The sequence below is a fragment of the Girardinichthys multiradiatus genome, chromosome 14 (assembly GCF_021462225.1).
Source record: "Girardinichthys multiradiatus isolate DD_20200921_A chromosome 14, DD_fGirMul_XY1, whole genome shotgun sequence".
In the NCBI taxonomy this organism is placed as follows: Eukaryota; Metazoa; Chordata; class Actinopteri; order Cyprinodontiformes; family Goodeidae; genus Girardinichthys; species Girardinichthys multiradiatus.
The window spans coordinates 39,064,547-39,208,725 of NC_061807.1; the positions used below are offsets into that span (position 1 = coordinate 39,064,547).

A 144,179-nucleotide genomic window follows, 5' to 3' on the forward strand; every position below is an offset into this window, starting at 1 on the left:
AACGCTGGATTATCCAGACAGTAGATCATACCCATACAAGCTAAAACAAAGCATCCCATATTTCAGTGAAAACCAGCTCAAAGATACTAATGTACAAAATAACAATGATGCCTAAAACAAAAGACAAAAAGAGGGGTGTTCTGCTGGCCAATGGAAAAAAAAAAAACATTGGATCTGTTTGTAGCACCGCTCTTGCTACTACACCAATGACAAAAAACAGTTTTATCAAAATGATCCCAAACAAGCAGCATCTTGGTTCAGGACCAATAACATTATTTTTATGGACTGAACAGTTAAATCTCAGGACCAATAGAAAGGCAGAATTGTGGAATATGGACCTGGCCTGGAATACCTCTTCACAAGCGCCAGTTAGTTGACTCCATGCAACACAGATATGAAGCAGTTTTCAGAAACACTGGTTATATATCTAAATATTAGTTCAATGTTTCACAGTAAAGCTAAATTCAAGGCTTTTTCAGTTTATACAGAAATGTTTGAGTTGGAAAAAAATAAGTGTGCTTTTGTTTAACAACCCAACATTCCCTATTCTTTACTTTCTGTTCAGTGTTAACAAATTTGATATATTTTACATCATGTGCCCAGTGCATTTACCTGTTTGGAAAAAAAAATCTTTTACAGGGATTCTGAGCCTTTCTCATTTTATTTTGCAACCCATTTTTATTGTTTTGAACACAACTGTAAATCTTTATGTATGTACAGTCTAAAAGGTTGAAGTTGAAATGTTTTAATTTCAGGCCTTTAAAAAGTATTGATATTCAATTCAATTAAATTCAAAAATACTTTATTAATCCCAAAGGGAAATTAAATGTTGTTATAGCTCATATTATGAAGGTTTCCTCAAAGAGCCGTTGTAGATGCTGATGGCTGTGGGCAGGAAGGATCTCCTGTAGCGCTCCGTCTTACAGCAGATCTGAAGAAGCCTCTGACTGAAGACACTCTGTTGTTGTAGGACAGTCTGATGAAGAGGATGCTCAGGGTTCTCCATAATGCTCTTCATTTTATGAAGAATCCGTCTTTCCACAATGATCTCCAGAGGTTCCAGAGGAGTCCCCAGAACAGAACCAGCCTTCTTTATCAGCTTGTTGAGCTTTTTTAAGTCCCTGGCTCTGATGCTGCTTCCCCAGCAGATGATGGCAGAAGAGATCAAACTCTCGACAACAGACTTATAGAAGATATTCAGCATCTTGCTGCAAACACCAAAGGACCTAAGCTTCCTCAAGAAGTACAGTCTGCTCTGTCCCTTCTTGTAGATGGCTTCACAGTTGCATCTCCACTCTAGTCTGTTGTCCAGGTGAACACCGAGGTATTTATACTCCTCCACCACCTCCACTTCTTTTCCTATGATATAAATAGTTTTTGACTCCTGTTTCTCTTAAAATCTACAATCATCTCCTTTGTTTTAGTCACGCTCAAGATGAGATGATTGTTTCCACACCATGCCACAAAGCGGTCCACCACCATCCTGTACTCAGCTTCTTGTCCATCTCTGATCCACCCCACGACGGCAGAATCATCCGAGTATTTCTGCAGATGCCAGGTGTCTGTCTTGTACTGGAAGTCTGAGGTGTACAGAGTGAAAAGGAATGGTGAGAGTACAGTTCCCTGTGGTGCTCCTGTGCTGCTGACTACCCGGTTAGACTCACAACCCTTCAGTCTCACAAACTGTGGTCTGTTTGTCAGGTAGTCTTTGATCCAGGAGATTGTTGAGGCCTCCACCTGAGTCTTCTGGAGTTTCTGACAAAGCAAATCAGGTTGGATTGTATTAAATGCACTGGAGAAATCAAAGAACATGATTCTTACAGTGCTGCTGGCTTTGTATAGATGACAGTGGGTTTGTTGAAGCAGGTGTATGATGGCATCTTCAACTCCAACTCCACAGCGATAAGCAAACTGAAGGGGGTCCTGATGGTTTACTGTTTGCTTACTCAGGTGGGCCAACAGGAGTCTCTCTAGGACCTTCATGATGTGAGATGTCAGGGCAACAGGTCTATAGTCATTGAGGACTGATGGGTGAGTTTTCTTTGGTACCGGGTCTTCCACAACACCGGAACCTTCTTCTGGGCCAGGCTAAGGTTGAAGAGGTGCTGCAGAATCCCACAGAGCTGCTCTGCACAGGCCTTCAGGACTCTAGGGCTGACATGATCTGGACCTGCAGCCTTATTCCTATTCAGTCTCTCCAGTTGTCTCTTCACCTGACTTCTTGAGACACACAGGTGGAAGGGGGAAGCAAAAGAAGCATCAGCATCTTCTGATATGGTTGAAGGCAAACATGTAGAAGCAGAAGGGTCTAGGGTTGAGGTAGAAGATAAAAACTTTGAGGTGTTACTGGACAGCTGTGGGTCCTGTGGGTCAAAGGAAGGTGGGATGTCTGTTTGGCTGTGAGCAGGAGAGGAGGATGCAAAGCTTGTTTCTGAACTGAACCTATTGAAGAATGTGTTCAGTTCATTGGCTCTGTCCAGACCTCCATCGGTCTGATCATCCTTCTGCTTGAAGCCTGTGATCTTCTTCATCTCTGTCCACACATCTCTGATATTGTTTTGCTGGAGTTTGCTCTCCAGCTTCTTTTTGTATACCTCCTTGCTGTCTCTTATCTTGACTTTAAGTTGCTTCTGTAAACTCCTCAATAATTCTCTGTCTCCCTCTCTGAAGGCTCTATGCCCATATATTCCACAGTAGGTCTTAAAATGCATTTCATTATTACATTTGTATGTACATTTGTAAAATTTTTTGCTTTTTCCACCAACTTATTTATTAATTTTTTAGAGAAGGGGGCTTTCTACACTTGTTTTCTTTTTAATTTGTTGTTGTTGCCCTGGCCAAAGAATTTTTGTAGTATTATGCTGTGACAAGACTACAAATCCCATGAAGCAGAACATCAATAAGTGTTATCCAAACGAATTTGTACCTAGACATTCTCCTAAAAATGGCTCAGTGCCCCAAATCTGTATATACTGTTGGTCTTGTAAGGATTATTATTATGTAAGGAGATCATTGTGGAAAGACCGATTCTTCATAAAATGAAGAACATTATGGAGAACCCTGAGCATCCTCTTCATGAGACTGTCCTACAGCAACAGAGTGTCTTCAGTAGAGGCTTCTTCAGATCTGCTGTAAGACGGAGCGCTACAGGAGATCCTTCCTGCCCACAGCCATTAGCATCTACAACGGCTCTTTGAGGAAACCTACATAATATGAGCTACAACAACATTTAATTTCCCTTTGGGATTCATAAAGTATTTTGAATTGAATGAATTGAATTGAATTATGATTATTGATTAATTAATATTAATAAAGAATTATAATTTAAAATAATAATTTGAAATAAATGTATTTCTTGCACGAAATAAACACAAACGCTTCTCTTAATTATAAATGAAGATTTATTGAAGCCAAATAATTCTGATATACCATTATTCTGGTCCAAAACCATCACCTAACTAACAAGCACTGTTCTACACAAAGGGAATAAAAATGACTACCTAACAATAATAATAAAAGAAAAAACATATATATATTTAGTGTCTATGAAGATCAAACCAGCAGTTTTATGGACAAAATGTGTAATTTGGGTTAAATGGAAAGAAGTCCTCCTGTTTTGCTGATGTCTCGACTGCAGCGATCAGCTGATAAAATGGTGGGGCCACGCCCCTTTAGCCACAACCAGCTGATCACTCCAAATCTGGAACAAAGAGTCATAAAACTCTGAGGCGGGAACTCAGTGGAAAATCTCCAGCAATAAAACTGGAACAAAGAGTGGTCGGGCGAGACCCCAGTTGCTTTGAATGAAAAACTTTTAAAAGTCCAACTTCTAACTCCTGGCTGATTTGGGATCAGCCGGACAAAACAATAACCACGCACGATTCAGCAGCGCTTACGCACCAAATCAAAACACAGCTCAGCATAACATAATTCAATCAGTATTGCATGTAACAAGTTAATACCTGAGATTAACTACTGGTGATTCTACATCACCTTAACTCTGCCTCATCCTGTCCAGACCTCTAAATGCACCTATCCAGTTTAATATGAAAAGAACAAAATTACTTTGACGTTGATTTCTGCTCTCCATCAGTTGAGGATGGATCAGGTCTGAAGAAAAAAAGAGGGGGGGAGGAAACTCATCTCAAGGAGGAAACTCATCTCCTTGGAAATAGAACCTCTGTAGGTTTTCACCTGCGCTGGGTGTCAGCGTGGTCTTCAATCGGCAAATAAATCTGCTGATCTTCTCGTATCAGTCAAATTTCCAGCTTTCAAGCTCTTCCGGGAATGGCCTTGTGGAGCAAAAGTTCGCCTGCGAGCTTTTGTCTGTCCAGATATGCGCCTCCGTTGCGCTGTCCTGTGAGTACACACGGGAAATGACCCTGAAACTCTCCATCTCAGCCGGTTTATACTCCCAGTGATGTCAGAGCTGCGACGTCTGTTGAGCTGCACATGTCAAAAGGTGCGACCAAAATGGATGGCCCCAACATCCCCCCTAGGTTCGAAGGGTGTGATTAATCGCAGTCTTTGAAGCTGCTGGGTCCATCCATCATAGGAGCTGAGACTCAATGATCCATGAAGAAGCAAAAGAAATAAAGAAAAAACAAAAAAATACTGTCCCTGTGTTCCTCTTGACAGGAACGGGAGTTCACAGTTCAGTTTGCTTCTCAAAGGCCTATGACTGGACAGGACAAGGTTAGCCTGGCCAGGACTAAACTCTGACTAACTCATACCTGTCTATGTCATTCAATGAGAAAAATACAAAAACAATACATTCATATCATCATCACATCACATTCTTTTGGTCATCAGCTTTGGTAACCCTGAGACAAAGGGAAACAACCATAAAAGAAAGAAAAACAAAATAACAAGATAACCACATAATGGGGTCATAGCTTAGTCGTCCAATTCCAGTCAGGCACGGGAATCACCCTGTGGCATTGGCAAAGGTAGCGCTATGTACCATGGGCAAATAAATGTGAAGGAATCAATCCTGGTTTCTAACCAACTATGCAGTGTGTTATCTTAACAAAACCAACGTTTAACATGAGTTTAGGTTTAAACAAATTAGTTATTTCAAATGATGATGGGATTTAACATAACTCCTGTCTCTAAACGTTTTAGATTGGAGAAGGGAGAAGAAAGAAAAAATAAAAATAATAATAATAATAATAATAATAATAATGGAACTGCACTACTTAGGCTATAAGGCAGGTGTGTTTGTGGAGATTGCAAGGTGTCTGCTGTGGTGGACTTTAGGATTTTCTCTACTAAATCCAGCAGAACTCGGCAAGTAGGTATTTGTGCCTCGGTGGGGCTGTCTACTGATGAACCAACCTCTCTTAATAAGACTTTGCATGAAATCTCTGGCAGCGTGTGTGTCCATTAAATCATTCCTAATCACTTCTGTGAGGGTAGAGGTTAATGGAAAAATAGCGTGCAACTTGCAGTTTAACACTGTGTCCTGGAAGGTAGTTATATTCTTAACACTTCCTGTTGGAGAAAGTTGTTAGTGGTTAGTGCAGGTTAGTGTGAGTTTTGAAACATGCACCTATTTAAACTGGTCCTACGCACTGGTCTCTCCTTTACCAGACATGGAGGCAAGCTCTATTCTTGGGGAGGAGAGTTCGATGTAGAACTTCATCTGGTTCAGCAAAAAAGGAGCAGCTGGGATGATGGTGTCATTTGGTGCTGACTTAATGAAGCTGCATGTCACAGTTAGGAGGAATTTGTTACCTCCTGCTAATTTTGGAGCTGGTTCGACCCAGTTGGTCTGAAGGTAGAACCAAAGTAATGTAACCCCCCTTCGCTGAAGCGGAGGTTGACTGATTGGCTGGGATGGTTGAAACTGGCTGCAGGTTAAGCATCCTTGGATGTAGACCTGAGTGTCATGACACGTTGGAGGCCAGTGCGCCATCTGTTGGAGGGTGTGGAGTGTGGCTTTGTAGCTCCTATGGCATCCTACAGGAGAGTAATGGGCGAAGGATAATGTCACCCCCCTTTGGTCTGTTGGAACAATGCTGAAAGCATGGGAGAGCTGTTTGATGCCAATCTGCACACTGGAGGTGCACACTCTGGCTGTCTTAAGGAGAGGGCGGAGCCCGTCTGCTAAGAGGAGTGTGTGGCTGTGTTGTGCCTCAGTTAAAAGAGGATCTTCTTGGCACACGCGGTCATACAGCTCTCTACCAGTTGATAATTTCTCTAGCCATAAAGCTAGAAGCACTTCACTGGTGTGAACATGGCTTCCAGGTGTACATCTTCCACCACTTTGGGGTTGTGAAGTTTCACCCCTGGGTTCTTTAAAGAGCGAAGAAATGATGCATGACTGCAGGGAGGAGTTTTCTGGGTGGCTGGGTGCAGCTGTGTCCCAGAGGTGCCCATGTCTGGCACCGACGAGGGCCTGAGAGGTTCTTTGGGTTCCTCTAAGCTGGCAACCTGGTTTGCCACCAAGGATGGTTTGCTGCTTACACCCAGTGGTGTTTGCACCTCCGCCTGGACCCAGAGTTGGTCCTGGTGGCAGTCAATGAGAGGGGCCAGCCTGTCCATCAGGTCCTGGGCTCCAAGAAAAAGCTCTGTGTTCAATGTGCACATATGGATGGGGTGCACCAGAGTCATGTCTTTGAGTGTAATGTCCATCTCCACCCAGCTGATGATGCTTACATCACAAGCTTCGGCCTGAAATGGTTTACTGAGGGAGAGCATGGCTCTACTCACCTCCTCAAACGAGACCGAGAACATCTGGTTGATCTCTGATCCTGTTTTAAAATGAAAACTCAGTTTGACATGTCGTCCTGTAATGGTCAGACAGTATATGTGACGTACATGTTCATTTTGGTTCAGTTTACCTAAGAACCTTGGAGAAATGGTTTGTGGTATTCTCCTGGAGAGGTCCTAAGGGGTTCTTTGAGTTTCCCAGGTTTGTCTCTCCATCTGATCAGGTAGACTATGATGGTTGTGGAGACTGGGTACACGCCTAGTCGTGCTGGCGGGGGGTTTGGATCCGGTTTCACCAGATGGTCAGCTGCCTCTAATGAAGGTGGAGGTTGGGTGCATGCCTGGCGCACTGCTTCTGTCAGAATCTTGCAGAAGACATCCTTCATCTTTCTCCTCAGGTTCCATCCTGCATGTTGACTCCAACCTTTACCATCAGGCTTACCTTTAGGCTTCACGTGATGGTCAGGTCGTCTGTTTGACAGGAAGTGGTCCGGCAACTTTAACTGTGGCTGGTACTCAGTACCACCCCCCCGGTCCAGCTGACCAAACATACGTTGTTCCCTTAAACTGTTCTTAACATGCGTTTTGTTGAAGGCATTTCTCAGCCTTCTAACACAAGACTGTTTTCTTCTGTGTGCACCTGTAAAACTCTAACCTCACCTTCTGATCCATTAGTAGGGCGTGCACGTGTTTCCCACGCTATCTGAGCGTATTTACGGATCTCCTGCATGGTGAGGGTTTTTGTTTTACAGTACATAGTAACATCGTAACGTACGGTTTCATGAAGGTTGTGGAGGAATAATTATTTAAAAGCATGTTCCTCCTCTATGCTGGGAGCATTACCACCTTGGAAGTAAGCGGCACTCAGGCGCTGGTAATATTCTCTGGGTGCTTCGCTTTTATTTTGATGGATAGCCAAAGCACCAATTGCTGTCGAGGCCTGGTCCATGTACACAGAATATTCTTCCGTTAAAGCTTCGCAGAGGGTTGAATAACTGTCTCGGACTGCAGGGGGCAGGCTCTCCATGAAAATATGGACACTCCTGGATGCTGGATGTTGTCTTCCAGATGAGCTTCAATTTTTCTTGTGCTGATGGGCAGCACAGGTTTAAAAGGCAGCGTTCGACTTCCCTAAGATAATCATCAATGTTTGATTCCTCATTATTATGGTCAAAATGCTCGATGCCTTGGGAAAGAGACTCAAGTTGGCGGGTGCACGATCCACTCTCAGGGATTGGTGCTGGCCCATCTGAGTCATCATCTGAAGGTTCACTCCTGCTGCATCCCTTGTGTGTCAGGGCATCACGCTTCACCCTCGGGGGAGGCACTGGAGGCTGCTCATGGTACAATGGTGGGCCCTGTGCTCCCTGAACTTGGGTCCTGGGCAGTGGCTGAGGGCAGTATGAACCACCTGAGTCCCCGAGACGGCTCTCCTGTCGCCTTGGCGGAGGTGAGGGATTGCAGAGCTGGGTCCTGCAAGTCAAGTGTGAAGGCTTCTCGCCCCTAAAACCTGAACCATTTACTTCTAGTGAGTCCACCGCCAGGTGTTGTTCATGGCTGTCTACTACAGTGGGCCGGGACACCGCACCACTGAATGTAATCTGCCTACTCATACCTGTTCTGGACTCTGTGGATGTGTGGATAAAACCACAAGCTTGGGAAGGAAATCTCTGGAAAGCAGCTTCTATGTTTTTCAGCTCTGAGTGGAAGGTTTTCTCAGGGTGCTGCACGTGTGGCTCACCTTCAGAGGTTTCAACCTGTGAGACAGGATTTATCTCCACCCCCCAGTCCTCTGGGGATGGGGGTGTGTCGTGGCTACACTCAGCTACCTCCAACCTTCTGGCTGCTTCCAACCTCTCTTCCACTTCTAACAGTTCACATCTAGTTGCCTCTGCTGTCTGCAAAGTATTATTCAGCATAACCTGTAGTTTAAAACACTGGTCAACTTCCAACCTGACCCTTCACTGATATAAAAGAGTGAGCTGTCCTAACACATCAGCCACCTGTGTGTCTTTTTGTGGGTTCTTAATGACCTGGAGCAACTCCTGAATCCTTGCTTCACAATCCTCAATGCTATAATCATTAAGAGCTTTACGCTCCTCTGATGACAATAAAATTAAAGTTCCAATTGCTTCCTGTGCCTAACTCACATCTCCAGCTGCAGTCTGGGATGTTTTCTCCAACTTTGGCCAAAATGCACAACAACAAACAAAGCTGTTCAGCTATTAATGACCACTAAAATTACCAGTAGTGACAATTAGCAGCAACACAAACAGACTGAGCACTCAGCTAGCTGTATTATTCATATATATATCTTGCAGATTAATGGGTTTTGCTTAAAATGGGCACACAGGCTTGACCGTTCAAACTGTGGCTTACCCAAGTCTATGCTTTAATGGAAATAATCAAGCAAAACACACAAAAAAAAATTTGAAAGAAAACCAAATTTTAAAATAAACTTTTTAAAGTGGGATAAATAAACTAAAACATTCCAACGCTATTCTAGCTTCAAATGGACGTGAGTGATGCATACTATGGGTTATTTACTTTCTTGTAGTGCCAACCAAGTTAGACAACTAAAGTTAGTGATGCGAGTCTGGTTCAAACATGCTACACACACAAGAAAAAAAAAGAAAAAATGCATACATTTCAGAGCAGAAGTGGCAATGAATTTTCAATAACTTCATTTTAGCTCAAGCTATGTCCTTTGATCATCGAGGATGGGATAATCTGCCTGTTATTAAAACTAATCAAAGTAGTTACATTCTGTGGCAGCAACTGTAATTCTCACTAGTGACCACAAGGTGGCACTAAACGCCTACCTGCAGCGGAGAAAATCCTGTTGCAACTGCAATTCGCTCAATGGCCACCAGACAGTGGTGTTGCTTCCTCCCTAACTGGGAGAGTGTTAGTTGGGGACCACGCGTCCATGATCAAATTAAAAAAAACGGTATATTCTCATCCGTCCAGGAGGGGAAAAAATGAAGGACCGTTAGTCGACTGCATACACAAGGAGGAAACTCATCTCAAGGAGGAAACTCATCTCCTTGGAAATAGAACCTCTGTAGGTTTTCACCTGCGCTGGGTGTTGGCGTGGTCTTCGGATTGGCAAATAAATCCTCTGACCTTCTTGTATCAGACAGATTTCCAGCTTTCAAGCTCTTCTGGGAATGGCCTTGTGGAGCAAAGGTTCACCTGTGAGCTATTGTCTCTCCAGATATGCGCCTCCGTTGCGCTGTCCTGTGAGACAGGCGGGAAATGGCCCCGAAACTCTGCATCTCAGCCGGTTTATGCTCCCAGTGATGTCAGAGCTGCGACGTCTGTTGAGCTGCACATGTCAAAATGTCATAATCACCAAAATGGATGACCCCAACAACCATCCATTATGCCATTCAGTATGAGCCTCTACCAGCTCATACATCACGAGAATTATCTTATTTAAAAAGTTAGAGTAGGTATAAGTATAGAGTATCAGGGTGCTGTGGTTTAGTAACCAAGGTTTATAAACATCTCAAGTCGCATGTCAGAGCAGGAAAACACCAAGTGAAGCCGACAAGAGTGTATTTAATGTTTTCTTTCTGATAATTCATATCGATGTTAAATTCCTAATTATCACTAAGTCCAAAATGTAACTGCTTGAAACTTGCTTATCTAACCTTATCTTCTTCTGATCTGATCTTTATCTGATCTTCTAATCTTTTTATCTTACCAAAGAAATGAGTCTCAACAATGTTGAAAGAAATTGTTGACAGACAAAGCAAATTACTTCATAAAATATCAGAAAATAAAAAAAATAAAACACGTTTTCATGAGGTTAACACTTCAACATGACATAGGTAGTACAAAACCACTGAAACACAGCCGAATAAATGACGCTGCTTGAAATCTAAATCTTTGAATACTTATATCAGAATAATATGCTGAGAGAACAGTGAGGCTCAGAATGTTGCATAGTTTTTCTAGCTCTATTGGATTAGAAAAACAGAGAAAGGTGTGGAATTGGTTCACTTCAAATAATCTTCATCCAGTTTCTTCATGATGTTTTTAACCCAGTGGAGACTTGGATCCACGCAGATGTGACGGCCTTTCTCTGCTGTGACAAAACTAAACAGAAAGGCAGATTCAAAAATAAGAATACTGTTAAAAATGTCTTTATAATTGGCTAAAGCTAAAGATATAAAAGATCTTTATTCTCAAATTATTCCCATTGTTCAAAACTTGACTGACATAAATCTAGTTTGCAGGTTTGCGGTACTCACATGACTCCAGCCATGGGACAGCGGTAATCAGTGAAGTAGTATTTACCAATGACCTCTTTTCTCACCGGTCGTGGATAAAATTGGAAGCAGCAGTTCCATCTGAGAACAAAATCACATACAGGTCCTTCTCAAAATATTAGCATATTGTGATAAAGTTCATTATTTTCCATAATGTAATGATGAAAATTTAACATTCATATATTTTAGATTCATTGCACACTAACTGAAATATTTCAGGTCTTTTATTGTCTTAATACGGATGATTTTGGCATACAGCTCATGAAAACACAAAATTCCTATCTCACAAAATTAGCATATTTCATCCGACCAATAAAAGAAAAGTGTTTTTAATACAAAAAACGACAACCTTCAAATAATCATGTACAGTTATGCACTCAATACTTGGTCGGGAATCCTTTTGCAGAAATGACTGCTTCAATGCGGCGTGGCATGGAGGCAATCAGCCTGTGGCACTGCTGAGGTCTTATGGAGGCCCAGGATGTTTCGATAGCGGCCTTTAGCTCATCCAGAGTGTTGGATCTTGAGTCTCTCAACGTTCTCTTCACAATATCCCACAGATTCTCTATGGGGTTCAGGTCAGGAGAGTTGGCAGGCCAATTGAGCACAGTGATACCATGGTCAGTAAACCATTTACCAGTGGTTTTGGCATTGTGAGCAGGTGCCAGGTCGTGCTGAAAAATGAAATCTTCATCTCCATAAAGCTTTTCAGCAGATGGAAGCATGAAGTGCTCCAAAATCTCCTGATAGCTAGCTGCATTGACCCTGCCCTTGATAAAACACAGTGGACCAACACCAGCAGCTGACACGGCACCCCAGACCATCACTGACTGTGGGTACTTGACACTGGACTTCTGGCATTTTGGCATTTCCTTCTCCCCAGTCTTCCTCCAGACTCTGGCACCTTGATTTCCGAATGACATGCAGAATTTGCTTTCATCCGAAAAAAGTACTTTGGACCACTGAGCAACAGTCCAGTGCTGCTTCTCTGTAGCCCAGGTCAGGCGCTTCTGCCTCTGTTTCTGGTTCAAAAGTGGCTTGACCTGGGGAATGCGGCACCTGTAGCCCATTTCCTGCACACACCTGTGCACGGTGGCTCTGGATGTTTCTACTCCAGACTCAGTCCACTGCTTCCGCAGGTCCTCCAAGGTCTGGAATCGGCCCTTCTCCACAATCTTCCTCAGGGTCCGGTCACCTCTTCTCGTTGTGCAGCGTTTTCTGCCACACGTTTTCCTTCCCACAGACTTCCCACTGAGGTGCCTTGATACAGCACTCTGGGAACAACCTATTCGTTCAGAAATGTCTTTCTGTGTCTTACCCTCTTGCTTGAGGGTGTCAATAGTGGCCTTCTGGACAGCAGTCAGGTCGGCAGTCTTACCCATGATTGGGGTTTTGAGTGATGAACCAGGCTGGGAGTTTTAAAGGCCTCAGGAATCTTTTGCAGGTGTTTAGAGTTAACTCGTTGATTCAGATGATTAGGTTCATAGCTCGTTTAGAGACCCTTTTAATGATATGCTAATTTTGTGAGATAGGAATTTTGGGTTTTCATGAGCTGTATGCCAAAATCATCCGTATTAAGACAATACAGGACCTGAAATATTTCAGTTAGTGTGCAATGAATCTAAAATATATGAATGTAAAATTTTCATCATACTTTATCATAATATGCTAACATTTTGAGAAGGACCTGTAAAATGTATCATTTGATTGCCTGGAGAAGCAGCAGCTTTAACCGTAATATGACTATGGTCTGCAGTTCTCTGTATTTCCTAAGTCTGCTCTAATCAAGTTCCTTGTCCTGCTTTACAGATCTGATCAACTGTGAGCCTCCCTTTCTTTCCTGCCTCCAGCTCTGAGATCACTTTGTGTAAACACCAAACCTCATCTGCTCAACTTCCTCTGAACAACAACCTCTCCTCTCCTTCTCAGTGCCAATCCAGATCCCTCCGGCAGCTCCAGTCCATAATCTACCTTGTTTTGTTCTTATTACAAATAAACTGTTAAACTGCTGTTCAGCCAACATTCTGACAAATAAAGTAATGGCTTACAGGAACCGTAAAATAGCATCACCATAAACAAGAAACATTTTGTCTGATTTAATTGTCTGTCCACTTATATTTTAAAATAAATAAAGGCTTCTGTAAAAACACTTAATTAGCATGTATCTGTAGCAGATTTTAGCTTTTTTTTTCTTAGCAATCAGCATTTTACTGCTTCCCTCTTTGCCTTAATTTGAATGTAATTGTGAAGTGCATAGATGTAAAACAAACTTGCTGTAGCTGTCGCAGAAAGAAATGGTGCTTTGTGTTTATATGATTTAATTTCCTTTGTAATAACTTTAACCTGTGTCGTCTTACTGACATCTGTTGGTGAAATTATGTATTGCACCAAGACATGATTACGTACTGAGCACTAAAGGCTGACATTTTTTCGGGAGTCCCACGGGTCACGGGATTCCCACGGGAAACCCGCGGGACGGGAGACAGCATCAGTAAAGATCACATGATTGGGACAGTACAGGATAAAAAATGAATGGGAGCAGACGGGAGCGGGAGCTAATTAATAGGAGGGAAATAAACTAGGATCAATTGTCTTTGGAAATGTAAAACTGAGACTTTGTTATAAACTTTAAGGAAAAGAACTTGGATCGACGCCGCCATTATGTAGTTTTTTTCCAAGAAGCCTATACTATAATGTGAGTCAAACGAACTACACGACCCACAAGCCAACAGTGCTTCTGCTCGATGTTTTCCACCTGCGTTCAGAATGGAGGGAACAAACGCAGGTGGAGAAGTGGACGTGGTAAAATTGGATTTGTAACGTAAAGTCAGAAATAAGGACTTATCTATTAAACTCATAGAGCTGACAGGAAAGTCACAAATATGACCGAACTTCAGGAGAGTTGAATGTAGCGCTGTTAACACGCAGTCTGCTGCTTGTAAAACGTGTTTAGTTGTAATCAAGTTCACCAGTGATTAAGGGACACTTGTAAAACAGATTCTGGATTAAATCAGTCCTGCATCTCTTCATTCATCAAACCAAAAATACCATCATGTGTCAAGTCTCATCTGACCAACAAAATTGCTGCATGTGCTCTAAAGATTTAAGAGGTAAGGTACGGAAGCCCGTGAGGGGACATGGGGAAATGTATTACTTTTGCGTCTCCACGCAATACTTTTGCGTTCGGCATTTTGGAGCAGCAGCACAGATGATAAACTGCTCATAAAACAAACACTGATATGTGATTGATATGGTTTATTTGTCATATGCAAGTTAACACGCAGTAAACAATGCGATAAAATGCTTAGGATAAGAAGAACCGTTCAAATCACGATAAAAACAAAAACACTAATGGCGTACAAAACAAAAGTACACATCATGCAGCAGTAATAAGGAAATAAAGTGTCACAGATGTGGTTTCATGCAGTTTTATGGTCCAGAGTTCAGTAGTTTGTTTGACAGCTTGTGGATAAAAACTGTCTTTTAGTCTGATTGAAGATAATTTTATTTAAGGCTGATTTCAAAATAAAACTCAATAAATCTCAATACGGGTGTAGTGTTTGTTTCATTTTTGCAGTTATCTGGTTTGGAAACTATCCCACAAAGTATTGCGAAATAACGCAAAGACTATTGCGTGAGAACGCAAAAGAGAAAAAATTCCCCCTTGTCCCCTCGTGGACTCCGTAGAAAGGCTTCATCAAGGGAAGATATTAAATAAATATGTTGTGAAATAGAAAAAAAAATGAATGTACCATTAAATGTACAATTTATTTAATAAATCATTAAATATTAAGTGTGCCACTAATTACGTCATGTTGTCTTTAAAATTATACTTAATTATTCAGTGGCACATTTAATTGCATAATAGTCCATTTCATGATATAATGGTACATTTATTGTTTCTAATGATGTATTAAATAAATAAATGGTACCTTTAATTTAATGGCACATTTAATGTTACATTTCTTTCATGTTACATTTACTTCACTTATGGGACATTCACAACATTTATTTATTTTATGATGATTTTATTGTATTAATTTTGTCCAGTATGACCCTCCATTCTTGATGCCTGTATAGGAGGTCATGTCAGAATATGAATCAGGTGTTCTGGAGAAGACGGTCATCTAAAACTTGCAGGGAAGGGGTCCCTGAGGACCAGGGCTGTGAACCATTGAGGTACAGTTTCTAAATTATGAAGGTAATGCCTTTTTGGCCTTTTGTTCACCAAGTACAGTTCTCTAGCTAGGTGCATTTTTCTTTCGTTTCAGCAATTTGAAACATAAAAGTAATGTCATTGTTCAAAGGAAACAGTCACTTAATAAATAAGTAAAATACAACTATGTACATTTTGTTTATTCAATTAAGATAGGCATGGTCTGTTTCCTTGTTTGATATTTTATTATTTCTTCATTATTATTCTTTTTACTTTAACTGGCCTTTACTACAGCTAAAAACAGGGACCTAACTGGTCCTTCAAAGAAATTGCCAAATGACTAAATTAAGAAAACAAAAATGGGAGTGGCACAGGAGTGGGAGTTGTTCTGAATGGGAGCGGGATGGGAGTGGGAGTCAATTTACCAGGAGTGGGACGGGACAGGATTTTTTTCGTTATGCTGGCCTGGGATTGGGATGGGACAAGACATTTTTCTGTGGGAGCGGGATGGGACAGGAGAGAAAATCCACTCCCGTGTCACCGTCTACTGAGCACATGACCAATAGAGAGCTACACGCTGCGGGTAGATACAGATGACACTCAGAAGACAAGTTACTTTGGATTTTGTTTTTTTGTTTTTTGGCTGAAAACAGAAGAAACGGACAATAACATCTCCTAAACGTTTGGTCATGCATTTACTTATGCATTTTATTTTTTATGTAAATTTTAATGTGGTTGTAAATGTTAAATAGCTGACACGTGTTTATATTGTGTATTCAATGTAGTTTTTCATGGTCTTTATTGGCAAAAAAAAATTAAAGCTGGTTAAACATCTGTTGGAGCGTTGCTTTATTCTGCACCAGACGAAAAACCCTTGGGAGCAGTTATTCTTGCCTTAAAGCTTTCTTTCTAATATTCAAAAATCAGGACCATCAGATAAAAGTTAGTTATTTGTAAAAAAACATAACCTAGACAATGCTGAAATTGTCTTTAATCTTAGCCAAACCTGGTTACAATCGCTGCTTTATCGTAGTAACCACTGTATTGTACAAACCTTTTTAAAATAAATTCCGGAAAAAACATTGATTGCATCTTTATAGCAAAATCTTACTTAAAACAGAATAGCACTCATACCAGCATCATGCTCAGTTTGCTACATGTGTATCATTCTATTTCACATGGTCTGATAAAGCAGGACAGTATGCAGCTCCTTTTAAAGTGACATTAAGTTCAGAAAATTAATAATCTTCTCCACCCAGAGTTGCTTTGGATCCACACAGATGCGGCGTGACTTTTTTGTTATTAAACTGAAAGACAAGATGTGCAAATAATTTTTACCCTTCTTAAAAGAATAAGTTTTTTTTGCCACAGTTTTGATAAAACTAAAGTAAATTCAAAACCAAGACAGCACTAATCCCAGTATATAACATACCAAGAATGACAAGAATCCAACATTTATGCATCATACAGAGAACAACATTGGATGTGTCAAACTTTTTTAACAAATAAAAAACTGAAAAGTGGGGCGTGCAATATTATTCGGCACCCTTGCGTTAATACTTTGTAGCGCCACCCTTTGCTGCAATTACAGCTGCAAGTTGCTTGGGGTATGTCTCTATCAGTTTTGCACATCGAGAGACTGAAATTCTTGCCCATTCTTCCTTGCAAAACAGCTGGAGCTCAGTGAGGTTGGATGGAGAGCGTTCATGAACAGCAGTCTTCAGCTCTTTCCTCAGATTCTCGATTGAATTCAGGTCTGGACTTTGACTTGGCCATTCCAACACCTGGATACGTTTATTTGTGAACCATTCCATTGTAGATTTGGCTTTATGTTTTGGATCATTGTCTTGTTGGAAGATAAATCTACATCCCAGTCTCAGGTCTCCTGCAGACTCCAACAGGTTTTCTTCCAGAATGGTCCTGTATTTGGCCCCATTCATCTTCCCATCAATTTTGACCATCTTCCCTGTCCCTGCTGACAAAAAGCAGGCCCAAACCATGATGCTGCCACCACCATGTTTGACAGTGGGGATGGTGTGTTCAGGGTGATGAGCTGTGTTGCTTTTATGCCAAACACGTCGTTTTGCATTGTGGCCAAACAGTTTGATTTTGGTTTCATCTGACCAGAGCACCTTCTTCCACGTTTGGTGTGTCTCCCAGGTGGCTTGTAGCAAACTTTAAACGAGACTTTTTATGGATATCTTTGAGAAATGGCTTTCTTCTTGCCACTCTTCCATAAAGGCCAGATTTGTGCAGTGTACGACTGATTGTTGTCCTATGGACAGACTCTCCCACCTCAGCTGTAGATCTCTGCAGTTCATCCAGAGTGATCATGGGCCTCTTGGCTGCATCTCTGATCAGTCTTCTCCTTGTTCCAGATGAAAGTTTAGAGGGACGGCCGGGTCTTGGTAGATTTGCAGTGGTCTGATACTCCTTCCATTTCAATATGATTGCTTGCACAGTGCTCCTTGGGATGTTTAAAGCTTGGGAAATCTTTTTGTATCCAAATCCAGCTTTAAACTTCTCCACAACAGTATCTTGGACCTGCCTGGTGTGTTCCTTGGTCTTCATGATGCTTTCTGCGCTTTGAACAGAACCCTGAGACTATCACAGAGCAGGTGCATTTATACAGAGACTTGATGACACACAGGTGGATTCTATTAATCATCATCAGTCATTTGGGACAACATTGGATCATTCAGAGATCCTCACTGAACTTCTGGTATGAGTTTGCTGCACTGAAAGTAAAGGGGCCGAATAATATTGCACGCCCCACTTTTCAGTTTTTTATTTGTTAAAAAAGTTTGACACATCCAATAAATGTCATTCCACTTCACGATTGTGTCCCACTTGTTGTTGATTCTTCACAAAAAATTTGATTTTTATATCTTTATGTTTGAAGCCTGAAATGTGGCAAGAGGTTGAAAAGTTCAAGGGGGCCGAATACTTTCGCAAGGCCCTGTAGCTGCCCTCAAAGGGCAATGGGGATTGGTCATGTAATATGAAGTGATGAGCTTCTTGTTTACAGGTTTTTGATAAAGGTCAAAGCAGCAGTCATCAGGACCAGCTGAATCTAAACATAACACAGTTACGTCCGATTGAGTAAATACTTATTTTCTGCTACAGGTCTGAAAGAGTTAACATTGACTTTTCCCTGAATGGGTAGTGATGGTGATTTTCTGCCTTTTTGGACAAGAGCAGCTTCAGTGATTATTCCCATTCAATGCAAATAATGCACGGACCATTTTTAATTTACAGTATCTGTTGAAAGTAGTATTTAGTCTTGAGTTTGGAAAAAAATCCTTAAATTATTTGTTTTATTTAAACCTGTGTAATTTATTTAGAAGAACCCATCAATCAGTTTGGCAGCTGGAGTTAATGGTCTACCTTAAGGATTGTCTCACTCTGGTTTCTTTAGTAAAAATCTGAAAGTATTTCCCTGTTCTCAAAGCTCAAGCTAACATGTATTACATTTGCCACGTGTTCTTTGAGCATTATGTTCCCGGCAACACTAACTCTGTTTCACAAAAATCAAAAACTGTCTAAATACTTGCAAAGACAAAAATATCCAACCGAGTCTCAGGTCTCAGGTTGTTCAGGTCCGATTGCTTTGCACTAAAACTCTTTTGTTCCTGGGAGGTGCTGTGATTTTCACTATCATTAACAGGACATGCAGAGATCAGTTTACAGTCTCTACAGTAAATACTCATTTCCTGGTCCAACCATCCAGGCCTGAGAGGGCTGAGGTTGACTCTGTTGAATTGGTCGATAATGTCAAACTTCGGATTTTTAAGAATTTTTTTAATCTTTGTAACAGAAGCTTCAGTGTTGAAACTTGATCGGCTGAGTAAATATATGTCTGACCAGAGTCTCTTCCTGAACTTTTTGAACAATGAAACGTTACTGGGGTTTTATTGTCATAAACCTTCCAGGTATCAGGGGGTAAATCAATTTAATTCTGCAGCAGTCATTGAAATCAGGATTTAGTGTTGAATTTGAAAAAAATCCTTAAATTATTATTTTTATTTTACTAGACTTTGTTTTAAAAACTATAACGTCTCTGTGTAACCAGTGTGTGCCACAATTTCTTGGTTAGAATAAATCCCTTTTTTAACATGGATGTGTGGTTTCCTAAATTGAATGCAGGTACCTCTTTTTAATGTTCTATTTTTATGGATATTGTAGTCTGGCTACATAAGATTTTAAGAGTGTGCTTGTATGTCATTCAGCTGTAAGTGGGCGTGACAAGGTGTTTGGTATAGTTTGTTGGTTTTTTATCAATTATATTTTAATGATTGTTAAAGGATTTGGATAATGAAGTTTTCTGACTTTCATATTTTTTACGGTTTCAGATCTACTCTGCCCTGTTGTTGTTTGGTTTTTTTTTTACTGAATTGTATAATTCCGATGGTGTAATTAATGTGTGAAGGTATTTGGGATCCTAACGTTTGATGTGTGTTAGATCTTAACTTTGCTGTAAATATTACATTGCTGTGGTTAATCACTGACTAATATCAGGATCTCAAATAATTTTTCTGGCCACTGTGGAGTATATGAATTGTGCTGGTAGAACAACCAGGGCTTTAAGTGCCACATTTATGTAGCAATACATTTTCTGTTATAACTGAGAGACTTGACTTTTGTTTAACTTGCTTTGCAACATTTGCTTTGGTGAATGTTTGCTAGAGAAAATACTCACCTATACAGGTCCTTCTCAAAATATTAGCATATTGTGATAAAGTTCATTATTTTCCATAATGTCATGATGAAAATTTAACATTCATATATTTTAGATTCATTGCACACTAACTGAAATATTTCAGGTCTTTTATTGTCTTAATACGGATGATTTTGGCATACAGCTCATGAAAACCCAAAATTCCTATCTCACAAAATTAGCATATCATTAAAAGGGTCTCTAAACGAGCTATGAACCTAATCATCTGAATCAACGAGTTAACTCTAAACACCTGCAAAAGATTCCTGAGGCCTTTAAAACTCCCACAAATAGGCTGTTCCCAGAGTGCTGTATCAAGGCACCTCAGTGGGAAGTCTGTGGGAAGGAAAACGTGTGGCAGAAAACGCTGCACAACGAGAAGAGGTGACCGGACCCTGAGGAAGATTGTGGAGAAGGGCCGATTCCAGACCTTGGGGGACCTGCGGAAGCAGTGGACTGAGTCTGGAGTAGAAACATCCAGAGCCACCGTGCACAGGCGTGTGCAGGAAATGGGCTACAGGTGCCGCATTCCCCAGGTCAAGCCACTTTTGAACCAGAAACAGCGGCAGAAGCGCCAGACCTGGGCTACAGAGAAGCAGCACTGGACTGTTGCTCAGTGGTCCAAAGTACTTTTTTCGGATGAAAGCAAATTCTGCATGTCATTCGGAAATCAAGGTGCCAGAGTCTGGAGGAAGACTGGGGAGAAGGAAATGCCAAAATGCCAGAAGTCCAGTGTCAAGTACCCACAGTCAGTGATGGTCTGGGGTGCCGTGTCAGCTGCTGGTGTTGGTCCACTGTGTTTTATCAAGGGCAGGGTCAATGCAGCTAGCTATCAGGAGATTTTGGAGCACTTCATGCTTCCATCTGCTGAAAAGCTTTATGGAGATGAAGATTTCATTTTTCAGCACGACCTGGCACCTGCTCACAGTGCCAAAACCACTGGTAAATGGTTTACTGACCATGGTATCACTGTGCTCAATTGGCCTGCCAACTCTCCTGACCTGAACCCCATAGAGAATCTGTGGGATATTGTGAAGAGAACGTTGAGAGACTCAAGACCCAACACTCTGGATGAGCTAAAGGCCGCTATCGAAGCATCCTGGGCCTCCATAAGACCTCAGCAGTGCCACAGGCTGATTGCCTCCATGCCACGCCGCATTGAAGCAGTCATTTCTGCAAAAGGATTCCCGACCAAGTATTGAGTGCATGACTGTACATGATTATTTGAAGGTTGACGTTTTTTGTATTAAAAACACTTTTCTTTTATTGGTCGGATGAAATATGCTAATTTGGTGAGATAGGAATTTTGGGTTTTCATGAGCTGTATGCCAAAATCATCCGTATTAAGACAATAAAAGACCTGAAATATTTCAGTTAGTGTGCAATGAATCTAAAATATAGGAATGTTAAATTTTCATCATTACATTATGGAAAATAATGAACTTTATCACAATATGCTAATATTTTGAGAAGGACCTGTAAATGGAGGTCTGAGAGGTCAGAGGTTGATTTCCTGATGAATGATGTCGATCTTCTGATTTTTAGGAGTTGTTGGGATTTTTGTAACAAGAGCAGCTTCAGAGCTGTAGCCCAACATTGGCAGCGAAGTGACCTCTGAGAGTGTCAGTCTCTGTTCATGAGTAGATAGACTAAATGCATCCAAATCTCTGAGAATAAAATTAAAAAAGTCTGGTTACACACACACACACTCACAATCTTCTATTTAATACATGGGCAACAGGACTGTTTTTGTTTGTTATAACTATTCAATAATTAGAGTCACCTATTAACCTAAGCAAGGCCCCAAGTCAAAAAATAATCCATACTTCTGTGCACTTTAAGGGGAAAAATCAACCTTACCCCCCTTTGTCTCCATCTAGCCTCAGGCTTTGCTTTGTAAGCTGAATGGCAAATAGGAATGGAACTGGACACAAAATGATCCGGTTTGGTAGATGTCTCAGTTTTAAAGTCCCGCTTCAGTGAGTTATGCCACGTTTTAATCAAGAGAAATGTACAAAACTGTATAAATATATTTTTAAACGTAATTTCTGCCAGTAATTTGATGTTATTATGTTCCATTAACCTTTAGCCCTCTGTATAATTTCCCAGTACTTAGTAGTACACTATGTTCTTTTTGTGTTTCCCTCGCTCCCTGCTTGACCAAGTACTCCCAGTGTGCCTCAAGCTCACCTCATAAGTCCCCTCAGATACTTCCTGGATAGATTTGCACCTCAACTCTCCTTACGCCATAACCTCCTGGATCTCTTTCTCCCATGACCAGCAACCACCAGCTCCCACCTCCCAGAATATTCAAGCTGTTCACTAACTCATATGTTGCAATATCTCTAAGATTAATGACACCATTCATCTCTCCACCTTTCCCTCACACTGAACCCCCAGCCCCTTAAGCAAACCTATTTTACTTTGATCGCTGTCTCCTGAGGGTTTCTCCATGTGGGTCAGAAGCCTACCTCAAAACATGACAGACTGAAGATCTGGCTTGATTTCATCAATTAAAGAAGGATAAGCGGGTATAGATGGATGGATACGTAGAATAAATGACAATAAAGACACTTAAAAATGGTCACTGTTAAGTATTTTGAACAAGACTGTGTGGAAATTTGGTTTATAAAATGTTTCTAATCAGAGTTATTTAATATATTTAGAGTCCATTGTACAAATTGTACTTAAGTGTGTCATAGAGTTGCAGCTGGTGGGACAACATCTCTCATCAGACAGATTCTCCTGAACACAGTACTGGTGTACTGTCACATATCTGCTGCTATAAATACTGCTGTTGCTCTTAGGGCTGGTTGAATGCTACAGGCAGCATGATTAGCCTAAGAAATTTGAACAAGCACACCTTACAGGTCCCTCCCCCTTGCCCTCTGCTGTGCTACAGCCCTCCCTCCACAGCTCCTTCCCTACAGCGGAACCTGCAGTGAAGGTGCAGCTTGCTTTTGGCCATCGGACTTCTCCTGTTTACCTGTCTTTGTTTTCTGAGCATGTGCCACTCGAGAAATTGGCAGTTTTCCTGTAACATTTGGTTGTTTCCCCACCATTAGCACAGCTGCAGCTATCGACAGGTAAGTGTTTCGCCTACATGAGCATGATTGATCCTCCTAAGACATTCGGCCTGGCTCTGATTGGTTGTTTCTGACCAGGGGTGGTGAATTTCTGCATATGGCTGCAAGACCACTAGGAGGAGCCAGAGAAGCTTGTTCTTTCCCCCAGGTCATGTGTCTCATATTCTACTGTCAGTTTTAACAAATTTACATTATACATAAGATACATTTTTACTAAAGTTACCTACTACAGCTTTAATGTCATGTCAGGTCGGTAATTATGTTCAGTCTAAAGCCAGCTACGTACTTTATCAGTGTAAAGAAGCTAGAAGTGTAAAGTTTAGACATGATGCATGGGAAGCATTAGTGTGTTTTCAAATCCCATCAGTTTCATCAAGGAAATTAGATTTTTATCAATGACACGTCTTTAAATACCTTTCTGTCTGAGGGTAAATTCTCTTTCTCAGGGAATCTCAAATGCATGAAAGGAATGAGAGAAAACTATTCTGAAAATATATTCTCAGAATCACAATATTGTCACCTTAGTACTAAATTGAATTATTATGTTACATCAAGTCACTAAAAGAATCAATAGTTAAACGATTAGTAATGACACTAATATACTGATTAATATCTTAAGTAGAATTCTTAAAGAGTTGGAGATTGAACGTTCAGGCTTTCTTAACTGATAAGGTTTGAAGTTTATCAAAAGATCTCTCTCTCTGGAAAGATAAACACGCAGGTCACAAGAATAACTTAATTAAAACTTTCTGGATTCGGAGGCAAGGTTTGGATTAATTCATAGCAGGGGTCCCTCTAGAAGACAGGACAGGGCACACCTTCATTTTGGGTCAGATGCCGTTTACTTTCTCAGAAGCAGCTCAGGGTTCTGCTCCGGGTGCTCCAGGTTCCATCAGGTCTCCAGGCCTTGTCTCTCTCGCCAGCAGTGGCTCACACAGTTACTGTATGCCCAGGGAGTTTCCTCTGAGGCTGCAAGGTTTTTGGATGTATTGCAGTTTCTATGTTTGAATTCAGGATTGTAAGCAATCTAAAAAAAACTATCTTGCAGAAAGATTAAAAAGTGTTCATTGAAACAATCCATCTGAATTCTAAACAAGTAGATGAAACTTGTTTGACCCGACTGGGCACAGTTCTTGGTTGGTGTGTCTTTAGCTGTTCAGAGGTGCAACATGCTGTCCATCTCCCTTGGTCTGTCCCCTATCTTTTGCACCACGCTCTTCATCACTGACTCGGCTCTTAGAGGCACAGACAGGTCCGAGTTTTTGCCTCATCTAGATTAGATAACCATTCGGTAAAACAGATTCTCCTATTTTTTAAACATGAACATTTGGTTATCTTCATCTGTTTTTGTCCATTCAGTGTTGCTTTAGAAAGTTACGCAGCAGAACATAGAATTCTAGACTTTAAATCTGCACAAACATAAGAGTCTTCCACTCAAACTTTAAAGATTTTACTTACATTTGATTAATATTGTGCTCAGTTGAAGCAAATGTGGAAATCTTTTCACCTGAGTTGAACTCTTCTTTTTGTGGGATTTTTCTCTTCCCGTTTACTGCAAATAATGCATGGACATCATGATAAACTATATATGTAATTATATAATACGTTTTATTCACATGAACATGCATAGTACCTCATTCATAACCCTTTACATCATTCACATTTTCTCACATTACACCAACAAACCTCAATTAATATAATTGGGATTTCTGAAAACAGCTGTACTGAGATAAAAAAAAAAAAAATCACATTTAATAAATGCAAAACTGGCTGCTTTGGATTTTTCCATAATTGGTATGAATACAAACAAATTCACAAGAACCTTTCGGATTTTTTTTTCTTCGTTAAAACCCTAAAAATCCATTTCTGAATAAAATGTAGTAAAACGGGGAAAACTTGAAGGGATAGAACGTTTTTTTCAAATTCTCTTTAGTGAATCTTTATATTATAAGATTACTAAGGTACGGAGTCCGCAAATGGACATGAGGAATTTTTTTTCCTCTTCGTCCCCACGCAATACTTTTGCGTTCGCTCACAAAAGTTGTTAATCAGCTTGAGAAAGCTGTGCATTTTAGAACAGCAGCACATTTGACAAACTTCTCACAAAACAGACGGCACTGATATGGCATTGATATGGTTTATTTGTCATATTCAGGTTAACACGCAGTCAACAATGCGATTAAATGCTTAGGATAAGAAGAACCGTTCAACTCACTATAAAAACAAAAATGCCGTGCGAAAAAACTACACATCATGCAGCAGTAATTAGCAAATAAAGTGTCACTGATGTGGTTTGGTGCACTATTATTGTCCAGAGTTCAGTAGTTTGACAGCATGTTGATAATAACTGTCTTTAAATCTGATTGAAGATCCTTTTAATTAAGGCCGATTTTAAAATAAAACTCAATAAATCTCAAAAACGGGTCTCCCACAAAATATTGCGAGATAACGCTAAGACTATTGCTTGGGAATGCAAAAGTATTGCGTGCAAAAGAAAAGAAATCTCCCATGTCCCCTCGCGGGCTCCGTAGATTACAACAACACAAACACTCAATAACAAAAAGAACAGACATTAGGGGACATCCTATACATCACTGTACCAAACAAATCAATTATATGTTTGTGCTGAAATCTATTGAAATCTATAAAACATCAGATTTCCCCCTCAACAAATATTGAATTGTCCATAATTGTCCCATTATGTCTTTCATTAAAGCTGAGTGGGAGGGGGGTGTTTTCTGTTTCTAACCCAGTAGAATCACTGTCCGTGCCATCAAGGTCATTAGACGAACCATGCTATCCTGGGTGTCCATAAGTTGTACAGCAACAGGTCTCACACAGAACCAGTCCAAACTGGTTCTGGCTTAAGATTTGTTTTTTTTTTTTAGAAATTTGGAAAGAGTTTGAATGTTCAAATATGTTGTAATATGAGGACAATTCCAAAATATACGACACAGTGAGGCCGGTTTCTGTGTGCATCTATTACAAGAAGGTTGAGCATATAATAATTTTACAAGCTGTATAAATTCGGAGCCAAATCTGCCAATTGTTTTTTCCACATCTAAGGACAGTAAACTATGTTAATATGTTAACTTAGGTTAGGTAGCAGGGCCGCGCCTCAACCACGCCTCTAAATACCCAGCAGTCTACTTATACCCAGCTGACCCATCCTTCACAGTCTGTCACGTTCTTTCATCCCCACCCTCCCTTACCCTCAACCCCATCTCACCTCATCCACCCCCCATCCCCCTGCATCCCATCATCCTCATCCCTCTTCATTCCATCACTCTCATCTCTACTTCCTCATTTTTTTCATCCTTAGGTTCATCCTAAGGGTTTAAGCAAGTCTCCCCAGATGACCCATCCCCAATCCATCCCCTCCACTCCTTCCTTCAATAAACCTCTGTTCTCTTTGTGGTGTGGGCCTTGCTAGTGAAAATTTCGTTCTGATCACATCCCCTCTCAAACCAAGCCATCCACATACTTTTATTCTGTTTTCAGTTTCAACACTACCACATTGACAAAGTTTATAATGAAACAGCTTGTCTTTTTCTTGCTCCACACAGAAAGTTCAAACAAAACTAGGTCTTACCAGAAGGTGTTGTGATGGTGTTGACTTTTTCAGCTGGACTGACTGAAGGTAATACAGTTGTCCAGTTTCTATCAGAGCCTGGCTGAAGGCAAAACTCCCTCAGAAACATCTTCTCATAAGAGCTGCTGCTTCTCCTCTGCACAAACACTGCCGTTAAAGAGACACAACCATATAGTTACAGTACAGGTCACAAGTTTACATCCACTCACCTTGAACATTAATGTCAGGATTTTACTGATTTATTTGACCTGATGCTCCAGCAGGGTTGATTGGTTATACACCTTACTTCTGAAATAATATTTAATAACAAGAATTAGGTCCACAAATTAAAAAAAAATATATAAATATAAGCTTAAATATATCTAAACTTTTAACTTAAGAGAACATTTAACATTTCTTGGGTGGGTGTATATGTGTCTATTTTAGCCTCCATGTACAGTTCTGACTCTCTTTGGATTAGAGAGAATCACCAGTTATTCTAACTTGTGCACTCAGTCAGTTTTTTGCAAATCACTGCAGTTGAATGCAATGCAATTGATGCATTATTATTCTACCCTGAAAAAGGAATGGTTCATTTAAATTAGTAAAAGCTTGAACGTGATATAAAATTCACGTTCACCATGAGTGGATGTAAACCTTTCACCACAACCTGTGAATCAAAAGAGGTCACCGTACGGTATTAGCTGTTAAAGAGAACTTACAAAGAAAATATTTGATTAACAGAAGGTCTGAATATGACTAGAGACAGATTTGTTCAAAGTAATTTAAATCAACGGCAGCAACAATCAAAGTTTCAGCTCCTTTAGTTGCTCTTACCTGAGAAATCTGGATCTGGAGTTAAAAAGAAGGTGATCCAGACAACGTTCAGCAGAACCACACCGACCTGAACAATCCGCTGCATATTTTTGTCTGCTTGTGTTCTGTAACTTCACTCAGTCAGTGAAGAAGTCAGACTGTTGACATCATACATGCGTGCAATAGAATTAACCACAATTCAACAGGGTGGTCTCTGTGCAGCCATGGTTAATATTTTTTAGATACAAACACAAACCTAACAGGTTACCTTCTGAGCAATGTGTGACAATTTGTAATGACATTTTTAGCAGAATTTATACAAACCAAAATAATATAAAAATGTATCCTATAACGGTCAACAGATTTTCACATTTGGGAGCAGCAGATAGAGCTTTTGAAAGCCCTGAAACTACCTGGAATAAAACACAACATTCAAGCCATACAGGAGAATTGGTGCTAAAGGAAAAGAGCAAAAGAAATAGGAAAGATGATGAAGTTTAAATCTTTACTTCCTCAAGCCCCTATTTCACACAAATGTCACATATCACAAAAATGTCAAAATGTTTTGATTTTTTGTTGAATCATAATAAGTTCCTGAATTTGTAACTGATTCATGTTTCATTCTTCAAAATTCTGGTGCTGAACTCCTGAATCCAAAAGATCTTAGTTAATTCTTAAAAAATCCGTAGGTCATTCTTAGATATCCTAACCGATTCCTAATTGATGCATTCCTATGTATTCTGAACTGAATCAGGGATTTGTAAACGATGTCTTCACCACTCAGGACCCCCTAAAACTGCCCAAATTTTTCTTCTGCCCTTGAAAAAATAAAAAAATAAGAAATGGAGAAAATTGTTAATAAAAAAAGTAATAGACCTAAACCAAAAAATAAAAACACAAAAAATGTTTTTAATAAATAAGAAATTTAAGACAAAGTAAAATGTTATTTTAAAAATTGAGTTTATCATGTTATGTTCAAAAACAAGGATTTAGTTTTTACATTTTATGGGCAAAATCCCTTCACTTAAAACATTTTATCTTCCAAATGTCAACAGTTATCATGCAAATAAAAAATAACATTCACTCCTGCTAGTTCCTCATCACTTTTTATTAAATCTTGATGGAAAATTCCACAAACTGTCAAGAAAATTAACCATTCAAATTGAATCGTACCTGATTCTTAGATGCATTCAGCATAATGTTATCAAATTACTAACTGATTCCTAATGTTCATGCAGTAGTCACAATAGATTCTGGTAAATCGTACTGAATTCTTGACAATATTTGTGCAAATCGAGTGGAATCTCACAATTTATCTTTATCTATTGTACATGTGTGGTAACTGAATCTTATTGCATCACAGATTGGACAAGAATATTTGGTAAATTCTAAGAATTCTCATGAATCCCACAGTTTTGCAAATTCTTCGCAATTTGTGCCATTTCTGGTCTCTGTGGCATTAGTGGGAAATAATGACACAATCGTATCACAGAGCTTATCCTTTGATCTCTTTGTTGAATCAATACTTCTATCAAGCAACAAATACCTAAACTGTTTGCAACTTCAAGCAGAACAATATTTCAGTTATGCTTTGTTTGTCCCCTCCTGTTTGGTCTCTATGTTAATTCATCTAGAAACTTTTAAGAACTGTCATCTGACTTTTGGTTATCAGCGACAAACATTAACATGTATGGTTTTCTTTTAACATCTAAGACTGCATGTGTCATGATCATTAGAACTTTGGGGAATGGATAGCAAGACAGCAGAGCTTGCAATGTTCCATTTTATGCAAAAAGAGAGCATTCAGTTAATACAGAAAAGAAGACGGAGACTCCAAACAAGAACGATGGTGTGTACACCGTTTTCATTTGCATATGTTCAGCATCCATAAGTGTGACAGAAACGAGTAGCTATGCAATACGTGTTTAGTGTGTTTTTGGGAACGTATGAATAATGTTTACATGGTCTTTGTCTTCGCTGCCGTACTTGTTGCTTCAGTTGTCTGCAGCTTTGACCCACTCATGCTACGGGTGATGTTACGGTTGCGCGGAAGAACCAAGTATTCTGTGGTGCTGTGTTGAAGCAGAGTTCATGCTCTGGAACCTCTTTTCGTTGGTGGAAACACGTGTCACTAGCTTGAAATCACCTTTCGGGAACTGGGACTGGCTCCAAACCGCATTGGTGGAAAAAGAGTATAAGGGACACTAGGAGGAACAGTGCGTTGCCAGTTACGGTTCAGGTAGTCACTACGCTGGGATTCCTTGCAACCGGAAGCCGCATTTTAGAGGAAACTGGTTGACAGGAATTTCACAGTGATCCATGAGCAGTGCCATTCCAGCCATATGGGATGGCCTCATCCATATGTTGCCCAGATATACACATAAAATTCCCCTAAACTGTGGCTGAAATGAAATTTCCCATTGATTTCCTGATTTCCCAATGTAATCATAGCTATGACTGCACTCATACAGTCTCACATCCACCAATCCATCTGACAGGAATAAGTTTCTACCCTGGGTAGAGGATGCTCACAATTCACACACCTACACAGCAGCAGGTCTGTTCCCCTTTGAAGCTTCTCTGGGTTACCAACCACCACTTTTTCCTTCAGACGAGAGAGACATCTCAGTCACTTTTGTCCACCATCACAACCGCCATTGTAAGCACATCTGGTCAAATACAATCGGAGCGCTTCATTGCACTGCCGCACAAAAACCAAAAATATACTGACAGGAAACGCAGACAAGTTCCTCAGTACTCCCCAGGTCAAAAGGTTTGGCTCTCCTCCCGTGACATCGCATTGAAATCCATGTCCAAGAAGCTGGCCCAACGATCTATTGGGGCCTATGAAATCCATTCAATCATAGGCCCCGATGCAGTCCGTCTCCGTCTGCCATCCAACCTCCGAATCCATCCAACCTTCCATGTCTCACAGATTAAACCTGTCTTTACCAGCACATTGTGCCCTCAGCAGGAAACAATGTGATAGAAGGTAGTTTTTCAATATGGCCAAAAGATAAATGGATGCTGCTTTAAAGATGACCACAAATTTATTTTTGGTAAATGGGGCTAATGTTTTAAATCACGATTTACAGGAAGGTTTGCGGTTGTTATAAGCCCAAAATGCAACTTATTGGGCTCGGTAGAGGTGGCGGGAATGTGATTTTTCTAACTTTGATGGCTTTAATTATGCCACTCTGTGGCCTATTTTGATGACAATAGTAGTAGGTGCTAAATAACTACAACTTGACTTAATCTATCCAGTAACTGCATATAATTCCATTTATTAAGAGACTAAGCCTTTGCAGGTAGATAATCCTGCCAGAGAACACTTGTGTTGTAGGTTGTGGAGCTAAGGCGAGTGTAGGTGGTTGATGAAAATCAACTTTTAGGGTCTATGTTAACTGATTCATATGATGTTTGACAGAAGTTTTAGCTGTACTTCGTAGCTGTTTCCTTACTCCTAATCATTCACATGTAGCTTTGATGGGGTTAGATTTATCTCCACTAGGCATGTCACCTGTTGCTTAGACACCACCAGGAGTCTACCGGAGAGTAGAGGCTGACATTTATTCGGGAATCCCACGGGTCACGGGATTTCCATGGGAATCCCGCAGGATGGGAGACAGCATTAGTAAAGATCACATGATTGGGACAGTACAGGATAAAAAATGAATGGGAGCAGACAGGACCGGGAGCTAAGCAATAGGGGGGAAAACAAACTAGGATCAGTTGTCTTTGGAAATGTAAAACTGAGACTTTGTTATAAACTTTAAGGAAAAAAAAACTTGGATCGACACCGCCATTGTGTAGTTTTTTTCCAAGAAGCCTATACTATCATGCGAGTCAAACAAACTACAGGACCCACAAGCCAACAGTGCTTCTGATTGATGTTTTCCACCTGCGTTCAGAATGGAGGGAACAAACGCAGGTGGAGAACTGGACGTGGTAAAATTGGATTTGCAACATAAAGTCAGAAGTAAGGACTTATCTATTAAACCCATAGAGCTGACAGGAAAGTTGCAAATATTGTCGAACTTAGGAGAGTTGAGTGTAGTGGTGTCAACACCCAGTCTGCTGCTTGTAAAACGTGTTTAGTCGTAATTAAGTACACCAGTGATTAAGGGACACTTGTAAGGCAACTTCTGGATTGAATCAGAACTGCATCTCTTCATTCATCAAACCAAAAGTACCAACATGTGTCAAGTCTCATCTGACCAACAAAATTGCTGCATGTGCTCTAAAGATTTAAGAGCCTTTGCCACAGTAGAGGGGAAAGGCTTCATCAAGGGAAGATATTAAATAAATATGTTGTGAAATAGAAACAAATTGAATGTACCATTAAATGTACAATTTATTTAATACATTGTTAAATATTAAGTGTGCCACTAATTACGTCATGTCTTCTTTAAAATTATACTTATTTATCCAGTGGCATATTTAATTGCACATTTAATTGCATAATAGTCCATTTCATGATATAATGGTACATTTATTGTTTCTAATGATGTATTAAATAAATAAATGGTACCTTTAATTTAATGGCACATTTAATGTTACATTTCTTTCATGTTACATTTACTTCACTTATGGGACATTCACAACATTTATTTATTTAATGATGATTTTATTGTATTAATTTTGTCCAGTTTGACCCTCCATTCTTGATGCCTGTATAGGAGGTCATGTCAGAATATGAATCAGATGTTCTGGAGCAGCCACACATCTAAAACTTGCTGGGAAGGGGTCCCTGAGGACCAGGGCTGTGAACCATTGAGGTACAGTTTCTAAATTATGAAGGTAATGCCTTTTTACACTTTTGTTCACCAAGTACAGTTCTCTTACTAGGTGCATTTTTCTTTAATTTCAGCAATTTGAAATATAGAAGTAATGTCATTGTTCAAAGTAAACAATCACTTAATAAATAAGTAAAATACAACTGGGTACATTTTGTTTATTCAATTAAGATAGGCATGGTCTGTTTCCTTGTTTGATATTTTATTATTTCTTCATTATTATTCTTTTTACTTTAACTGGCCTTTACTACAGCTAAAAACAGGGACCTAACTGGTCCTTCAAAGAAATTGCCAAATGACTAAATTATGAAAACAAAAATTGGAGTGGCACAGGAGTGGGAGTTGTTCTGAATGGGAGCGGGATGGGAGTGGGAGTCAATTTACCAGGAGTGGGATGGGACAGGATTTTTTTCGTTATGCTGGCCTGGGATTGGGATGGGACAAGACATTTTTCTGTGGGAGCGGGATGGGACAGGAGAGAAAATCCACTCCCGTTTCACCCTCTACCAGAGAGATGAAGTTCCGCCTTTCGGGAGAGGTGGAACCACGTAACAGCTGGAAAGAAATTTCCTGGTCATATGTAGGTTTAGTACACACTCACAGGGTTGGGTGATTCTTTCGGGGGCAGGGCTACCTGCTTCCAGGACTTAAGTGGTGAGGTGCCTTTAAATGACAACTCATCAGGGGGATTGTCAGGAATAACCTTGCTTACTATTACATATATATGAGCTTTTAGACAAACACCGTAATGATAAAGAATAAATGCTAATGTTTTCACTTTTGTTAGGATAAATAAAAATCCTCACTGACGCACGATATAAGGATAAATGACCTACAGTTTGACATAAAGTTTAGTGCATTGTGGAACAGTCTTTAACTGGGTTCATTAGAATGCGGCAGCCACACTTAGATTGAGGGTTGGACACCTGCTATTACACACTCTATCAGATAGACATCAGAATGGTGACACATAGTCTACTGATAAACACTGAGGGTGTGCACATCCCTTGCATGGGAGTACCAGATATAAAACTACATTTGACCTTCTTTCAAGGCTGCTTCGTCACTTTGATCACTGAGCGGATCCAGAATGGGAGCCTCATCGTTGATCTCTGTAACCATTCCTCTTCCTTATTTAGAATAAAAGTGTTAAAGTACAGTTTGAGAGTCATTCTTTAAGTGTTGCAAACAGTGGTGTCGCTTCTGGGGAAAAGATTTTGGGGATTCTCCGAGGCATCTAACCCCCAGAAGGGTGTGGTAGCTTGGACAAAGTGACCTCCTGACTTCACAAAGTGTGTGTGGTGACAGTCTTCCTAATTGAATATATGGGAGGCATATTCACATCATTACAATGATTAGAATTAAGCTATAATGGAGCTCAATGCAGCAGCAAAACAGTGCATTTTAATTTGATGCACACATTGTAGAACAAAATGGTTAAGAGCTGAAAATTTTTTTATTCTCAGTCAAGATTGAGTCGCTGATGTCATTCAAAGATTTGGACAATGTTGTTACACCAGCACAGCACTGTTGTCATGGTTATTTAGACATGTGGTGGGTCTCTTCCGGGTATTTATTCTAATTTGCATATTTATCATCAGGCAGTCCAAGAGGTAAGTCCAGCTGCACCCATATCCATGCACATTAGGATGTATGAAGGAAAGGTGTACAGTAACATGTGTACACACGGTTTATACATCTGGTGGTGGAGGGGTTTGAGTGTCCCAATGATCCTAAGAGCTATGTTGTCAGGGGCTTTATGTCCCTGGTAGGGTCACCCAAGGCAAACAGGTCCTAGGTGAGGGATCATACAAAGCGCAGCCCACAGACCCCTTATAATGATTACCGAAGATGGACACAGTGTTCCCTCACCCGGACCGGACACCGGGGCCCCACTCTGGAGCCAGGCCTGGACGTGGGGCATGCTGGCGAGCGCCTGGTGGCCGGACTTTCACCCATGGAGCCCGGCACAGCCCGAAGAGTAAATGTGGGTCCCCCTTCCAATGGGCTCACTACCCGTGGGAGAGGCCAAAGCGGTCGGGTGCAATGTGTTATGGGTGGCGGCCGAAGGTAGAAACCTTGGCAATCTGATCCTAGGCTGCAGAAGTTAGCTCTTGGGATGTGAAATGTCACCTTTCTGGTGGGGAAAGAGCCTGAGTTGGTGTGCGAGGTAGAGAGGTTCCGGCTAGAAATAGTCAGGCTCACCTCGATGCACGGCTCTGGCTCTGGAACCAGTCTCCTTGAGAGGGGTTAGACACTCTTCCACTCTGGAGTTGCCCCTAGAGAGAGGCGCCGAGCTGGGGGGGGCATACTTCTTGCCCCGCATCTCGGAGCCTGTACATTGGGGTTCACCCCGGTGAATGAGAGGGTAGCCTCCCTCCGCCTACAGGTTATTACTAGATTTAATTTGTCATTACTTCAGTTAACTTCAGTTTATGTATACAGCACAACTTCACAAAAAATTTTATCTCAAAGTATTTTACACAACAAAGAAATATAATTTATATTCAGAAATCTAATATCAAATAGATCTAATAGACGGTTGGAATTTCAAGTACATACATTTCAATTTGATTCTTGTTATAATACCTGATAAATAATAATTAAAATTTATTTTTTTGTTTGCTTTAAAGGAACCCTTTGAAAACAAACCTGCAAATATATGAATGCAAATATCTTCTTTTTTAGAGTTTTAAAGTTGTTTCTTTCTCCTTTTGCAACCATATAAGTTTTATATGCAGGAGAATTATTGTACTTCATGCGTTTGAGATGCTTTGGTCTAATCACAGCTGTATTTCTGCATCTACCACTCTATCTAACTAAGTGGAAAGTTTCACTGTCACAGAAACATTGAGTCGCTGGGTAACCACAAACACCCTGTCTATTTCAACACCTCTGACAACTTTTTTTAGGTTATGATCTTGATAAACGCAGCACCACCCCACTGTCTTTTAGAAAGCCCGAATCGTCAGCCGTGGTGTTAATCGCTAACAGAGCAATATCTTGTCATCATGAAGGTTGCTCAGATCTTCCTGCTCTGCGTCCTGGGAGCCGTTCTGGTGTCCACAGTCCTCTGCAACAGTAAGTTCATAGAAGTTAATCTCACTTAGAGATGCCACTTATCAACTGATATCACATTACCTAATGGTCTTATTTTCAGGTTCAACTGGTCCTGATGACTGCTGTTTTGACTTATACTCAAAACCTATAAACAAAAGGCTCATCACTTCATATTACATGACTGATCCCCGCTGCCCTGTGGGTGCAGCTATGTAAGTACTGCAAGATGGGTTCTTGTTGTTCTCTGTATGATGCATAAATGTTGGATTCTTGTCATTCTTGGTATGTTATATACTGGGATTTGTGCTGTCTTGGTTTTGAATTTACTTTAGTTTTATCGAAACTGCAGCCAATAAAAAAAATGCTTATTCTTTTAAGAAGAAAGAATCAAAATTATTTGCACATCTTGTCTTTCAGTTTAATAACAAAAAAGTCACGCCGCATCTGTGTGGATCCAAAGCAACTCTGGGTGGAGAAGATTATTAATTTTCTGGAGTATAAGTCCCTTTAAAGGAGCTGCCTACTGTCCTGCTTTATCAGACCATGTGAAATAGAATGATACACATGTAGCAAACTGAGCATGATGTTGGTATCAATTCTATACTGTTGCAAGTAATCAGAGATTTTGCTTTAATATACAATCATTGTTTGTTTTTCTATCGTTTCTTTTAAAAGCTTTGCACAACAACTATCCTACAGCAGTGATTGTAACCTGTAGGATATTCTGGAATTTTGCAGTTTTGCCTAAGATGTAAAACTATAACAGCACTTTTCTTTTGCATGTATGTTTTTTGTATTTGCTCACAAATAAATCTAACTTTTATCTAATGATTTTATGTTTTTAATATTACAAATTAAGCTTTAAGCAAGTTTAACAGCAACATTAACCTATATGTTTTATATATTTATATTAGTTTTTATTTATAGTATTTATGGTATTCATGATTTACGTAAAAAACTTGCAGATAAAACACATTACCGCTGGTCCAAGATCAGATTAATCAAGTTAACTCCTAGCTTCTAGTTGTACAGTCCTTTACAGTATCTCTGCAGAGGGAGGAAAAAAAAGACACCAAAGAGTATGCAAAATGCTGAATTATTTTTCTTATTTATTTAAAGGAGCAACATTATATATATAGCTTTAAAAGGTCACAAAATACCCCTCCCTCACCTGGGACAGTCACTAGCATCAGCAAAGAATCTGAACACAAAGCAACAATCTTATCGGAAAAGATTGTTGCTTTGTAAAATGAACTCTCTGAAAAATAGGAACTTCTGCTCTGAAATTGAAAATGCAATGTTCATGGTTTACTTTTAAAATGCTTAGTTTTCATTATTTTCAGTATAGACTAAGAGCCCTCCCAAAAAAAAGAATAACAATAATCTATAATATATATATATATATATATATATATATACATATACAGGGGTTGGACAATGAAACTGAAACACCTGTCATTTTAGTGTGGGAGGTTTCATGGCTAAATTAGACCAGTCTGGTAGCCAGTCTTCATTGATTGCACATTGCACCAGTAAGAGCAGAGTGTGAAGGTTCAATTAGCAGGGTAAGAGCACAGTTTTGCTCAAAATATTGAAATGCACACAACATTATGGGTGACATACCAGAGTTCAAAAGAGGACAAATTGTTGGTGCACGTCTTGCTGGCGCATCTGTGACCAAGACAGCAAGTCTTTGTGATGTATCAAGAGCCACGGTATCCAGGGTAATGTCAGCAGTAGCACTATCAGCTGTGTACTGTATCCACCTCCTGTACAACACAACTGATGGTCCCAACCCCATTTATAAGGCTTGAAATCCCACTTATTAAACCTGACAGGGCACACCTGTGAAGTGAAAACTATTTCAGGTGACTACCTCTTGAAGCTCATCAACAGAATGCCAAGAGTGTGCGTAGCAGTAATCAAAGCCAAAAGGTGGCTTCTTTGAAGAACCTAGAATATAAGACATATTTTCAGTTGTTTCACACTTTTTTGTTCAGTATATAATTCCACATGTGTTAATTCATAGTTTTGATGCCTTCAGTGTGAAGCTACAATATTCATAGTCATGAAAATAAAGACAACTCTTTGAATGAGAAGGTGTGTCCAAACTTTTGGTCTGTACTGTATGTATATGTATATATATAATATATTATTATATAGTATTATTTGTACATCCCCCCCTAACCCCCCAGAAAACACAGGCTTAAATACAACAAGATTAACAGAAATCAGATGAGTGTAAAAAAACAGAAACACAAACAGGTGTGGATCATGACAAAATTGAGTGACACTTAACTTCCTCCAGTATATCAGAACTACACCACCCTGTCACTAACAGGCCCATAAATCAAAAAATGCCAGAGGTTCCACAGATCATGCACCCTAAACAACAAGAAACATGCTGTCAATTGGAAAGGGATGCATCTCTTACAATTTTACATGTAACACCCTCTAACGTAAAAATTAAACCACAGTTTGGAATGACATGCAACACATCACAAACACTTCTGTAGACTCGCACTACAAAAACCAATCATGTTTACAAACCAAATTTTATTCTTATTTCTTAGCATATTAACATGATGACTCTGGTTTTCGGTTCAGAAGCCAAGATGTGCAAGGCAGTTTCTCTTTACACATGGAAACACACACACGTGCCTACTAATGAACAAGGGGCAGTGTCTACAACCTGGTACATTTAGTAAAGGGGGAACACTCTGCTCAGGTTCAACACAGAGTTTAGCTATATGTTGGTCTGTGTTCAGAGCACCAATGGTTATCTCACATATGAAAGGTAATGACACTTTACTTTGTATGGGATGAAAGTGTTTTTGTTATAATTGGTTCTGACCCAGAAATTTGCCACATCACCTTTTCTCCCTGCTATGTCAGTCTGCTTCACAAAATCAACACCATCAATGGGGAAATATGGACATACCGTGATCAGGAAGAGTCCTGATGCTAATGGTGACAGTGAAGGGGAGCAGGGACAACTCATTCCTGTACTTCTCACATTGGCATCTGCAACCCAGTCTTACTGAGTATAAATTATGCTGAAACCTGACAATCGGCTCCCAAATAGTGTTTTTCCCTCATACTCATAGAACCTTGGGTTACAATAGCAGCTATGTGGGGTAGCTGAAGCTGCATTGGCGTCAGGCATGCAGAGCTGCAGGTCCAATGCCTTTTTCTTCAGGCCATGGGCAAATCCGCTTTGATTAGAGGAAACTTCTCTTCGGGGCTTCTATGGCTCAGGTTGCTTTTCTGCCGAAGCTCAGAAAGAAAGGTTGAAAACAGATTTTCTTAATTGCCTGTTTTGCATTAACGCTGGATTATCCAGACAGTAGATCATACCCATACAGGCTAAAACAAAGCATCCCATATTTCAGTGAAAACCAGCTCAAAGATACTAATGCACAAAATAACAATGATGCCTAAAACAAAAGACAAAAAGAGGGGTGTTCTGCTGGCCAATGGAAGAAAAAAAAAACATTGGATCTGTTTGTAGCACCGCTCTTGCTACTACACCAATGACAAAAAACAGTTTTCTCAAAATGATCCCAAACAAGCAGCATCTTGGTTCAGGACCAATAACATAATTTTTATGGACTGAACAGTTAAATCTCAGGACCAATAGAAATGCAGAATTGTGGAATATGGACCTGGCCTGGAATACCTCTTCACAAGCGCCAGTTAGTTGACTCCATGCAACACAGATATGAAGCAGTTCTCAGAAACACTGGTTATATATCTAAATATTAGTTCAATGTTTCACAGTAAAGCTAAATTCAAGGCTTTTTCAGTTTATACAGAAATGTTTGAGTTGGAAAAAATTTGTTTTTTTTTAACAACCCAACATTCCCTATTCTTTACTTTCTGTTCAGTGTTAACAAATTTGATATATTTTACATCTTGTTTTGCTCTGGAATAGAATGTAAATTGTCACCAGTGCAATTATTACATTTGTATGTACATTTGTAAAATATTTTGCTTTTTCCACCAACTTATTTATTTATTTTTTAGAGAAGGGGGCTTTCTACACTTGTTCGTTCGTTCGTCGTTTTCCGCTTATCCAGGACCGGGTCGCGGGGGCAGCAGACTCAGCAGAGACGCCCAGACATCCCTCTCTCCAGACACCTCCTCCAGCTCCTCCAGGGGGAGCCCAAGGCGTTCCCAGGCCAGCCGAGAGACATAGTCCCTTCAGCGTGTCCTGGGCTGTCCCCTGAGCCTCCTCCCGGTGGGACGTGCCTGGAACACTTCCCGAGGAAGGCGTCCAGGAGGCATCCGGTATAGATGCCCGAGCCACCTCAACTGGCTCCTCTCAATGTGGAGGAGCAGCGGCTCTACTCCAAGCTCCTCCCGGATGGCCGAGCTCCTCACCCTATCTCTAAGGGAGTGCCCGGCCACCCTACGGAGGAAGCTCATTTCAGCCGCTTGTATCCGTGATCTCGTTCTTTCGGTCATGACCCAAAGTTCATGGCCATAGGTGAGGGTAGGAACGTAGACCGACCAGTAAATTGAGAGCTTTGCTTTTCGGCTCAGCTCTCTCTTCACCACAATGGACCGGCACGGCGCCCCCATTACTGTGGCAGCCGCACCGATCCGTCTGTCGATCTCCCGCTCCATTCTTCCCTCACTCGTGAACAAGACCCCGAGATACTTAAACTCCTCCACTTGAGGCAGGAACTCCCCTCCAACCGGCTTTCTACACTTGTTTTCTTTTTAATTTGTTGTTGTTGCCCTGGACAAAGAATTTTTGTGGTATTATGCTGTGACAAGACTATAAATCCCATGAAGCAGAACATCAATAAGTGTTATCCAAAAGAATTTGTACCTACACATTCTCCTAAAAATGACTCACTGCCCCAAATCTGTATATACTGTTGGCCTTGTAAGGATTATGATTATTGATTAATTAATATTTATCAAGAATTATAATTTAGTTCAACTTAATTTCTTTCACAAAATAAACACAAACGCTTCTCTTAATTATATATATGAAGATTTATTGAAGCCAAATAATTCTGATATACCATTATTCTGGTCCAAAACCATCACCTCACTAACAAGCACTATTCTACACAAAGGGAATAAAAATGACTACCTAACAATAATAATAAAAGAAAAACATATATATATTTAGTGTCTATGAAGATCAAACCAGTAATTTTATGGACAAAATGTGTAATTTGGGTTAAATGGAAAGAAGTCCTCCTGGTGTTCTGATGTCTCGATTGCAGCGATCAGCTGATAAACGGTAGGCCCAGGCCCCTTTAGCCAAAACTTTTGTTTTTTTGTTGCCCTGGCCAAAGAATTTGTGTGGTATTATGCTGTGACAAGACTACAAATCCCATGAAGCAGAACATTGATAAGTGTTATCCAAAAGAATTTGTAACCAGACATTCTCCTAAAAATGGCTCAGTGCCCCAAATCTGTATGTACTGTTGGCCTCTACCAGCTCATACATCACGAGAATTATCTTATTTAAAAAGTTAGAGTAGGTATAAGTATAGAGTATCAGGGTGCTGTGGTTTAGTAACCAAGGTTTATAAACATCTCAAGTCGCATGTCAGAGCAGGAAAACACCAAGTGAAGCTGACAACAGTGTATTTCATTTGTTTCCTTTCTGATAATTCATATCGATGTTAAATTCCTAATTATCACTAAGTCCAAAATGTTACTGCTTGAAACTTGCTTATCTAACCTTATCTTCTTCTGATCTGATCTTTATCTGATCTTCTAATCTTTTTATCTTACCAAAGACATGAAAGAAATTGTTGGAACAAAATCAGATGAATATGTTGTTTTTATTTTATAGACAATCAACAGACAAAGCAAATTACTTCATAAAATATCAGAAAATAAAAAAAATAAAACACGTTTTCATGAGGTTAACACTTCACCATGACATAGGTAGTACAAAACCACTGAAACACAGCCGAATAAATGACGCTGCTTGAAATCTAAATCTTTGAATACTTATATCAGAATAATATGCTGAGAGAACAGTGAGGCTCAGAATGTTGCATAGTTTTTCTAGTTCTATTGGATTAGAAAAACAGAGAAAGGTGTGGAATTGGTTCACTTCAAATAATCTTCATCCAGTTTCTTCATGATGTTTTTAACCCAGCGGAGACTTGGATCCACGCAGATGTGACGGCCTTTCTCTGCTGTGACAAAACTAAACAGAAAGGCAGATTCAAAAATAAGAATACTGTTAAAAATGTCTTTATAATTGGCTAAAGCTAAAGATATAAAAGATCTTTATTCTCAAATTATTCCCATTGTTCAAAACTTGACTGACATAAATCTAGTTTGCAGGTTTGCGGTACTCACATGACTCCAGCCTTGGGACAGCGGTAATCAGTGAAGTAGTATTTACCAATGACCTCTTTTCTCACCGGTCGTGGATAAAATTTGAAGCAGCAGTCATCGGGGCCAGTTCCATCTGAGAACAAAATCACATAAAATGTATCATTTGATTGCCTGGAGAAGCAGCAGCTGAAACCCAAATATGACTATGTTCTTACTGGTGCAGAGGACTGTGGACAGCAGGGTGGCTCCCAGGATGCAGAGCAGGAAGACGTGTGCAGCATTCATGATGACCAGATTTTCTTCTGGAGGTGATGATGAAGAGCAATAATGTGGCTGAGGAGTAAGAGTTTCTAAACAGATAGAGATCTGGTGCTATGCCTATCAAGATAAAAAAGTAGAAAAAAAAGCAACAAGGTGTCAGTGGTGGGAAAGTAGGCGGATGTGTGGTTACACAGCGACCGAATGTGTCAGTGACTGTGAAACTTTCCACTCAGATAGATATGGTGGTGGAGAACAGAGGAAATGCAGCTGAGGTCTGACCAAAGTTGCATCTGTTGATGATGGTGATACACAGCAAAACATTATTTCACCTCTATAACCCCTTAAATTAGAAAATAAAAAGGAAAAAAAGAAACAGGATAAAAACAGCATATGGGTCTCAATATGTAGCAATTGCTGCAATTTTAAATTTATTTTCTATTTCGTATGCTTCCTACTTTGAAAAGCGATTCCTCATCAAATGTAATAATGACTAATTCGGCTATTTCACCCTCACAAACTATTTTCAATCAGAATCAACTTCGTACACATGAGGAATTCAACATCTGTATTATAGGCTCTCAGTTCCATGACATCTGAAGAGACAGTTCTGGTGTACAAACATTTCAATATAAATGTAGAAACTTTGGAGGAGCTAAAAACCTTCCATGGCCACAACTTTTTGGGAACAGTTTGGAGATGGCCCTTTCCTCTTCCAACATGACTGCACCAGTGCACAAAGCAAGGTCCATAAAGACATGGATGAGACAGTTCAGTGTGGATGAGCTTGACCGATCTGCACAGAGTCCAGTCCTTAACCCAATAGAACACCTTTGGGATGAATCAGAGCATAGAACAAGAGCCAGGCCTTCTGGTCCAACATCAGGCTATGAGCTCACAAATGTGCTTCTGGAACAATGGTCAGACATTCCCATGAACACCCTCCTACACCAGAATCAGAATCAACTTCAAACCCAAGGTTGTGTTAATAAATAATATATATATATATATAGTTTTGTTTTTTGCTTTAAAACGGTCTTCTGTGATGGTACCCGGGGCTCTCTCACCAGAGAAGAACTCATGAACATCAGGGCTACTACACCAGAGGAGTTATTTCCAACATTTCTGCCTACTGCTCTGGAATATTTGGACATTCTGGTCAAAGGTTCCGCTCACCTTTGTTCACGCGGTGAAACGCCGGAAGAGAGGGAAACGGGCTGGGGTGCTGGTACGTCTTCGCCAGCGTGGACTACGAACACCGTTACCTGGAATATTTCTCTCTAACCTGCGCTCACTTCCCAACAAAATGGAGGAACTACAACTGCTGTTGGGGAAAAACAGGGACTTTTATTCATCAGCAGTTTTGTGCTTCACGGAGACGTGGCTGTGTGGATTAATACCGGACTCTGCGCTGCAGCTGGCAGGATTCCAGCTCTACAGAGCGGACAGAGACACGGAACTCTCCGGCAAAGCGAAAGGTGGAGGAATCTGTTTTTACCTCAACAGTGGTTGGTGCAACGACGTGACAGTGATTCAGCAGCACTGTTCTCCAGACCTGGAAGCCTTCATCATAAACTGTAAGCCTTTCTATTCCCCCCGTGAGTTCGCTTCGTTCATCCTGGTCGGTGTTTACATCCCGCCGCAAGCTAACGTGCAGGTCGCACAGCGCATGCTCGCCGACCAGATACTAAGTGTGGAGCGGACCAACCCGGACTCCTTAGTTATCGTCGCTGGTGACTTTAACAAAGGTAATCTCACCCACAAACTCCCCAAATATAGACAGTTTATAAAATGTCCGACCAGAGAGGACAACATTCTGGATCACTGTTACACCACCATCAGAGACGCTTATCACGCCGTCCCACGTGCTGCACTGGGCCAATCCGACCACATCATGGTCCACCTGATTCCTGCATACAGGCAGAAACTAAAGCTCTGCAAACCTGTTGTGAGGAAGTGGAGCAGTGAGGCTGTGGAGAATCTCCAGGCGTGTTTAGGCTGTACAGACTGGGATGTATTCAGGACTACTACCAACAGTCTGGACGAGTACACAGAGGCTGTGACTTCCTACATCAGCTTCTGTGAGGACAGCTGTGTACCATCATGCACCAGGGTGAGTTACAACAATGATAAACCCTGGTTCACAGCTAAACTCAGAAGGTTAAGACTGGATAAGGAAGAGGCCTTCAGGAGTGGGGACAAAGACATATACAGAGAGGCTAAGTACAAGTTTGGCAAGGCAGTGAAAGAGGCCAAACGACTGTACTCTGAGTAGCTCCAAAACCAGTTCTCAGCCAACGACTCTGCGTCTGTCTGGAAAGGGCTCAAGCAAATCACCAACTACAAGCCGAAAGCCCCCCACTCCATCAACGACCGACGCCTCGCCAACGACCTGAACGAGTTCTACTGCCGCTTTGAAAGACAAAGGGACAGTCCTGCAACCATCCCCCACGACGCCCCCCAACAGCTGCAGCCACAATCCACCACCCCCACCTCCCCAACCTCAAGAGGGGCCTTGGCACCTCCAACCCCCACCCTGAAGTTCCCCCCCACCAGCCCCCTACCCACGCCGAGGACGGCTCTTTCCATCCAGGAGAGGGACGTAAACAAACTCTTCAGGAGACAGAACCCCCGGAAAGCTGCTGGTCCGGATTCTGTCTCACCAGCCAGCCTGAAGCACTGCGCTGATCAGCTGTCTCCAGTCTTCACAGACATTTTTAACACCTCACTGGAGACATGTCATGTGCCAGCCTGCTTCAAGTCCTCCACCATCGTCCCTGTTCCCAAGAAGCCAAGGACCACAGGGCTTAATGACTTCAGACCCGTCGCCCTGACCTCTGTGGTGATGAAGTGCTTTGAGCGCCTTGTGCTCTCACACCTAAAAGACATCACCGACCCCCTCCTGGACCCCCTGCAGTTTGCCTACAGAGCCAACAGGTCTGTAGATGATGCAGTCAACCTAGCCCTTCACTTCATCCTCCAGCACCTGGACTCCACAGGAACCTATGCCAGGATCCTGTTTGTGGATTTCAGCTCTGCCTTCAACACCATCGTCCCAGTTCTGCTCCAGGAGAAGCTCTCCCAGCTGAGTGTGCCCAACTCCATCTGCAGGTGGATCACTGACTTCCTGTCTGACAGGAAGCAGCGCGTGAGGCTGGGGAAGCACGTCTCTGACTCCCTGACCATCAGCACCGGTTCCCCCCAAGGCTGTGTTCTCTCTCCTCTGCTCTTCTCCCTGTACACCAACAGCTGCTCCTCCAGTCACCAGTCTGTCAAGCTTCTGAAGTTTGCGGACGACACCACCCTGATCGGACTCATCTCTGATGGTGACGAGTCCGCGTACAGATGGGAGGTGGACCATCTGTTGGACTGGTGCAGCCAGAACAACCTTGAGCTCAACGCTCTAAAGACAGTGGAGATGGTTGTGGACTTCAGGCAGAACCCAGCCCCACCTGCCCCCATCACCCTCTGTGACTCCACAATTGACACTGTGGAATCTTTCCGCTTCCTGGGAACCATCATCTCCCAGGATCTCAAGTGGGAGCCAAACATCAGCTCCCTCATCAAGAAAGCCCAGCAGAGGATGTTCTTCCTGCGGCAGCTGAAGAAATTCCACCTGCCAAAGACTATGATGGTGCACTTCTACACAGCCATCATTGAGTCCATCCTCACCTCCTCCATCACCATCTGGTACGCCGCTGCTACAGCCAAGGATAAGGGCAGGCTGCAGCGTGTCATTCGGTCTGCTGAGAAGGTGATTGGCTGCAGTCTACTGTCGCTCCAGGAACTGTACACCTCCGGGACCCTGAAGCAGGCAGGGAAGATTCTGGCAGATCCCTCCCACCCTGGTCACAGACTCTTTGAGACTCTCCCCTCTGGCAGGAGGCTGCGGTCCATCCGGACCAAAACCTCACGCCACAAGAACAGTTTTTTCCCATCTGCCACCAGCCTGGTTAACAAAGCCCGGAAACCACCTTGACATTCTCCCTTTCCCCTACACCCCCCCTGTTTTTGCTGACAGGACACTTGTAACCTGTAACTCTATGCGTTACATTAACGTTCAGCTTGGACTCCTGCTTTACTTGCACTGCCATACGATCACCTGCACTGTTGTATTGCTCTTGCATCTTATACTGCTCTACATTTACTCTCACTCACTTAAAACTGTGCACATATATTTATATTATATTGTAGATATGTTTATACTGTTTAATTTGTATTGTATTGCACCGACTACGCCAAAACAAATTCCTTGTATGTCCAAAAACGTACTTGGCAATAAAGCTTTTCTGATTCTGATTCAAAGAGTTTTCTTTATTTTCATGACTATGAATATTGTAGCTTCACACTGAAGGCATCAAAACTATGAATTAACACATGTGGAATTATATACTTAACAAAAAAGTGTGAAACAACAGAAAATATGTCTTATACTCTAGGTTCTTCAAAAGTAGCCACCTTTTCCTTTGATTACTGCTCTGTACACTCTTGGCATTCTGTTGATGAGCTTCTCCTGTAGCAGAACTGGGACGATGGTGTTGAAGGCAGAGCTGAAATCCACAAACAGGATCCTGGCATAGGTTCCTGTGGAGTCCAGGTGCCAGAGGATGAAGTGAAGGGCTAGGTTGACTGCATCATCTACAGACCTGTTGGCTCTGTAGGCAAACTGCAGGGGGTCCAGGAGGGGGTCGGTGATGTCTTTTAGGTGTGAGAGCACAAGGCGCTCAAAGGACTTCATCACCACAGAGGTCAGGGCGACGGGTCTGAAGTCATTAAGCCCTGTGGTCCTTGGCTTCTTGGGAACAGGGTGGAGGACTTGAAGCAGGCTGGCACATGACATGTCTCCAGTGAGGCATTCTGTTGATGAGCTTCAAGAGATAGTCACCTGTAATGGTTTTCACTTCACAGGTGTGCCCTGTCAGGTTTAATAAGTGGGATTTCAAGCCTTATTAATGGGGTTCAGACCATCAGTTGTGTTGTGCAGGAGGTGGATACAGTACACAGCTGATAGTCCTACTGAATAGACTGTTAGAATTTGTATTATGGCGAGAAAAAAGCAGCTAAGTAAAGAAAAACGAGTGGCCATCATTACTTTAAGAAAGGAAGGTCAGTCAGTCCGAACAATTGGGAAAACTTTGAAAGTGTCCCCAAGTGCAGTCGCAAAAACCATCAAGCGCTACAAAGAAACTGGCTCACATGAGGACCGCCCCATGAAAGGAAGACCAAGAGTCACCTCTGCTGCGGACGATAAGTTCATCCGAGTCACCATCCTCAGAAATCGCAGGTTAACAGCAGCTCAGATTAGAGAACAGGTCAATGCCACACAGAGTTCTAGCAGCAGACACATCTCTAGAACAACTGTTAAGAGGAGACTGTGTGAATCAGGCCTTCATGGTAAAATAGGTGCTAGGAAACCACTGCTGAGGACAGGCAACAAGCAGGAGAGACTTGTTTGGGCCAAAGAACACAAGGAATGGACATCAGACCAGTGGAAATCTGTGCTTTGGTCTGATGAGTCCAAGTTTGAGATCTTTGGTTCCAACCACCGTGTCTTTGTGCGGCACAGAAGAGGTGAACCGATGGACTCTACATGCCTGGTTCCCACCGTGAAGCATGGAGGAGGAGGTGTGATGGTGTGGGGGTGTTTTGCTGGCAGTCTGAACCCCATCAATAAGGCTTGAAATCCCACTTATTAAACCTGACAGGGCACACCTGTGAAGTGAAAACCATTTCAGGTGACGACCTCTTGAAGCTCATCAACAGAATGCCAAAAGTGTGTGGAGCAGTAATCAAGGCAAAAGGTGGCTACTTTGAAGAACCTAGAATATAAGACATATTTTCTGTTGTTTCACACTTTTTTGTTCAGTATATAATTCCACATGTGTTAAATCATAGTTTTGATGCCTTCAGTGTGAAGCTACAATATTCAAAGTCATGAAAATAAAGAAAACTCTTTGAATGAGAAGGTGTGTCCAAATTTTTGGTCTGTACTGTATGTATATATACACACACACACATATAAACATACACATGGCAGGTTGTGGCAATGCAATGTGCTTATTTGTTTCCAGCAGAGTAGCTGACTACTTTGGCTATGAGGTGTTCATTCTGTTCAACAGAGACATCTTCGACACTTTGAAGGGTTACAGTCAATTTTTGTCACTACTTTTTGAAACTTAAACTCATTTATAGAATTATTAGACATAGGGTGAAATATTGTGTTTATTTCTTGTAATTTGAAGGATAACTTACAGATAACGAAAACCCAAAATTCTGTTAGAAAACTAAGAATATTACATAACACCAATTTCAAAAAGCATTTGTGATGTATACATTTTCTGTATTGGCCATATTGTCACCTACACAACCATAGTGAAGACTTGACAAATGTCCAGAAGACAATCACTGACACCCTCCATAAGGAGAGTAAGCCACACAAGGTCATTGCTAAGTAGGTTGGTTGTTCACAGAGCTGTATCCAAGCATTGTCATAGAACGTTGAATGGAAGGAAAAAGTGTGGTAAATAAAGATGCATCAGCAACAGGGTGCATCCTGCAGCCTTGAGAAGATTATCAAGTAAAATACAGGTCCTTCTCAAAAAATTTGCATATTGTGATAAAGTTCATTATTTTCCATAATGTAATGATGAAAATGTAACATTCATATATTTTAGATTCATTGCACACTAACTGAAATATTTCAGGTCTTTTATTGTCTTAATACGGATGATTTTGGCATACAGCTCATGAAAACCCAAAATTCCTATCTCACAAAATTAGCATATTTCATCCTACCAATAAAAGAAAAGTGTTTTTAATACAAAAAACGTCAACCTTCAAATAATCGTGTACAGTTATGCACTCAATACTTGGTCGGGAATCCTTTTGCAGAAATGACTGCTTCAATGCGGCGTGGCATGGAGGCAATCAGCCTGTGGCACTGCTGAGGTCTTATGGAGGCCCAGGATGCTTCGATAGCGGCCTTTAGCTCATCCAGAGTGTTGGGTCTTGAGTCTCTCAACGTTCTCTTCACAATATCCCACAGATTCTCTATGGGGTTCAGGTCAGGAGAGTTGGCAGGCCAATTGAGCACAGTGATACCATGGTCAGTAAACCATTTACCAGTGGTTTTGGCACTGTGAGCAGGTGCCAGGTCGTGCTGAAAAATGAAATCTTCATCTCCATAAAGCTTTTCAGCAGATGGAAGCATGAAGTGCTCCAAAATCTCCTGATAGCTAGCTGCATTGACCCTGCCCTTGATAAAACACAGTGGACCAACACCAGCAACTGACACGGCACCCCAGACCATCACTGACTGTGGGTACTTGACACTGGACTTCTGGCATTTTGGCATTTCCTTCTCCCCAGTCTTCCTCCAGACTCTGGCACCTTGATTTCCGAATGACATGCAGAATTTGCTTTCATCCGAAAAAAGTACTTTGGACCACTGAGCAACAGTCCAGTGCTGCTTCTCTGTAGCCCAGGTCTGGGGAATGCGGCACCTGTACCCCATTTCCTGCACACGCCTGTGCACGGTGGCTCTGGATGTTTCTACTCCAGACTCAGTCCACTGCTTCCGCAGGTCCTCCAAGGTCTGGAATCGGCCCTTCTCCACAATCTTCCTCAGGGTCCGGTCACCTCTTCTCGTTGTGCAGCGTTTTCTGCCACACTTTTTCCTTCCCACAGACTTCCCATTGAGGTGCCTTGATACAGCACTCTGGGAACAGCCTATTTGTTCAGAAATTTCTTTCTGTGTCTTACCCTCTTGCTTGAGGGTGTCAATAGTGGCCTTCTGGACAGCAGTCAGGTCGGCAGTCTTACCCATGATTGGGGTTTTGAGTGATGAACCAGGCTGGGAGTTTTAAAGGCCTCAGGAATCTTTTGCAGGTGTTTAGAGTTAACTCGTTGATTCAGATGATTAGGTTCATAGCTCGTTTAGAGACCCTTTTAATGATATGCTAATTTTGTGAGTTAGGAATTTTGGGTTTTCATGAGCTGTATGCCAAAATCATCCGTATTAAGACAATAAAAGACCTGAAATATTTCAGTTAGTGTGCAATGAATCTAAAATATATGAATGTTAAATTTTCATCATGACATTATGGAAAATAATGAACTTTATCAAAATATGCTAATATTTTGAGAAGGACCTGTACTTTCAAGAATTTGGGGGAGCTTCACAAGGAGTGGGCCATTCCTGAAGACAAGTCAGAGGCATCTTACCTGGGCTAAGGAGGAAAAGAACTAGACTGTTGCTCAGTGGTCCAAAATGCTCTTTTCAGATTTAAGTAAAGTTTCCTTTTCATTTGGAAATCAAGGTCCCAGAGTCTAGAGGAAGAGTGCTGAAGTACAGAATCCATGTTGCTTGAAGTCCAGTGTGAAGTTTAAGGTCAGTGATGGTTTGGGGAGCCCATGTCATCTGCTGTTGTTGGTCCACTGGGTTTTTTGACATCCACAGTCAATGCAGCCATCTATCAGAACATTTCAGAGAAGTTCATGCTTTTTTTTCTGCTGATGAGCTTTATGGAGATAAGGATTTCATTTTCCAGCAGGACCTGGTACCGGCCCACACTGCCAAAGGTACCAAAAGCTGGTTCAATGCCCAAACTGGCCTGACCTGAACCCCAAAGAGAAGCTATGGAATAATGTTAAGAGGAAGATGAGAGACACCAGACTCAATGAAGATGACCTGAAGGCTGCTATGGAAGCAGCCTGGGCTTCCATTGCACCTCCATGCCATGCCGCATTGATGCACCAATCAAGTATTAGGTGCATAGAAATGAACACATTTTAGAAGACATTTGTTTAAAATATCCCTTTTTATGGCTCTTATGTAATATTCAAATTTACTGAGACACTGAATTTGGGGTTTTCATTCTCTGGAAGCCACAATCATCAACATTACAAGAAATAAAGGCTTGAAATATTTCACTATGTGTAATGAACCTCTGAGAGTTTCACTTCCTGAAATGAGTGACAAAAAGTATTGAACTTTTTCTCGACCTTCTAATCTTTTAGATGCATCTGTAGATTAGTAATAAATTTAGGACACAAAGCAGCAGGGTATTGTACAGCTTTTTATTATGATAAAACCATCATTTATATACATTTCAAGTGAGATACAGTTGCATGACGACCCTCTGCTGCCTACACAAATGTCCATCAGTCCCCTACAGTACACGGGCTTAAAAAAAAAAAAGAAATCTGACAAAAATAAAAACCAAGAAATCAACCTGATTATGTAAATTAAACCTTTGATTGGGTCTTTTTTTATTGTGTCCAAGAGCTGTGGATTAAAGAATGGTCAGGTAGTGTTGATAGATAATACCAGCCTTTACCTTTAATGTAACATCTTAGCAACCAACATCTTTGTGCAATTACCTTTTTACCACAAGCACACACATTACAGAGAATATATTGACACAGCAACTTCAGCACAAATAACAGAAAATAGAAGAAAACAAGAAGGCGGAAACCCGTTTAACCATGACTGATGAAATGAAGTGATGTTGTGAGGCACAGCTCAATGCAAAGGCTTACATGTTTGTGCAAAAAGCTTTATTGCAGTCCTGTGGGTTTTTTTTAACCACAGTGGAGGAGTTGGCTGGTGGGGGGTGAGGTGCAGAAAGATGATCATGATGATGTGAAAACAGAAAACCTTCTACAGACACAGTGTGAGATGAATCTGACAAGTCAAAACCAATTCTTGGTTTTAAACGTTGAGACATCTTTAAACTTAAGTTTACTTAGAGAGCAGAACCCAGAGTCATTTCACAGAAATAAAGGTCACCTCGCATAAAAACAGCAGCAATGCCCATCAGAAGAGGAAACCAGTAATAACCACCTTTGACCTTGAGATCCAAACAGCCAATTACATTTCTACACTTTCAACCTGATTGATTTAAGCCAATCATGGTCTAAAAAAAAAAGCAGCTGTGGATTGTTTAGCTTAAGAAAACAATGCTGTTAATAAAACCTTACAGATGTTAGAAATGCAAACACACAGCTCACTTACTCCTGGTCATGATGGGATGACACATTCACCACAGTGTGAATCCACTGTGAAGGCCACAAAAGTCTGAGTGAAACAGCAATAACACCTCATCCCTAACATCCAGGAGATGTACAGTCAAGCTGGACTCAGACTTGATGCCTCCTGCTCCGCTGTGGAGGAGCTGATTCTAAACCAGGACCGGCTGTGTAGTGTGTTATCATGGATTTCTGGTGTCAGGGTAACTCGAGCTTTTAAAAACTGTCACAACTGCTTCATTTTCCCTTTCCAACGTTTAACGTGCTTTAAATTAGATTGTAGTTAAAGGCTGGAGTTTCTTCATTCGGTAGGGAGTAGTGCAAACTACCTCTTGCTGTGCACTGCCAGTCAGCTGGATGTAAAAATGCCACCACACCTGCCCCTTGCTCATATCGGCCGTTTCAAATTCATTAGCCTCATAGGATAATATAACATAAATAATAAACAATTTGTTGGAAGCTTTATAAATTCACGTGTCATTAAATCGGTCGCACACGCTGTGCGGTTCAACTTATAAACATAATTTCTTTTTCTAGGGAGTTTCCATGTAAAATCACTGATCAACATGCTGCAGCTTCAGTATCACAACCATCATTTGGACAAGTTTTAACCCAAACATTTTGGGTGAAAAATGTATTTTTTGCCATTCATTTATTAAATCAAGTAAACTGGTCTCATCTGAATATTAAAACATAGTCACACATTTATCTTTCTTGTCGCCATGCCTGTAGAAACACCAGAGAGGATTCATCTCGAAACCACGATCGGGTGGAAGCGCACCATGCAGCGAAGCCGATCTACGTGAACACCTGATGCAGCATGTTTACACACAACCTGCTGAGGATAAAACTTCACCACAAACCTTCATTTCTGAGGAGCTAGTCCTGTTTATGTCTCGTCACCTTGCTGATAAATATTAAATAATTGCACAAAAGACTTCACGCTTGCACACCAGGACACTACAACGCTGAAATGTACCACAAACACATTAAAAGCATGAGAAAAAAAACAAAAACCACTTCACCACTGGTTTTGTTTTTTTAAAGTTAACCCAGTTTCATTGATGTAAAAATAAAAAAACAATTTTCCAGACAGCTTATATGACCTCGATTAAGAGTTATTTCATTACTGACACATACCGACATGGGGCTCCAAGAGGTGCACCGCATGTCACCGTGTGTTCAACTAAGCTTTCCTTGCAGCAAGGAAACTTCAGAGGATTTCACTAAATAGAATGATTCAGAAAACAAACCTGATTAAGGAAAATAAAACGCACACAGACAGCATGAGAAATCACTTCCAGAGGGCAGGAGGGAATGATGATTGTGCCAACTGATTAAAAAAAGCGAAGATAAGGTTTGGTCTGAGAAATATGAGACATGAATCCACTGGTCGCATGGTTGGTTTTAAAGCAAAGGTCAAAATTGAAGATGAAAATGATGTTCCCTGACTGGTACACAAATGGAAAAAGAACATTTCAGATTCTCGTCATAACAACCAAAGGAAGGAAGAAACGAGTGGAACAGCGTTCAGATCGCTGCCACACAGAGCTGAGTGGAGGGACTGATGTCGTAAATTCAGTGGTATCCCTGTGGTTTCCTCAGCCTGCGAAGATCTGAGTCAGCCTGATACATGTTCATGAATGTGGGAGTGCATTACATTCTTCACCTTTTCCCAGCTACAGTTTCCAGTTCACTGCCGGGCTTTAGGGCAGAGGGGGGTGTGGGGACGGTGGGTGTTTGGAGTAAAATAAGGCCTCATATTCCTTTTACACACCCGTGCATCATCACGAACAAACCCTCCTTAATGGATGCTGGTTTAGGGTCTGAGCGGCGACACGCTCAACAAGGAAGAGCTCCATCACAGCAGCTACAGTAGGGTGTGGCCCCCTGGCTGATGAGAGGGGTCTCTGTCTCTTTCAGGTCCATCTGGCCTGGTGAGGTTCCAGGATTTCCTGAAAGATGGAAGGGGATCTAAGTGGATTAGTGTGGGATGCTCCCTCTGGCCTCAGCTCAAGGCCTCAGCGCCGGAAAGTCTCGCTCCAGATTTCTTCTGCTCCGTCAGCGTCTGCAGGACCTGAGAGGATGGCAGGAGGAGAGGTTAAAAAAACACTGTATACGAGGCATTCAGACATTTAGTGAGCCTCCATCGCTTCTCATCCGTGTAATGAAAATAAAGCAGAAAACACCACAAGAATTACAAAGCATGCATACGTTTACTTGTTCATACAGCATGAACGTTTCAGATTTATGTTTCCTTAAAACCACAAACCTTGATGTGACAGACCGGCTAAATGTAGAGAACAATTGTGAAGTGGAAGGAAAATGAACGCATCCATCCCCTTTACCGATTCCCCTAAATAAAAACCAGTGAAACCGTTTTGTGTGTGTAGTTTAATCCCAGGTTTTCTGTGAAGGCCTGAGCTTTGTTAGAGAACATTAGAGCACCAACACCATTATGAAGACCAAGGAACACAGCAGATGGGTCAGGTAGAAGCACAAAACAGAGGTAGGTTTAAAAACAATATCCCAAGCTCTGAACATCTAACAGAGCTCTGTTCAATTCATAATCTGAACATGGAAAGAGGATGGACCAATCTTAAACCTACAAAGACATGGTCACCCACCTCAACCTGGGGAACCTAAGTCCAGTCTTTGAGAGGTTCTCATGAGGGAATTCAGCTGTTCGATTCGGTGTGTTGGAGAAGAGATTCATCTAAATGTTGAAGGATAGTAGCCCTCAAGGACTCGACTTGAGCACAGATGACCTAACTAATAGGCCAGGCAAGGAGAAGCACATTGTGACTCTGGAGGAGCTGCAACGATCCACAGCTCAGGTGGGAAAATCTGTTTACAGGGCAACTATCAGTCGTGCACTCCATACATTGTAAATTTATAAAAGACTGGCAAGAACAAAGTCATTGTCAGAAGAAAGCCACAACAAGTCTTTGCAGTTTGCCATAAGCCAAGTAGAGGACACAGCAAACAAAGAATTGAATAGGGCAGAGGTTCCCATTCCAGAAGGATTAGGACTCCAGTCCTCGAGGACAGGGGTCCTACAACTTTTAGATGTGTCCCATGTTTACCACACCTAAATCACCTCTCAAGCACTCAAGTCCTATGGAGTTCTGCTAATGACCTAATTATGTGATTCAGGCCTGTTGACAGAGAGACACATCTAAAAGCTGAAGGACGCTGGTCCAAGAGGATTGGAGGTTGACACCTGTGGTTTAGGTCAAAGCATATTCACATGTCAAAATGGCCTAGTCGAAGTCCAGGCTGAAATTCAATCTGCAGCAAGAAGTAAAATTGGTGTTCAAAGATGATCTCTAGTTAATCTGAGCTTGAACTATTTTGCAAAGAAGAAATGGGAGAAACCTTCAGTCTCCAGATGAGCAAAGCTGGTAGAGACATACCCCCAAAGATCTGCAGCTGTAATGGTAGTGAGAGGTTGATCTACAAAGTATAGACACGGGGGGCCGAACACAAATACAAGCCACACTTTTTAGAGTTTTGTTTAAATAAATAAATAAATGCATTATTTTTACCACTTGGATCCATTTGTTAATGTTGTGAAAAACTCCAAAGAGTGTGAATATTTTTGTGATGCACTGAAATAAATGAATACGTAAAAGTCCACCTGTGCCCACTTCCTGTTGCGACTGGTCATGTGAACAGCTGCGATGTGCTGAAAGAGCTGCTCCGGAGGGATGAGGTCTGGCAGGCGGGTGAGGAACTGAGCCATGTGGATGAAGTCCATGGCGGTCAGGACGTCTTGATAGAGGCGCAGCACGCCCAGCGCTGTGCGGAACAGAAACTCCTCACCGTCCCTGCAGAACACATCCCAAACCCGGCACGCCAGGTCCAGTGGCAAAGACTTACTGTACAGTGTGAAGATCCTGGGAGGATAAAAGAGAAGGAGGGAGAGGAAGAACCTGTAAATGACAGCATTTGCTTCTTTTTTTAATAATACCGAAATAAAAACTGGATTTTTCTGCAATAGACAATAGATGCATGCACTGGTTCATTTAGGGGGTAAGAGATTGTTCTTTTTCAGGTAGTATAAATGTAGATACAAAATGTCAATCCTCTACTACTGACAGAATTAGCTGGTCACATTCAGACCAGCCACCATCACCCATCCTGAAAGAACTTGTTTAGTGCAATAACAGCTGAGATAGTCTTCATAGTTATGTTGGAACATTTTTGTTCTGCATTAGTTTGGTAGCATGAACACAAATCATTCTGGACCACACTGAAGAACCACCTACTGGCCTGATCTAACTCCTTTAACAAACTGAAGGAATAAACAGACAACAGGAGGGCCTCTGAAGTGTAACGTTTGATCGTTTGTTGAACTGGCTGAACCTGTCGGGGTCACCAAATCGTAAATTCTTCTGTTTAAATCGTATTATAAGTACTCTCCTGTAGTAGTTGTACGAGGCACCTACTTTGCCTGGTTGCTTCTAGGTACAGTAAAGAGTGGAGCAACATGTCAACATGTTGATGGCAAACAGTCAAGTCGTTTGGTGTTTGAACAGGGGCTCTATTCCTTCATGTTCATCGACGTATCTCCAAATCACTCAGTAAGTTGTTTGGTAGAAAATACTTTGTCAATGGAGGAACTTTTGAGATGTTTATCCTCCAAATTAGCTAAAAATACAACGGGGACAATTCCTATACTGGTTTGACAGCTCAGTTTTTCATCTTGGTGTTAAATGTTGGCCAAACCCACCTCATTAAATATCTGTGTTTTTAAACCATCATAAATGTTCTAATAACAGAGTTGGAATGATGTGCCAGCATTATTTCAGATTTTTGAAAGGCTACACCTTTGTGCATGGTTAGAAGTGTTACCTCAAAAAGGAGGTGTCATTTGAGTGATAAGTGAGCGTGAACAGAATTTCCTACAGTGAAAGGCACAGACCACTGACACAAAAAAACTGTGAAAATTGGACCCGTCCTGTTTTCTCAGAAACCCAGCTGACGTACTGGATGTGACCGACAGGCAGCGTGTAGCTCACCTTCAGCAGGATGGAGCACAAAGTTCACGCAGCATGTAGGTGAACTTATTCACAGTTCACGTGCCACACAACATTAAAACTATTAGAGTTGTCGGGGTTTTTTTTTTATGAATTTAGGTCAAAAATAAATAAAACACTCTGCAGAGTTATTGTTGTAAGAAAACTGTAAAAATGTGCACAAGTGACAAACTCACCAGTCGATTAAATAAATATCAGGGGTCAAGTTGTTTTTCTTGAAATGTGCAAAGAGCTTTGGTAGATTTTCTTCAAAGAACACTTCAAACGCTGCAAAGTATGTCAACATCTGTAGAGAGGAGAGAGAGGAGGTCTTAGAGAACCTTGTATACAAACCAACCTTGCTGCGTTTCTAGAAATCAATGACCAACAGTAAAGAGGCTGCAGAGACAATAAAGCTTGGTTAGACTGGTTCTTACTGCGTCAGACCATAGTTAAAGTTGCATGGATTACATTAAAAACTCCTGAATACTTCTATCTTTTTTTCTGCTGCATGTTACAGAGTCTGTAAGGCAAGGCAAAACGTAAAAAATGTAAAATAATGGATTTAAAGACGAAGGTTGTGTGAATTCTGTGGTCGTCTATATTTATATTTGCTGTGGTTCTGAAAGGTAAAGTGCGTGTTTTACTAACAAGGCTGTGGTCGACTCTGAAGAAGGCCATCTGACAGGGCTTGTTGAGCAGGTTGGCAAAAGCTATGAAGGCATCGGCTGTGTCCAGATTGAGGATCAGCACGGCCGCGATGAACGACATCCCCTGCACCTGAGCAATGACAGAAGCAATGAACAGCCATTACCGGGCAGCACTGAGAGCTGCAGGGAAGCGTCGAGCTGACGTCTGTTTGAGAAACTCAGAACACGGCCGTGAGTCAACACCTGCAGCGGCTGAGCTTTCACTCTACCAGCACAAGGAACATCTATGGTTGATTGAACTGAAAACAGACGCGGTGCTCAGGCAGGCTGATGCAAGTAACCTGCATGCAGAGGTGAATGCACATGTGTGCAGCAATGGGTTGGGGTCAGTGCAGGAAGTCACAGTCATTTCTATAAGTGTATAAACAGCAGGGTACGGCTGTGGTGAAAAGCATAAAGGAAGCATCACATCTTAAGGCCCGGCTCACATGTGCAAACCGATTCAAAGAGTGCTCCATGATGCTCGACTGACTGAGGACCTGCAGTCACTTTTTAATGCCACCGACTATTTTATTTAAAGAAGAGTTGTTCTTTTGTAATAATAAAATAAAAAATGGCCCAGTCTTTTGACGTTTTATACTCAATTATATATAATAATATATCATATATTTATAACATTATAAATAATTTAAGCATTTCAATTTAGTACCATCACAATTTTAATCATTAAATGTAGCTTGAATTTTAAAATTAAATTGGATTTTCTGTCTTAAATGCGGGGAAAAAAGTAACTGATTCGGCGTGTGCTGAGACTAAGTCAAACACACGTTTTCCATTCTGCGTAGCTAGAAGATGCGTTTCTTTCTCGACATTCATGAAAATCTGGACACAAAATAAAATAACTTATTGATTAGACCAAGACATCATTATGAACAAAAACGGAACAATAAAATAAAGAACAATTCCACTACTGAATACAAACGTTTTATCCGCAAACCTTTTTAAAAATCATCAAATCAATTTTACAGCACCAGCTTATTTTGGACTTTTCATCTCCATTTGCGGCTGATACTCACTAGTCAAAGCTGATATTGACTTTTGACCTTTTGGAAAATGTACCCACTCAGCTTCTCTGCAGCTCCCACTCGGGTGAAAATGAACTACTAGAGACTGACATCACTCAGACCACAATCAGACTAGAATGCCAGGGCGTTGTGTGGGAGATCTGTCCTGTGCTATATTTACCTCACATGCTGAACAATTTCAACACTAGAGTGTTCACCTCATATTTCTATTGAGCTGAAACAATTAAGTGGATTAATCGATTAATGAAAGAATTGTCAACTGATTTAGTAATCAAATTATTGTTAACTGGAGTATATAGACTCTAAAACATGCCATCTGCACAAAGAACAAACCACTCTCAGCAGTAAATTAGGCCGGAATTGTACAAAAAACCTTCTTCGTCTGTAAATATGCTCTATCCAGACCTCCTCAAGTAGCATAGTTTTAGCTTCACCTGGTTCAAATACTGTAAAAAAAAAAAAAAAAAATCCAGTTAAGCACCATTTGCTATCCGATGATCAATCGATTAATCCAAAAAATAGTCAACAGATTAATCGATTAGCGAAATAATCTTTAGTTTCAGCCCTTATTTCTATTTATCTTCACTATGGCTTTCTTTGGTGTAATTACAATGTACAATATGATGCTAATGTTACAATATTCTAAGGATGTTCCAATGTCTGGTGATGAAGTGGCTGCTAATGAACTACTGCAAGAAGCGTAGCCTTAATGGAGACGTAGCGCCTCGACTACATATGAATTCATTACTGCTACGGACATCATGGTTTATTTAAATACAATTATAAACTAAAGAAAAAGTAGTGTAAATGTAATTATCATGATCATATTATTATTATTATAATTATTAATGGAGCGTTTTCTATTATTTTTGTATGAACCAGGTCTATCTGGAAAATAAGATGAGAAATACAATAATAACGAGGATGCAGTTTGCACATACATTATTTTCCTCTATAAAAGATGAATTAACATTTCATCAAGATAAACAGGACCATCACAAGAGATTTGTTAAATAACTGATGTTTCTTTATCATTTTTTAAAAATCGACAAGGAAACCTGCTGTACATAAATGGACATATAGGTAACTAACTGGCACCTGTATGAGGTGAATTATGATGCTAATACCAGTCTACTACCCAAAGAGAAATACAACCAGCGTTGTTACCAGCAGAGACGATGCTTTGACCCATTTTATTCAGCTGTAAAAAAAAAAAACACAGTCTATATGGCTCCGGTTCTGATTGTGAAGTCATGCAGGTATGAACATTTTGGATCACGATCATTGTTAGAACATTAATCGTGGTTTTCTTTAATGCCACAGTTATGTAAAACAAATATGCAAAACAGTGAAGCCAGCAGCATTAATGTAATTATTAAAATTAACATTATGATCAGTAGTTGTAGAAATAGGTTGCATTTATAAATGATCTTGTTACCTTTCCTTAATTAAATTAGGTGAAGGTGAAATTACAGCCTGCAGACTGAGCCCATTATGCACCCATCATCCAGACTATTGGGATTTTAGGAGAGAAAACTGAAATAAAATTGGGGGAGACATTTTATTGACTTGAACATCTTATTGGAAGTTAAGAAAACTTATGCCGAAGGCTCTTATTGTAAATGGTTTGGAAGAAGTTCAGTTAATTTGCTGTATCGATGCTTTAACAGAGTGGAAACCAGTTGAACTCCTTCAGGTAAAACATTTGGTATTATTTAGACTAGTCCGACGGAGCATAAGCTCTGTGCATGCAGTAAAAACAACGACATCTTCAAAAAGGCTTCCTGGTACAGTTATAGAGTCCACAGTTAAACATTTGGTGCTCTCTGGTGGTTGCAATGTTGCTGTTTTACTAAAAGTTTGAGATTTTAATGTTAAGGTCATCATGTTGTGTTTTAATGGCTGCTTTATTTTAGAGAACCAGAGGAAATATTAGGAGGTTCTCATTTGAAGCAGTGATAGTTTTAATTCTAGTGTTGACGCTGCGGGCAAAATAAACATTCCCTCCACTTCATTTTACTGTTATTTGCTTGTACAGAGTAATCTGACGAGCTGGTAACAAGTTAAACTAAGCAGACCATTCTGAGGACATCTGGCTAAGAGATAATCTAGCTTTAGTCTGAGAAAGATGGCAGTGAATTCTCACTTGTTCTAAACCTGTTAAATTGTTTTAAGCTTACCAGGACGTTTTAATAGTGCGGGAACCAAAAAACAAGGTTCAATGGTCATTTTATTTTAACCATCTGATGTGTTATTTAAACAGGCAGGCTTTTATTCTCGACAAAAATTATATGATACACAAAAATATGTACAAAATAAGAAGCTTTTAAAAACAGAAATGTGGATGGGGCCGCACAAATAACCAAATGTAGGAAGACTGGCTTCATGTAGGTGTTTTTTCCCCACAATCTAGTTTTTCAGAGATTGTTACAGTACACAGTATTGTTGATTTTGAGTTGAAGGTCTTTATATAATTTAGGAAGTAAGGAAGTGTTTGGAGTGACTTACATAGCCAACATCTGGCCGGTAACACGTGTACGCTCCCAGAATGCTGTGCAGCACGTCATAATAGGGCCCGCCCTGAAGATCAACAAAGAACCAATGAAGACAATGGAACCATGAATGCATTAATGAACACAGACAGTTTCCTTCTGTTTCTAGCTTCAACAGCTTTTAATATTGCTCTGATAGGAGTGAATGTAAAACCTTAGTGTTTAGACCTCATATATTCTAATAAGCCAGCCTGGGTCCTCTCACTGACCTGCTGGAAGATGCACAGCTGGGGAAAGGTTCTTGAAATGTCCAGCTTGATCAACTCCAGGCTCGACTCCCGGTCTGAAGAATCTAAAACATCTTTAAGAAATCCTATCATGTTGTATGGAAACTGCTTGGATAGAAAACAGTAAAAACAAGGAAACTTATAGACTGTGTCTAGTCTTTACCTTCAGTTTCAGTGCTGGGAACTGCTGTGCTCCTCCACTTCTCTTTTGCCCGGGCCAGACAAATGTTATACAGCTCTGCAGGGACAGCAACACAGAACAATTAATATAAGAGAGGACAGGGCAGAGGTTAAACACGATGAGCAGAAAACAAGATGAGTAGACAGAAAGAGCTTCAAGTGATGAAAGGACTCCAACAGCTGCACTAAAAGGGATTTCAGAAACCATCTCTGTCCATTTCAGGAGACTTTCTTCCTACTGCAGACCCAGCCTCTGCTGTGACCTGCTGCCCTCTACTGATCAGATCCAAGTAATGATTGTACCGAGATGTTGTGGACTTGTGCACCGATGACCTTCATCCTGTTCAACATTAACCTTACATCAGCAGATTTATATTTCACCAGGAAGAAGCTATGAGTTGGCCAACAAAGCTCAAGCTGTATAACAATTTGTAAACTCAAATCAATTTATAACAGTTATTTCAGTTTATTGCTCATTTAGAATAAAAACCACTAGCATGTTATTCTGATATTATATAAAAACACATTTGTGATTTCTCAGGTATCTAATGACCTGTCTGCTGTACTGCAGGGTTTGCTGCTGGAGATCAAATGTATCTTTCTTGCAGGTTTCAGATCCTGAGAACAATTCAATCAGGTGCAAGCAGAAGATGAATGCTAACATCCATCTATTACCTTAACAGTGATGGAGGTTGGACCAGACAATGACATCAAAGGATATTCTGACTTAGACATAAGTGATACAGTACAGGTTTTCAATGCGGTTATCAGTAGTTTTTCATTTTTATTTTTTTAATCAACAGAGGACCAATCTTTTTATAAAGCTGGGGGTGAATAGACTTTTAATGTTCACTGAATACAACCAAGCCTCAAACATTTGAACCCTGGAACACCTTGTTGGGACTTCACACTGTGTGAATGTGCATCCAGAGTGTGTCCAGATAGAAAGTACTGTGGCTCCATTTCTAAATGGATAAGTTGCAAACAGGGGAGTGACATGGCTAAGCAGCACAGATGTGGTCTTTCTTTTACATGTCTGATGGTTATGCCAGCTGAAGTGCTTTAACAGAAACAGAGTTTATTAAAGAACACAAACCTTGTAGTGTTGGCTGCAGTGACAACATTAGTGTTGATGGGATGACTCGTCTTACTTTCTGACAGTTAAATCAGAAAAATACCCCATTACATGTTTATGTTTACTTTCTGACGTTCTGCGCAAGAACACGGCACTGGTTGGCAGAAACCAGGAGAAGATCAGGGAAACCAATTCATATTTCATGTAAAAATAATTGCTTTTTAAAAACATTATCTGTTTCTGGATCCTTTTTCAAACCTGAGTAAGTGCTGGGAACATGTGATCAGCAAGTGGACTAAAGTTGAGTAAATAAAAATGACTTTCTTCACTCTTTATACAGAGAGATCTTGAAAGCAGACAAGCTGTTAGACATTCTAATTATTTTTCCTTGAGTATGTACAGGATGCGTTATATTTTGAGGCGTTAAACTACACACTTTCATGAAATCAATCTCAGACGGTATCTAAGCAGCCTCGGGACCCGAGGAAGAGTCTTGCTAGCAGTGATGGAGTTGCCATCACAGCTCCCTGCAGCTGAAAGCTCGGTAAGATGGTCTGCAGAGTTATTTCTGTCGTAGGTTTCACTGTTAATGCGTTTCATGACAAATGGAGCTTTAATAATTGCCCCAAGCTTCTTCTCACTAAAGCAATGCAAGTCGTTTATGATCAGAGCCCCCAGGACTAATAATAGGATAAAAAACTATTTTACCAATAGACTATGTAAACTGTAGACCCCCCAACCAAAGCCACATGCTCTGATCGGGGGGTTGCTTCGCTGTGCAGCCGAGGTGGGCGATCCAGATCAGAGATTACTGATGTTATATAACAGGTGGCACCGCCACTTTGTGAGGTTTACTCAGAACTGATTAATGATTAAAACAACTAATAACATGCCTGTTGTAAAAAGCAGACCATAAATCTGCTCCTCACTCGTGTTTCTGCACTGACTTTTCTTTCAGTTGTTTTCTTTAGGAAAAAAAAACCCTTAGTTTTCATTGATGCAAACAACTTTTCTGCATTATGTCTTTTTAGAATCACTTGTACCCCAATATTGCGCTTTCTTTACTGGCTGCCAGTTTCTTTTTAAACTTGTTTTAAATGTTTAAATGATCTGGCACCTCCATGTCTTTCTCAGCTCCTACATGCTTATCATCCTTTTAGAGCTCCGAGACCAGAAGATCCAACGCTTTCGGTGGTTCCAAGGACTTGACCTGTGAGTAGGGGAGACGGAGTCTTCTCAGCAGCAGCTCCTAAATTCTGGAACAATCTCCCTCTTTTTGTGAGGTCCCCAAGAACTCTTAATGAATTTAAATCTCTTAAAACCTCAACTTTATTACTCATTATATTCATTTTCCCCTTGTACAGCACGTTTGTTGCCTTGTGGCATGTTAAAGCTCTTTATAAATAAAGCTTTGATTTGATTTGTAAGCTTTTCAACGCGTTTCCTGCTCCGCTTTAATACAGGTCGGCTCTTTAGCCATCCAGAGGCTGACTGAGAGGTGAAGCTGGAACTTGGGACGTCATGCTTCAATAGCTCTACAGGAGCAGGACTACTTCTCTGCTCAACTGTAAGGAACCCGTACCTGTAAATCACTTAAACTAAATCAATTAAAAATATTAATAAATCACTCTATTTTTAATTACTCATCCTGTGAGGACACAGATCAGTGTTCAGAGTCACAGTGTGGAAACTGGAAAATTCTTCTGGTGTCTTTTAATGTCTCCATGAGCTCAACCAAGACCATTCTGGTATAAAAGGCTAGAAGGGGAAATGGGTTTATGAGTTACAATATACCAGTGCATAGATTCCCTGTACCGTGTGTGATGTTGAGCTCGTTGCCCACAGCCAGGCTCCACACTTTCCCCCTGACACTCGGGGGGATGCCTTGCCACCAGAGGTCCCTCACTCGCCGGGATGTACACCTGCAGACAGACATGTTGGTAACAAGATCAGCTTAGGTTCGTTTATAACTTTTGTGTTTTTAAATCATCTATTATTGATCAGTGCCACATGGGGGCAGTAACCTCTTTCACTGCAGCAGTAACCGCCTCTACTGCAGGAAATGGCAGGTTATCCTCACCTCGACCCATCTGGATTCTTCTTGTTTATGCTTTTACCATGTTTCACAACTCCTTGTATTGTCCTGCATTTGTTTTGTTGTAGCAGCTCATTGTGGCACTGAGCAGACATCCAACAGAAGGTTGTCAGGTACAGAATTAAATCGAGATTTTAGTGGGTAAATCAGGTTCGTTCGTTTGTTCGTCGTCTTCCGCTTATCCAGGACCGGGTCGCGGGGGCAGCAGACTCTGTTAAGCTGAAGAAGGAGTCCTATCGGCTGTGGTTGGCTTGTGGGACTCCTGAGGCGGCTGACGGGTACCGTGAGGCCAAGCGTGCTGCGGCCCGGGCTGTGGCAGAGGCAAAAACTCGGGCCTGGGAAGAGTTCGGTGAGGCCATGGAGAAGGACTACCGGTTGGCCTCGAAGCGATTCTGGCAAACCGTCCGGCGCCTCAGGAGGGGGAAGCAGTGCTTTGCCAACACTGTTTATAGTGGGGGCAGGAGACTGCTGACCTCGACTGAGGACATTATCGGGCGGTGGAAGGAGTACTTCGAGGATCTCCTCAATCCTGCCATCACGCATTCCGTGGTGGAAACAGAGGCTGGGGACTCGGGGTTGGACTCTTTCATCACCCAGGCTGAAGTCACCGAGGTGGTTAAAAAGCTCCACGGGTAAATCAGGTCTGAAGCTTAAATAGAGAAAATGTCCTATAGGCACAACAAGAACCTCTGAAGAGGAAGTATTACTAGTGTGACCAGTTTTGAAATTAAGCCTCAAACATTGCAGGTACGCAAGAAATGTTACCTAAAATAATTACTTATGTATGCCACACTTTTGTAACCATGCCATGTTTCATTAAATGGATAATTGTTGATCTCTCAGTTGAAGTTGAATGTATTTCTTGCTTGATCCAATCTCAGAGAAAACTCAGCTGATGCTCAATCTCCAGAGCAGATAAAACCCCAGACATATATCTTTGTAAGGGGAAAAAAATAAGAAATTCTTATACACAGAACATTACAAACTATCATCTGTATTCTGTGCTCACATTGTACTCCAGTTGGGTAAGATCTCTTGGTTCCAGATCTGGGCTGCTGTGCCGATGCTCTCTTCGAGTTTACATCGATCCTCCAACTGCTTCTTCCTTTTCTGAGCATCCTTCAGCTCTATGGAAAAGAGAAAGTTGGATACAACAACATAAAAATGCAAAAAAAAACAAAAAACAATATACAACAGAAGAAGAGATGATCCGGTCAGTGTGGAGTCTAGACAGCTGACCTCTCTTCTTGGCCTGGGCCACCATCTCTTCATACTGCTGTCTGTGTTTCTGGGCCTCCTCTGCAGGTTTGGCAGGCAGATTACTGCAAAACACACATGAATATAAGGGAAATGGCTTAGCAGCTGTATGTGTTCTCTCAGCTCCACCTGCATCATTTATGAGAAACAACTCCGTGGCTTAAAGAGGAACACAGACCAAGACGTCAGCCTGGGCCTGGCCTTGCTTATTCCTGTACAGATAACGCTCTACAACCCAGCAGCACATGTTCAGATCCTGCTGTTGCTGATTGGCTTTAAATTGTACTTTTTTATAACCGTCTTTCAGTCAGAAGGTCTTTCAATATGTATTGTCTTTAAGAACTAATGGTTAGAAACTCAAGGTGCTAAGAATAAGCTTCAGTTTTATATGCAAAGGTTCTATTGAAAAAGCATTATTAGTTCAAATAAAACAAATGAACACTTCCTTATTCCTAACTGCTCGTTTTAAGGCTTCATAGGGCTAATACCAACAATAATTCATATAACTTGTAAGCATCTATAACAGGAATTTAACAAATAAAAGAACTTAGTTTAAAATTTAACTGGAACACCATAAGACTATAAATTCTGTCGTGCAAACTCATTGCATAGTGATTAACTATTTAAAAATACGATTTTAGTTAGTTTTATTCAGCTATTTTTACACAGATGAATTGAATACAGATCCATTGAAAAACAGGGAACAGGGGTGTCCTTGTTTTTGGAATAATGAAAACAAAACAGAAACAATTATTCGAACTTACGACAAAGGATCCTGTAAACCGTAAATAAAGATTAGAACAAAATTCTGCAATTTTATTATCCTGGACTATTTCTGTTTTCAGTTCAATTTTCATGCTTCACCATATGGGTCTTAAACTGCTACAGATAAAGGAAATTCGTCCACGCAGCCATTATCTCAACCTGCTTATTCCTCATCGGGGTCATGGGGGCTCGTGTCCATCTCCAGCGCTCATTGGGCGACAGGCAGGGTACACTTCCTCACAGGACACACAACAATGCACACACACTCACTCCTTAGGGAAAATTAGAGAGACCAATTAACGTAACATAAATGTATTTGAACTGTGGGAGGAAGCTGGAATACCCAGAGAGAACTCACATATGCAAGGAGAGAACAAGCAAAAAGGTCCTGGGCTGTATTCAAACCAAGGGCCTTCTTGCTGCAAGGCAGCAGTGCTAATAGCTGCTCCGTGAAGGAAGAATAGGAAGGGGAATGGAAGAACAAAAATTAGTCCCAATCCGAAGAACCAGAGAATCCGCAAACATTCACCTTCTGCACAAGAGAAGAAGAAATACGTCTGAGTTCTGACTTGCCCTGTCGTCTTCAGCCCATGGGAGCAACTATATCCTCTCAGATTTCCAGCTCCTACTGGTCTCTATGGAAGGAGACCACTGCTTCTGACAGCCCACTGGTGACACAGGAGTCCAAGTGTTTCTGCAGTAATATAACTGCAGAAACAACTCAAATTTTATTGTAAAAGTAAGGATGTAGTAGCTGAAGAAATGTGAATACTACTTAAACTATAATAATACTTCTCTAAATACCAACAACCAGAGAAAGATTAAATGCAAAAACAATGTTTTTGTATATAATCAAAAAGGAGGCAGCTGGAAACAAAACAACTCCTGGTATTAAGAGAGGAGCTTTGGATGAATTAGATGACTGTTTTAGTTCATGCTGAGGAGTTCAACAATAAAGCAGCTGCAGAAAATTATGTCTAACTAAACAGTGACGACAAGAAAAACAGTCCAGAAAGGGAAAGCCAGCACTTAAGAATAGTTATTCCACTTTCAGCAGTGCTTCTCCTTTACCAACTGTGTGGTAAGCTGGGAAAAATAAACCAGAAGCTCTAATAATCAGGTTGATGAAGACGTGAGAGGAAAATGCAATGATTAAAAGACATACGCAGGTCTGTCCTCCAGGATCAGTGCAGTGGTGGAGAGAGGCTCGAAGTCCAGGTTTTTTCTCACACCCTGCCTGGGGGATGTCGGGTCGCCAGGTCCAGCTCTGCCACTCTTTGTTTCATATTCCTGAGGACAACAATAGAGATTTAGACACAGAAACAAGAAAACAAAGTGACTACAGACGGCATTAAAGGCTGATTAAATCGGTTTTGAGGTCAGCTTTTTGTGTATACGTTTAGTGCCACGGTGGGGTTGGTATCTGCAAAGGGGAAAATCTGGCAAGATTAGAGGCGCCACACAAGACCAAGGAATAAAAATAACAAAAAAGATGGCAACAAATCTGTGTCTCCATAGTCTGGGAAAAGTGCCTAAAGGGTCTCGACAGGCTCAGAAGCTCACATGGTAGAACACACTGAGGGATTTCATGAAGGAGAGACAAAGACATTAGTAAACTATAAAGGCGGGAAAAAACACGAGAAAAGATTTGTTTCTTTGCCGAAAGCCAAGCAGAAAGCGGCCTGACAACGGTGTGACAAAGCTGTTCTGGACGGACTATTTTTCAGTATCCGCCTAGTGAGCCTGCAGCTTTGATTCAAAACTGGGTGTGACAAAGATCCCATGGAGGGGGGAGGCCATGTGACAGTCAGTCTGTTCCAGCTGAGGTCATAGAGCAGTTTAACTCAAGGTCAGCTGACTTTCACGATATATGTGTGCACAGCATTACGAAGCCCACAGTTCAGAGGACGTCTTCTTCAAAACACCACACCGACTTCTTGATTAATTACAATTCAACTAAAAATAGAATACATGCAATACGAATGCACATGTTAAACTGAATCACAGGCTTCTCCATGTGGTAAGAACATAAACTGAGGTCTGCATGAACAGGGTCATTCATTGATCAGCACAGCAAAACACAGGCACGAAATCTATTTCTAAAATTCAGTGTCCATGCATGACTGTTACTGAAATACTGTCCGTGGCTGTCTGCCTTTGTTGCGATGTCTTTAAAGCCTTAGCTAATAGAACAGTACCAGATGTTCTACCAACTAAAAACAGGTTGTGATAAAAAATAAAATAAAAACTATCTACATGGTCTGTTAAACCGAGACTGAAATGCTACATCTATGCTGCACCAGCAGGTGGTGATGGTGTTAAAACTAACTTAGCTAGGCAAAAGATTTTCCAAAAACTATTTTACCTCGTGTCCTTAATTATGTTGGCTACTTCCTGTCATTGCTGGGGTATTTTTTTTTTTTCCAGCAACAGAGAAAAACAATATCTATGAGACGTCCCAGATTAAAATTAAAACCAGCAATAGGAGGCAGTAATGTCAACATTATGTTCCTGACTATGGCTAAGAGCAGTGTTGGTCTGTTCCCGTGTTCGTTGTCACAGTTGACCTTTTCCTTGCATCCATACAACGAAGCTTAATGGACAAAGGAAGATAAATACAAAATGGGTTCTAGCATTGAATGCAGCAGAGGGTATGCATGAATTGTGCAATGAAAAATATATTTGTCACCAAGTCATTTTGCACTTAAAAAATAAGTGCAAAGACAGAAGAAAATTTCTATTTTGCAAGACATTGCAAGACATATATATGGTTATATATAAGCATTTTGATTCTTGTTCAGACAAATATTCGACTATGTACAATAATTTCACAATTTTTAACTGTACCGCTACCAAATTTACCTCAGATATACATGAGCTCATGTTAGTAAATGACAGCTTTTTATTTAGAAAACAAGTCTGGGGGAATATTTAAGACACTGACCTAAGAATATTCAGTAATCTGTGTTATTGTGTGTCTATGTGTAAAGAACTAAGGTGTTACTCCCACATAAATATTGTTCAGAAGAAGGCCCAGCAGAGACTGTACTTCCTGATAATCATCAAGGCTGACCTTCCCTATATCCAGGACCTTTAAAGGTCTAGGGTCAGAAAAGGGCAGCTAAAATCTCTGCAGACCCCACACATCCAAGCAGCTAAAAGCTGACAGCAAGCTATCTAAACCTGAATATGAAATCAAAACGTTGTAGAAAGGAGAATGAATGAAGCCAATGTAAACGAGGAGCGACTTACATGCCTTTACAGGCTTTTGCTGTTGCCCCTTTTAATTTGGGTTAACTGACTTATGTTTGGCCACGTTCTAAAGATTTGGTCCCATTATGGTCTCTCTAAAAGACATTCATCTGTTTTCAACAGCCAAGTGACTGTAGTACCACATGAACTAAAATGCATTGTGAAGCTTAAAGAAAAAGCACATCACAACAGCTACTAGCAGGTGAAAGTCAACTCAACTAGGCCAAATTTCAGTGTACCAATTCCCTGCAATGGAGAAATATAAAAAAGACAAAGAGTGGTGTGATAGAGATAACAGATAAAACAAGAAAGCCAAAAGCATTTCCAGGGATTTGTGGACCAGATGAGACCAGCTGATGCAGAACATAGAAAGCAGGCAGTCCATAGCAAGTAGTTACAAAGCTAATGGAAGACTGCTGCGGCACTGCTGGATGTGATCATGTTTAAAACTCTCCAGAGGAGGAGCTGAGATTAGGAATACTTTAGTGGACTGGTTGTTTCTTTGACTCTGCTGCGGTGCAGAAGGCAGCTGGTTTGTCCCAATCGGCAATCAAGATGAAAAAACAAATCAAAACCATTTCCTGTCTCCATCAACAGATGGAAAGCTGAGAAAGCCCTCACAGCCTTAAGCCAATTTACTCGTTGATATTATCTGGATTTCCTTTCAAAGGAAAAGTGAACAGGAATTTGAACAGAACTTTAATTCAATCGTAAACCACGTACAATGGCACCACACAAAACATGGCAGCATAGCTTAAGTTGCATGTAGTTACAAGAAACAGAAAATACATTGCTAACCGAAAAACACTAAGGTGATTCAAAGAAAAAACGCCTGTTACCCATGTAATAAAAACAAAATCAGATAGATGTTAGGGCTTTTCAGCTGGGTTCAAGACTTATTACTCAAATACTAAATATGTTTCAGAAAAACACAGCATCACCAATGTTTGTCAGAGGTCAACACATGATGACACAATTGCCACAATATACCTCCATAATGCAAAGCATGTCAAACAGCTGATTAATATTCACCTCATCGCTCTGATTCAAACAGAGCACTAGCTTAAAAGACTAAGTCATTTTGCCCAAATAAGAAATATTAGAATGAAATACTCAGCGGGTCTTCTGCCATTTAATTTTTTTCCCTAATGGATCATTACTAATAGACCGTAACAAGATTTCATGGGCCAAGATCTCACGATATTTAAAGACCACGAAATGTTTCGTCCAAATAAAGTATATATAAATATGTATAAATAGAGTTAGTAACTGCTGTCCACCGACTATCAGCACTATCACACATGGTCTTAAGCTATTATCAGTCCCGTATATGATGGAGTCTTTTAAATCATGTTGCATCTCTGCTTAAGACTTTTTGAAATAAGGAAGTGTATAGTTCTTGAGCCGAGAACTTGCAGAGTGTGTACCACTCAGCATCCATGGAAAGGATGGATGCTGCAAAGTGAAGGAGAGAAGAAGGGGGAAGCAGCAAAGAGAGGGCAGAAAATGCAGGAGAGGTCGTCAAGCTGGCAGCATCTGTTCTGCAGGGCAGCCGTTGCCAGCATGGGGAAATGCAGGAAAGACATGTGAGAAGCTGCGCTGAGAGCTGAACAAGGAAGGATGTGTGAAATTGGTGCTCGAAGGCCATTACAACTGTGTCAGCTTGACGAATCTACTAACCACAACATAAATCAGAGGCTAAAGCTATCACAATATACCAAATGCTGCAGTCGAAAGAGCAATAGCAGCTAATGAACAGTAAAAAACACATTGTACCTTATAACACTGATCTGCAGACAGTCATCTAAGATTCTGTTTAACATTGTTATTGGTAACGTTTATCATTTTTACATTTTGGATTTTTATTCACCCATCTTGAACTGATAAACTAAATTATCAGCCCAGTTCAACATTCTCTGGTTCTTAAAGTAGCCTTCCCAGACCGCTCTGTGTCCCCAGCAAGAGAGGCTTATTAAAAACATAGCATAATGAAGGAATCCGTTTACTTTCACAACTGATTGAAACTAGCCTATTGAAACTCGATGTTTCAGGAGAAGGTTATTTGCATTATTGCAACAGCTGCTCATCTCAGCAGTAAAGCACTGGATTTGGTTGCATATCAAAAACACTCGAAAGCAGAACTGTGCTCCCACAGTTTGGGTCCCTGCGCTGCAGCTCTTCTCTGGAATAGCAACCGTATCTCGTGATCACCTGGTGCCAGGGCAACATGCTTTGTCATCCCGCCTTTCAACAGAAGTCTCCTGTTTCCGGAAAGTGATGCAAGAGCTGTGAGTGCCTGGCTGCACTGACTGAATGAGTCGCTTGTGTTCAGGCTGGCAGCTAAATGCCTTCAAAGCTAAAAACTACACCTGTAAGTCAGCTGTAACCATCATCATGTTGGCACACAGAGTCTTACACGCAGGCAAGAGTTAGCCATGTCACTTGGGAAGTATTTTGTTTATGTGTTGCTAAATATTGTTTCTTTGGGAGCAAATCGTCATGGAAACCCACTAAATAATGTATACTGGCGGATTAAAGGCTCCAGCAGGATGCTCCTGCTGGTTTCATGACACCATTAAGTATAACCTGCCTGAGGCAAACTAACAAAATGCATTGTGGGTAGGTCATTTGGATTGATTTGGTTGGTTGTAGGACAGTGTTTAACTGGCAGAAACTCTAGGAAGGTATCAAGTTTTAATATCAAAACTATATATTATTTTAGAAAACATTTTAAGTAGAGACTTGGATTGACTAAAGCAGTGAAGGTCAATGATTCGCCGGAATGCCCTGAACCACCAGGTGGTGTAGGTGCAGCCTAATAATGGCTGAGTGCTGTAAGGCTCAGTGAGTTTCACGGCTTGAGAATAAGGAGTAGCGACACTACAGAGTCTGTGCAACCAGCTGGCCGGCATATTTAAGACTAAAACCCATAGGGACCACCGCTGCCCAGATTATCAGGCACATCCTTTCGTACCATTAAAAGGAGGCGCACAATTCAATTATTTCTGAAATAAAAGTGAATTTAACTGGACTCAACTCCTCATGAGCAGGTATGAGATTCTGACGGTACGATCACCTTGATTACAAGCATCAAAAGTATTCAAACAAAAGTTTTAAACAAAAATGCATTACCGTTAATCATGCTGCTATTTAAATACAGAAAAGGAACCATTATTCATACAGCCGCTGAAATAGTTAATTGGTGGAAGATGCACATGCTTTAATTTCCACAACGTGACCCTCCACGTATTTTGCAACAAGAAATATTTCAGAAAAATTCTTCTTTCTAATACAGCAACAGGTGGGGAGGGGCTGCACCGCATTACTCTATGTTCCGGCTCTATGGAAATAAATGTTTCAACAAGAGCCCAAACGTCTCTGGTCCTGACTAAAAGGACTTTAAAGCTGAGGAACGGTATGAAGCAAAACATTAAAACCTTGGTACCAGTAACCTGCCTGTGCCTAGTTACACATAAGGCTCAGATTTCTAGAAGGGAGAGAACTAAGCTATGAACACATAAAATATGAAATATTTTTATTTCACTCTTATAGTGATTAATTACAATTCGATGTAAATATATTAAGTTGGATAAATGTAGGTGAACCAGCCCTGTTCAACTTGTTTTTACCATCTTTGGTATTTTTGTCAGCTTTGGAGCAATGTGGTTGAGGAATCCTGACAGAATCTGGCCTTTTTTTTCTTCAAAGCCACACTACCGAGCGTCTAGATAACAAACAGCTAAAATATATTTATTTGACACTGACTCAGCTGGAGGGAACAAGGTCATTGCTTTACAAGTGAGACAGTCCACCTCCACAAGGCTGGACATGGAGGTCATTAGTTAAGTTGATGAAGACCAGTAGAAAAGGACTGGATTTCCTACACAGTAAACTTAATTTTATCAAGTAAATCAGTGCTGAAAGACATCTGTACAAAAGACATTTTTCTATACATTTTGTATACATATTTAGGTCTGAACGTTTATAGCACTACATATATCTGGGTTCTTTCTTTCCACCATGAGCCCTTTCAGTCTGAACTTTACCGTTGGCTTATAGAAATACCCTTCCAACAGTTTTTGTGATCTCCATCACGATAAAACAAAAATCTCACTCTAGTTGACAGCATGCCAGATATGATGCTACCATCAACCCGTATTTGAGGGTATGCTTGATTTATTTCACGGGACTTGAAGAGATCAATACATATAAGTACCTGACTATGTCTTCATTATGGTTGAATTAACTTATTATTAAATTATGGTTTAAATTAAATAAGAATGGTAATATGTGTTTGCGGCATTCGTTTTCACTTATAATGTGTTTCTGCATGACTAAAATTAGTATTGAATTATGACAGAAATGCAAATAGAAGCAACCAATCAGGTAAAGTTTGTTTCCATGAACAATTCAGTTAGGAGTGGATCAGGGTTTCTGGAGGGCACACATTCAGCTGGACCATAAATAGGGTGTTAAAAGCTCAAAAATCATTTAAAGATACACCACTGGGGACAAGTCTAAAGAGTCTGAAGAGAGACCAAACCAGTAAATCGTGCCTCTGTAGTATGTGCAGAATGTGGTTTATATTGTCATCTTGAACACTGCATGGTCTGCTGACGGGTTTCTGAAGGCAGCAGAAGCTGCTCCAAGTTCTGGATGGACTCGTCTGCATTAAGTCTGAAAAGCCTGAACTGAGTTAATAGTTTTGCACAAAAAAGTTTTTCTTTCTTATTTTATGAAGTAAGTGTGAAAATCACAGCTGGATTTTAAGAGCAACCGAACTTTCTCTGGTTTACAACCTACTCATTTAGGGTTCTTATATTAAATACAGTTAAACACTTAAATGTACCGATAGCAGATTTGTAGCCAGTTGGTACAAATTTTAGCCAAACCAGATTTTTCTTTAGGAATTATAATTAATACTGTTTAAATCATTTCTTTGTAGCCTTTCTGCCATGAGGTCAATTGCCTCCATCAATTTTGAAGAAACATCTCTACAGCAGGAACCCAGTGTTGTTCTGTGGCAGAGAGCTCCTCTCTGTGCCTAAAAAAGTAGGATACAAAATAACCAACACTGCAAAAATGCAAAATGGTGGAGTTAAAAGTCTAGCAGCCTGAAGAAACAGCCTCCATGCTAGGAACACCGTTTGTGCTTCCGCTGATTTTATCTTTAAACATCCATTTATAGTTAAACTAGAGAAGTCTTCATTCCACAGTAACAACTTCCACAGCGAAGAGTATTGCAACTGGCCTGACTTGGTAGCACTTAATATGTTGCATTGACTGATCAGATAAACGTCAGATTTTTGGGTTTCCGACCTGTCAAGCTAAAAAAGAAATTAAAAAAATAAAAATCAGCAGGTTTTGGACACCAGCAGATTTCCATAAGTTATGATTCTAAGCAGAGATTTTAGCTATTTCACAAATGTATAATTAATTGAATATTTAACAATGATTTACAATTTTCATACAACATACATTTAACTGTGACTGAGTGAATTATTAGGGGTGCAATGATTTTAGCAAACAAGGAAGAGATTGCAGAGTATCTTCAGCGGATAGATAGTGGCATCAAACACAGGGATATAAAGCAGTGGACTACATCCAGACATGCTTTACTGAAAAGAGGAATTAAACATTCATGCATTCAACAGTTAACAGTCAAATGAGCTGCATCTCTTTAATTGCAGATGGAAATCCTACGAATAGAAAAGAGTTGGCAGTGGAACCCTGCTACACGTGTTTCTGATGCTGAAGCTGAAAGCTTTGTGTCAGGATCCATGCAGTGAAAAAGATCATCACCAGGCTGCATATTACTCCATCGGCACATCCTGCAAGCTGGACATTTTTATCTTTCTTGAAACAGAGGCTTTCCTCTCATCATCACCTGCTACTCACACAAAGCCCTGAGGCTATTATCTGAAACACGAGTCATCCTCCTCCTTTGCTGCCTCTTTCAGGTTATAGCTAACCGATGTCCCCTGATTCTGCCAGACAAGGAGAGTCAGGGGGTCACTAAGCAGAGCAGCTACCTCTCACTCACCATGAACGCTGCGGTTCCTTACAGATGGCCAGTCCTGCGGTGGGGTTTGCTTTCAACAACCCTAGCGTAGCATCACTGCTGCTCCACAGGGCTCACTCCTGGTAACAGGACACCAAGGAGATGAAAACGCAAGGCAGAGGGACAGACAGGCTGCCGATGGAGGGACACACCCCGCATTGCAAAGAATGCAGCAGCAGCATGATACTCTATGTTCTTCTCCCGACCCCCCCACACACTTCTCTCTCTCTGAGCAGTGACGCTACACGGATCAGCTCTGCATCAGGTCTTTAGCTGCTGTGTGTCAGCAGATCAGCTCTGCTTTGTGGCGTTAGTCTGCGATGAAAGGCTCTGTGCTCTTCTCTTTTCTCTGCCAGTCCGTCTAATCAACCCCTGAGTAACAGATCAGGTTTCCCCCCAGCTCTCTGAGTCCAGCCAAAACTGAATGAGCTCCTGTATTCTCCTTACTTCCTGCCCTACAAATGTTTTCCCATTGTTCTTGTTTCCTTGAGGAATTTACTAGGCAATCTTTCAAATATGTTTAAAGACAAAACCATAATCAGATGGAGCACAATAGTAAGGAAGAATACTTGGAGTAATACAAAAATACTTGGCCTACTTGCAGACATGTAGTAAAAAGATCAACCGCTGAGAGTTTGATAGTAGCATTGGACATAAACCCCTGAACAGAGCGCATCGAGTTCAGCTTTAAAACTGCCAGACTTGAAGGATAGACGCATGAAATTTGAGCCTTGCTAACCGATCCTCCGGTCGAGTTTAGGGTTACGACCGGAGATGAGACAGGAAGCCCATGTGTAAGCCTGGACATGCCCCTACCTTTAAACTAATACAGGCCGCTCTGGACCATTGAAAAGCAATCTGAGAAGTGTTATACAGTGCCTTGCAAAAGTAATCATACCACTTAAACGTTTTCCACATTTTTTCATGTCACAACCACAAACTTAGACTTGCAGCTAGAATTTTCTTCCCAATATAATGCATCTTTTTGGGTCAGAGCTTTACACACCTAAAGTCTGAACTGGTGGCCCATTCTTTACAGAATAGCTTGAACTCTGAGCAGCTTCCCTGTGACTGCTGATGAAAAACATCCCACATTACCATGCTGCCATTACCATGATTCACAATAGGAATGCTGAGTACTAGGGGATGTGCAGTGATAGGTTTCCACATCACAAAGCGTTTAAAGTACAATCTTGTTATTTGACCTTCCATAAGTCTGCTGGGTAAACAACATGGCTTGCGGCAAACTCTTATTTTTATGGCTTTCTTCTTGCTACTTTACCATGAAGGTCACCTCCTAACCATTGTCCCGTCAACAAATTCTTTCACCTAAACTGTGGAGCTCTGCAGCTCCTCCAGAGTTACTATGGATCAAAGCTGCTTCTCTGCTATCCTTGCCCAGTTTAGGTGGACATCCATTTCTTGGTAGGTTTGCAGTTGTGCCATACTGTTTTTATTTTCAGATGATCGGTTGAACAGTACTCTGTGACACGTTCAAAGCTTGATTTATTATGTAGGCCTGCTTTTACATTTACCCCAGACATGTCTGCCGTATTCCTTGGTCTTCATGATAGTGTTCGTTCACAAATCTCCAACAAACCTCTAAATACATACCTTTAAGACCAGAGAAATGTGTTCTCTCTGCCAGGTCTTCAAGTGCAACGTTCTTTCTGGCCAGGACATTTCCTGAGTATGTACCAGCCGTAAGGCCTTCAGAGAACAGCTGAGATGGGATCAAGATAGACTCGTTGCACTGGAGTTTGGAGCAGGGTAACTCGAGCAAAGGGGCTTAAAACCAACCAAACTCTTTCGATTTTCATTTCTCAGGGGAAAACAGAAACCATGGGTCACTATCCTTTCCATTTCTGTAGGTCTAAGAAAATAAATCTGAATAAAACGTCCAAGATTGTGGTTGTAACATGACATCATGTTTAAAAGCTAAAAAAGGGAAACCTTTGCAAGGCGTTGCAGGGCTGACGAATAAACTGCAGGAATCAGACATTAATGAGTTTTTCAGCCAGCCTTGAAACACATCATCCTCTCATCCTCTGGTGTCAGATCGAGAATAAATGAAAGCAAAATAACTGGTTCCTCACAACCTTAATTACACACTAATCTGTTTCCTTGGTGCATTTTACTTGTAAAGAGCTGCTCATCAAATGGGCCTGAGACTGTTTCCCATGTGATTAGAAGCAGGAGATTATAGAGAGGCACTTGAGAGGCTGACACTTTCAGCAACACCTCAAAGGAACTTTAGAGTGGAGCTAAATTAAAAACAGCAGAACATCGGCACATGTGAACAGAACAAAGGCCCAACTAGTAAATCCACATTGCATTACCAACATAAATGAAACAACAGCTCGACAGGTGACTGGAAGCAGCTGATTTGAAATCTGACAGGTTTCACCAGTCCTGGGCCAATCTGACAATTAAAAATCTAATTTGTTAGAGAACAAATTAGACATAGACAGCCTGTTTTCACGAAGACACAGTTGGAATGAATAAAGGAGAATTTTCTTTTTATTTCCCCAAAATATTCTGCATGCTTTCTTTTTTTGTAGAGAAAAACAAAATCCCCAGGTCAGAGCTTTAAACCCAGGCAAAAACAGCTCAGTCAGTGAATCTCTGATTCAAGTTTATATAAATAAAACTGAATATTTGTCCTGCTAATATTCATCTTATCTTCCTTTCTGGCACACAGGCAAACAGCGAGACCTGTACTGGGTCAACTCTGGGCATGCTTCTATGAGCTGTCGAAAGACACAGTAGGTGGTTGTTTGCTTTCCAGCACGCGGCGGCCTAAATTTAGCTGTCAAGCCTCAGTGTTACTGATGGGGGGGGGGGGTAATGCTCATTTCAATAAGGGACTCCACCTCACAATCACATGCTCTTTATTGTTACAGACTCACTTCACAGTCGACAGGGTTCATGTGTAACACAGGCTTATCGCTCAGCTGTGGCATTTTTCTGGAGGAGTTAGAACTCAAGTCACAGTTTCTCTCTAAGCTCTGCAAAGATGCTGAGCTGGTTCCTCCTCCTTTCAGCCGTTGCTCAGCCAGAGTTCAAAAACCTCCCTCAAACAAGTACGGACATCATCAAGCTAATGCAGTCAAGATCTGTAGTTCTAGAAAGGAAATATAAGCTGTAACGCTGCAGCTGGTTTTCATACATACATATAACCAGGTTGTTAACCAGGCAGCTCAGTCTGAACCACAGCTGACTGGCCATAAACCTGGTTCATCTAATTCACGGTGCACACAGTGGACTTATAATAAATATCTTTTTTCAAAGCTTCTCAGGACTCAGATGTTTTAATTTACTTACTACTTAATTTAATTTACCAGATTTCTGCTCCATTTGTTGAAATCCCTATTGGTTCATTATAAATCCTTTTTTTCCAGCAAAGTCTTTAAAGGCCATGTGGACTTAAACAAACAGGGAGCAAAGCAGATGATCGGCAAGCAAATAACCAACCTATTGTTGGATTGTGGAATTGATATCCACTCCAAGGATGACAGAATATACGGCAGAGCCAAGCTTTCAATGTTTTTAAATAGCTTTAAAAACAAAAGTTCTTTTCTGCAGTCAAAAGGGTGGTATGGATGAAAAAAGAAGAATCATATTTTAATGAGCTTATTTTTCAAGTCTGGTTTGTTGATGCTCTTACACTTTAAAGTGTGTCCAATGTAAAAGGAAGTGATCAGTAATAAATGCGCACCAATCAGAGTTTTGGCTCTTATTTAGCCGATTCAGAGCAGACTCAAAGATGGCATTGGCTCAGTTTGCCCCACTGTCACCGACACAATGTCCCCAAGGTGGGAACAGGTTGACTTCCTGTGCCAGAAAGCTCAGTTCTGTAGTTAAAAAAGTCGGGTTAAAAACTCCCAAACTCTACAAGTAGGAAATGGTGAAGGTGAAATAATCAGCACCTACAGGTCCTTCTAAAAAAATTAGCATATTGTGATAAAGTTCATTATTTTCCATAATGTAATGATGAAAATTTAATATTCATATATTTTAGATTCATTGCACACTAACTGAAATATTTCAGGTCTTTTATTGTCTTAATACGGATGATTGTGGCATACAGCTCATGAAAACCCAAAATTCCTATCTCACAAAACTAGCATATTTCATCCGACCAATAAAAGAAAAGTGTTTTTAATACAAAAAACGTCAACCTTCAAATTATCATGTACAGTTATGCACTCAATACTTGGTCAGGAATCCTTTTGCAGAAATGACTGCTTCAATGCGGCGTGGCATGGAGGCAATCAGCCTGTGGCACTGCTGAGGTCTTATGGAGGCCCAGGATGCTTCGATAGCGGCCTTTAGCTCATCCAGAGTGTTGGGTCTTGAGTCTCTCAACGTTCTCTTCACAATATCCCACAGATTCTCTATGGGGTTCAGGTCAGGAGAGTTGGCAGGCCAATTGAGCACAGTGATACCATGGTCAGTAAACCATTTACCAGTGGTTTTGGCACTGTGAGCAGGTGCCAGGTCGTGCTGAAAAATGAAATCTTCATCTCCATAAAGCTTTTCAGCAGATGGAAGCATGATGTGCTCCAAAATCTCCTGATAGCTAGCTGCATTGACCCTGCCCTTGATAAAACACAGTGGACCAACACCAGCAGCTGACACGGCACCCCAGACCATCACTGACTGTGGGTACTTGACACTGGACTTCTGGCATTTTGGCATTTCCTTCTCCCCAGTCTTCCTCCAGACTCTGGCACCTTGATTTCCGAATGACATGCAGAATTTGCTTTCATCTGAAAAAAGTACTTTGGACCACTGAGCAACAGTCCAGTGCTGCTTCTCTGTAGCCCAGGTCAGGCGCTTCTGCCGCTGTTTCTGGTTCAAAAGTGGCTTGACCTGGGGAATGCAGCACCTGTAGCCCATTTCCTGCACACGCCTGTGCACGGTGGCTCTGGATGTTTCTACTCCAGACTCAGTCCACTGCTTCCGCAGGTCCCCCAAGGTCTGGAATCGGCCCTTCTCCACAATCTTCCTCAGGGTCCGGTCACTTCTTCTTGTTGTGCAGCGTTTTCTGCCACACTTTTTCCTTCCCACAGACTTCCCACTGAGGTGCCTTGATACAGCACTCTGGGAACAGCCTATTCGTTCAGAAATTTCTTTCTGTGTCTTACCCTCTTGCTTGAGGGTGTCAATAGTGGCCTTCTGGACAGCAGTCAGGTCGGCAGTCTTACCCTTGATTGGGGTTTTGAGTGATGAACCAGGCTGGGAGTTTTAAAGGCCTCAGGAATCTTTTGCAGGTGTTTAGAGTTAACTCGTTGATTCAGATGATTAGGTTCATAGCTCGTTTAGAGACCCTTTTAATGATATGCTAATTTTGTGAGATAGGAATTTTGGGTTTTCATGAGCTGTATGCCACAATCATCCGTATTAAGACAATAAAAAACCTGAAATATTTCAGTTAGTGTGCAATGAATCCAAAATATATGAATGTTAAATTTTCATCATTACATTATGGAAAATAATGAACTTTATCACAATATGCTAATATTTTGAGAAGGACCTGTATTGAAGTCTCACTCTCTGTTCAGACGCATCAGCCTGGGTAACCAGCAGTGATGCTTCCAGAACAACCAACACCTTTTATGCTTTCTCTGAATTAATTTTACACACCTCCTCGATCCTGGAAATAGCCAACTTTGAATGGTGTTACTCAGTGCAGTGGACTCAGACAGTGCTTTGTTGCGTCAAATTACAAACGTGAAAAAAAAAAAAGAAATCAAGATGTTTGCTGGATCACTGGTTAGGGAGGTTGAGCAAAGAATCAGCTGATTTATCAGCACATTTCTCCCTTGCCATTGACATAGCTTTCTTTAGGCAACACCAAGCAGGATATCAGGGTTAAATCAGTCCTTCTAATCCTCGTGACCCACTGCCCTGGATGTTTTTGATTTTTCCCTGCCTTCAGATACCAACCCTAAAGCATATATGGGATGTGCCTTAGAAACTAGTTGGAACATCTGATTGTTTGGTCATCTAAACATTTCAGGTGTGGCATCACTGGTTTAGAGTTGCATCTTCTCTGAGCTGCTTCCCATGTTTTCAGCAGCTCTAAAGTTCCACACTTGGTGAAGCCAGTACCTCGGCCTTTTGTTGTAGAGTCATGAAATCACTGAAGCATTCATTTCTACCTTTTGGATTTTCTTGGGGTCCTTTATGGGGCCTTCCAGGGGTGGGACTTTCCCAAACAGCTTCCAACCCGGATCTTTGTGCTCTGCAGGTTGACTGTCCTTCACCTTCTTGGCAAACAGGTTCCTGAGAAAAGACAGGGATCGAGAAAGGGAATTAAAATGGAGGACATAAAACAGATAGAAGTCATGCACACTACTTTATTAATGATGAGAATTAAATTAGCTCTACGCATTTACTAAACTGTTGTCTCTGCACAAACATGAGGAGGCAGCATCACCTGAATAGAGGGTAGGTACCAAACCCCTGCATGCTAAGCTAAAAGGCAGGTGTCCAGTTTCCAGCCAGGGTTCACTGCGCCATTTAGCCCACTAATCCCACCAAGCAGCTGCTGCAGGAACATTTCAATTAAAAGCCTCAATGGATTCTAAATATGGTCAAATAAAACACTTGATAGAATCTGACAGGAAAAGTAATGGCTTGCAACGTTAGAAGCTCCTAATAATGATTATATTGTTTGCTCTGCCAGTCTAATTTGGAGCAGCTGGTTCACATAGTGACTCATCAATCCAGCTAGTATGACAAAAGGAAGCCTCCTAGACAAGAAAAGAATCATCTTTATTAATATCAAAGTCAGCTCCCCTTGCCTTTATACCCCAAGAATTTCAACAAGGCTGGAGTTTTAAAAAAGCTGATAGGTATTTGATAAGAACACCAGAGAGGGCGGCGCTGGTGGTGTAGGGGCGAAAGCGCGCGACCATATACAGAGGCTACAGTCCTCGAATGGCGGCTGTCCCGGGTTCGAGTCCCGGACCCGGCGACATTTACCGAATGTCTCCCCTTCTCTCTACCCCTCTTTCCTGTCTACCTACTGTCAATAAATGGAAAAATAAAGGCCACTAGTGCTGAAACAATATCGTGCAAATGTAAATTAAAGTCACTTGATTTAGAATAACCCAGTGAAAAAAGGTGATAGGTTCATTCATTACTTGTAAAAACACCAGCACAGAACTGGGTTCCAAGCACTTTCTTTTGTGGTCCAGACAGATTCAAGACAAGGGCTCAACCTGCAGCCAGAATTACGTTGAAGATGTTGTGGCATCCAGCACACAGTGTCGATCTGGAACACTAAACCAACGCAGCAATCAGGGATGCACAATAGATCTGCGTCAACATCTGTTAGTCATTTGTTAACATATCGGTCCCATGAGTAAAACGAGGCCGATATTAACAACCGATATTGATTTCTATCTTGTTGTGGTGTGTGTGTTAGTTTCAGATATCGATTTTGGCCTAAATTTTCATATTGGTGCAGCCCTAACCACGATACCATTAAAGTTCACTAAAACAAAACTAATTATGTAAATTATATGCCTACATGCTACTGTCTGAAACACATAACACACCCTGCAGTGTTCTCATCTCTGTTGACTAGAAGTGACTAAAGAAGCTCTAGCGGCTCATCAAATAGAAATAATGTCTTTACCATCATGCCACAGTCATGTAGTATTTCTGGAAAAGCTTATAAAGCAATACATAGAACACAAAAAGAAAAGCCCGTAACTGCTTCTGACTAACTGCATTTGTACGTCACAATTCATTAAACAGCAGCTATAGCTTTTCTCAGGCTTGGAGAGTCAGTGCCAGGCCATAACCTAGGCTAAAGGTAACAAACAGTCAAACAACATCTGAAGTCATTTTAAAAAGGTGGCCCATTGTACTTTTAGACCAGATTCTGGCAAGGATTGCAGTCTCAGCAAGAGCACTTCTAAAACTTTTGCAACATTTATTTATAACATAGTAAATGGGGTGAATTCACTTCGACCGCTCTTGAGCTGTCAGAATAATATTCAAATTAGGTTGAAACTGAATTTCCTGAATGCAAATGAAAGTAAGACTGAAGTCATCGGCTTTAATTTATTTCTCTTCATACAGCCGCTCTGCTGTCAGGAATCTGTCTGATTTAAAAACAACCTCAATAATGACAGCCAAACAGATCAATGCAGTCATGAAATCAAGTTTTTCCCAACTAAGACTTATTGCCAAGGTGAAGTCATATCTCCCTCCTAAAAACCTTTAAAAAGTGATTCATGCTTTTATTACCTCTCTGTTGAATTATTGCTACGCTCTGTATGTTGGTTTAGATAAATCATCTCCACATTGCTTACAAACTGTCCCAGAATGCAGCAGCTCGTCTTTTGACAGGTACTTAACATGAAGACATATCTCTGGTTCTGGCTTCTCACCACTGGCTTCCTGTTCGTTTTAGGATTGATTTTAAGATTTTATTGCTGCTTTTTAAGTTTTAAAAGGTCCGGTGGCATCATAATCATGTGATCTCCTTATCATCCACACTACAGTAAGGGCACTTTGGTCAACCAACCAGTTTCTTTTAGATGGGTCTTTGCGATTTCTGCCCCAACGCTGTGGAAACGTTTACCTGTTTATATACAGACCGCTGAGACTTTTAAACCTGTGCTTAAGTCCAATCCTTATTCGTTGGCATTTGAGATTTTTTTAAAGCTCGTAGTTTTTATCATGTATTTCGGAATTGTAAAGCACTTTGGTCAACTTTTGTTGTTTTTAATGTGCATTATAAATGAACTGACATTGACATTACCTACAGGTGCACAGAGGGAAATTGGCTGGTGACGCAAATCTGACCATTTTCACCTCAAACGGCCGTGACAGGTGATTGGCCAGTCAGAAACTCAAAATTCCCTTCTTTTTATCATCAGTAAACACACATTTCTAAGTCATGCTGACACTGGTGCAGACGTTTTCACTGAATAAAACTATGCATATTTGCACTAATCTTACCAGTCATTTTAAAATATTGGGTGTACACATAATATGTGTACATATTTGTTCTTTTTATTTTTTCAACTCCTCTAAAGTTTTAAACACTTATATTTAATGTATTTACTGGAAGCATGTTTGTGCACACCACGTTGGTTCTGATTCTGATCAGTAGTATTTAAAATGAAATCAGAGGAGATGTAAGAGGCTGTTTTAAAGGAAACTGTATTTTCTATGTTTACAGTTCATTCATGCTGTGAGAGAATGCAGCTTTCAGCAAAGTTCTCATTTTTTCCTTTTGAGCTTTTAACTTGTGCCATGACGCTGGCAAGAGGGAACCATGATATTAGCAACATATTACGATTATTCCACATTTTCCCCCACTCTTTTTACTTTCCTGTCATAATGTGCCCACACCTCTCTGGGAGCGTCAGTATCTCAGTAACTTGCATATTTATCAGGTTAAGGCATCCAGGGCAGTGAGAGGCCATCTAAATGGGCAGATATATTATTGGCATGCAGAGCATCAGCACATAGCTCTTAATACATAACAGCCAACCTAATATTATAAACAACATGGTCTTTGCGATTACGATATTGCATTCATGGATACTGTGATGACGAGTTGCTATAATTTGCAGCTACAGTTGGAAACCTTATGGAAATTGAAGGGTTAAGGTAAGGATCTGCGTTCTCCAGGAAACACAGACGGCTGTCTTGGTAATGCTAACGGTGCCCGAAGCTAGTATAAGGTGCTAAAGCTAAAATTACGAGAACTCTAATAATCTGAAATAATAGTACAACAACAGCGAGAAGTCACCTCAAACTAAATATACTAAAACATTACTGCTCTTAAACATGATTCTGAATAGGCCATAAGCAGGTCAAAGCTTCTCATTGTTGTATCTCTAGTAGATGCAACCATGAGATAAAGTAAAAAATAGCAAGAGAAAGCAGCAAGCTATCATCTTTTACAGAAAAGCAAAGAATTAACCCAAAACGTAAACTGAGTGAGAGGAAGTAGATTTAGCCCTTTCCTATCCAACACCCTGAAAAGCTGTTCAGACAAACTGCACTGATATATCAGAAAAAACATGAACTACATCTCACACATGAAAACACTGAGGAGTGGTGACACTTTCAGTTTCTGATGACGATCTAAGAAAACAACACCACTTCTAACTTTTCAACCACTTAAAAAGTAAGAGTGTAAAATCTACCTCACATTCAGTCATATCGACGTATAAAGATAGTTCAGGCACCATGTGTTTATGGTATGTACTGTTGGATGCTGATGTTTCGCACCACCTCTCCCAAAGCAACCCATTCCACGTCACTTAGCTAAATTTTCCATGCCTCACAGAAACTGAAGCACATGAAGATAATACCGGCTGCAGCTCGAGGCATTTCCTCATTCTGTTGCTGACTGTAAGATCTGTAGGAAGAGGCTCATGGTTTCTGAAGGGCAGAAAGTAACTGGTAGGTTAAAAGAAACAAATACCACTATCAGTCACCAAACACTGATAAGAACTATCAGTAAACTGAACTTTTCTGGTCCTCAGGGTGGGGACAAGAGATGCTGTCAGTCATTGAACTTGAGTTAACATTTGAACCACGAAATAACAACCTGAAGGAAAGGGCCACCTTTAGACTGAGAGCCTTGACTTTTGGTCTTTGATGACATAACACTGAGAATGAGCAGCTTTAGTGTACTCCGTCAAACATCGACAAAGCATGAACACCATTTGCATTCAGTCCAGGCCAAAAGTGCCTCAATGTGACAGCTGAATGGCTGCGGCTACGATCGAGCGCTCAAGTGGAACGGCTGCAAAGACAAACAGAACATGGTTGTTTGTTGGATCCGAGGTATGTACTGTTTGATTTGTTGTCGGGTCTCGAGAAATCCAGGAGTTTCCAGAGTTACAGGAAATAAGATGTCCCGGTGGCTCAAATGCCTGAGCTGACAGTGAGCTGTTATGGAAATACCATACAAGCCACAACAAGAATCAAGGCAGAGAACATCGAGTTTTTCCCACAAAGGAAAGCAGTGAGCTGAATGCACCAAGCCGTCTTCTCTAACAATCAAACAGAACGCGCCTAATCCAAGTGACAGTGTGCATTTAGCTCTGAATGCATAAAGATCGCAGACAAACTCATCATCTCACCACAGATCGATTCAGGAATCAGTGTTGGCTACAGAGCTTTAAGGAAAGCTGTCTGCAAACCTACCTGTCAATGTACAGAAGAAGGGATGGAGCTGCCATCCTTCTCGCTCAATTTAAAATAGTTAAAATCCACAAAAATCTAATGGATAAATATTTACTGAGAAGAGCAACCACTCAGAGTTCTGCCTCAGTCGAGACTCAGGTCCACTGCACTCAGCTTTAACTTCATAGTCCGACTGCTGAAGCAGAGTGAGAGCAGGAGCAGACTCTTCCTGAGCATTCCCGGCCTCCTCATTGAGATCCCTCATCTAAATGGGAGGAGACTTACGGGGGAGGAAATGAGTAACTTCTCTTATCAGAGGTAAGAATGATAACAGAACAGTAAAAAAGAAGGAGAGGAGTGGCTGCCATGTGACACATTATCCAATACATACACAGATTTTATTTATTTATCAAGTTTGTGTGTTTGAAAGATTGCAGATTGTTTTGCTCCCATTTACTCAGGTTCAATGTGAGACTGAAACTAGTAATAATTAGTAAAGGGTCAAAGGTCCCAGCCTCCCAACTCTAGATAGCTTTGACCGACTATTTTTCCTTCATCTCTGAAACAGTACCTGCATCTACACTATCTGCAGGATTCCAGTCAAAAACACCAAATATGGGGCGCAGCGATGGCGTAGAGGAAATGAGCGACCCATGTTCAGAGGCTTCAGTCCTCGATGCAGCCCGTTGCTGGTTTGAATCCTGGCCCAGGTGACCTGTGCTGCATGTCATCCCCCTCTCTTCACCCCTCTACTTTCAACTTACTATAAAAAAAACTGAGAAAAATAAAGGCCACTAGTGCCGCAAAAAAAATGTATTCAATTCAGTTTGATTTATTTAGCGCCAATTCACAACACATGTCGTCGTCTCAAGGCACTTCACAAAGGGTTTGGAATGGTGCAGGGTTGTTGGAGAGGTTAGTTCAAACTACTGAGTTTTAGAGTTTGGCCATTTTAGAATGGGCTATGTGTAGGGGTATTAAGTAAAATAATAAACTGATAAAGTTTGTCCATCTAGAGCCCACTGGTGGTCATTGTTATACTAAAAACCACAAGGATTGGGATATCTCTCTCTGTCAGACTGATTATAACCGTTGGAAAAGAAAAGGGGTCGCACAGGTAGCAGAAATGGAGGGTGTATTTGCACCTCAACTAGAATTGAGCCGGTTTAGGCTAAACCTGCTCAGTTCCAAAAAATAAAAAAAACACCAAATACATCTGCCGTGTCAAAAGGTGGCAATAATGTAGACATTAACATCACATTTAAAACACAAAAGAAGAAGTTCCTGAACCTGGTTAAAGAAGAGCTGCAGTATGGATTTTCTCAAAATAGCCCATTTCTTAAAAGTCTCCACTTTTTCACACTTTTCTCACTAAAAATCCTGGTTTGTGTGCGGATAGGAGCTGCAAACATATCCACGTTTTCTAAAATATTTGAGTTATTTTGGACCCGACTAAATTAACAGTCCTTCATGCCATAAAGTAATAATAATAACTCAAATAAAGATGAGCTCTCATGTCACGTAGACTCTCTGACTCATGTTTGGCGAGCAAAGACATCTGTATTTATGATCAGTGTTGTGTAAGCTACTAGAAGAACTACAGTACTAAAGTAATTATAATAATCTGACAGTAAACAACACAGCAGTCTAAATAAAATAAGAGTCTGGTGCAAAGTGAAAAATATGGATTAAGGCAAAAGGGTTTAGCAGCAGCTGAAACAAAGGAGCAAAGTAAACTAATCCCATCACTGAATTTAAGTGTAGCCCCAGTTCCAAAGTCTCAAACATCCTTTTCACATGGTCCTCCAGAGAAGCAGAATTTCTTGGAACATTTTATACAAGTCCTGAGCAATAATTTCCCCAGCTCTGAACAGTATCTGAAAAAGTATTTATTTGGTTTAAGGCTTTCAGCTGAAGTAGAAATCCCTTTCATGTAGCAAAACACCCAGTAAGCCCATCTGAAGCAGTTTCAGAGGATGCATCTCCAGGAAAACGGTTCCTCTGACGGCAACATAGTTATAATAATCAGGTTTTAATATTAATGTTGAAACTAGTAATGTACAACAAAACATGTTTTTTTGTCAAGTACATTTTAGATGATGCAAATTTTGCTTGCAAAACCTGCAGAGCTGTATCAGATGCTGCTCTTTAGAAGAGAAACAGAAGTGATGGGTGGGTACGGGTGATTCATTGGAAACTTGAGGAGCTTTCCGGGGCTCAGCAGAAAGTGGAATGTGGTGAAGCAGTGAAGGGGACTCAAAGACAAGCCCGGTGATGTTTACCACCTAATAACACGGATCAAATCATGTTAAAACCTTAAGTTACTAAAAAGCACAGCAAAGAACATCAGAACAATTACTGACTAGCTGCTCTGCTTTCCATGATGCAGCCCATGTTAAAACAACAAGGCTTAGCACAGTTTTGCAATGTTTTAATAGCAAGCTGCTGCATCATCTTTGAACACCAATAGAAGTCTATATATATATATATATATATATATATATATATATATATATAAAATCTGGAGTCAATGAGCTAAAGAAGCTATATGTCCATTTTCTGAATGTTTCTAGTTTGAGGTGACATAGTAGTTGTTAAAAATATTTCACCATGTGGGGGCAACAGGTCAAGGTCACCAAAGTCATGGACTGGGAAAGCATCAGAGTGGTTTGAGGGGTCAGCGGCATGTCTTAACTAAGGCAAGTTTGTAAAGAAACCTTGAGAAATGTCTACTTGTACAAGATCACCTCAAGTGCAGAACAAGTTATTGCTTCACTAAGGTGACAGCAATCTTTCTTTTTCTACTTTTAGTCAATGTACTGGTAGAATATTTGTTTTCCTCTTCTTAAAACATGAAGAGTAGCTGATTTAGAGAAGGTTTGAAGCAGGTTAATCCAGCTTGAAGAGAGAGTGCAACAACTTGAATGCCCCTGCTTAGCAAACACAACAGATCACTGAACAACAGGGTGGGTGTATATGGGGTAAGAACGCTGTCAAAAACAATGTGTATGTAAAGACGGAAATGTGTGCATATTAGTCAATAGTTGTACATAAGTAAAATCCAAAAGAGGTATTTTATATTTTCTCTGTAAGAATACAAAATAAAATGTTACATGATGTTAGATGACGGACCAAGAGCATATATTAACGACATTAAGACATATATAAACTTTTTAACATTACCTGGCTTTGTACTGTAGTTTCTTGGTCCGTTCTTTTGGCGCTAGTGCTGCTGCTTCTTCTTCTTCTCTTCTTCTGCTGGCGGTTCGCAACAAATTCAGAGATGCATACCGCCACCTACTGTACATCATTGTATAACTCCACCCACTATATACTATGTTTTAGTTTTGTATTTCATAAAAATAAGAACAATGCTTTATTTATAATACTCTTTATTCCCCCCTATCTCCGCTCTGTTCCTAATATTCTTTTTAGACTGAATTACCTCCCATTCCGGCATTACGTTTACTGGCGGTGAAGAGTGTGACAGCGCATGCGCAACGCGAATCGACTAGCTATGCTCCTCTAACCAGCCTGAGATCACGTAACACCAAGTCGCTGATGTCAATTCGTATTCTCAAAGAAAAGAAATCGTATTCACAAACTCTTATAGCATATTGTATTCATAAAGAATAAACCACAACTGTAAACTTGAACTTTGTGTTTGTAATTTCTTGAAGCTGTAACATTTTATTTTGTATTCTTACAGAGAAAATATACAATACCTCTTTTTGGATTTTACTTATGCACAACTATTGACTAATATGCACACATTTCCGTCTTTACATACACATTGTTTTTGACAGCGTTCTTACCCCATAGGTGTATCTCAGAAGGCAGAGCTGCACATCTAGACAAAGTCAGGCATTGATCTGCATGATGCTGAACTGTCAACCAAGTGTTAAAGAGTCTGAATGTAGAGGAAACATTCTGTAAAAATCTGTGTGAACCAGTAAAAATGAACATTTCCACATTGTGCCCCGTTACAACCACAAACCTAAATGTGACTGTATAATAGATCAACACAAAGCACCACAGTGAAGCGGTAGGTAAAATGTATACATAATTAGCAACATTTTTATGAGTCAGTCATTGTCGAAGTAGCTCTCACTGCACTTACATCTTTAGAAGCATGTCTCTACCAGCTTCTTCATATCTAGACTGAAATTTATTTCCATGATGCTTTTCTAAAATAGCTCAACTCAGTCAGAATGGATGGTAAGCGTCTGATCTAGGGCTGCAGGATATTAGAAACTCCTGTGATGTGGATAATATTCGTAAATATTGCGAAGGCGATGTCGGTTGTGATGCATGCCCATGTTCTTCTTCCCTCTCCTTCTCATCTGTGCTTCCTACACTCTGACCTTTAGATTTCCTTTGTGCCCGGTGTGAGCATCTGCTGTAGTGAGACTGTCTTCTACAGGCTAAATATACACTACTCACAAACATTTAGGGCTGCTTGGCTTTCAGCTGAAATTTATGGAAATGTAAAAAGTTCACACCACAGGACATTAAATCATGAATGTGTGGCACTTAGAAGCATGCAATGGTGACTGTTTCATCCTGAACTATTTATTGAAACAAAAGCCCACAGCAGTGGTGGGTATACCACAACAAAAAATTTTAATGTCTTAATTACGTGCCATGTTCCCTTCAGCATCAACTACAGCTCAACAACGATGTCTCGTGCTGTTCAGAAGTCCACTCATTGTCTGCTGAGACATCTCAGTCTTCTTAAAGGGTGGCCTTCAGTTCACTGAGGTTCTGGGATACAGAGTTACGAGCCTCTAGATGGCAACTCAGCTGATCCCAGAGGTTTTCTATAGTATTCAGCTATGGAGAAGGTGCAGTTCTCTAATGACATGACCTTTATCAGCAGGAGCAGGGTCATCCATGAAGATGAAATTAGACCCGTGTTGTTCATGCAGGGGCACAATGACTGGATTAATTATGTAATTCAGGTGTATGGGCTTGTCACTGTACCATTCACTAAGTGTAGGGCAGTTCTGTGTTGACTAGACACACCAGCCCACACTGCAACACCACCACCACTATAGGCTCGTCTGGTGATAACAGTAGCACTCTCCCTAACAATTCCAACATCGTTGGCGGCCATCTTTTCTGCTCAACGTGAATCATCTTCTATCAGAGAACAGCACTGAGGCCCACTGATCCCTCGTCCAGCAAAAATGCTCGCTGGTCAATACAAGACGATGATGCCTGTGCCTGGTGGTGTGGTCAGGTACCCTTGCAGGCCATCCAGCACGCAGAGAACGCTGATCTAAACAGTTTGGAATTAAATAATTGGCTTGTTACCAGGCCTCTGTAGAGCTCAATGACTAAATGCTGAGCGAATTCAGTCATTTGATTCGAGGTGTGCTGGAGAAGGGATGCATCTAAAAGATGCAGGATAGTAGATCTCCAGGACTGGACTTTGGCACCTCTGGTTCAGGATCTTTGTCCTGCTGTTTGAGTCCCGAGCTCGGAGACCTGTGCTGCATGTCTCAACCCCACCTTCTGTCTGCCTACTTTTGAAAAATAATGAAAAAAAGGCCAATAGTGCCACAAAAGATACTGTAAGAATCCACAGATGTTTGTGGTTGTGAGTATGACTACTATCCCTAGCACTGTAAGAAAGGTTCAGGATTTCACAATAAAGTGGCAGAAGAGGAGACCACATACGGAAACAAATATCAGTACAATGAAACAGGCATTATCCTCATGACAACAGATATTGTGAAGTAGATACAATATTTACATGTTTTACTTACTTGTTGAACAAATTTGCAAAAGGTCCCAGTTTCTTAAACTTTCCATCATCCTGTTGAATGACACCGGAGCCCTGATGCCCTCGTCCAGGACTCCATAATTCTCCTGGGTTTCCTGGTGATGAAGACAGCGTCACATCCGAGAAGTGAGCTGATCCGCTGAGATCTGTTTTCAAGGTTACAATGGCGCTAGAGTCAGAAGTGACGGTAAAATCCAGGATGTCCTCATTGGAGACCGACAGCTCCGTGCTCATGCTCGACACGCTGCACACCGAGATGTCGTCGCTGCGGTTTAGAGCTCCGCCGCCAACGCTTAACCCGGTTGTGGTTGTTAATCTGATAGTGGGGCTGAAGTGACGGACGGAGTCATAGCCACTGCGTGGGAAGGTAGATGACCTGTGGATGCAATTACTGTCAGTTGGATTATTGTCCAGAGGTAAAGTGGCAGGGGAGTCTTCACTTGTGTCATGGATGCCTCCATCGCCTGGATGATGGTGGCTGTGGATGATGGGGTCCCGAGGGTTGATCTCTAGAGTGGGGATCCCAGAGTCCTGAGATGTCAAGCTGTGACTGTCTGGGTCCAAGTCAGAGCAATTCTGAGGACTGCTGTAGTAGATGGGAGTGGAGGCGCAGGATGGCTTGTAACTGGGCAAGGCGAGCTCACTGGGTGAGGTACAGCTGGGTTTATCGTACAAGCTGGAGGAAGTCGGTTCTTTGCCCAAAGAGCCGTTCTTGACAATGACTCCCCCAGACACCCCTAGATAGAGTAGAAAACACATTTTTACACTTTTCCTCAACTGATCTTGAGATACAACTCAAAAGGAATAAGTTTCATAATAATCAAACAAAAAGCACAAGGAGAGTGACAAAGTACTGAATGTGGGAGAAGCAGATTTAACATTCAACCCATTTGCCAGAATAGGTACTTTCATATACTTTGAATCTAGTTGGCAAATCTTTCCTGTGAGTAAAGATATGATTTATATGTTCCAATTTGACAAGGAAAATATTCTTCTCATTCTGTACTTTCACACAGCACATGATCATGATCTAGCTAATCTACACAGTCTTTTGAGTGAAACATCCTCCTGTTTAGACGACTGAGTATATAGTTTGTTTACCAACAAGGCATAGGCCATAATGAAAATCTCAAGGTATGATATGAGTAAAAATACCACAGTATCACCGTTTCTATACAACGCAACAATTATTCTTACTGCTACTAAAATTATAATTACATATATTATAATGACATCTGTGAGATGTTTCAACACTATTAGTTGTTAATTAGCCAGGCTATCTGTTTTGCCTGCTTTCTTGTAAGCAAGGAATAAATATTTTAGCTTTCTTTCAGCCAGCAGACTGGCAGCGTGCAGCAACAGGTAGGGAAGGGGACATGTTGAGTCACCCAACGCTTCATACAGCCAAAGAAAACTCTGGTCCCTGTAGCATTCTCTCTGGCATCTGAAAAAAAATGGCTTTAAAATGTATGAACAGCATAACTGATTCTTCTTGAAACTGCAACTGTTTAAAACATTGCTATACTTTGTCACCAGTGAGGGGCCCATGCCTGCTACCAACATGAAATGGTAGTAGTTCAGAATCAGTGACTTAGCCCAAAAACAAGAAGACTCACTTTGGGCTGTGGGGGATGAAGATCACAGCAGGTGGAGAACAAAACTGGGTGGGTCAGCCTCCAGCTTTGAAATTGTGAGGTCACTTGTATAAGAATGCAGGAACCAGAAAAGTGACACTGGCATCATAATGCAATATTCAGGGCCCTACTAAATCATCTTTAAAAGAGATTATTCATTCAGTAATCTGCACCTTGTAAATAAAACTACACCACACTATACAACAACTATAAATCAGTTAAACCCATAGCAGTGCAAAGTGCACTGAATCAACACAGTCATTAACGACCTCCTCAAAGGTTCCAGGAGACAGTATACAGAGGAGGAAATTTAATGCCACAATAAGCAGGCTGTAAGCAGGCTGTAACAGGAGCCCCAGTTGGGCTACATTAGGCTTTTAACCCCAGCTGCAACGTTTGTGTGTGAACAAAGTGAAACATTAACACATAAAACACTCATTGACCAGAGAAACTCAGAACAGGAAGATGGCGGAGAGTCAGCCTGTTTATGCTGTTTAAAAAGCCCAACATGTTCCAAGCCAGAGCCCCAAGGAGCCAGATTCCTACCCAGCTCTAAAGCCCCGATCTGAGGGTTGCCATGTGAGTCCTGCAGACTTTTTCACTAAACTATGCAACAGGTCGATCATGTGCCACAGCGGCTAGAATCTACAAGCGGAGGTCACCAAGGAACTGGTTGTTAAGGCTGAGCATCCACTGTCATTAGAACAAATGCCGTGAAGAATTTAGTCAAAACAAAAGGTGGACAAGCATTGTTCCTCCTTCAAAGTTTTAACAACAGCTGCCATTTCAGCCTGACTAGAAGAACCACCCATCTGAATAGATGCACATATCTTACTCCATGACTGATTAAATCAATATTACCCAGCACCAAGACATTTAACTTTATTTTGACAGCGTGACAAAAGCTGAAATAAGGGCAAAGTCATTTAGGTGTTGCCTTTGAAAGAGGAAACGATATTGAGCAATGCTTCCAAGTTCTGCATTTAGTTAAACATATAAAAAGGTTATTTTACCTAGAAAAAACCTAATGAAGCTTTATGTTCAGGTAGGTCACCGTCAGTGAGTCTCTGGCTGCCATTTCTGTTACGACTGCTTGAATGGTGGCTCTGCTGCTGGCTTTGTCATCCATTCAAACCCAGCTTTTTTTATTCACTACAGCCGGCTGCAGCTTGGAGAATTTTCAGATGAAGAAACATAACCACAATATTATGTTACCTATTTTTTTTTTTTATTCCTGTTAGCAGGAATGAAAGCAGGATTTGATTTTTCCCAAAGTGGAGTAGATTTTTTTTTTAAATCAACCTAATGATCTGTTAATAATTTATAACTCAACTGATTTGATGTCATGTTTCAAAATTTAGCCATTTACTTTTAAAAAAGTACACCAGCTGAATTTACTTATCTTAAAACTGAATATTCTTGCTGTTTTTATGTGGTGAAAATATATTCCATAGCAACAAACATGACCTTTTGCTTTCCAGTATAAAGGTAGGAGTCATTTTGTGAGTTTTGATCACAACTTTTTGCAAGTGTTGACTATTTCAAATAATGAATCCTAATAAAACATACAGATGTCCTACATGTTTTCTATCACTACTTTACAATTTCAGCTTTAAAAACATTTTAGCAGTGTTTTTAACTTACACAAGCTTATTTTTTTTTTTTAAAGTTGTCGACACTGAGGAGCAGTTTTTAAAAGCCGTTGAGGTAAACTAAAAGTTTAGTTTCTTTTACCAAAAGGCGTTTTGTGTCTTGAATATATAAGCCGAATTAATGACATACTTTCTTGGTACACAAACAGATGCTTTTTAGGTCTTGACCAGTTTCTTTGTTACAATAAATACAAAATATGTTTCAGTTTCACCTCTGTTTCATGTAGTTTTGCATAAATGATGAAGTGATCGAGAGCGCAGAACCTACAACAGGGTCAGGAGAAGCTTGTTTTACAATTTAAACGTGATCAACTTAAATGAGCGAGTCTGCCCTTTACTGCAGCCTTACCAGAGCGGCCGTCCATCTGGTTCTGTGGACCGAGGCTCGGGTTTGCCATGCCGCAGCCGGTGGACGCTACAGGTGGATGACAGGTAGCCACCGCCTGGAGGGGTCCATGGTGATGCTGGGGCTACTGCTGCACCACCAACGCCCCCCTGGCTTCTCCACACAATCGGCTCCGGAGGGAGGTCATCTGCTGTCACGTAAGGTCACTGCGGGCGGGGGGGGAGATAAAACAAGCGGCCGGTAAACAGAACCACCACCTCTCACCTCCTTCCTCACGTCACGGAGTGCACTTGCTGCTGACGCGGACTCTCTTCTCTCAGCAGCGCTTCCTCAACTGGAAACAAATGCGAGGAACTCGTTTCTTTTCTTCACTAGCATCAAAACTGGGGATGAAACGGGTTTCCGCTACTTTATAAAATGTATAAACGGCACGGCTAAAGCTCTCAGCTGGAACGTTTAACTCTTAATACCTGTTTCCTGGCTTCCGCCGCCATCTTAAAACAAACTTGTTCGTGGAGTGCGGTGTAATCGAGTCAAGAACGTCATCTCTCGATGGATTCACCTGTCGGAACCTGAAGGCATTAATAATCGACCACACAACCCCGGGGAAGATAAAATAAGGATTCACACCCTTTGCACTCCTTCATTTTTACACTTCAACCATAAACTTTCATTTATTTATTGACGAGGAAGCAAATTGTTGCAGGGTTCTCAGCATACATCTGTGTTTAGCCCACTGGTCTTCAGAAGTCAACCCATTAATGGCTAGACTGGGTGTAATTAAATCCCAGTATTAATCCAACTGGGTTTTTTTTTTTTGAAGGCCTCAGAACGTTGTTGGAGCCCACTGGAGAACAAAACACGTCAAGACCAAGCAACACATCAAATATCTGTGAGGCAGTTAAGGTAAAAAAAAAAAAAAAAAACTATTTTAAAAGCCTTTTCATGGAGCACTGTTGAATCCATCATTTGAATGCAGGACTGTACAACAGCAAAAACTATGAAGACATGGCAAAACACTATGTATGGATGAGGATTTACGCCCCACACCACCCTGAACACACCATCCCCACTGTGAAACATGGCGGTGGCAGCATCATGACGAGGGAATGTTTTTTTTTAGCAGGGACAGAGTTGTTCTGGGTTGATGAGGAGATAGATAGTGTTGAACACAGCAATCTCAGATGAAAACCTGTAACAGGCTGCAGAAGACGTCACCTTCCAGCAAGGTGACAACCCTAAAAAAAATAAATATAACCAAAGCTACAATGGAACAGTTTAGTATATAGTTATGATTGCAAATGGCCCAATCAAAGTCCTAACCCAAATCCAATCAGGAATCTGAGGCAGGATTTAAAAATTGACATTCAGACTGACTTCGTCCAACCTGACTGAACTTGAGCTATTTTGCAAATGGGCAAAAGCGTCAGTCTCCAGAAAAGACTCACAGCTCTAATTGCACCTAAAGTACAGTTCATGAAGCTGAGCATTATTATATTAAACCATTTTAAAAGGATGCTACACTGATCACAATAGTAAACTAAAATACGTTTTCAAGAACACATTAGAATACATTTGCAAGTCCAGTTCTCATACAAATATATTTCAAAGCTCTTAGCTTCTTGTAGCATCCTCAGCTTACTCTCTAGTGTCACCAAGAGGTCAAGCAGCTGAAGTGTATCACTTAAAAAACAAAAGAGCAACACAAATGAAGGTTTGCTTTATTCATTTATTAGATGTTAAACTCCACAATGAAACAAAATAATTTACTCATGGTGTACATAAAATTAGAACACATCTATTAGGGTCATAAAGGAAGAGGGAGGGCTGGAGGAGCATCTTCTGGGTAGGAATGAAAAGACGAGGAAAATTCTGATTTTCAGAGCTGTATATGTTCTTCAGACCAAAGTGCCAACGAAACTCGGCAACCGCGTCAAAATGTCCATCTTCTTTCGAACACATATACAATCACCGAATACATTTTCCCGCCAAACATGTTTTTCTTTCCTTGTTTTAAACAGCTTATATAAATGAAAGTTGAGAGGAGAATGATGTGATGCAATCCATCCAATGTAAGTGCTTTTTGTGACTTTGCTTCAGGCACACATTCACACACACTCGTACACTCATAACATTCTCTCACTGATTTAAACCTTTTTTTTTTTTTTTTCTTTAAACTAAAATGCGTTTCATCCAACTTAAAGCAATGGAGTGTGATGCTTGCATGCTTTATTTCTCAGACACATTCCATTGTTCTCAGGTGTCCCTCACTCAAAAGTAATCCACATGCTTAATTAGCTGCATGACTTTTGTCCTTTTGAATACTTTTGAATGTTTACATGCGCCAAGGTATTGCATAGAACTCAGGGCTCCTAAATTCCCTCCCGCGCTGTTTATGCAATCAACAATGGCTTTGATTTTTTTAATTGTTTTTTTTTTTTTTTTATTAAAACTTTAGCTCTACATTAATGACAGTCATTACAGCGGTATGCTTGAAAACAACTTCTGTCACCAATTTCTGCTGTACAAACAAACAAAACAAAAGAAAACATTAATGCATCACTGCACCGTCACAGGTCTGAGTGTAGAATATGCTTTTATTAAAAAATTCCTGAGTATCTTGACTGTTAAGGAAAGGGGACAAGACCCTGAAGTTGAGTTTGCTTCGTTCCACTACTTGAAGGGTTTTTAGGTAAAGTACCACTGGGCTTAACTATCACGCGGCTTCAACATTCACACTTAGTAAAGTGGAAGCCCCACCTTGCTCTTTGACAATAGAAGGAGGATTTCTATCTGTGCTTCGTGTTTGTGGTACTTGTGACAATTAGGTCACTTATATTATCCTTGATCTTTATGAAAAATGAATTACATTTGGAGAAAGAAAAGGACCTTCTGAAAAGCACAGTAGAACTGCTGCTTTGATTTCTCAAACCTGGAAACCAGGGTTTCTAAACAACTGGGGGGGGGGGCATTTCCATCCTTTTAGTCTGAAGCCATTTCTTTGAAATAAAGTTTTATTACACTCAGTCTGAACCGGTGTCTTCACAAGTTCTACATCACCACACACAAAACAGAGGGACATTAATCAAGATTTCAACAAGATATATTGTAAACCCAAAGAAAATAAACAACACACCTCACATGGAAACAAAAGCAGCATCTGTATATCTCAGAGTACTTCCTGCTTGTTTTTGGTTTGATGTTCGCCCGGCCACTTCTTACTACACATTGGTTTACTCGCACTGTGGGCAGTCTGCAGCGATGTTGGCCTTTCTGCTGTGGGGGCTTCTGAACTCAAAGGATTTTTACATGTCTGCTGACAATTCTGCCGTTTCGGGCCAGATAAATACGAGGTTCTGATAAAAAATAAATCAAGCTATGTTCAGTCAGAAATTCACGCCCCAAATTTTCCAAAAGAAAAAAAAAAAGAAAAAAGAAAGGATTCATGGAGTCTGGTTACAAACTATAACTATGTCAAAGTTACTACGGCCAGATTATTGAACATGTTAATAGCACCAATATTTTGTACCATAGAATTCACAAAGAAAACTGTTTCAGTTGCAACCAAGACGTCTGGCTGTAGTCGTGCCATCTTATGTAGGGTTTTTAGCCCAAAACCTTTTTTTTTGTTTTTATTTATATATTATTTTAAACCAATCTTGTGTATAGCCCTGCATTTTGATTGAGACTATTGGTATTTTCCCCACAAAACTCATTTTGATTTCTGGTTATTTTTATGTTTTAAGGATTTTTTTTTAACCTCACAAACCACACTATATCTAATCTACTGCTAGCTCTTAAAGACTATCACCATTCAAAAATCAGACAACTTTTCACACACAGGGAAGTCGAGGATATTCAGAAGAAAGCTGAACACATTCTCTACTTCACATTCAGAAAGTTGTACAAACTAGAAGTCTCAAATTGTTACAGAACTAAGATAAAATCTCTACATCCTTGTATTGTCTTTCTGAATTCAACATGGAAAGTAGAGGATGTGATAGCAGTTGTTTCACGCGACATTAGGTTCAACTGGAAAACAGGAGCGAGACTGCCTGGACGAACAAACATGCACAACCATTCAGACGGCACCGACCACCAGAACCTTGGTTCACTCTCAAAATGGTGGGAACAGAAACGTCTCTACAAGCGAACTGTGAGATTTGAAAAGGATCAGTGTGCAGAATAATCATGGCATCACTCAAAGACAGAACTTTTTTTTTTTTTTTTTTTTAAGTTTTCCTTTTTCACTCTTTTTGTTGATCTGACTGCTGATTACACAAGGTTTTTTGTTTGCAGTTAGTAAATGAAAAGCCAGCAGGTTTATGTGTTGGGGTTTTGGAGAGGTGTCTCAGAAAATTAGCCTACATTAGGTTTTCCTGAATCTTTGCTGGTCGAGGTCCAGTCCCAAGACCAGAGGAAGTTCTCTTGGCAACGGGTGTCCTCTGCAAAACTGGAGAAGTCAAATGTTGCTGCTCCCTGTTGAGAGAAGAGAGGGAAAATAGTGACAGTGGAAAATTAGAAATGACCTTCATTAAAGATACAGCATATGTGGCTGTCAGATATTCATTTTTGGATTTGATGGACAGAAAAGAGTGTATTCAATGAACAAAAACACACATAATGAAGGATTTCATTTGGGGCTCATTAACTTCCCATTTATCAGTAGTTCATTAAGATATTCCTGACTTCCTAGTTGTAAAACTAGTCTGTAAATTCGGGGCAAGTGGGACAGTGGGCTACTGCTCCACCAGATGTCACTGTCGAGCAGCATGGTCAACTATTAAGTCTAACAATCTTATTGTAATAGTAAATATTAAAATCTTCTTGCTTGAGTTTGACATTTGTGTGTGATTGCTCAGTATTATTCCAAAACTCAACACATCTGACAGATTCCTGACAAAGTCACTAAAACCTTAAGCAGCCTTTGAAACTGCTGTTTATAAATATGGGACATAGTGATATGCAACAAACTAATGATGGTCTTTTCTGGCTTCCACGTCTATATAATAAATGGAGTGGAAAAGTGGATTAAAACTAAATTGTGACTAGGAGATCACCAACCATTTTAATGTTCAACCATAAAAAAAGTTTATCCGTTGTCAAGAGAATATGAGTTTATTAAAGAACTGCTGGACTAAAGTCATTTACAGGTTTGACCAAAGTAAATGTCGATAATAAGTATTTGATCACTGTCATTGGAGATGTTTTATCTTAAATATTTACAAAGCTTACAAATTGCTTGTGCCAAAACGGGGTTATTGTAAGAGTAATGTTTATTTGGAGTTGGTATAAGCCATGTTTTAAATAAACAAAACCTAAAAGGTTGAAATCCTGTTTTTGTTACAGAGTGCAACATAAAACGAGGCAATATATATTCTACCGCTGTCATTGGGTTGTTACCCATATGAGACTGCATGACTGAGATGTATGTAAAAATCACTGAATAGTTCAAAACTGAGTACAGAATTTGTTGTGTTGTGCTAAACCTTTAATGCCATACAAAACACACATTTCACTACAGCTTAGAATATATATATATATTATACTGTTACCAACCTTCTATACATTTTTTGAGAACCCTAACGCCATTCTAGCTCATTTTAAAGCAAAATCTGTTCATTTAAACAAAATGAAAAAGCAACATGTTTGGAATGTATTTTTCCAACATGGTTTTGTAGGTAAAGAGTAAAATAAACTAAATCCACCAAGCTCTAGGTCTTTATCATCACCCTGTCTTAAGGCTCAGAGTTGGCCCTACTGTGTGTGTGTGTGTGTGTGTGTGTGTGTGTACTGTGAGCAGCATGGACTTCGCACGCACTTTATGTGGGTGGGTCGAGATTTTATGTGCCCCTTTTCCATTAATACCTACTCAGTGAGGTTTGTCTCTAGTTGCTTCTACTCTGCAAGGTTTGGTTTGTTTTCCATTACAAATGAGTACAATCACAATGTGGGGGGGGGGGGGGGGGGGGGGGGGGGGGGGTGTCAATAGAAAGGCGGCCCCACAGACTGAAAAAGTAACTTGATGTGATTTGTAGTGACACAAGCATGACAACGGCCATCAACTGCTGCTTAGTCCATGGCTGCTGTCAGAATGGTGAATGCAGCCAGAGAAGGCTGCAGGCAGCAAGACGAAACACTGAACATGTAGAGAGAGGAAAGCCATGGGTACAAGCTAAAGAACATGTGAGGGTAAGCTAATGCTACCCTATGCTAGCTTGCTATAGTGGTCGTACACACAGTGAGCCCAGAATACAACAATTTAATCAGTTATTATAATAAGTGTGCTATGACAAGTGACGCCGCCCCTTCAACAATCAGTGACCGACAGTTTTCTGATGTCACATTTTCAACACAACTCTGCTCGCTTGGAACCGCATCCAACCAGGTACCAAAAATAGTAACAGTTCCATGTAACCATTACTAATAGGAGAACAAAGCAAATAGAGCCGTGCTAAACCATGCCGCGTAGGGAATAGTGGAAAAGGGACAATAGTGGAGCATACCGATTTCCTACATTTCGAGACAAATTATTACATTTCCCACACCATCTTCCTTGGCATCACTGGATGAGGAGTTAGAACGAATTTGCCATGTAACTTTGGACAAAAGAAAAAACAAACAAACAAACAAGACAACAAAACAAGACAAACAAAAGAAAAGAAAAGAAGGTGGTATATAAAGGCCATTAAATCTGTCAGTGTGTCGCAGAGAGTGGCAGTAACACTGCGCATCCTTGTAACTGCTTGCTTGGAGCAGCGTGTCACATATAAAACCGTTCCATTAGGAGACTTTTTCCCAGCGAGCACTTTACCGTGTGACTCCAAGTATGTGTATGCAATCATAAAAATTAAGCTTTTGCAAACGAGTATGCCTGCTGACGCCCGCTGAGTCAAGAACGCCCAACTCGGTGAGGCCCTTTAGAATGTTTTTTTCTTTTCCTGATAGAAACAACAATGCGTTATAAAAATACCACAAATATACACCTTCTACCTCCAACGTCTTTGCGGATCTGATGGGTAGAAATATTTGAGCAAGATTTTGTCATCTATCGCTCCTCCCACTAAAACAGGAACATTACAACAAATAGCATCCAGAATGACTACTTTAAAATAGATATTTTTCGTCGAGCCACTTTCACAAGCCAACTGATTAACTCTTACTCTGAATTATTAAAAATACAGTTTGCATGACGTAAGAAAAAATCTGTTCACTACTGCCTGGGTTGCTCAGTTCTCTTCATATGGGAACAGCGTTCTAGCCCACATTCAGTCGTAACAGAAAAGACCAGTAGGTTCAACAAGTATAGAAGTCATAGGCGGTTCTGAGTACATTGGGGAAAAGAACCCCGATCACCTTACAAAATGCAATGAAAATGTAGTAATAATGGTCTGAAGTGTAAAAAGGAAGCATTGTGTTAATCTAGTAGTAAAAACCCTGTTTTAAAATATGGACTTACCTGTACACTGAGATCCAGGGAAAAGGGGGGAACAAATTGTGTTCTGCCACCAGAACTCATCTTGCTGGCTGCCAATTCCTCCCTGTCCACTTCTATTTAACAGAGGAAACTAGACAAGACAAACAAGAAGCACTTAGACCTATGCTTCTGAAACTCACAAACACTGGCTGCAACACTTTGATAACTAATTAGTAAAAAATCCTTACCTCTTGCTTGTCGCCAACATAGTCATAAGCAATCCCACACTTGGGGATCTGACCTGCTGGTGAACATAACTGGGACTGCTTTTCTTCTGAAGATTCGTCTTGTTGAATCTTGCCAACATCCATCTGTCGACCTGTGCTTGATGCAGCTGCTGCCGTTTTGCAGCTTAAGCCACTCTCTTGCTCAGCGATTGGCAGAAGGGTACTTGAACCCTCCTGTGAATCCAGAGAGGTCTGGGCACTCTTCTCCATGCCAGACTTCTTTAATCTGGGTAAAAATTTACCAGATTCCAGTTCTGACTTCCCGTAATAAGGTCCCTCACATTCTGCATCCTCCTCCAGAGGTTTGAGGTCGGCCTGAGGATCATCGAACACATCCACCGGCGCCACAGTGGGAAAACTCATTTCCTCTTTGTCAGTCTCGGCCTCTGAATCACTAACTCCACCAGGAGACAACTCTGAGGCTGATATTGGTCGGAAATGAGTCCTGGGTGAAATGCGAATGGCTCTATACTGCGTCCGGTTGATGCCATAAATTCGTGTGTGGAAGGCTTCATTCTCTGAATCAGAGCAAAGAATAGATTTGGGCTTGAAGCCCGGACTGAAAGAAGCCATATCCTCAGGCTCAACCGAACACTCAACATGGAGGACTTTAGAGAAGGGATTATTCAGGTTAAAGGATGCAAACGGGTATTCTAGACCTTGCTCCTCTTTATGCAATCCTCCGTAAGATCCAAGCAAATCTTCATGGAAGATCAAAGAAAATCCCTTATTGAATCCATCTCCACCTCCTCTATTGGCCTGGTCACTCTGCCCAAACGAAACAAGGGGCCTCCATAGGGGCCGGTGCCCTGGGGCGAAGCAGCTGCCTGTGTTCATGAACACATCTCTGCCGGTGATGGTAAGCATTTCTGAGCTGGAAGCAGAAGCAGCTGCTGCGGCACACTGTAGCAAACTATCTTGAGTATCACTTGGTGGCACTACAGCCCAATTCTTATCACCACTTAGTGTTTTTAACTCTCCATATACCCCTCCAAGGATGAATGATGTACTTTCCTTGTCAGAGTTCAAGTCCCAAGGCTTGGACGGAGTCATATAATCCCCAGCAGCATCTACTTTGGAGAGTTTGTTTTTGGCTAAGTCCTGTTCTTCTTTCTTGCCTTCCCAGAGGCGATACTCAGATCGCTGCACAGCTTTTTTCTGAGGTCCCTGAACGGGAACATCTTTTGTCTGGACCTCTAGGCACCGGCAACAGCAAGTGTCTGACTCATCTGAAAATAGCCCCATGTTTGTCTTTTCTGCTCCATCTTTTGACACAGCAGACTTCCCGTCTCCAATTGCAGTCCATATGTCTTTTATAATCCCTGAGCTGTAATCATCGCTCTGTTGGTTTCCGTTGTCCGAAAACATGTCTGTGCTGTACTGTTTACTCTCATCTTTTTCTAGCGCTATGCCACAAATGGACTCTAATTTAGATTTTTTGGTAAAGGTCTGATTGGATGCTGTGCTAACACTGACTTTTTCACACTTTTTGCCCGAGTCCTCCTGCAAAAATTCCAATATTTCATCTTCCAGATATGTACCCGAAAGAGGAGGGATCACTCGATCCGGTTCTTCTCTGCCAATCTGAGCAGCGTCGTCTGCTAGAGCACTTCCCTGTTCGTTGTCTGACCGGGTCTCTTCTGAGTGTGACCATGGACTACAAGTTCGTGTTGAAAGGTTAGAACAGTGTTCAGTTTCGTCAAAGGCACTATTTTTGGTCCATATTAGCAAGCGGGACTGTTTATTAGAATGCGGGTCGAGACAGCTACTAGAATTGGTGTTGTTTTCGTGACAAACGGACAGCGACTCGTGGGGGAAGGGAAGAGTGGCACTGTCACACTGCACCTCAAAGAGAGAGAAGCAGAATGAATCCAAACCAGACGGTTCACTAGGAGCTTCAGGAACAGGTGGTTCTTCCAGAGGTCTGGATAGCTTGCTCAGGGTCAATGAAACGCTATCCAGCAGCGGAGAGAGTCGAACAGGAGAATCTCCAAGGAAACCTTCTCCGTCTACATCATCAGAAGAAGATGGCGAATAACATCCCCACACTTGTACCATGTTTTCGAGATCCTCCATTAGAAATCCAACAGTTCCCGAAGCTTCCTGTGAGTCTGCCTGTATTGCACTTTTCCCTTGCTGCTCAAGGCCATCTAACACTAAACAGCATTCTGCCTCATTGTCTCCTTGCTCTTTGCTTTTCTGTCGAATCAAGCTTAAGATCCGACTCTCTTGTATCGTGTCTGAGGCACTAGTATCCAATATGGATTGATAAATATCAACTTCATAGAAGTCGGTAAATTCAGACAGATGCTTGTCATCTAAATCTCTAGTATCTTCTGGCTGAGGGCAGCATGAAATTTCAGTGAGGTCAGCGGGTTCGTTGTCCGCGTCGCCGGGCGCTTCCACAAAGTGCCCATCCACAAATGAGCCTGCTGCCAAGTAGGCCCTCTGATAGTTCTCGCTGGCAATGCAGATTCCTTGGATTTTCTCTGGCAGCCGTTCCATATCTGCCGAAAAACCAAAGCCATCCGGAGAGCCTACCTTGCTGCGATATTTTGTTTCAAGCTTACTTTGACAGCTGCTGAAAGGTACAAAGTACTCTGTGATGGGCTCCGTGTACCAAAGCGGCTCCTCCTTGTATTCCTTTTTGTTTCTGGCCTCAACTGCAGACTCTCTTGCTTCCAGTAACCCAAGCTCTTTACGAATCTCCTTCAGCGGTCTCTTCCACTTTTTGTAAAGCTGTGGTTGTTTAGCAGCACTGCCAGTTGCGCTGCTGCCGCTCGCTCCTACGTTTCTTCTTTCCTCCTTATCGATAACCTTCATCTGCAGCTTCCCCTGCCCGTTGTTGCGTGTTCTCTTGTTCTTTGCAGCCTCCCTGGATTTGTGCCTCACTCTAACAGTTTTGCTTCTGGATGATTTTGTGTCACCCTGGTTCCCACTGGAGCTTGAACCTGCCTCGCTAGAACCAGAAGACCATGATCTGGGGCGATATTTTCCTTCAGATCTGTGTCTAATCTGTCTCTTAGGGTGGCTGATGGACTTCTCCTCTGCTGCTGCACCACCATGGCATCGGTTTTCTTTCTCCTTCTTGCCCCGCCGCTGCTGGCCTCTCTCCCTGGTCACAGTAGGGATGGTACTACACACCTCTAGGTTTCGCTCTTTTGCAGCCTCACCATCACTGTTGCAGTCTTTGGGGGAAGATGTATCTGTGCTGGTTTGTGGAGCTGCAGAGGATGATGAACTGGAGTATGTGCAGGCCTTCGCCTTGTTCCACACCGTCATGATCTCTTGGAGACAAACAGTTTTCTCTGACAGAGGAGGAAATGCTTCATAATACCTGCAAGTCAGACCAAAAATGAAAAGGACACTTCATTTCAATCAGAGCAATACAGGTTTATTAAACTGCAACAGATGTCATGCTGTAACACTATTTATAAAATTGGATACTAAAAGACCAAAATGTTAACACAAAATTAATTTTAAGACAAAATGCAATTAACCTTAATTAACAATATAATGGTCTAATTATGAAAAGCAACATGTTAAAAATTAGACATGACTACAATTTTCTTCTCTTTGACAAGAACTTGATGTTTGTTTGTTTTTTATAATATACTCAGACAAGCTCAAGACTAAGTCTATAGTAAAACAAGATGAGTGTGGAGACGATCCAAAACACGGACAAAAGCTATTCAGCACCCAAAGTCCTTTATTCACTCAAAATGAGACAACGGCAAAACTTTTAAGGATGCTTCTTTGAATTCTCATCAGTAAAGAGACTCAGCTGTTTTAAAGGTTGATTTGACAAAATACAATTAAGCTATATGTCTAATGTGCACAACGAAGCACACTGACGTATAGCTAGATACATGTCAATGAAAAAAGGTTCTCTTTAGATTATGAGAAAATTTGAACATAGAACGTTTTAACACGATAAGCAAGTGTTTTTCTTTTATTTAGAGAAACTGAAGAAATCAATTTAAGCTAAAACTTCATTTCTGAGGTTAGGCTTTTTGCCAAACTGCTAATAATATTTCCAGTAATCAGATTAATGTGAAGCTGTTCTGTTGTCACTGCCAACTTACATTTCCACCTGGTCCTTAGAAGAGGGAGACTCAGCATGTTCTGGTGACTGACAGCCATCCGATTTCTTTTGAATGCGTTTCTCTTCTGGGAAATGAATAAAACAAAAAAAAAAACATCTTAGTAAGGTTAGTAGTTGCGGCTTTCTTTTCTTCATCAAGAGTGAAAAAATATATTAGTTCCAAACCTTTCTGTTTGTTCTGGATGTCCTTAAGTTTAGAGCAAAGCTCTTCAACCAGACTCTCAATTCCAGAGTTCTGCACAGGAGACACAAACAACAAATATATTTGTCAATTCAAATCTTTTCAAGTAACCAACTAAAAGAACACAGTTATGGAAACTAAACACTATAAGCTGTCAATACATATTAGATACAAATGATTGGAAATAAAAATAGTAAAAATGGACACAAACAATTTGAAGATGTGGTCCAAGAAATAAAATGAATGAGAATTTGCCCAGCAGTCTGACCACATGTTGCAGTTAGTCTGGCAAACGACTCAAACAGGAATGACAACAAATGAACTTGTTTTTTTCAGTAAAATAAGACAAGATGACAGATGTTGAAAGATTCTGTAGTCCAAGGAAAGACTGTTTGCTATAACAAGACAAAGAGTAATGAAAGGCCAGCAGCTAACAACTCCAGCCAGCTGATTTGTGACAGTTTAGGCATGCTCAGCCATGAGTGAGCTACGTTCAACAGGAGTGCACAAATACTTTCAGAAATAAAGAAAAGAGGCACCAAAAGAGCTTCATACACTGCTTTCAACAGGTAGCCCTTACTGCATAAACCACAGTAATTTACTGCCTACCTAAGTTAAGCAATGCAACATGTATTGTTTGATTTACAAACACTAGTTTGTAAATCAACATAACCACAGACACTAGCATAGATACACACACTGTCAAAGTAACTACCTCCATTCACATCACAACAGATCCTGAACAACAAGTTCCTGCTGGACTCTGGTCCAAAGTATCATTTGACACTGTAGTACTTCTCACTGGTTCTGTTATTTCCTCCTGCGTAGCTGCTACTGCTGGTCAGCTGACAGCCACCCGGCTTTGCTGCAATCACATGCAGCGTTTTCTGCTTAAGAAAACAGAGCACAGAGTCCAGCCCCCAGAGAGGAGCATTTCACCGCTCTCGTCTTGCAGACCTCTCTCCTCCCACTATCGAGCTTTTCATGTTGCATCAACTAAAGCACACCCTTTTTAGTAGTGGCCACAAAGAAACATTCTTTGTTACACAGCAATGGGAATGCATTTTACTCCTTGGTTATACTAGATACTAACTTATATTTCTTTTGGTTTCATTATTTTTAAAACACAGGACAGCATCGTTTTATGGTCAGTAAAATCTTAAGTGCTGACCCTAAAACAACCTTAATGATGATGAGTAAAGCTACAGCCACCTTGCATTTTCAGTACAGATCTTCCCTTTTTCAATGCCCTGGCTTCCCTTTGGACCCAGCTTTAACCACAGCTTACCTACTTTGACTCATGCACTTTAAATCTGCAGAACTTCACCTAAATAAAAATGACCAATGGATTACCAAATTCTTGACATAAACAGAGCAAAAATGTAAAGGATATGAACATGTTTGAAAGGCACTGTGTGTCACAAGGCAAACAGAAACCTAAATACGTTTTATTTGGGACTTTGTGCCACGAACCAACACAAAGAAGTGCATCATTCTGAAGCGGAAGAAAAATGATATGTTTTTCATTTTTTACATACATCTATTGATACAAATCTGTAAATGTCTCAGGTATTTATACTCAGCCCTGATGAGTCAATAACTTTGAAAACTACCTTTTGTTGCAAGTAACGAAGCAAGGCATCTCTTCCAACGTTGCAGATCTAGAAGCTGAAATCTTTGCAAAATAGCTCAAGCTCAGTCAGATTGGATGCTTGAGTCCTCCCAGTGATTCCCAATTAGACTGAGGTCGGGCTGATTCTAAGACATGAAAATGCTTTAATCTAAACCATTCTATTGTAGCTAATGCTGTTTAGGTTTATTGTCCTGCTGGGAGGTGAACCTTCACACCAGGCTATAATCTTTGGCACCCTTTAACAGGTTTTAGTCCAAGACTGCCCAGTTTTTCCCTCCATCCATCTTTCCATTGTAGATTAAAATGGGACTCCATGAGATGTTCAAAGCTTGGGATCCTGTTTTAGATTCTAACCCTGCTTAAAAAAAAAAGTGGCCTGCTTGTTGGGTTCCTTGGTTTTCTTTATGCTTTTTGTTCTTTAATATTCTGTAACAAACATCGGAGTCCTTCACATTACAGCTCCATCAAAACTGAGTCTAAAATACACCAAGGTGGACTCTATTGAGTAGGTACCCATTAAATGTTTCAATGAGGTAAAATATAAATGCACACCCATTAAAGTTTAATTACAAAATGAAAATGAAGCCCTGTACCATTGCCCTTCCACTGCACAACTATGAACTATTTTCAGCTGGTCTACCACAGAAAATCCAAATGAAATCCATTAAAGTTTACTTTTATAATGCGACAATATATCAAAAAGTTGAACGGTGTGAATACTTGTAAGCAGAAAATATACAAGACTATACCAAATGTGTTCAGAATTTTTTTTTTTTTATTAAACATTGCACTAAGGCTGGGTCATTGCTAAAGGATGAGTCAGCGTAGATATTCCCTGAACCAAGATAAAAGATCATTTGAAAACCTACAGAAAAGTAACACCCAAGCTGGCTAACAACATTCATGATAAATATCTTGATAGGCAGAGGATTTCATCAATCATGTCAGAACAGAGCTTACTTCATCAGATGCAGAGCGAAGGCATTGCACTGCGGCTTGCTTCTTTATTTCCTCTAGACTCAGGTCGGTCCCACCTTTCTTCTTGCCCTTGCCCCACTTCTTTCCAGCTCCCTTCTCCCATCCCAGGAAGATGTCATTTTCCTTTCAAAACGAAACAAAAAGAAATAGGATATAAGTGACAACTACTACCTGCTCATTTGACAATTCAAAACATAAACAACAATTTTCAAAGTTCTTTTAGTTTAGATAAATAACAGCCCACCTGGTCCTGCAGGTCATAGTCATAGCTGTCATGCAGGAGGAGGCTAAGAACATAGCGGGTGTAGATCATGGCGTCAATCCCACACTTCTCAAGCTCCTGGCCAAGCCAGCTTTGTACTGGCCCCAGCGACTGGAGCAGGGACATCTCTGATGCAGACAGGGCTCCCACAATGGGGTAGGTGCAAGAGAGGTTCTCAGGAGGAGCAGGACCGTCTGAATCTGTGCTCACTGGACGCATGGGACCTCAGGTGTAGGCCATTTTCCGGCAGAGCAGCCTCATGACGGGTTGTTACTGAAGGGTGGGAGGTGCAGAAGCAAACAACAAAAGGACGAGGCAAAACCTATCTGGACGAGGAGGGCTGTCACTCCAGCAGGAAGTACTTAAGGGGCTCTACATGGGGAGGCATGTAGGATGGTTTTTTTTTTTTATTGCTTTAAGCAAAAAAAAAAAAAAAAAAGTGATTTTACTCATAAGGCATGGCTGCTGAAAGCTCTCAGCTGCTGAGCAAAACACAAGATGTGTTTCTGTCTCAGTCAGAGAGGTCCATTATGAGACTGTCTTCGTTCACCGGCACAATCTGAAACAGAAAACAAACCTTTGTGAGTTCCTGAAGAACTGTGTAAACAGCTCGACTACATGTCAGACCAGCACAGGAAGGCGCCTCATAATGAGATGACATGTTCAGAGTTTAAAGCTAAAATGTTATCTCAACAAATGTTGGTTATTACCGAGGTTCACAACTCAATGACTGTAAACTTTGTAACTTTAGTATAGCTTTATACCAGTAGCTGTCACATGCAGTTTTAAAACCACTAAAATCTTCTAACATACCACTCCTATAGTTTACAGTCATTTAAATGACAAGTCGGATAAAGTGCTGAAGTTAATTGAGTTTTTCACTGCTGCTTTCTCATGTGAGCCCCTGCAAGGTCTTTTTGAAATTCATTAATGAATTGAAACTTTTTTTGTAATTCTCCAACACATTTTGTTTTGAGTGAATTTCTGAATTAAAAACATTTACATAGCCTGAGGATTAGAAGACAAGCTAAACATGCCCTGAATTGGGATCGCCGCCGGTATGAGCAACTTTGGACAGCTGGACGGAGAAGAGGTGTAGTGGGCAGGAAGTATTTGGTGGAGAAACCATGTGTTTCAGATGGTAACAGCGGATTCGGACACCGACGTGAAGAGCAAATGGAGGCTGTAAAGATTTGATTGGCTGATCCAGGCGTCATTCAGCGGTGGCATTTACAGAGTAACCGGTCGGAGACGTCAAAAGGGCAAGATAAGAAGCTTTGCAGTGCGCTACCACACGACTTCAGCGATCCGCACCCTGATGTACAACAAGACTGAGTCACTATCAAACAGAGGGAGAACAGCTGAGAGGTTAACTAGCGCTTTCTAAATATGGCTGACCGTTCTCTACAAGCTAGCAGTTCTCTTGAACGCACATTAGCCCCGGCTGCCAGCTTCTATCTGCGCTGTCAACATACCAACTTCATGCAGGCACTCAAACTTAGCCTTACGATCGTTTTTTGTTTTTTTTTCTTTTGTACAGAACATACACCTCAATAAATGGGAGTCTTTCCTCGGAGCCTCACAATAACAAGGTTTCACCAACAAACGTCTGAGGCGTCAGCAGAAAAGATTTCATAACACTATCATGATGTCGATTTCAAAGGTTTCAGTTGTACACAGTTACATACATGCCGGCAGTTTGTTGCATAAAACTGCGCTGTTCTATCAAATCAAGCCCTGCAACACCGTAACAGCGTGGCATTACATTAGGTATCAGTATAGGTGTCCAACAATCACACAGTGAACTATGACTTCTGTTACTAAACGGCGATATTTACGTCGCTTTGCAGTTAAACAGCAAGGTTAGCTGGACCACCGACCTTTAGCTGATGTTAGCATGTTAGCTTCCCAGAACTCCACAGTTTCTGTCACAAATGTATCATCTCTCTTTCAGTTATATGGCGTTTATCTGTTACGCGAGAATACTTTTTGGCGTTTGTGTTTAATGACGCTGTCGCCGTGTTCCGGCCAATAATAACAGAACACTCTGTGACAGGCAGGTGAAGGGAGGTTGCGCTCGGTGGCATTGCTGCCTTTACGGTTCTCCGTTAAAATAACGCCAAACACAATTACGTCAAATATTAGGCCGAGTTAGCAGTCGGAAAGAAGGGGCCTCCAAATATTTAAATGTCAACAAAAACAGCAAATGAGACTGGAACCATTTAAAAGCTAACGCTAGCTTTCACGTAGCTACGCTTGTTGTTGTGACCGAGGGGGAGGAACAGCGGCTGCACCGTACCAGAGGACTGTCAGACGTTTTTCCCTCAACAAATGTGCGCCATATCGTCATAAGACGAAGGAGTTAACAAACTTAACATGACTCAACAAGCAGGAGCAAGAGAAGCACAACATGTAAAGAACTCCACCGGAGATGGTTTACTCACCTGCCGTGGCCTGAAGTAGAGAAACAGCGAAAGGGGAGCGGCTAGGTCTCTCCCGCTGCCGTTCCGAGCTCGAGCTCTGGAATCTGCTGCGGTAGCAGCGCGTATCATGGACGCCGACAGAAATGGCGCTGTTTTCGCATCTAGCGCTTCTTCAACAGAGCATCGGCGAAACTGGCGACATTTGGGCTCCCGCCCAGGGAAGGTCATTCGTTGATGACCGGGAATACTCAGAACCACAATGTCGGCCGTCAACGAGCCAGTTTCAATCACATACGAGTATTGAATGCGCCACCCTCCGCGTTCGTATCCTGGCAACAAGGCAAACCTCTACCGTCCCGCTGCGGTAGATTTGATTCCTCCGCCTGGAATGTTGCATCAGAAGTCCAACTAGTACTCCCACAATTTGTTCTTACACGAAATGAAATTGAAATTCACTGAGCACAATGAGCGCAGAGGTCGAGATGTAAAAGCAATATTTGAAACGTTGCGACCAGTGTTCATGTTCACAGAGTTACAAATGTGCTTTACCCTGTGAATATTTATTTATTCATTTATTTTTTTCTACATTTTACAACATTAAAAGCGTCCTGTGAAAGTATCCATACAACTTGGGGGATTTGTTCAGCCTCAATGTATTCTAAGGGGATTTTACTGTATGTGGTAGACCAATACAAAGAAGCACCTCAGTGGAAGGAAAAATAGATTTTATTTATTTATTTTTCACAAAAAAAAATCTCTCAAATGTGGCATTCATTTCTTCCAGCACACTTCACTTTGAAATTTCTACATAAAATCCAATGGAATAACTGCACTCAATTTAACAAATTACTAAATAATAAATCAGTATATAACCAGCTGTCAGGAGAAGGCTTCAGAGGTTTGTTATATGAGTGAACAAACAGCACCATGAAAACTAGAAAAACACAAGAAACATGTCACCAGTGGCTGCTCTTAATATGTTTTACCATTTAACAAGCTGATTTTTAAAAATGTAATAATAATTTGAGAAGTGCAAATTTAAACTACTTCTGCTTTCTTGAGTTGATAGCAGTGTCTATGAAGCCTCTGGCAGATAATTTTCAGCTAAAGTCCCCATGCCCTACAGGCATTGCATCTTTTGAGCACATGCGAAAATGAGCACTAACAATTCATCAGATTATGCTTTCGATCTGATGTACATAAGCCTTAATTAATCTTTGCATTGGGAATTGTTAGGCTTATTCTTCTAAAGCTTTTTCACCTTTTGTGTGAACACCGTACCATGTTCACTTTCTGCTCTACGTCTGTCATTATAAGGGGTGCTTGTTAGCACGTTTTGGGGTTACCGTTCATACCAGAGCTTTTTATAGCCCTGCTACATGTTGGAAGGGAAGGCTGTTCAGGGAGGACTTTGTAGTTTGAAGCATTTCTTTCCACTAACAAATTCTAAATGATTACTGTTTACTTTTTATAGATAAAGTGTGTGTAAAAAGTCTACATAACCATGTTAACATAACCCAGGATTTACAGAAGTAAAAAAAAAAAATCAGACCATGATCTAATATTTCAACCATATGGTTGTATAGTGCTTTGTCAAGTCTGAGGACTCCAAATCAATGTACATTACAATCAATCATCTGTCCATTCAAACACATATGAACACACTGGGTGGGGCAGACTGACAGAAGTGAGACTGCATACAATTGACGCCACCAGGCCCTCTGACCACTATCAGCAGGCAAGGCAGGTGAAGTGTTTTGCCTAAGGACTGAATGACTGAAAGGGAAATAGCTGGGGTTCGAACTGGCAACCCACATTTTTTCTAAATCGTTCTTAACACAAAACCATTTTTATCTTCATGAGGACAGAGCCTTAGAACTGTTTATGATTTCATCCACCTTACAAAAAGTCTTGGTCCATCTACAGAAAAGTAACCCCAGGGCAGCAGTGATGCTGCCACCACCATGTTTTACTCTAGACACGATGGTCTTTTGGTGAGGTGCTGTGTTGTTTTTGTGTCAAATCTAGCTATTAGGATTGTGCCAAAAAGTGTAACTTTGGCTTTATTTGACATTAGAGCATTGTTTCAAAACATTTCGGTGGCTTTTAACTTGACCTGGATGTTTCCTTTGGGAGAAATTGATTCCATTTTTCAACTCTACCTCTTAGAAATTGAGACTTTTGTGGAACACAACCAGTTCTAAGTAGAAGTTTCTGCAGCTTTTTCAGTGTTGCTATTTGGCTTTTGGCTACCTCACTGACCAGTTACAGTCTTGTCTTTTTGTCAGTTGTGTAGAAATATGTTTCATTAGTATCACTCTTCCATGTTTTCACTTTACTGTGCCATGGATGCTGCAGTGTTTTTGTTTCATTCTCCTGACTGATACCATTGTACAATGATATTCTTTAGAGCCTTTGCAACCTCACTGCTGACCATGACTTTAGCTAAAGGACGCAAATGAACAAATTTCAAAAAAGTTTAATTAGGACTGCTAAACTTTATCAGCGATCAATGAGATACTGTATAACAGATGGCAGGTGTGTACGCCAATGAAGACTGAATGATGGAACTGAATCAATAGGTGCTTTTAGAAAGTGTCAGCTGAAATGAGTGTGGTTCCAACAGTGTTTCCGAACCCTGGTCAATGCTTCTGGTTTGACCTGCTCCAGCCATTGTGGTCTTTAATATTTTTGTAGGGCTGATCACACTCATACCCAATAAGTGAACAGCAGTCTGTTCACGTCACAAAACGTGCTGAGTGGAGTGGAGCCGACCAGAGTAGAGCCCATGGAAAAGGGGCAATACACAACTAGATTTCTGCAGCTTTTTTTATGTTTATATTTCTCTCTCCAATAGATTCGTTTTCAGTGAAATAAGACAGAATATGTCTCAGATTAAAGGTTAACAAATTTCTGAAATGATTTATCATTGCCATATGCCATATGTTTAAATAGGCAATAAACCATAGCTGGTACTTTAACAGGAGTTTTTATACTTTCTATACCCATACTGTTGTTTTTTTTTTATAAACTCTGCGTATTTGTTTTTGTGAGACAGACCACAAAACTACTTCTCTGCATCTTGAATTTATTGAAGACTTAAGATGTGCCTCCAAAAGGTCTTCCAGCACCCCCGCAATTTGCCATTCATGGTACACACTGGGGAACACGCAATATTCCAGGGAAACAGCCCCTATCACAAAGTGCATTCACGTTTTATACAATAGATAATGTGTGACAAAATCGAAATGATTGGTCATAAAAAAGCGAGAGGTGAAACCTGTGGATGAGACTTCAGACCCCCCTTTCTGGTTTATCTTGATCCCAGCTGGTCAGTTATCCTGTTCTCTCTGTCCAGATAGTCAACATTTTATCGTATGAGGCTCTTTTTATATCTGCATTGGGGAATGGTTGCTTTATTCTCTAAAGACTGACCACGCTCAATAAATCAAAGGTGTGTAGTGTCATACAATTCATCTGCCCCTTGACCACAGGGGTCACCACCGGTGGGATTACATGAGTTGTAGCGTATTGACCAGCTGTTTGCGACACTGTGTAGATAACATAAAAACACTGCCTCATTGTTGTGTTAGTAGAGTTGTCTTGAAATCAGTTTCTGCTCATTGTAATAAGAGAAAGCGGAAAAAGAGGTTGTGGGAAGGAGTGTAAGGAATCTGCAGGTAAAATCAGAATCTATATGTGTGCACATAAGACACTGCTGATAAATTACAAAGCCAGTCTTTGCAGTGTTAACAGCAGTTCAGAGGGTCCCTCAGGGCCTTTTAGCAGATAAATACTGAAAGCTTTTGATCTGTATCTGCAATCAGAACAGAGCCATCCAAAGACCAGCTAGCCTGACCTTAGTGACGTAGTCCAAGTGGATGCTGTTTTAGTCTTCACAGTCAATATCCTGTGTATACCTTATGAATCATCATAATCATGATTGGAATTGTTCTGCCACATCAATGTTTCTGTCTTTCTTGACACTGATAAAATCTTGTTTCAGCCACAAGCACATCTACATGCTAAGATTTGCAAAGCAGTCTGCTCTGCTCTTTGCTCTGACGGCTTTCTTATTCCCCACTGTTAATTGAAAGTCAATTTAGAGCAGCTGGCACAGTGAAAAGATGCCTTATAATCCTCTTTCAGGGAAGATGGTTCAGCACTATGAGGGCAGACATTTTCAACACTTTCACTTTAAAATAAAAAACAAACACAAGAAAAACTTAAAAACAAGACCACGGAGTTGTCTGAATCAGCTATAACCAACCTGCATTTTACATTTCTTCTTGTGTCAGTTGTGTGGCGGTAATAACAGGAACATTGGATGGAGGTGATCTTTGAAAACCAACTTCCTACACTTTCAGTGGGCTTGATGTATAGATATATATCAATATATAGATGTAGATATCTCTCTCTCTATCTATATATGTATGTATATACAAAACTGTATATTATAATATATTTATCACAGTCTCCATCATGATCTGTTTGAATCCATTCCTGTCATAATCTGCCTGTGTGGTTTTTGGGTTTGTGTTCTGTTTACCTTCTCTTGCATTGCCAGGTTCTTGTTTTGCTTTATTTTGGGTTTATTCAGGTTTATTAGATTCTTTCTGTGTAGTTTTGTTACTTCCTGGATTCCGGTGTTAGATATGTTTATATTTCCTTATAGATCTAGTTCCTCCGTTTATGTTCTTTTTGCAGTCTCATTGTTTACTTAATTCACTTCATTTAGATGTTTCCGGTTACCCCCCCCCCCCTGCTCTCCTGTTAATCAGTGTTAATTAGTCACTCTCCCTCAGTATTCCTCTGTCTCCCTTCCACCAGCTGCACCTGATTCGCTCCCTGATCATCCTCTTCAGTACATTGGTCCATGCTCCACTTCCCTCAGTATTTCAACTCTCTGTGTTTCATTGTTGGCCACTGGTTCCTCCTAATACCTACCTGTATGCTACCCTACTTGCTTCCTGGTTCAGTGGCCGTTTCACTGTCTGGCTTACCCATGTAAGTTGTTCTTGTTTATTTTTATTTTTAAAGGAAAGACTCTTTAACTCACCATGCTGCTTCAGAGTGTTGATCTGCACATTGGTCCGATAAATACAAAACACAATACGTCATTTCCGAGTTTTTAATGACACCAGTAACAAATTCTAACATGCTGTGCTGTAAAAAAGTATTTGCCCCAACAGTTTTAGCTTTTCTGGTCAAACTTAAAGAGTTCAGATCATAAAACAAGTTTTAAAATCAAACAAAGACAAATTAAGTATAAGCAGTTTTCAAGTTAAGGAGAATGTTATGCAACAGGACAATGATCTGAAACACACTGGACGGTCCAGCTCTAAGTGGCCTTAAAAACCAAAAATAAATGTATTTGAGTGGCCTGATGAATGTCTGGACTTAAATCTGACCAAAATACAATGGTATAACCTTAAACAATCTATTCTTGCTTGAAAACTCTTCAATGGGGCTGAGCTAAAACAATTCTGCAAAGAAGAGTGGGCTGACATTCTTCTAAAATGATAAAAAAAAAATCATTGGAAGTCGTTGCAAATGCTTGAGGACAGCTCTTGTCACAAAGGATGGAAAGTGGTTAGTGGGCTGGTGGTGGAGTTGGTAGCACTGCTGCCTTGCAGCATGAAAGTACTTGGTTTGAATCCCGGTTTGGAATCTCTCTGCATGGAGCTTCCAGGTTCTTCCTGAGCATGCATGGATTCTCTCCTGGTACTCTGGCGTCCTCTAAAAACATGACTATTATGTTAATTGGTCTCTCTCAATTGGCCACACATGAGTGTGTGCATGTGTGTGTGTTGCCCTGTGTCCGCCTGGCGATCTGTCCAAAGTGTAACACCCCAGCGTTTTTTTAAATGTTTCTGTTACTTTAATTCTAAAGTTTGTCAGAGGAATTAATCAATAATTAACCTGCCTGGAATTTTGTGAAGAAATATTTCCTCACATTTTTTGTTTCTCCCACTGAACAGAAAAAAACTCTAATGAAATGTGTTTTTTATTGTTCAATGTGAGAATATGCTACTTCTTAAACAATTTTAAGTCTTCTTGCATAGCTTTTCTAAGGGTGCCTATACAGGTAACGGGCAGTGATCAGAAAGTAATGCAGCACATGCCTGATCAGATTTGGATTTTTTGCTTTTTATTCAGTTTATTTCAGAGAATTGAAGCTAATCAGAGGTTATCCTGATAATCTGATGAAGCCCATTCATCATCATCATCATCATCATCATCATTGGTATCAAGTCACATGTCAGCATACAAATGCCACAAGAGCAGCAAACAGCAAGTGATCCTTGACTCTTGAGCTGACACACTTCTCACACTAATCCTTTCAGGGAATTTAAATAGATGTCTGTGTAGAGGCCAATCACAGCTTGATGCATCAATCAAAGGGACCAATCAGGGTCTTTAAGGAAAACTAAGTCCCACCTTCATGAAAACCATATGACTTTAGTTCCTCTTTATTATCTCCAGGCCTGTTTACTGCAGTCTGGTTTCAGTCTAGGCTCTGTGTTGTTGCTCAACTCCATACATGTGCTTCATACAGACCCTTGCTGTAGCTTGCCTGATTGTGATATTTTCTCCCTTTTTGTCCTCACAGTTATGCAATGTTTTTGCTGGCGCCCAGCTTTTGTGGTATGCCTAACATTACTGTAGGCCAATCAGAAATACAATTAAAAAAAAAAAAAAAACAACAAAAAAAAAAAACTACACCAGCTGCCATGAACACACGAATGCCTGTCTTTTCCTTTTACCCTTATTGCTGGCACTCTCCCCATTCTCATTTATTGGAACATGTTACTGGGGCCATGCTCTGTCTTGCAGAGGTAAGGGGTTTCTTCAGCAGCTAGAAGACAGAGAAAAATGAATAGGTGTTGCTGTACATTGCAATAGGTATTGTGTTGTAATAGTCAGTGCTGGAGATGTAGTTTATTCTATGGCTTTCCCTCTCACTAATGTCAGTGTTTTCTAACTTTTGCAGTTCAGACACTTTGGTTCCATTACAAATGTAACTGGGAAAAAAAAAACTGAATTTGTAGAACACAGATAATAAACAAGCAAATGCTAATAATTAGTCTCCAGGTCTTACCACTATCTGCAAAGCTTAAGTCAACTGGTGCAACTAAGTCAACATAAAGTTGACATGAAAGTTCCAAAACACTGAAAAGTAAGAAAAAATTATGAAAACAAAATGTGGCTATTATAATGTCATAGCACTGTACTTTGTCAGATCCCAGAATAAATTGTCAGTACCGTTTTTTTATGCTATCATGTATTTGCCCTGTAAAAGTCCAAGAATACAAAGCAGTAAGAGCAGAACTGAGCCTTGAAAGCCAACCTAACTGTGACTATATGCCTTTCTCTGGTTACAGGTCTGTCATAGATTTGTGGAGAAGTCTAAAGCAGGATTAGTTTCTGAAACCCTAAACGTTAAACACTTACCAGACCACTTTTTAATCCATGATCGGGGAATGGAAGAAGGTAATAGACAACTGTACCCCTACCAAGATAAAACCATCCGCCTAAAATAACAGACCGAGCAAGGAAAGCTGCTGACAGGCCCATTGTAATACTGGGGGAGCTGCAGAGATCCACAGCTAAAATGTGTGGAAGAAGCTTCTTTGGTCAGATGAAACATAACTGAACTTTTTGGCCTATGATGCTAGGTGGTGCAAAATTAACCCTGCCCATCACCCTGACACATGGTGCTGACGGCATCATGCTAAGGGGATGATGTTTGAGGTTGTATTGTAATGACATGTTAAAATTCAAACTGAATACTATTGTTAGACAATTATGCTGCCAGGCAAACAGTATGTAGTACCTAAGTCATATGATTTAGGCTATTATGCTATATGTTCTTGCTCTGACAGAATGGAGACATGAAAACAAACAATAGCACATGGCAATTTTAACCACTTTTGGTTAAAATTGCCATGTGTTGTTGGTTCTAACCAATAGAAAGTAGCCTAAACCTCAGAATAAATAAACTATACATACAGGGGAGGGATGCTTGAATTTTTCACTTAGGTGGTTTCAGTAAGTTTTTTTTGACCCACTTAGTTCCAATTATTTTCATTGTGTGTCAGTCATACTACCAGCAGCAACGCTTTTTCTTTCACAAGCTGCAAACTCTTGCCCAGGTCACTGAGTTCTTTTTATAGCCGGTCTATGACTATTTGGGGCAGGGCATGTTCATTTTCTACTCGCATCACTCACACAACAGTCAGCCTCAGGGGGAAATGTATGAACTTCTACTTTTATTCAACATTTATTTCTGCAAGATCTAAAAGGAGGTGGCTTCTATTTAACCAATATCATATTTCTGGAATTACAGGAAGAGACTTCTCTCCTAGAAAGACTGATTTACATTGACTTAACATGTCATATATATACAGGTTCTTCTCAAAAAATTAGCATATTGTGATAAAGTTCATTATTTTCCATAATGTAATGATGAAAATTTAACATTCATATATTTTAGATTCATTGCACACTAACTGAAATATTTCAGGTCTTTTATTGTCTTAATACGGATGATTGTGGCATACAGCTCATGAAAACCCAAAATTCCTATCTCACAAAATTAGCATATTTCATCCGACCAATAAAAGAAAAGTGTTTTTAATACAAAAAACGTCAACCTTCAAATAATCATGTACAGTTATGCACTCAATACTTGGTCGGGAATCCTTTTGCAGAAATGACTGCTTCAATGCGGCGTGGCATGGAGGCAATCAGCCTGTGGCACTGCTGAGGTCTTATGGAGGCCCAGGATGCTTCGATAGCGGCCTTTAGCTCATCCAGAGTGTTGGGTCTTGAGTCTCTCAACGTTCTCTTCACAATATCCCACAGATTCTCTATGGGGTTCAGGTCAGGAGAGTTGGCAGGCCAATTGAGCACAGTGATACCATGGTCAGTAAACCGGAGGAAGCTTATTTCAGCCACTTGTATCCGTGATCTCGTTCTTTCGGTCATGACCCAAAGTTCATGGCCATAGGTCAGGGTAGGAACGTAGACCGACCAGTAAATTGAGAGCTTTGCTTTTCGGCTCAGCTCTCTCTTCACCACAATGGACCGGCACAGCGCCCCCATTACTGTGGCAGCCGCACCGATCCGTCTGTCGATCTCCCGCTCCATTCTTCCCTCACTCGTGAACAAGACCCCGAGATACTTAAACTCCTCCACTTGAGGCAGGAACTCCCCTCCAACCTGAAGAGGACAAGCCACCCTTTTCCGGTCGAGTACCATGGCCTCGGACTTGGAGGAGCTGATCCTCATCCCAGCCGTTTCACACTCGGCTGCGAACCGCCACAGCGCATGCTGTAGGTCTTGGCTAGAGGGGGCCAGCAGGACCACGTCATCTGCAAAAAGAAGAGACGAAATCCACTGGTCCCCAAACCAGACCCCCTCCGGCCCTTGGCTGCGTCTAGAAATCCTGTCCATAAAAGTTATGAACAGGACCGGCGACAAAGGGCAGCCCTGCCGGAGTCCAACATGCACTGGGAACAGGTCCGACTTAGTGCCGGCAATGCAGACCAAACTCCTGCTCCGCTCGTACAGGGACCAGATGGCCCCTAATAAAGGGCCCCCGATTCCATACTCCTGGAGCACCCCCCACAGGGCATCACGAGGGACACAGTCGAATGCCTTCTCCAGGTCCACAAAACACATGTGAACCGGTTGGGCAAACTCCCATGAACCCTCGAGCACCCTGTAGAGGGTATAGAGCTGGTCCAGTGTTCCACGGCTGGGACGAAAACCACACTGTTCCTCCTGAAGCCGAGGTTCGACTATCGGTCGGACTCTCCTCTCCAATACCCTGGCGTAGGCCTTACCAGGGAGGCTGAGGAGTGTGATCCCCCTGTAGTTGGAAAACACCCTCCGGTCCCCCTTCTTATAAAGGGGGACCACCACCCCAGTCTGCCAGTCCAGAGGCACTGTCCCCGACCGCCACGCAATGTTGAAGAGGCGTGTCAACCATGACAGCCCATCAACATCCAGAGATTTGAGGTACTCAGGGCGGATCTCATCCACCCCCGAAGCCTTGCCACCGCGGAGCTTTTTAACCACCTCGGTGACTTCAGCCTGGGTGATGAAAGAGTCCAACCCCGAGTCCCCAGCCTCTGTTTCCACCACGGAATGCGTGATGGCAGGATTGAGGAGATCCTCGAAGTACTCCTTCCACTGCCCGATAATGTCCTCAGTCGAGGTCAGCAGTCCCCCGCCCCCACTATAAACAGTGTTGGCAAAGCACTGCTTCCCCCTCCTGAGGCGCCGGACGGTTTGCCAGAATCGCTTCGAGGCCAACCGGTAGTCCTTCTCCATGGCCTCACCGAACTCTTCCCAGGCCCGAGTTTTTGCCTCTGCCACAGCCCGTGCCGCAGCACGCTTGGCCTCACGGTACCCGTCAGCCGTCAGTGCGTGGAGGCGAGCCTGACTATTTCTAGTCGATATCTCTCGACCTCCCGCACAAGCTCAGGTTCCTTCCCCCCCAGCGAGGTGACATTCCACGTCCCTAGAGCCAGCCTAAGCATCCGGGGATCGGGCCGCTGAGGTCTCCACCTTCGTCCGCCACCCAATCCTCTTTGCACCGGTCCCTCACGGTTCCCCCTGCAGGTGGTGGGCCCACTGGGGGATGGCCTCGCGTCTCTCGTTCGGGCTTGGCCCGGCCGGGTCCCGCAAGGAGCAACCCAGCCACCAGGCGCTCTCCGACGAGTCCCGACCCCAGGCCTGGCTCCAGGGTGGGACCCCGGCTCCGCCGTACCGGGCGACGTCACGTGCCTCGATATTTTGTTCTTCATGAGGGGTTCTTGAACCATTCTTTGTCTGACCCATCACCTAGAGCCTGTTTGCCATGGGAGACCCTACCAGGGGCATTTAATTCAATCCGTACATTTTTACAAACAGCAGTGCAATGCCATCAGGTGAAGACATGTTTATTTGGATCAGTTGGTAAAATTATAATTGACTCTTGAATATGTGCCAGATACACTGCCTTACATTTTGTCACCTTACATTGACAATCTGCAATACATTTTTACAGGATTTATTTTATATACACCAACACAAAGTACAATATAATTATGAAGTGAAAGGGAAATAATGTAATATTTTCCATTGTTTATATTCAAAATTGAATCAGAAATGTGAAAACTGTGGAACACATTCATTTTTACCCTCTTTTAATGTGATAGCCCCTAAATAAAGGTTTCAAAGGTTTGCTAGAGGACATTAGTGAACAAACAGTATCATTAAGGCCAAGGAACACAGCAGACAGTTAGAGATAAAGTTGTGGAGAAGTTTAAACCATGTTTAGGTCCTGAAACAAAATCCCAAGCTTTGAACATCTTACAGAGCTCTGTTCAATCTATCATGTAAAGTGGAACAGGCAAGTGTAAATCAGAGAGGCAGGCAGGAGGCCCAGGGTAATTCTGGAGGAGCTGCGGAGATCCACAGTACAGGTGTACTTGACAAATCTGTCTTATTTTTAAAAGTTGCAAGAAGAAAGTTATTGTTGAAAGAACGTCATGAGGTGAACTGAACATAGAGGTACATCTAAAAAAAATATCTGAGAATTAAAGTTCAATATATTTTGTCATCCATTTCAGAAAATGAAACATGATTTACACTCACCAGCCAATTTATTAGGTATACCTTGCTAGTACCGGGATGGACCCCCTTTTGCCTTCAGAAATGCCTTAATTCTTGTCATAGATTCAACAAGGTACTGGAAACATTCCTCAGAGTTTGGTCCACACTGACATGATCGCATCACACAGATGTGGCATATTTGTCGGCTGCACATCCATGATACGGATCTCCCGTTCCACCACATCCCAAAGGTGCTCTATTGGATTGAAATCTGGTGACTGTGGAGGCCATTTGAGTCCAATGAACTCATTGTCATATTCAAGAAACCAGTCTGAGATGATTCATGCTTTATGACATGGCGCGTTATCCTGCTGGAAGTAACCATCAGAAGATGGGTACACTGTGGTCATAAAGGGATGGACGTGGTCAGCAACAGTACTCAGGCTGTGGCGTTGACACGATGGTCAATTGGTACTAAGGGGCCCAAAGTGTGCCAAGAAAATAGCCCCCACACCATTACCCCACCACCACCAGCCTGAACCGTTGATGCAAGGCAGGATGGATCCATGCTTACATGTTGTTGACCAAATTCTGACCCTACCATCCGAATGTTGCAGCAGAAATCGAGACTCAACAGACCAGGCAACGTTTTTCCAATCTTCTATTGTCCAATTTTGGTGAGCCTGTGTTAATTGTAGCCTCAGTTTCCTGTTCTTAGCTGACAGGAGTGGCACCCGGTGTGGTCTTCTGCTGTTGTAGCCCATCCGTCTCAAGGTATGATGTGTTTTTGACGTGCCTTGGTTGTAACGAGTGGTTATTTAAGTTACTGTTGCCTTTCTATCAGCTCGAACCAGTCTGGCCATTCTCCTCTGACCTCTGGCATCAACAAGGCATTTGCGCCCACAGAACTGCAGCTCGCTGGATATTTTCTCTTTTTCGGCCCATTCTCTCTAAACCCTAAAGATGGTAGTGCATGAAAATCCCAGTAGATCAGCAGTTTCTGAAATACTCAGACCAGCCCGTCTGGCACCAACAACCATGCCACATTCAAAGTCACTTAAATCACCTTTCTTCCCCATTCTGATGCTCGGTTTGAACTGCAGCAGATCATCTTGACCATGTCTACAAGCCTAAATGCATTGAGTTGCTGCCATGTGATTGACTGATTAGAAATTTGCATGAATGAGCAGTTGGACTGGTGTACCTAATAAAGTGGCCGGTGAGTGTATATTCATTATACATGAAATGAAATATCTCAAGCTATTATTTCTTGAAATTTTGATCATTATGGCTTACAGATAATGAAAACCCCAAATTCAGTGTCTCAGAAAATCAGAAAATTGACATAACTCACTCTATGTCTAATGAAGCTATGTGATATATGAGCTTCACATTCTGAAATCAGTAACAAAAATATTGAACTTTTTTAACAATATTCTAATTTTCTGAGATGTCTCTGTGCAGCCAGAACTGCACTGGAGTGGTTATGTGTTAGAATGGCCCAGTCAAAGTCCAGAACCTAATCCAGCTGAGAATCTGTTGAAAGACTTTAAAACTGATATTAATAGATGCTCTGAATTCAGGGGTGGTACATTAATGTCTGTTGTAATGGGACATGATGTGGAAAACATCATTAAATGTGGAAAAAGAGTATGAAAGTTGCTTATAGGACTTTTTGCAAGACACTATTAATATTATTTTTAAGAGGCGTTATCATACAAGGATGAAATTTCTCATCATGATTTGTTAATGGGCAACATCATGGCAAACATCAGGTGTTTCACAGGTAAAGAAGCATTTCTGTTTGGACATCACCAACCTTGGCAGTTGGTGAAGTAATGCGAGGACTGTGACAATGTGTGAATTAATCTGAACTGGATCAGCCTTCAGTCAATGCTAACGATAATAACGAAAGTAGTCTCATTGTCATGTGCTTGACTTATGTGCGTGTGCGGAGGGTGGCTGTTTGAGTGTATAGCAGAAACAGAGGGCAGGCCTGTTGAAGCCAGGACAAGGCACAGGGCATGCTGGTTTTAATTACATCACAGGCAAGAGACTGTAGTGGCAGAAAAATGGGGATTACGACACTGGGCCACAGTCTGTCTACAGAGAGATTCTGCTATCAGAGCTCTGCAGGCATGATTGTGCTCTCAAAGCAAATAACATGTCCTCACAACCCTCTGTAAACCTGTCTGGTGTTTGCAGCTGACAGACTGCAGATAGTCATCTCGACATGTTTACAATAGGCAACCAGTTACACTTTGTTTGCATAGTTTTATATTCACTTTGAAGTTAAACCTTGACGTAAAGCCCAAAATCAAATGGCGAAGACACAAAAATCACTGCATAACTTCTTATAGGACATATATATGAATATTTATAACTTTCAACCCAACCATTGAAATAAGGTTGTTAATTTTTATTTAGTTTGTTGGACTTTGTTTGTTTTTTCCAATCACCTAGTGACTCCAAACCACATTTTTACTAAAAGGTTTTCTATTTTGTTCGATTTCTTGTTCATATTATATTCATATTTTTTGTTTAAAATTGATAGACAACACTTACCATTATTTCAGTAAACATAGTTAAGGTTTTATAGCATGTCAAATTAAAGGCTACTCACAGAAGGTTTCGTACAAGACCAGATTCCAACCATCTGGGGCTAATCTACTCTCAAAGATTTCACTCAGTGCCAGTCATATTTTGTTGGTGCCGATGGTAAAGATGTGTGATATAAATTAATATTGTATCACTGCAGCATTATCACACATTCATAAAATCCCTTAGTGTGTTTAAGTTGGTTGGGTGATTGGATAGAGGACATGTTAAAGCTGGTTAAAGCATGTTAAAACACTGGTGGGACAAATATTGGGACTCCTTATGTAACTAAGGTAATTTTTAAATTAGATTTTTGCTTGTACAGTTTCTAGGCTCTCCTAATCTTTGACTTGATGCCAACCATTAGATGATATGTTGTTGTTCTCTCTTATCATTCTATGCTAAAATACAAGGGCTCTATCTGGAAATGTGTGCTTCCGCATAGTGAAATCAAAACTGAGCTTTTGTACCAACAACTTGAGGTGGGTTTTCCATGGAACCAAGGACGAATCTGTCAAAAACCACCTCATGTTTACTGTTAGGTATGGTGGAGGATGCAAAATGCTACAGGCCTCTTTTCCTCCAAAGAGGCTCAGAAACCTTTTAGATTGCATTTCATCGTAAACTTTTTAAAATACCTGGAGTGATTTAAAATACAAATCTGGTGGATTCTACCAGGAAACTGAAAATGGGTTGTCACTGGGTTTTTCAGCAGGATAATAGCGTACAGATTGCGTAACATATCGTTTTCCAGCCTGCTTTGCCAGGCATGGTGCATCTATGACATGGTGTTGAATCCAGAATGTTTAGCAAACTAAATCATATCCTGTGGCAGCATGTAGAGTCTTCAGTGTAAATACCAACCTGATGCCATTTTGACAGTGTGAATCATAGAATCAACATTTATTCCTACTGACATGACTTCTTTGAGGTTGGTGTTTTGTTAGATGGTGGAAATTAGCCTTTAAATGTGTTCTGCTCTGAGTGGTAGTTAGCATGACTCCACTGTGAAAACTTTTCTTTAACAAGCGGGTTTACACTATGGATTGATGTTGTGTGCAAGAGGTAAGACACTGACTACTTAGGTCCACCCTTCAGTTTCCGTTCCCAAACAATAGAAACAAAGATATTGCCTAAGGACAAGCTGGGATGTTTTTCTGAAGTTTAACCCCTTACTTTTTAAGCATACACATTACTAAACCAAACCAAACTTTCAGAATTTGACACATTTATGAATGTTGGTGAGTTTATAGTGATACATTATTGGTCCATGAGAATGGCAAATAACTTTGTGACCCAGCACACAGCTCAACAGATCCCATCCCAATCTTTTTTTTCATTGTCTTCAAACTAGTTTAAGGGGACCTGTAGCAACATGAGTAGGTCAAAGGAGACACGGCAGACACACATTGACTGCAGGTAGCAGGCTGTTTTGTCTTTCCTTCCTTTAATTATCAGATAATTAGGTTATGCTGACAAAGATAACACAGCTAGTTTGCAGGCGGGGGCAGACGGTGTTGTGCAGTTGATTTCATAAATAGGTATGCAGCAAGGCAGGCAGGGCGTTTAGTCTACAGAGCAGACAGATAACAGCAGCCTGTTTGACAGGAACGTCCTCTGTGACACTCAGTTGAAAGGAATGCACGGTATGGGAAGAACTCAACGACATGCTGTCTGAGCCCTGGCAACTGTTCGTTAGCCCAAGCTTAACCTAAAGCCCATGCACACAGACAACAGGTCCATTTCTGGAGACAGGTTTCCAGGTGAAGGAAATTACACTCCTATTATTACAAGCTTTTGTTTAACTAAAGAAGATTGCACGATCTCCTGTTTTGCAATGCAAATTGATGAGTCATCACATTGGATACAGTCAGAACCTATTATAGGATTAAAATACTTCTCCTGGTTTTGACTGCTAAGGAAAAAACAGTCTCTCTTAAAGTTTATATGACTAACTTGAGAGAATATTGAAAAATATTTTTTAGATGAAATGTACTGCTTTATGTAGACAACTTCTCTAATCGTTTAATTCTGTCTTGAGGAAACTGACTGTGCCTTTTTCCCGAAGCATTCCTTTCAGTCTGTTCTACTTTCAGGGAATACAGGTCAGACCAGTATGGTGGTGGGGTATATGTTTCCTTTAAGAGCGCACGCAGTTTTCTTTCATTAGACCTGTTGACGTCTGAGGGAATTATGGTTACACGTCTTGTCTTGTATTATTTGTCTCAACATCTCTAAGGAGCCTCTTTCATGGAAACAATCTGATGTCACTAAATGAGGATGTTTCTAGTCAAAGCAAAGTGAGATGCTGATAAAATGAGTCTAAACCATAAGAGGTCAACAGGAAGATAAATACTTTAGGCTTTACATCCTCCTATGTTTAAGACTTGTATTTTGAATAGAGAGAAGAATAAGTATTTTAGATGGCCCATTGTGGTGATAGAGCCAACTAAAGAAGGTTGGAGATGCACATAATGGCAACTATCTTTGATAGAATACTTTCTGAAAACCCATCAAATGTTGTGAAAAGCAGTCCAAATTTTAGCAATCCACCCAAAGCTATTTCTTCTAGCCCAATATGTTGAAAAGAACTGTGGCAGGAAACCCAACAAATCTAGTAATATTGTCATCATGTTTGTTGGTCAACAAAACTGATGGAGGCAAAGCCTCTTTCATGTCGTTGTTTGGCAGTATCTGATAGACCAAATACAAATGGTTTGTAGGCACTTTAAGAACTATTGTCTTCCACTACTTCTATCTAACAATACTGAAGTTAGCATCAAATGTGTTGCTAAAGCAAAGGGCTGGAATAAAACCACCTTAAACTGGGACAAGCATAAAAAAAACATAACTGGACCTGTCAAGCAGGAACTCCAATATTCTACACTGATCAGAGTCTTTAAAGCAGAATTTGGGATTTTTAGAGTCCCTTCTTAAAGTCTTGTCTTAAAGAATCGAGTATGATCTCATCTGTGATGTATGTATCGATACAACACCAACATCGGATAGTTAGAACCTTTGGATAATAGTAATTTTACTCTGTATATAGACTCAAAAAAATGGAAGATATACTTAAAATGTAAAGAAAGATGTAACAGTAACAAGAAATTAAAAATACTGATACATTTTTTTGAATTTAGCTGCAGTTATTTTAACTTCATTTTCAAGAATTGGATTGAAGTAGCTTCTATTTCTACTGTATTTACACGGAGTGTTCAGGACTTTTCTAATTTTTTCAGCTCTGTATCACTGACATGGGTGAAGTAATCCACATTCAAACAACTCTCAAGTTAAACCAGTCTGTTAAGTCCTCTGTCAAAAGTCCCAGAATTACCGAGATCCATCGGTAAAACCAAATCATGCTTAATGTGGAAATAAACAGTTGTTTACACCACAGAAATAAAGATCCACAATGCGCTCACAAATGTGTTTCTCCTGGTGGAAGTCAGGCCACGAGATGAGCCGGGACTCCCTGGTGGATCATATGACCCTAGATGTGTGGCTTTAAAACAGAATGACTTATTCATGACTGCCTGTCTGTCTTCTCACATGGACTGGGTTCCACAGCTTACAGTAACTGTGTGCATGTATTTCTGTGTGGTCAAACACTTGGACCACAAAATCTTGTTCAAACATTTAGGTTGGGACTGAAGCCAATGGGAAAACACTTTGCTGCAGGATTACTCAAGAGTTTTGATACTTAAATGATGTAAGCTCACTAATAGTGCTAAACTAAGCACATCTGGGCAGAATTTAGTAATAATGAATGTAGTTTTTTGTGTGGTTACTCTACTAAATCAGATGAGGTTTTTTCCTGTATCACATTTAAAAATAATCTCAGCTGACAATTGTTGCCCAAGTTACAAAATATAAAGTTACATAACTAAATCAGGAATAAATATCTAAAACAAGTTGCCATGGGCTTTACTCAGGCCACACGGTGCCACAGTACTTGTTGTGTTCCCATTGACTCAATACCGGCTGGAGCTATGGCTTGAAGCCCCACCTCCAGTTGTCAGCGCTGTGCTGCTAATAACGTTACTGTGTAACATTGTCACAGTAATCTGAAACATAAGTAATCTGAAACATAATTCAAATAAATAAATGGAAAATAAATAAACAATATACAAATAATGTTTGTATTATTGGTAATGCAAGAATGTCTTAAATGTGTTTTTGTTTCATGCATAAAATGATCCACTGGGTTTCAATTATCTGGAACACAGCCCATTCAGAACTTATAAAATAAGGCTCAGGGGTTCTGATGTGAGGGGGGTGTGGCAGGAGAAGCAGAGAGGAGAGACTCTGATGTCTGGACTGGTAATGGTCCAAAGTTTGCCCGTAGTTACAATTTTGAGGAAGTTTATCTCTCAGCCAATAACGAGGACAAGTCCCATATGCTTTTGTCAGGACATAGTGACAGTAAAAAATGCATTTCACTAAAGTTACCTACTGCAGCTTTAACGGCCGTCAATACATCTCCAAACCAAATATGCTGTTTCATGGTGGTTTGTTTTGTGTGTTTTGGGGGAATTGTTTGTGTGTTTGAGCAGCTGATTTTATGAGTGATCAGTTGATTAAGGATGTTAATAAATACAGAGCCCCGTCTCTGTGTAATTCAGAAAGCTGATGTGTCCTTTTTTCTTTTCTTTAATCCTTCAGGCATGGTTTATGATTTTTAAATAATTATATTTCCGCATGACCCGCTCCAGCCATTATGATCCTTAATATTATTGTAGTCACTCTTGAGTTTTGATAACGTTTCCCTGCACTACCTCTTTGAAAACTTTCTCATTTCTCCTGGTCCCTTGGCCAATCACTATAGGGCAGTCTGTTAAGCATCACATATGGTCCTGACTGGAAATAAAATGTATGGAAAAGCTTGCGATGAGGGCTTAGTAGAGTGAAGCTAGGCTAAGTGGAGCCAGAGGCAATAGATTGCACACAGGTGGACTTTATTTCACTAACTATGTGCATTTTGAAGGTAATTGGTTGTACCAGAGCTTTTTAGGGGCTTCGAAGCAAAGGGGCTGAACTCAGTTAGGCTCAATGTGGCTAATGACCACAGAGCATCTAAGACACATTAGTGCAGTTTTGGACACAGACAAAATTGGAAACAAAGATGAAAAGTTTATTTTCTAAATCCACCTACTATCATCTTAAAAGTTCTGCCTGTTTCCAGTTCAAACAGGACTGTTTACTTGTCTCTTTAAAAAAAAAACAGTCTGCTGCTCATCCAAAATACAGGTGCCAAAGTTCTGACCAACACCAGATAAACGGATCATATCACCAGTCCTTAAATGACTGCACTGGTGACCTGTTCATAAAAGATAGACTTTAAAATGCATTTATTCATTGCAAGTCCTTTGACTCTGCCTGCTCTGCACATCTAAAAAAATTATTTAATTTTTTTTTACATTTCTTTTCCAATATAACTAAACCTAGATAGTTTGATTTGAGAGCCTTTATGAAAATCATTGTCAGGTTTTGCCAGTGATTCTCAACTGTCTGTATGTTTAGGGTTGTTGTGCGGATGGAAGGTGAAGCTCTACCTCAGTGTCAAGTTTGTTGCTGCCTGTAAGAAATTTTCTTTCAGAATTCCCTTCTACTTGACTCCACCCATCTTCCCATCGACTTTGTTCAGCTTCCCTTTACCTGCTGAAGACAAGCATCCCCAAAGCATTATGCTGCCTCCACCATGTATTGCAATAGGGATGATGCACAATACTTTTTGCTCGTAGCCTATAAAAGTTTAATTTTGGTGTCATCACAACAGGACACAATCTTCCAAACGTTTGCTTTGTTCCCTACATGGCTGGTGGCAAATTGCAAACAGGGTTTCTTGTGGCTTTCTTTTTAAAATAGCTTTGTCCTTCCTACCCTTCTGTCCCTGATCTGTCTGGTTTTTGTCTTGATCTTTACAGTTCAAATAGTTCAGTGATGTTCTTTAACAAACCTCTGGGACCTTTACAAAACAGCGGGATTTACACTGAGATTAAATTTCAAAACTGTATATACAGGTCCTTCTCAAAATATTAGCATATTGTGATAAAGTTCATTATTTTCCATAATGTAATGATGAAAATGTAACATTCATATATTTTAGATTCATTGCACACTAACTGAAATATTTCAGGTCTTTTATTGTCTTAATACGGATGATTTTGGCATACAGCTCATGAAAACCCAAAATTCCTATCTCACAAAATTAGCATATTTCATCCTACCAATAAAAGAAAAGTGTTTTTAATACAAAAAACGTCAACCTTCAAATAATCATGTACAGTTATGCATTCAATACTTGGTCGGGAATCCTTTTGCAGAAATGACTGCTTCAATGCGGCGTGGCATGGAGGCAATCAGCCTGTGGCACTGCTGAGGTCTTATGGAGGCCCAGGATGCTTCGATAGCGGCCTTTAGCTCATCCAGAGTGTTGGGTCTTGAGTCTCTCAACGTTCTCTTCACAATATCCCACAGATTCTCTATGGGGTTCAGGTCAGGAGAGTTGGCAGGCCAATTGAGCACAGTGATACCATGGTCAGTAAACCATTTACCAGTGGTTTTGGCACTGTGAGCAGGTACCAGGTCGTGCTGAAAAATGAAATCTTCATCTCCATAAAGCTTTTCAGCAGATGGAAGCATGAAGTGCTCCAAAATCTCCTGATAGCTAGCTGCATTGATCCTGCCCTTGATAAAACACAGTGGACCAACACCAGCAGCTGACACGGCACCCCAGACCATCACTGACTGTGGGTACTTGACACTGGACTTCTGGCATTTTGGCATTTCCTTCTCCCCAGTCTTCCTCCAGACTCTGGCACCTTGATTTCCGAATGACATGCAGAATTTGCTTTCATCCAAAAAAAGTACTTTGGACCACTGAGCAACAGTCCAGTGCTGCTTCTCTGTAGCCCAGGTCAGGCGCTTCTGCCGCTGTTTCTGGTTCAAAAGTGGCTTGACCTGGGGAATGCGGCACTTGTAGCCCATTTCCTGCACACGCCTGTGCACGGTGGCTCTGGATGTTTCTACTCCAGACTCAGTCCACTGCTTCCGCAGGTCCCCCAAGGTCTGGAATCGGCCCTTCTCCACAATCTTCCTCAGGGTCCGGTCACCTCTTCTCGTTGTGCAGCGTTTTCTGCCACACTTTTTCCTTCCCACAGACTTCCCACTGAGGTGCCTTGATACAGCACTCTGGGAACAGCCTATTCATTCAGAAATGTCTTTCTGTGTCTTACCCTCTTGCTTGAGGGTGTCAATAGTGGCCTTCTGGACAGCAGTCAGGTCGGCAGTCTTACCCATGATTGGGGTTTTGAGTGATGAACCAGGCTGGGAGTTTTAAAGGCCTCAGGAATCTTTTGCAGGTGTTTAGAGTTAACTCGTTGATTCAGATGATTAGGTTCATAGCTCGTTTAGAGACCCTTTTAATGATATGCTAATTTTGTGAGATAGGAATTTTGGGTTTTCATGAGCTGTATGCCAAAATCATCCGTATTAAGACAATAAAAGACCTGAAATATTTCAGTTAGTGTGCAATGAATCTAAAATATATGAATGTTAAATTTTCATCATGACATTATGGAAAATAATGAACTTTATCACAATATGCTAATATTTTGAGAAGGACCTGTAAATGTCAAGACTGTAATTACTTATCAATCGACTTCTGAAGGCAGTTGGCTGTTTTATCAAGCGGTATCAGTATCTAGGGTAGGTATGTATAGTCAACTTGTGGCCCAGTCAAACTGCTTCTCCCCTAACACCTAATCCCCATAAGCCAACGTAATGGCCCTGGACAGGGAGAGGAAGCTGTGAGGGGAAAGTTTGCACTTAATGACTTGCAAGCCGATTATTACAGGCCAGCCAAGTTTCACAAGTAACACAGCAAGGCCTCGATCTCAGACTGGACTGGCAGATTGGGAAAAAGAAAACCCGAGGCCATCGTCAAGATATCAGCAGCTCAGTCTGAGAGCTGCCTTGCAAAAGACTCCACTCTGCTGCAAGTCTTCGTCTTACTTTTTTCTGAATAGGAGACAAAAGTCATTTGCCACTAGAGGGCAGCATCGACATTTGATTATTACACAACTGTCTCTGCAGGAGAAAGGGTGTTGCTTGGTCGCTTCCCCCTTGTGGGTTGACAGGGCACTGACCTGAATCTAAACCAGAAAGTATCACAAAGGTGGATTAGAAGGGAGCATTGGAGAGGATTAACAAGGGAGCTCATCTAATGGTGACCCTCTTCAGTCTGAGGACTGGCACATTAGAATAATCAGGTGCAAAAACCATTACATGCCAGATTTCACCACTTCTCAGGTTCAGGGGGAAGTATCCATTTGTCCTTCTTCACTAGATCGCTCCTCTGGCAATAATGAAGATCAATAGGTGTTTGTGTGTTGACTTTGAACTCATATTCAAGTTTGAAAATAGTCCTGCTTGTGACTGCTAGGAAACTGCTTAAGAGGAGGGAGCATGCTTTGTTTGTGGCTGACATTAGTGCTCCAGACAAGAAACCACAGCTCGACCACATGCTTGAGTTGTTTGCAGGGGGTCCGTTTCCACTGCTTGCAACCGGTGAGACAAAGCAACTAATGCGCTGTGAAGATTCAAAGTTGAAGCACAATGACATGTTGAAACTTTACACCTCTGAAGTGAAATGCACTTAGAACTCTGAATAACCTTTATGATCAGATGATCCCACAACAGACATGCCCTGATCTGGTCAGGCAACAAAACAGACTAATCTTTTCTCAACATTCCCCGTTTTTAATTGGGGAACTCTGAATATTTAAAGACGTTTCAAATCACTATTATACTCAAGTCAGAGAAGGAACATCGCGTACAGGTCTGAGCACACTCTTGTTATGAGCTGTCCGGGCAGAGTGTGCAGTCTGACAACCCAAGTCTTAAAGACAATGAATTTGTATTTAGTATTTATTATACTAAATATTTTTCAATGAGAGATGTTATGTTAATGACTCTCATTGAATGTTGACATACATTTCTACATTTCTCTTCTTTACTGCAAAAGCCTTTTTGTTGAGAGTCTGTTAGAACACATCATAAAGTCTGGTTAGATTTGCACCTTAATTTGGCTTTTCATTTTTTTATGAATAGAAATATATAACTACACCTCCATAACGGATCATTAAAGCATTTTCGGGTGCAGTATGATTTATGATCTATTTTTCATCAATACATTTAAGTTCTGACCTATGTTTACTCCATTTGTTTTACCAGTAGTGCTGTTGCATGAGTTGCGTGATTCAGCATATTGGGTAAATCCTTGAGAAACCACCCCAAACTTGTGAGGAAGTTCAGTTTAAGGAACTTCAGCACGAATTCAATGTTTGATCAGAACATAGTTTCTAACCTTGCACTATGTTTTCCGTTTCATCCAACAGCAGCGGAGAACAGGTTACAAGACTTTCCTTTCCTTTTTTTGTTATTTCTCCTCATGATACTTTCATTTGATGCCAGTATACTATTACTAAATGTGCTTAACTTTTTACAAAATGCTTGACACTGAGATACATGTAGGTAACTCGCCTTATTTGTCACAAAGACACAGTAAGTACAGGGGTTTTTTATCCTGCTGCTCTGGCCGCTGTGCTCCAGCCAGAAAGCTCATCACTGTGTGCAAAGGTGGTTGTGGGCTCCACAGGTCATTGTGGCAATCAGCAAGACAAATTCTTTGAAGTCGACCTCAGCGTCTCCGTTGCAGTCCAGACCTTTCAGCATCTTGTCCACGTCGTCAGGGTTCTTTGCTGCCTGCAAATCAGCAAAACCAAATTGCCGGCATATGTGCTTTTATCAAGCTCCTTTTAGAACATGAAATATGCACCCCTACAGATAAAATATTTTTTTATATATGGCCATAGTATGCTCCTAAACAAGGTCCGATTAAATCAAATCAGCATTTAGAAACTAGGTTAAGAATTATTGCTTGGAGAGCTGACAGCAAAAGTGTATGATCTGTTTGACTCTTTCCACCCTGATAAACATCCCTCTCCTGGTGAGTACTGTGCCTTCAGCAGCCCAGGTAGGTCCTTCTCCATCATAGTCTTCACCTCAGCCAGTGGATACAAACAAGTGTCATGTATACAAGAGCTTGTTTTGCTTAAGTTTTCTTTTTTGCACCTGATTCCCTGCAAACAATCTGTTTTTAGAGTTTATAAAGGAATGTAGTTTCTGCTCAGCTAACAGCTGCTCTGCTTTATTGGTCCGATTATGTCAGCTACAGGCATGGACAACCCAGGTTTCTCAACTTACTTCTCAGTGTGATACTTGATGACCCTAAAAAATAAACTTAGACTGTACAGCATTGTAAAAATTACAGCCTGCTGCCATCTGCTTGCAGCCACATGCTAATAAAGTGGAATATTAATGGCACCAATGTCCATTTATACCTGATAGTGTCAGCCTCATTTATAATTTGACCTGATGGGCCTAAATAGAGAAGTATGAGCTTATGTTTGTATCCTGGTTGCATCATGAATGTTGTGCTTATTTTTGTATTGCTGTCAATTGTACATGTATTTTTCTTTGCATTTGTTTTCTGCTGCAAAACAAATTGCCCCTTAGGGATAATAAATTTTATCTTGATCTTGTTGGACAGTATTATGTATGGCTTAAGATGATGCACAAAAACATGCATTCATGCTCCTGCTGATAGCCAGGTCTCCTAAGTGAAATTGTGACAATTTATCTTACAGTTCTGTAAAATTACATGTGCAGCCAAAGATTTCTACCGGTTTTGCTTCTTTGACAGTCTTGTTTTAGATAATCTAACACCTTTTTATAGAAACAGAAGCTAATCTGAGTAAATACAAAATGCAGGAGGCAGAATTCTGAGTGAAAAGTAATTTTAATAATGATGAAAAAACTTACTGGCTGGCACAAGGTTATCAGAGCAGGGAACACAGGCAAAGTCACATTCAGCACAAAACAGGAAGTGTAACGGGCATAGAAACGGAAAGACACAGTGAAGAGCAGTGAAAACCGGAGAGCTTAAATACAGGGACAAGTGTGGAGATGGCATGGCAAAAACCGGTGAGGGTAATCAGGTGGAAAATGAGGAACAGCTGAGTTCAATGAAGGAAGAGAGAGCTGGGGAAGGAAAGTCGTGAGCAGAAGTAGAACAGAGAGAGAAACCGGGAGGAATTCCAACAGAACTAACACACAAAAATAAACTAGTTCAAAGTCTTTGGTTTCATTAAGATGTTTTTTGAAACATCTTAGACAGGCCTTTGTTTTTGTTTTTTTTGGATCACCAGTCGTTTTATCCTGGGAACTTAAATGCTATTGCTGCTCAGTCACTTTCATATTGTTGAATCTTGACCTGATGAGGCCTGCAGGTCTTTAGGTGTTGTTTTGGTTTTTTTTGTGACATTCAAATTAAAAGTGGATTTTATTACATCTACATACGATTAAAATGAAACGGGTTTGAGCTTTGGGCTGTACACACAATGACATTTGAAAAATTCAATGTCAGGCTTTCAAAAATTAAACACTGAACCAGTTTTTAGGCACAGTGGTGATGGCATTATGCTGTGGGGCTATTTTGCTCCTCGAGTTACTTGTGCATTGCTCACAGAAGGTAGAATAACGAAAAAGCTGGAATACCTCTACATTCTTCGGCTTCAAGACAGCAACTAGATGGTTAAGACCTGGACACAAAGCTGGTGTTCCAGTTTACAATGATAGCTCACTACAAACCTCATTTTAAAATGAATGAAGTAGGGTTTCCAAAGCCCCAATCTAAATTCTATAGGAAATTTGTGGACTAGGCCTAAAAGCCCGTTCCTATCAGGAAAGAAACACATTTAGATGAACTCTATCTTTTCCAACAAGAGGAGTTGTGAAAAAAGTAGCCATAGGTGGAATATATTTTGATACGTTTGACAATAATATCAAACATCTGAAGCACATTTGTAGTTTTTTGAAAGCTCTTTGAAAGTTATTTTTGTATAATCATTTCAAGAACAGGTTAGATAAATTACTGAAACCACACAATTAAAAGGACAATTAAAAGCCCATAATGAGTATAAGTAATATTTTTTACTGGACCTGTAGATCAGAAACCCATTCCTGGCAGATAAAAAAAATACTTTGTGTTCGACAGTAAAATTAAGGGCAGGCAAAGGAATTACATAATAAGTTATAACATGAGGCTGAAAAAGACACTGATCTTTTGTGACTTAGTTTTTTACCTCAAATTAGTCATTCTAAAGGCAGTTAGAACACAAAGATAATTTTATTTACAGCCTCGTATGGATTAGAGAGATACTATTGTTAATGCCTCTATGGGTGTTTTTGAGGGCGCCTCTTTCTTATAATCTGATCATCTTTCTTTGTATATCCGTTGGTGAGGTCTCTTTGAAACTTTAGCAGCGCTTGCATTTGTTGCATTACTTGATCAACTTCTGCACATCACCATCATCATAACACCTCCAAGTGTGTATCGTAAAACAGTTATTTTATTTTAGTTCACCTTGTTGTTTGTTTAGACATTGAGTTTTTCTTGTACCATGGACTCATAAACAGTCAACAGCTCGCTGCCTATCCCCGGTCCAACATTGCAGATTACACTGAATACAGCTTTTTCTATTTTCAAACTGCACCCTGTGGATCTCCTCCATAACCTCTGGGATGTGCTGCCTGGGATGTTCTGCCATGGAGCATATGTAAATCTAACCATGAAGGCAGGATTCTTTCTCTGTTATGATTTGGGGTTGTTTGATTTTTGTTTGACTCCGCCTCTCGCCCATAGACTGCTGAAGATAGGCACCAGCTCCCCCGCGACCCACTATGGAATAAGCGGCAGAAAATGACTGACTGATATTTGTTTGTGGGTTTTTCCTCATATGTTTCTCACAGTTAAGGTTTTGAATCATGCTTCTGTTTATTATTTTCCTAGTCATGCTTTAGTCTTCTAGTTCATGTTTTGTCAAGTTAGGTTTTTGGATTTGGTTATGCTTTAGTTTCATGTTTTTCTAGTTCTGTTTCTATTAGTTTGTATCCTTGAATTCCTGTTTTGCTCCAGTCACATTTTGTTCTCTCCTGTCAATTAACTTTATTCGGTTCACCTGCACCATGTCAATCAGTCTACCTGCTTCTCTTGTGTCATGCCCTATATATACTCTGCCATTATGGTCGCTCCTCGTGGAAACATTCGGATCATGTCACTTTGTTTTCTGCTACGTCTTGTTGTTCATGCCAAGCCTTTCCATACCTGTATTTGCCACCACCTTCTGATGTAAGTTTCATTTATTAAATCAGTTTATTCACCCACCATCATGCTGCCTGCTCGTCTGCATTCTGGGGTCCTCCGTTACACCGCACCTGACATTCTCTTAATCTTGCATTTATAAACACAACCAAAGATATCCCCAGTTTTGCTGACAGAGCCCAGGATGAAATACAACACGTTCTGTGACTAGACAACAATATGTAAAACAAAGTGCACAAAATGACTTCTAACTCTTAAAAGTTGCATTTAAAGGTCCTGTTCAAGCTCATTCCCTTTTTTCAGGTTTCATTTAGCAGCTCGCTCCTTTATCATACAGTGACTGCTATCTAACTAGCTTGAAGAAGGCTTTTATGTTTTAGGTTCTTAGAAATCAGTTTGCATAAAAGTATTTAGCAAACATTTTATGAAGAGGCTAGTTCCTTTATATAAACTGTTAGTACTGTCCTCTTGCTTTTTCAGACAACAAGAACAAGTCTTAGGAACTTCCCTGCTGTTCTGTGTTGTAGTTCTAAGTTCAGCATTGCAGTGAGTGTTTTACTAGTTGCGTTATAGACGTTTCAGTCAGATAACATACAATCTGCATTTAGGAACACCTGTACTGAGTGTTTTGGACAATAACATCACTAAGGCACGGTCACAGCAAAATAAGTCAATAATGTACTGGTTTGGAGTAGAGGCTCAAAGCCAGATTCTGACCGTCATAGACGCTGTTTCAACTTCCTGCCTTTGACCTATTATGCTGCAGCACAGCAACACCACACTTTCCATTCAGGGTCCTTATTGTGAAACTTTGCCTCCAGCTGTAGAATTAGTTTGTCTTAGCGCTATGGAGCTGCAGGCAATGTGGTTAAGTCATCATAAAGATACATTTGACACATTTATCCTCATAAAGGTACATGCATCATGTTTGTACACATACAGTCATATTTCATGAATTAGGAAATGTGTTCTGATGAGGCTCGTTTGTTAGATTTGAAGTGCATTTTAAAAGAGAAAAACACTCTGAAAGCACATATTAAATCGCTTGTGTGCAAATAATCTATATAATATGTTTCACTTAGTGAACTGAGTCACTGAAATAAATGAATAAAAATATTCCAACTTATTGAAAGTGATTGTATGCTTAATGACAAAGTGAATAAAGGAATTAGCCATGATGATGGAGAAGACATGGTTTAATATGAAAATATGTAATATTTACACACATAACATGACTTATATAATTCAGATAAAGAAATGCACATTATTTACAAAATGACGAGCAGGAATGCATTGGAGGAGATTTTATTTACTTCCTTTGGTCTCCACTCGCTCGAAGTAATCCAAGGAATCATACATAGCCACCTCACACTAAACAAAACAGATAGAAACAAGTTACGTCAGTCAAACAAAGCTTAAGATGTTCAACAAAGACGTTTTCTCATTTGCATATAAAGAACTGATTGGACGCAGGCAACAGACACAAAGTACTTTAGTCAAATCGGGAGTGTTTACATTTTTTCTCAATGCAGAAAGTGAAGCCCGAATAAAAGAACAAACAACAAACATTGGAGAGTTTTTGATGGTTTCTCAGAACATTAAAACTGATTCATACTCACCCACTGAGTTGAGCCCTTGGAAGAACTGGTGCTGTGCTTGTCCATTTCTGCTTCAAAGGAGTCTGTGTGGGGAACTTCATAGATCACTCTGGCTGCTTGTCCTGACACACAAAAACACACAAACATTTTCACATAATTACAGGAAAAAAAGGAACCATTCTTTTTTTTATTCTAAAGAATTTGATTAAAATGTTAAATTTTAACTTCTAAGTAAGGAGAATTAATATCACTGATATTACCATATAAATATTGCTTATACAGCCAACAGAACAACTCTGGTCATAGTCTTGGGGGCCATAGACATAAGCTCATGGCAGGAACTGCAGCAGGAAATTATTTTGTTGACTTTGTCTGGCTAAAAATGTGCTGCTTAATCCTAATCTGTGTAAATGGTGTACCACAGGCAGCAAGCTTTGGTCCCTTTTTTTTCTTTACTAATATTCAAACCTGTCAAATTACTTCAGGAACCTTAATGAAAATCGGTACTCCTAATGAAATATTTTGACCCTTGAACTGACTTTTAAGCTATAAAGCAAGTTGTTTTATGTGTGTCAAACCAAATCTTAGGAAAATGTGGCTTAGAAACAGCTCAAAATGATTCTCAAGAGTTGTTTTTCTCAATATGTTTTGCCATCTGTCAACATATATCAATGATAGCTGACAACTATAGATAGTTGCAAAATATACCAAGCTTCATAAAACTGGGTGTTATTGCCATTGGTATACCAACAACTAGGACAGGAAATAAAGGCAGTGGCCTAAGTCTATCTGCCCTAGTAACACTTTCTCTTTGCTCACCAATGAGATTAATTTTAAATTTGTGTCATCTGGAAACAGTCTTTTGGCTTGAAACTTAAAGTAATTTATTACTTTTCAGGTAAGTTTAATTACATATACAGTACAGACCAAAAGTTTGGACACACCTTCTCATTCAAAGAGTTGTCCTTATTTTCATGACTATGAATATTGTAGCTTCACACTGAAGGCATCAAAACTATGATTTAACACATGTGGAATTATATACTGAACAAAAAAGTGTGAAACAACTGAAAATATGTCTTATATTCTAGGTTCTTCAAAGTAGCCACCTTTTGCTTTGATTACTGCTCCACATACTCTTGGCATTCTGTTGATGAGATTCAAGATGGTCCAACTAAACGCAAACCGGATGGAATAGCATACCGCTGCAAGATGCTGTGGTAGCCATGCTGGTTCAGTATGCCTTCAATTTTGA

General features: G+C 40.8%; 5 protein-coding genes and 1 long non-coding RNA gene across 12 annotated transcripts in view; 2 read left to right on the forward strand and 4 right to left on the reverse strand.

The window, feature by feature from the left end:
- Positions 1-34,764: 34,764 nt before the first annotated feature.
- LOC124880183 (eotaxin-like) lies at positions 34,765-36,021 on the forward strand. The gene is made up of 3 exons (XM_047385130.1): positions 34,765-35,214; positions 35,294-35,405; positions 35,611-36,021. Exons 1-3 carry the CDS (start codon positions 35,145-35,147, stop codon positions 35,702-35,704), a joined length of 276 nt encoding a protein of 91 aa, XP_047241086.1. The 5' UTR covers positions 34,765-35,144; the 3' UTR covers positions 35,705-36,021.
- Positions 36,022-40,984: 4,963 nt separating this feature from the next.
- LOC124881125 (C-C motif chemokine 4 homolog) lies at positions 40,985-43,007 on the reverse strand. The gene is made up of 4 exons (XM_047386634.1): positions 42,946-43,007; positions 41,727-41,889; positions 41,533-41,644; positions 40,985-41,377 (listed from the first exon to the last, which is right to left on the reverse strand). Exons 2-4 carry the CDS (start codon positions 41,794-41,796, stop codon positions 41,278-41,280), a joined length of 282 nt encoding a protein of 93 aa, XP_047242590.1. The 5' UTR covers positions 41,797-41,889; positions 42,946-43,007; the 3' UTR covers positions 40,985-41,277.
- A 7,826-nt stretch (positions 43,008-50,833) lies between these two features.
- On the reverse strand, positions 50,834-98,020 carry tbc1d14 (TBC1 domain family, member 14). 6 transcript variants are annotated; one of them, XM_047385966.1, is made up of 14 exons: positions 96,614-98,020; positions 92,962-93,715; positions 82,186-82,309; positions 67,871-67,995; positions 65,923-66,005; positions 65,693-65,810; positions 64,404-64,510; positions 61,497-61,571; positions 61,316-61,419; positions 61,063-61,134; positions 57,471-57,599; positions 57,017-57,126; positions 55,439-55,697; positions 50,834-53,875 (listed from the first exon to the last, which is right to left on the reverse strand). In XM_047385966.1, the coding sequence occupies exons 1-14, from the start codon at positions 96,660-96,662 to the stop codon at positions 53,807-53,809; spliced, it is 2,178 nt and encodes a 725-aa protein (XP_047241922.1). In that variant the 5' UTR covers positions 96,663-98,020; the 3' UTR covers positions 50,834-53,806. The 6 variants fall into 6 exon arrangements, with proteins under 6 accessions (XP_047241922.1, XP_047241923.1, XP_047241925.1 ...); XM_047385967.1 differs by having other exon boundaries at positions 61,316-61,407; positions 96,614-98,003; XM_047385969.1 differs by lacking the exons at positions 92,962-93,715; positions 96,614-98,020 and adding an exon at positions 87,212-87,349.
- On the forward strand, positions 87,367-88,011 carry LOC124880699. Its single transcript, XR_007041433.1, has 2 exons — positions 87,367-87,508; positions 87,783-88,011. It is a non-coding gene; the product is annotated as an uncharacterized LOC124880699 (long non-coding RNA).
- Positions 98,021-98,319: 299 nt separating the features above from the next.
- On the reverse strand, positions 98,320-114,588 carry kiaa0232 (KIAA0232 ortholog). 2 transcript variants are annotated; one of them, XM_047385964.1, is made up of 8 exons: positions 113,918-114,588; positions 111,456-112,032; positions 111,194-111,334; positions 108,585-108,654; positions 108,400-108,484; positions 104,276-107,651; positions 104,070-104,178; positions 98,320-101,089 (listed from the first exon to the last, which is right to left on the reverse strand). In XM_047385964.1, the coding sequence occupies exons 2-8, from the start codon at positions 111,690-111,692 to the stop codon at positions 101,073-101,075; spliced, it is 4,035 nt and encodes a 1,344-aa protein (XP_047241920.1). In that variant the 5' UTR covers positions 111,693-112,032; positions 113,918-114,588; the 3' UTR covers positions 98,320-101,072. The 2 variants fall into 2 exon arrangements, with proteins under 2 accessions (XP_047241920.1, XP_047241921.1); XM_047385965.1 differs by lacking the exon at positions 113,918-114,588 and adding an exon at positions 113,354-113,899.
- Positions 114,589-142,504: 27,916 nt separating this feature from the next.
- LOC124881006 overlaps positions 142,505-144,179 on the reverse strand; it is a 6,903-nt gene continuing 5,228 nt past the window's right edge. Inside the window, exons 4-5 of the mRNA XM_047386482.1 lie at positions 142,946-143,046; positions 142,505-142,697 (exon numbers count right to left, since the gene is read on the reverse strand). Of these exons, the coding sequence (XP_047242438.1) occupies positions 142,632-142,697; positions 142,946-143,046 (167 nt within the window). The 3' untranslated portion in view covers positions 142,505-142,631. The remainder of the gene's footprint in view (positions 142,698-142,945; positions 143,047-144,179) is intronic.

Bases quoted from the DNA above. Each gene is read 5' to 3' on its own strand.
- LOC124881125 (XM_047386634.1), bottom strand. From the start codon at position 41,796: ATGAATGCTGCACACGTCTTCCTGCTCTGCATCCTGGGAGCCACCCTG. The intron at 41,645-41,726 runs GTAAGAACATAG...TTTTGTTCTCAG, and splicing joins GTCCACAGTCCTCTGCACCA to ATGGAACTGGCCCCGATGAC. The intron at 41,378-41,532 runs GTGAGTACCGCA...CTTTCTGTTTAG, and splicing joins TGTCCCAAGGCTGGAGTCAT to TTTTGTCACAGCAGAGAAAG.
- tbc1d14 (XM_047385966.1), bottom strand. From the start codon at position 96,662: ATGGCAAACCCGAGCCTCGGTCCACAGAACCAGATGGACGGCCGCTCT. The intron at 61,420-61,496 runs GTAAAGACTAGA...ACAACATGATAG, and splicing joins TCCCAGCACTGAAACTGAAG to GATTTCTTAAAGATGTTTTA. The intron at 53,876-55,438 runs GTGGACTTTTAC...CCATCCTCTCAG, and splicing joins GCAACAGGAAGTGGGCACAG to GTCCTGCAGACGCTGACGGA.
- kiaa0232 (XM_047385964.1), bottom strand. From the start codon at position 111,692: ATGCGTCCAGTGAGCACAGATTCAGACGGTCCTGCTCCTCCTGAGAAC. The intron at 111,335-111,455 runs GTGGGCTGTTAT...TCGTTTTGAAAG, and splicing joins ACTATGACCTGCAGGACCAG to GAAAATGACATCTTCCTGGG. The intron at 108,485-108,584 runs GTTTGGAACTAA...TTCATTTCCCAG, and splicing joins CATCCAGAACAAACAGAAAG to AAGAGAAACGCATTCAAAAG.
- LOC124880183 (XM_047385130.1), top strand. From the start codon at position 35,145: ATGAAGGTTGCTCAGATCTTCCTGCTCTGCGTCCTGGGAGCCGTTCTG. The intron at 35,215-35,293 runs GTAAGTTCATAG...TCTTATTTTCAG, and splicing joins GTCCACAGTCCTCTGCAACA to GTTCAACTGGTCCTGATGAC. The intron at 35,406-35,610 runs GTAAGTACTGCA...CTTGTCTTTCAG, and splicing joins TGCCCTGTGGGTGCAGCTAT to TTTAATAACAAAAAAGTCAC.